This window comes from Mobula hypostoma, chromosome 3 (assembly GCF_963921235.1).
Source record: "Mobula hypostoma chromosome 3, sMobHyp1.1, whole genome shotgun sequence".
In the NCBI taxonomy this organism is placed as follows: Eukaryota; Metazoa; Chordata; class Chondrichthyes; order Myliobatiformes; family Myliobatidae; genus Mobula; species Mobula hypostoma.
The window spans coordinates 128,480,405-128,624,583 of record NC_086099.1 but is presented as its reverse complement, the minus strand read 5'-3'; the positions used below and the strand labels follow the sequence as shown (position 1 = coordinate 128,624,583).

Sequence of the window (144,179 nt, the reverse complement as noted above, 5' to 3'; positions counted from 1 at the left end):
GCATGCTCGCCTTTAATTGTCAAGGCATTAAGGTTAAGAATCAGGAAGTTATGTTGTAGAGTATTGCATTCAATTATGGTCACTCCACTGTCTAAAGAAAAATGGAGGCTTTCGGGATTCAAAATTTAAGATTCAAGATTATATAATGTCATTTTCAGTACACAAGTGTAAAAGAGAGTAAAATAATAACTACTCCAGATGTGATGCAGCACAATAAGATAAAGAATACAGTAATAATAATAAAACCCAATAAATATATAACTTAGACATAAATATAAAGTCTAAGTCCTAGTCATAGTCATACTTTATTAATCCCGGGGGAAATTGGTTTTCGTTACAGTTGCTCCATAAATAATAAATAGTAATAGAACCATAAATAGTTAAATAGTAATATCTAAATTATGCCAGTAAGTTATGAAATAAGTCCAGGACCAGCCTATTGGCTCAGGGTGTCTGACCCTCCAAGGGAGGAGTTGTAAAGTTTGATGGCCACAGGCAGGAATGACTTCCTATGACTCTCTGTGTTGCATCTCGGTGGAATGAGTCTCTGGCTGAATGTACTCCTGTGCCCACCCAGTACATTATGTAGTGGATGGGAGACATTGTCCAAGATGGCATGCAACTTAGACAGCATCCTCTTTTCAGACACCACCGTGAGAGAGTCCAGTTTCATCCCCACAACATCACTGGCCTTACGAATGAGTTTGTTGATTCTGTTGGTGTCTGCCACCCTCAGCCTGCTGCCCCAGCACACAACAGCAAACATGATAGCACTGGCCACCACAGACTCGTAGAATATCCTCAGCATCGTCCGGCAGATGTTAAAGGACCTCAGTCTCCTCAGGAAATAGAGACGGCTCTGACCCTTCTTGTAGACAGCCTCAGTGTTCTTTGACCAATCCAGTTTATTGTCAATTCGTATCCCCAGGTATTTGTAATCCTCCACCATGTCCACACTGACCCCCTGGATGGAAACAGGGGTCACCAGTGCCTTAGCTCTCCTCAGGTCTACCACCAGCTCCTTAGTCTTTTTCACATTAAGCTGCAGATAATTCTGCTCATACTATGTGACAAAGTTTCCTACCGTAGCCCTGTACTCAGTCTCATCTCCTTTGCTGATGCATCCAACTATGGCAGTGTCATCCGAAAACTTCTGAAGATGACAAGACTCTGTGCAGTAGTTGAAGTCCGAGGTGTAAATGGTGAAGAGAAAGGGAGACAAGACAATCCCCTGTGGAGCCCCAGTGCTGCTGATCACTCTGTCGGACACACAGTATTGCAAGCACACGTACTGTGGTCTGCCAGTCAGGAAATCAAGAATCCATGATACCAGGGAAGCATCCACCTGCATTGCTGTCAGCTTCTCTCCCAGAAGAGCAGGGCGGATGGTCTTGAACGCACTGGAGAAGTCAAAAAACATGACCCTCACAGTGCTCGCTGGCTTGTCCAGGTGGGCGTAGACACAGTTCAGCAGGTAGACGATGGCATCCTCAACTCCTAGTCGGGGCTGGTAGGCGAACTGGAGGGGATCTACATGTGGCCTGACCGTAGGCTGGAGCAGCTCCAGAACAAGTCTCTCCAGAGTCTTCATGATGTGAAAGGTCAATGCTACTGGTCTGTAGTCATTGAGGCCGCGGGGCGCAGCGTCTTTGGCACAGGGACGAGGCAGGACGTCTTCCACAGTACAGGAACCCTCCGGAGCCTCAGGCTCAGGTTGAATACATGGCAAAGTAGTCCACATAGCCGAGGGACACAGGTTTTGAGCACCCTGGTACTGACACCATCCGGTCCTTCAGCCTTGCTTTGGTTGAGACGTTTCAGCTGTCTTCTCACCTGTAGAGCTGTGAAGCCCACCGTGGTGGTTTCATGTGGGGAAGGGGTATAGTCATGAGAGCAGGGTGGGGGACTGTGAGGAGCGGTAGGAGGGGAGAGTGGAATATGTGTTGGTTGGGGGCCGACAACAGATGGCTCATGTGTGGGATAGACAGGGGCCACACTGTCAAATCTGTTAAAGAACAGGTTAAGTTCATTGGCCCTGTCCACACTGCCTTCTGCTCCTCTGTTGCTAGTTTGCCGGAACCCAGTGATGGTCCTCATCCCCCTCCAGACCTCTCTCATGTTGTTCTGCTGGAGTTTCCACTCAAGCTTCCTCCTGTACACATAACTTAATTGTATGTCCATAAAGTGATGCTAGGCACAGGAGTGTCTGTAGATAAGGTGACTCTGACAGGAAACGATAAAGTAGTGGTGGAGGGATGGGTTTATAGGTGGAGCTGTTGATCATGCTTGGAGAAAGTAACTGTTTTTGAGTCTGGTGGTCCTGGCGTGGATGATCTGTAGCCTTGTCCCTGATGGGAGTAGGACAAACAGCCCATGAACAGGATGGGTGGGATCCTCCATGATGTTACTGGCCCTTTTTCAGCACCTTTTTGTATATACAGGGTAGGTCCTTGATGGTGGGTCGGCTGGTGCCGGTGATGCATTGACTACCTGTTGTACAGCCTTCCTGACTGCCACAGTGCAGTTTCCATACCATGCAGCGATGCAGTTCGTTTGGATGCTCTCTACTGCACAACTGTAGAATTATAGATAGGTACTGTCTGGATTAGAGCACATGTGCTATAAAGAGGCAAGACAAACTTTAGTCTTCTCTGGAGTGGCAGGGCTGAGGAGAGATCTGATAGTAATTTATAAGATTATAAAAAGTATCTTTTTCACCAGGGCCAAATTGTCTAGAGAGCATGCATTTAGGGTGAGAGGAGGTAAATTCCAAGAAGATATGTACAGGTGCCTGGAAAGTTCTGCCAGGTAGTGGGACAAATAGAATAGAGGCATTCAGGGAGGCACATGAATAAGCAGAGAATAGAGGGAAAAGCACTTGTATATACAGAAAGGACTTGTTTCTTTAGGTATTAACAACTCCTTCGTATAGTCTGACATATTATCGTGGGCCGAGGGTCCTCTTCCTCTTCCGCACTGTGTTCTCTGTTCATATTGTGCAGTTTACAACAGTGTACAGTACTGAAAGAGCGATACAGTGTCATAGGGAGAGTATTTTAAGTGGAATATCACACAGACTCTGCTCTGGATGCTGCTTTGGAAAGCAGCAGAGGTCTTCTTGCTGTCCTGGTTTATCTCGCCACAGGTTCTTTCTATTCTTCTCCCTACCTCAGGAAAGCATCAAGCAGAATAAAAGACGCTGATATATATTATATCTCTCTCTCTCTCTCTCTCTCTCTCTCTATATATATGCAGTCGAATCCTGTTGCTTGTCGTTGCCGTAGCACCCAAGGGCACTCGGCGTCTTACGTCATCCGCAGTGCGTCCATCGCGGTGTTTAAGATGCGCGCAGGCGCAGTGCTCCAATCGCTAAAATGAGCGCAGGCGCAGTGAGTTGAGCGCTGTTCAAGATGGCGGGTCCTCTGGCTGTGGCTGGCGATGTGGTTGTGGATGCGCTGCCGTATTTTGATCAGGGTTATGATGCGCCGGGTGTCCGAGAGGCGGTGAGTGCCGGAGGGGATGTAAAGACGGGAGCTTTGTGGAATCTGTGAGCTAAACGAACTCTTTGGGTGGATGTTTGTTATGGGGGTGGAAGGTTGGCCAAAAGAGTCACCTGTGAGGAGCCTTTGGTTGTCAGTGGCGGTGGTACTGGCTACAGCCTGTGTATGAGGCCGGAGGAGAGAGCCATGAGTACACGATAGTCACTAAAGGGTATAAAAAGTAACTAAAATATTGGCCTTTAACTGGGGTGTTTTTTTCCCATTGTCTGTTTACGACTGAATTACCACCCAGAGGGTGAATGTCCTGACTAGGAGCTGTTAGATGACTAACAATAAACAGTCCTTTATTCTGCACTGATATACATTTGCTCGAGTTTGAGAGAGAACAGGATCTTAGTGTTACAACTGACACTAAAATACAGTACTCTTCCCTTTCATTGGCTGAGCCATGTGTACACACGTGATCAACTCTAGGATCAGTCTACCAATGGTTTATTGGAGTGTGTGTGATTTCTAGTGACAGATTTGCCTTTTCCCTTGCCTTTGTAGTTGAGAGGTCGTTTAAGGTAATAAACGATCATAAACAATTGAAGTAGCATCTTATCCTTGTGATTTGTGGCTGCTTTGTACTTATCTGCCTGCCAGAGTAAGTAGTACTTTACAACTACCATTCCTGTACCTCTTCTGTGTCAGATGTCTGAAATTTCTAATGTTGCAAAGTTATAATTTTGAATTGCATTTCTGGTGATTAAACAGAATTGTGGTAGTTTCTGTGAGTTACTTCGTCCTTGGACTTCCCCATATGCATTTTGGGCAAGGAAAATAAAAATGTCAAAGTTTAAGACTTGCTAGTACCTGCTCTTCTGTTGCTGAACCAAGCTAGAACCATTTAACAGGGAATGCCATGTTGACAAGTACAGTTACCCACTCTTCCTTCAGACATTGCTGCAACTCCAAGAATTCCAGGCTTCTGCTCTGAGGATCAGCTGCACCATCATGTTTTAATTGAAGCAGTGCTGATTTGGGGAAATGATGGTTAAGTTTGCGGAGTTAAATTACGACAAGTAGTATTGACTCATATTTCCTTAGATATGGAATATTCAGAAATTCATTAAAAGGCGTTAAGATAGAGTCCAGTTTTCATTTCCATTTGGATGGGAAGCTGAATGGGAGTTTTGTAAATTAAAATGCAGGGAAATGGACCAGTAGCAGTGAAATGAAGTTGAGCGCCACAATGATCTGTCTCATTGAATGGTGGAATTGAGACAAGAAGGTAAATAATCTAGGAACCTGGAAATTCAAGTACTCTATTTTCATCCCTTTGAATCTCTTCTGCAGTCCTTAGATTGGTCATGATTTCCATTGATCTGACTTGCTACACAGGCCATTTCCTGGTATTCTGAGCATAACACCCTATCCATAATCTCAATGGATTGCATCTATGTGTTTTAAAAGATCTCAGGAAGAGATGACAGAGGCAAAGCTTTAAGCATTTAATAATTTCTTGCAGAATGTGAAAGGGTTTGAAAAAGTGATATAAAATTAATTTAAGAAAGCGGAAAGGACATTTTTTCAACAGACTTACATTGCTGGTAGGCAAAATAGTGAAATTTTTTCTAAAACAGAGTAGACAATATTTTAGTAATGCAAATTCTAATGAGAAATAACACACAATTCAAAGTAAGTAGTATTGACAATTGTGTTGGTTGAACCACATCTAATCAATTATTTGTCCATTTTGAAGTCTGTCAATGTCCTGTAATTTTCTGCAGCTCCCACTGCCTAACAATTGTCACTTTAGGATCTAGAGATTTTCATAGAATAGTGTTAGCATGACGCTATTCTAGCTCAGGGTATCAGTGTTTTGAGTTCAGTGCCTGTGTCCTCTGTGAGGAGTCTCTGTACATCCTCCCTGTGGAATGCATGGGCTTTCTTTTGGTGCTCTGGTTTCTCTCACAGTGCAAAAACGTACCAGATAGGTAAATTGTCCAGTGATAAGGTTAAATTGGGGTTGTCAGGGGCTGCTGGGTGGCATGGCTTGAAGGGCCTACTCCATACGGTAAATCTCTTTTTAAAAAAAATAGAATATTTTCTTGAGTGTGGAAGAATAAGGTTCAAAGGTTCATGTTATTATCAAAGTATGTATACAGAACACAGCTCTGAGATTAGTCTTCTCCAGATAGCCGTAAAATACAGAAAAACAATGGAACTCATTGAGGTCCCCCCCCAGATGAAAAAGAAACAAAACTCTCAAACCCCAAGCCCCTTCAGCCTCTCCATCGCATAAAAACTAACAGATTACCCATTCGGACACGGCAGCTAAAACATCAAACCCCTAGACACACCCCACCCCCCAACCTCTCCCTCACACAAAAACTAACAGATCGCCCATTCGGACACGGCAGCTAAAATGTCAAACCCCTAACCCCCAACCTCTCCATCACACAAAAACTAATAGATTGCACACCCAGACATGGACACAGCAGCTGAAACATCAAACCCCTAAACACACCCCACAACCAACCTCTCCCTCACACAAAAACTAATAGATCACCCACCCAGACACGGCAGCTAAAATGTCAAACCCCTACACCCCCGATCTCTCCCTCACACAAAAACAAACAGATTGCCCTGCTGGACACGGACACAGCAGCTAAAACATCAAACCCCTAATCCTCCTAACCTCTCCCTCACATGAAAACTAACAGATCGCCCAGTCGGACATGGACGTGGCAGCTAAAACATCAAGCCCCTAATCCCCTAAGCTCTCCCACGCAAAAAAAGCAGCAGCAATGACATTAAACACCTAACCCCTCCCTCACCCAAAAAAGTAACTTATCGCCCACCTGCCAATCGGCAAGAAGAAAAAACACAAAAACTGAAGGAAACTAATATAAACTACAGTCCACAACAATAGCAATCACATATGTCTCAGAATTACAAAAAAATCCTCCATCACCATCAAGGCGAGCCAACAGCTTGAACTCGGTCCTTCTGTGGGGCCTTCATCTGCCGAGACACATTTTTTTTTGTGGGGAATGATGTCTGACCCAACGCGGCCTCCCATGGGGAGCAACCTCCGGCCTGACCTGTTTAGAATGACTGCCGATCCGGTCTCCTCCGCATTCGCCTTGATGTTCCAAATGCTTCGATCAGTGAGAAATGCAGTCGAAAATGGCCCCGTGCCCCATCTCTGGTCTCCTGTTCGGAACAGCTCGTGCTCATGGTCCTGTTCTGGAATTTTCTTGGGGGCAGCAGAGCACTAGATCACTTGACTGAATGCCAAAATGTAAGTCACAGGCTTCAACAGTTTCCAAAACCTAATTTAAGATAAAAAGAATAAGCAAAAGACATAGGAAAAAGTGAAATAATTAACTATCTTGAAGATGTTGCCTGAGGAATTGTTGTTCACTGGCACCATCTTGAATAATTAGATGCTGATAGTATAAGTAGGTTGCTAAGAAGCTAAACAGAGAATTCAGAATAAACTACTTTATTTAGGGAACGCAAACACGAAATCTGCAGATGCTGGAATTTCAAGCAACACACATAAAAGTTGCTGGTGAATGCAGCAGGCCAGGCAGCATCTCGAGGAGGAGGAGGTACAGTCGACATTTTGGGCCGAGACCCTTCGTCAGGACTAACTGAAAGAAAAGCCAAGAGCTGGACAGTTGATTGGCAAAAGGGATATGAGAGGATCATGGGACAGGAGGCCTAGGGAGAAAGAAAAGGTGGGGGGAGCCCGGAGGATGGGCAAGGGGTATAGTGAGAGGGACAGAGGGAGAAAAAGGAGAGAGAGAAAAAAAGAAAGTGTGTATATAAATAAATAACAGATGGAGTACAAGGGGGAGGTGGGGCATTAGCGGAAGTTAGAGAAGTCAATGTTCATGCCATCAGGTTAGAGGCTACCCAGACGTTCCTCCAACCTGAGTGTGGCTTCATCTTCACAGTAGAGGAGACCGTGGATAGACATATCAGAATGGGAATGGGATGTGGAATTAAAATGTGTGGCCACTGGGAGATCCTGCTTTCTCTGGCGGACAGAGCGTAGGTGTTCAGCGAAACGATCTCCCAGTCTGCGTCGGGTCCTAGCCAATATATAAAAGGCCGCATCGGGAGCACCAGATGCAGTATATCACCCCATCCGACTCACAGGTGAAGTGTTGCCTCACCTGGAAGGACTGCCTGGGGCCCTGAATGGTGATGAGGGAGGAAGTGTAAGGGTATGTGTAGCACTTGTTCCGCTTACAAGGATAAGTGCCAGGAGGGAGATCAGTGGGGAGGGATGGGGGGGACGAATGGACAAGGGAGTCGCGTAGGGAGCGATCCCTGCGGAAAGCAGGGGTGTGGGAGGGAAAGATGTGCTTAGTGGTGGGATCCTGTTGGAGGTGGCGGAAGTTACGGAGAATTATATGTTGGACCCGAAGGCTGGTGGGGTGGTAGGTGAGGACCAGGGGGACCCTATTCCTAGTGGGGTGGCAGGAGGATGGAGTGAGAGCAAATGTGCGTGAAATGGGGGAGATGTGTTTGAGAGTAGAGTTGATGGTGGAGGAAGGGAAGCCCCTTTCTTTAAAAAAGGAGGCCATCTCCTTCGTCCTGGAATGAAAAGCCTCATCCTGAGAGCAGATGCGGCGGAGATGGGGATGGCATTCTTGCAAGAGAAGGCTTATAGTAGACATCAGTAGATAAGCTAATTCAGGGAATATGGAATTTGCTACAAACATTTGAAAGATCAATGAATTAGCAATTATGGTGATATGGCACAAATAAAGAGTAGAGGCTTAGGCCAAGATGCTGTTGAAATGCAGGTCAGACTTGAATGGCCTGCTCCTATTCATGTTCTTTGTGTTCTTGTCTTATGATGACATGAGAGACTCGGTTCTGACCTATGAGTCCACTGCGGACCTAGTTCTAGAGCCTGGGTCAGGTGAGACTGTCGCTGCTCCAATACTTCCATAACTTCACTTGCCACAATACAGTGTCTGGAATCCAACAAGATTCCCACCTGTATAGAGCTAATCAACCAAATGAATGAGGCATCATTCGAACAACATTACAATCACTCCAGGGCCATAGTCATGCCTACTGCTGCCACTCAATGGCATTAGCGCTGCTTTCATATTTAATGATATATATTTGAACAATGAATCAATATATTTGAGGAAAAAAGCAAAAGGTTACTTTCAAATCAAATGGTAGGTAATACCATAGTATATTCATCTGGATACAACTTTGTAAATATTATCTAGAAAATATGGTAAAATATGCTCATGAGATCACTTTTTGTTAAGTTGTGGCCATATTTTAAGAAAAATGCAGTTGGAATTGTGTGTATTCAGTCTCATAATATTTTGCCAAATATCAGGCTCAGAAAGAACTGTAATTCCAAGTATAGTAACTTCGGTATAAAATTGAGTTACTGTCAACATAATAAATCTAATCTATAAGTGTAATAATGTTCAGTCAAGTTCAAGTTTAATTGTCATTCAACCATGCATGTATACAGCCAAACGAAACAACATTACTCTGGGGCCGAGCTGCAAAACACAGTACCAACCATTATACAGAGCACAAGGCTTGTATAAGATAGCAGTAAAATACATCACACTAAAAAATATAGTTCAAGACCCTGAGTACGTGAATATTGCAGCAGTCTCCAGCTGACCACAGTACGGCTTGCCTTCTGCCGAGCAAACGCTGGGGACAGCATTGACCCAGCTTGGATGTTGTGCTACACTGCTTCCGGGAGAGCGCACCGACTCCAACGCCTCTCTCCTTGGCGGCTGTAAACAGGTGACACCGTGGCTTGAGGCCAAGTCCTTGCCGCGACTGTGGCCACCCTGTTCTTAAGCCATCAGCCAATAAATCTGACTTTCAGCATTTCACACTAACAATGTCCAGCAGGGTCTTGCAATCACAACTAAGGCAATCATTCGTTATTGGACTGCCCACCGCCTTCACGCAGCAGCTTCTCTCTGAAGTAGACAGCAGCACGATCTGCAGCAAATCCAGCTCCTTCAGTGTCTCCGCCACTGATGTCATACTTTAAATTCTTAACATCCCCAGGGTCTTGTGATTGTTTAAAAAAAGACGTTTAAAAAGGATAATAACACCTTTGGTTGATGAAGCCATTGTGGTCAAATGTGCAGCAATCTTACTGGAATGTTATCAGATGTTACTACATTTGTGATTTTTAAAAATTACATAGTGGATTCTGGTTAATTAGGTCATCAGTTAATTGGAACAGCCATTTATTTGGGACAACTCTTTTTAAAAAAAAAACTAAGAAAATAGCTGGTATCCCTTTGTTTATTTGGGATGCTATGCTGCTTAATTGGGACAGATTATTGCTGAACAGTTTCTAATTAACATCAGTTGTGTGCACCTGTGAGGGTGTTAGATACTACACTCTGCTTACGGCAAACAATTTTTAAATAGCATCAGTTATGTGTGTTTGTGTTCAAAAAGCAGTGATTTTCTGAGAAATAGTAAGCCAATTCAGATCTGTTTTGTTCACTGCAATTTCAAGCATTGAGGCTTGGAGATACCAGAAACGACCAGGAGTGAAAATAAAACTGCTTCATGCCTTCAACAAGTTAGGAATTATGAAGATTTGGAGGATGCAATCGTTGACAGCATTGTATAAAGAGAGTCCATTATCTGCACTAGATATCTGTTCATTTACAGTCTATCAAAAGAACACAGCAGCATATACCGGATGAATTTCCTTGTTGATAATCATTAGGAATGAATGCACCGTTTTATAGTATTGGCAGTGTTGTAATTTGTTTCCTGTTTCATTTAAATGCGTAATTTTATTTTAACTCAAAGCCAAAAATGTACTTGTCCTGATAAGTCCTCATTAGCCAGAATCCATGGTAATTGTATTGTACATTCTATATAAATAAAACACCTCATTTTTTGTTGTTTTTTTTTACGATTTGAATTGTGTATTGATTATTGTAGAAGTTTTTGCTCTCCAGAAAAGCACGTTGACTTTGTGCTTGAAATTGTCTTTATTTACTGGTTTTGGCCAATATAAATTTTAATAAAGTGCAGGATTCTTCATGAAAGATATTTACAGCATAAAGCTTGGTAAATGTTCATTATCCATCAGTCTTGAGAACTAAAATTGGTCAGAGTTAAATAAAAAATTACTCTTAGTGCACTAAACAACCAGGAAAACTGCATCTGATCTTCAGTAATAGCAAAAGTATATTTCATTGATACAAATTAGAAAATATACTGTAACTTCAATAATCTTTAATAATGTAATCACATGTTACTGAAAATACGTCACAGGTCCAATAATATTTGTAAAGGGAATAGGATGGTTTGTTCCTTGAGTATAGGTCATTCCTTTGTAGTAGTTTTATCCTTTAAGATCCTATTTCCTTTTCTCTGGTAACTCCTAAACTGAGTAGAGAAGTGGTCTCTAAAAGATCTTGGGCAGAGTTGCACCTCTGTTGTCTAACTTGGCACAGGCAAGGGATTGGGAAACTTCCTCATCTGTAGGGCTCCATGGCATTGAGCAAATAAGTGGTTTGGGCTGCACACATTTGGCTTCAGTTTCACTCTGTATGAACAATCAAAAACATTTACTGTACCATTATACTGTTGTATTCCTGTATTATTGGGGAACTTCAATGTTTAGATTCTCATCACTTTATTTTTAGGCAGCTGCACTAGTGGAAGAAGAGACGAGACGTTACAGACCAACAAAGAATTATTTAAGTTATTTGCCTACACCTGATTATTCAGCTTTTGAAGTGAGTATGCATAGCTTTTTAACTGTCTGGAACCTGTGACTCTACTCCATTTAACATATGAAAAAATACAGAGAAACTGCATGTTCTGGACGATGTTTTGCTGATGGTGTATAGAAAAATAAGAATACAACTGAAATCTTTCAACGATTTGTTCAGATGTTTTTTTAATGTGTAAATTTAGCAGTAAATGATGCAGTTCATGAAGGCATTCTAGGGTCAAAATAGTTGTCTCAAAGTGCTTTCTAGGTAATGCCCTACTCAAAACAGTGATTGAGGCTTTTTGGTGAAAATAAATGAAACTTAGACTGATTTAGCGCAAATATTTTAATTTTCCATTCCACTATGCTTTTGAAAAACAAGGTATATATTGAGAGTAATGGAGATCAAAGGAAGGTTTAGGACTTCACATCAGGTAGTTACATTTTAACAAATTATAAACAACTGCTTGACATAAGCTGCTGCTTTGGTAAACTCGTAGATTAATGTCTGAGGTTAGTGTGATGGAGGTGAGTGCGGAAGTGAAGACTGTTAAAACAATAATAGATAAAGGTTGGCTGGAGAATGAGCTGTAAAGCGTCATGATAGCATAGTGCAAGTTACAAGATTTCTAGGTGAAACAGTAATTTCCTTGCACATCTTCTGATTTAATATGGTGTACTTGGTGTTCAGAATGTGCCCTACTGGAAAACTCAAGTGAAGGTTGGCTGAATACCTGTATTCAGCCCACAGACCTTGCCACTTTATTTCTCTATCAAATTCCCACAAACGATTTGCACCATGTATTAGTTCACAGATAACCTGTGAGTTGCTGCCACATGATTGTCTGATTAGATATTTGCATTAATGAGTAGGTGTAGCTAATATAGTGGCCACAGAGTGTATGTAGTTCCCCCCCCCACTGAAGATTTGATTAAGTTTTACACTTATTGTTCTAATAAGTACACTGCAAGTTTCCTGCAGATGATCATGTAGTAATTCTGTGGTGGATGTCTTTGTATGGTCTTTGACAAGTGCAGTGAAGTTGATACTGTTCACTAAACACTATTATACTACAGAACGGGCCAGCTCTTCAATCTATACTACTTTACTGCCTCAAGCAAATATACACTTCTACTTTCAGCATATTAGTTATCAAGAGTAAGAAGAAATAATAACAGAGCAGATTCCAATTGTTTGGCTACATAATTAGACTAGGTTAGCCAAATGAAGACATGCTTAAAAGTGCTACTGATAACTGGATGTTGAAAGATACACTGTACCAGACAGAAGCAAGATTGAATATCCTAACTAAGATGGGGTGGGAGTGTGGAAAAGGAGCTGAGATGACTGGTTGATAATTTTATACAGCAAACCCTACACTATTTCCTTGCTCTTTGCATAGCTCTTTGATACACAGTACTGCTGTGGTCTTAATTATGTATTTTCCCTGGGGTCCAAAATTGTAGTGTTTATTTAGTGGAATATTTTGAACTAATTTTGAAAGGTGTTTTGCTTTATTTTTGTTTTTACAATCATTGTACTAACTGCTGAAGTTTTGGACAAAATGTTTTGCATACTTTGCAACCACACAGCTCCTACAATCTTCCTAGTATACTGGAACTATATCTGTCCCTTTCCTAAATGAGAGATCTGTCTCTTTGTTGCAGCTCTGATTGTGCAATTTAGAAAATGATCATTCCTTTATCTCCATTCCCCCACACTCTTGCCCTACTTTTGGCTCCTTATGTTTTTTCTGGCTAAAAATTTCTGTGATGTAATTTTGCCTACCAGTAATGGGATCTCAGGTTTTCCTTTTATGCAAATGTATGCATGTAGACTGGAGGTTGACAGCATAGAAATAGAGTGTAGTAATTGGTAATATACAAATATTTGAAATGTGTGTAGTAAATTGACCCAGTTAAGAAGAGGTTGTGTGGCTGTCGCAATGCTTGCCTGTGGGTTAGGATGTACCCATAAATGTTATTCAGTAAAGTTGCTTTAAAAAAAGCCATCATTTGATTATTAGTCTAACAAATGTAATGAGAGTAATTAATTATATTCACATCTATGGGGCACTGGATGCCTCACCTTTTCCCCGGAATTGAGCACGTATTGGAGAAAATATAAATGTTGATGATTTTAAAAGTAATTTATTTCTGATTTTTTTTCCTTGTTCTTGATTTACTGGATGTATCATTTTTTGAACATAACATCCCAACTCCTGTATTCAGTACTTTGATTTATGAATGCCAATGTGCCAAATGCTCTCTTTAAGACCCTATCTACCTGTGACACCGCTCTCAAAGAATTATGGATCTGTATTCTCAGATCCCTCTGTTCTGCCACTCTCCTTGGTGCCCTACCATTCATTGTGCAAGTCCTACCCTGGTTTGTCACCCAAAGTGCAACACCTCACTTGTCTGCCATTTTTTCACCTATTTTTCCAGCAGGTTCAGATTACACTGCAAGCTGTTATAGCTATCCACGTTGTCGTTCATACCCACAACCTTTTGTGTCATCTACAAATTTGCTGATCTGGTTTACCACATTATCCAGATCATTAATATAGTTGACAAACAACGATGAACTCAGCACCGCTAGTCACGGGTCTCCAGTCAGAATTACTAAATGGCTTTTATTTAACTTCCTTTCTAGACTGAGATCATGAGGAATGAATTTGAGCGACTTGCAGCCCGTCAGCCAATGGAACTGCTCAGCATGAAAAGGTGAGTTCACAGGCTTGGTGAGGAAATGCAAAAAGGGAAGTACGTGTGCTACGTCTCGAAAAGGAGCATTTTATATCAAAATATAATTTGTAACATCAAGAACTTGATAATTGAGAATGGTTTGAAGAAGTTCAATCTCTTGGAATTGAATTCCGATTGGAAGAATCTGTGAACCATGTAGTTCACCATATGATCCCAAATGTGATTGATTTGATAAAGAAGCGGATAAAATATTGTAGCACAAAGTGAGGCCGTTTTAGCCAGTGCCAGCTCTTAGAAAGATCTTCTAGTGAGTCCCATTTTCCAGCTGCTTTGGCAAAGTCTAGCAAAGCTTTCATTTTTGAGTATTTATCCAACTTTGTTTTTTAAAATTATTTTCAATGAATTCCAGACCTTCTTAATTAATGAAAGTATTCTATTTTTACTAATGCCTGCCTTTACAGTTATTTGAAAGCCATGGCTCTTGGTTACTGAGCCATCTGTCAGGAAAAACTGTTATGTTATTTATTTTTTTAAACCCTTTCCATGCTTTTGATATCCTCAGCTACGTGCTGTTATCTTCTTGGTCGCAAGATCAATCCCATCTACTCATTATGTAACAAAAGTCAACATCCTTAATGCCATTTCAATAGGCCTTCACTGTATGCTTTCCAAGGCTTTGATATCTTTCCTAAAGCGTGCCCAGAATTGGATTTGTACTTGAGCTGATCAGTAATTTTTATATGTTTGATATCTGGACATATAACCAGATTGAGTTTAAATTGACACTTAATTTTGTCCAGTCAGAAAATAGGGGTATTTGGTGTCAAATATTCGATCTTTGGTTTATATAAAAAAAAAAGTTGGCTCGTTAAGTTAAAATTAATAGGAGCGGTGACGTGTAGAGCCAACCTCAGATAGATACTTCAGATACTTAGAGTCTTGAAGTTTTTTCTAATGCTGTCTGGTTTTTCTGTTGCCCTGTTTTGGTGTCATGTTATGTTCCAAATCAAAATAATCCACCGTGGTTCTTGTTTTGAAATGCTGTTTCATGATCTCTGTTGAAGTTTCTGTGGAGGTTGGGCACTGCCCTTTTGGGATTGAAAGATGCCCTCCAAGATTTGAATAAACTAAGTTCACCCTTGCCTTTATGTTTGAACAGTCATACAACACCACCTTTGTATTAATTTAAGTGCAGTTATAATCTGAAATCTAAGTTCTATTGTACACTGAGTGAAGAGTGTGTTCCTGAGGAGGAAGACTCTTTGCTTCAAAACTCAAAGCATTGAACAGATCAAATAACATCAGTAGTGAGAACAAATTATAAACACGATCTCTCTTCTACCTATCGCCGGCTAGCTTGTACTCCTTCCCCTCTCCCACCATCTTATTTTGGGTTTCTGTCCCCTTCCTTTCCAGTCCTGATGAAGGGCCTTAGCCACAAGCTTGACTGTTTACTTAGGTGGTGCCTGACTTGCTGAGTCTCTCCAGCATTTAGTGTGTTGCTCAGTAGAGAGAGAAATGCATCAGGCAAGGGCCTTATAACAGAACTGGAAATCAAACGTGTTTTAAGTCACAGAGAGGGCGAGGAGTGCAGAGAACAGTGTGAGTGTAAGCAATTATAGTGTAGGCCAAAGCTGTAAAGGTAAAAACTCTTTGTAAAACTAGCAGACTGGGATAGGAGAGGAAAAAGATATTGTGGAACAATCTATGTTCCGTGCCTATTCTGGTATCTGTCCCCCACTTTTCCTTCGCTACATCGACAACTACATTAGCGCTGCTTCCTGCACGCATGCTGAGCTCGTTGACTTTATTAACTTTGCCTCCAACTTTCACCCTGCCCTCAAGTTTACCTGGTCCATTTCTGACATCTCCCTCCCCTTTCTAGATCTTTCTGTCTCTGTCTCTGGAGACAGCTTATCCACTGATGTCTACTATAAGCCTACTGACTCTCACAGCTATCTGGACTATTCCTCTTCTCACCCTGTCTCTTGCAAAAATGCCATCCCCTTCTCGCAATTCCTCCGTCTCCACTGCATCTGCTCTCAGGATGAGGCTTTTCATTCCAGGACAAGGGAGATGTCCTTTTTTAAAGAAAGGCGCTTCCCTTCCTCCACTATCAACTCTGCTCTCAAACGCATCTCCCCCATTTCACGTACATCTCTCACTCCATCCTCCTGCCACCCCACTAGGAATAGGGTTCCCCTGGTCCTCACCTACCACCCCACCAGCCTCCAGGTCCAACATATTATTCTCCATAACTTCCGCCACCTCCAACGGGATCCCACCACTAAGCACATCTTTCCCTCCCCCCCCCCCCCCCCGCTTTCCGCAGGGATCGCTCCCTACGCGACTCCCTTGTCCATTCATCCCCCCCATCCCTCCCCACTGATCTCCCTCCTGGCACTTATCCTTGTAAGCGGAACAAGTGCTACACATGCCCTTACACTTCCTCCCTTACCACCATTCAGGGCCCCAGACAGTCCTTCCAGGTGAGGCGACACTTCACCTGTGAGTCACCTGGGGTGATATACTGCGTCCGGTGCTCCCGATGTGGCCTTCTATGTATTGGCGAGACCCGACACAGACTGGGAGACCGCTTTGCTGAACACCTATGCTCTGTCCGCCAGAGAAAGCAGGATCTCCCAGTGGCCACACATTTTCATTCCACATCCCATTCCAATTCTGATATGTCTATCCACGGCCTCCTCTACTGTAAAGATGAAGCCACACTCAGGTTGGAGGAACAACGCCTTATATTCCGTCTGGGTCGCCTCCAACCTGACGGCATGAACATCGACTTCTCTAACTTCCGCTAATGCCCCACCTCCCCCTCGTACCCCATCCGTTATTTATTTTTATACACACATTCTTTCTTTCACTCTCCTTTTTCTCCCTCTGTCCCTCTGACTATACCTCTTGCCCATCCTCTGGGTTCTTCCCCCCCCCCCCCGTCTTTCTCCCCGGATCTCCTGTCCCATGATCCTCTCATATCCCCTTTGCCAATCACCTGTCCAGCTCTTGGCTCCATCCCTCCCCCTCCTGTCTTCTCCTATCATTTTTGATCTCCCCCTCCCCCTCCCACTTTCAAATCTCTTAATAACTCTTCCTTCAGTTAGTCCTGACGAAGGGTCTCGGCCTGAAACATTGACTGTACCTCTTCTAGAGATGCTGCCTGGCCTGCTGCGTTCACCAGCAACTTTGATGTGTGTTGCTTAAAACCCAGAAGTATAGCCAGATCTCTGTAGAGAATAAGGGTGGTACCTGAAATTGCAGCCCTGAAAACTTGATGTAAATTTATTAATGTGCCCAGATGGAAGATGAGATGCTTTTCCTTGAGTATAAGCTGTGTGTGTTTGGAGCAAAGTAGGAAGTCGAAGACGGGGATTGGTGGTGGGGGGTAAATGCAGTTGGAATAAAGAATTAAAATGATAAGTGTCTGGAAGCTCAGGATCATCTCTAGACTGAACAGAGGTGTTTTGGAAAGTGGTCAGTCAGCCTATGCATCATGTTTTGCCAATGAAGTGGAGAAGATATCAAGTACACTAAATACAATGCACTAGGTTGAAACAAGTGCGGATGGATTAGTGCTTTGCCTGTATGGACTACCTGGGTAGTGAGGAAGACAGAATAGAAAGGAAGGTATCACATCTCTAACAGATAAATGGGTAAGTAGATTGAGAAGGGGAATGATTGGAGAGAAGGAAGTGTGGACCAGGGAGTTGCAGAATGTATAGCCAGATATCTGGCTCTATCCAACATTCCAGAAAGTCTGCTGATCAGACATGACTAAATTCCAAAAGATGACAGTCGAGCAGAGTCTTACTGCACAATCAGAGGAATTTGCACTTGTGAGAGATTATGTTGGCGGCAACTTATGGAATTGAGGATACTCTGCATTTTCAGTTGATGAGGGAGAAAAGAGAGCAGGAAGAAGAGAAAATTCCTTAAGTAATTGTCAATTCATTCTTTATTTTTCTTTCTGTTTTATAGGTATGAACTGCCTGCTCCATCTTCAGGACAGAAGAATGATATCACTGCATGGCAGGAGTCAGTGAACAACTCCATGGCACAACTCGAACACCAGGCAGTGAGAATTGAGAATCTGGAGCTGATGTCGCAGCATGGGTCAAATGCATGGAAAGTCTATAATGAGTACGTATGTCAAAGTCGCATTTATTGTAACCTGCATAGGTACTAACTGCATGCAGATGCATCACAGGTATGTGGCGTCATAGAAGCAGCATTCACCTGATTGTAAAGTACACAATTTTTACATGAAAGAATACAACTAGAACAAAAAGAATACATGTAGAATGATACACATCATCAAATCATATAGCATAAAAGAAAAAAACATTTAGCCAATCATGTCAGTAGTGGAATTAAGGGTGTGATTAATTTTATTCACCTGCTCTTTCTAAGTAGCCTTGCAATTATTTCTTTAACATCCTGTTTGGTTATGACAATTTTTTTCCTTTCTAAAACATATTGATTTCCCCTCTTCTGCTCCCCACTTTGGTCTCTTGCCTCTTCCCACCTGCCTATTACCTTCCCCTGGGTCCCCTCCTTCTGTTTTTCCTATGGTCAATCTCCTCTCCCATTAGATTCCCTCATCTCCAGCCCTTTATCTTTCCTACCACCTAGCTTCACTTATCACCTTCTACCTATCCTCCATTTCCCCCCCCCCCCCACCATTTTTTTTCTGGCATCTTCTCCCTTCCTTTCCAGTCCTGAAGAAGGGTCTAGGCCCAAAACGTCGACTGTTTATCCATTTCCATGGATGTAGCCTGGCCTTCTGAGTACTCCAGCAACTTCTGTATGTTGCTTTTGATTTGCAAGTGTCCAATTCCATTTGTAACTCCAAAGTTTCTGAACTGACCGTACTGTACTTTCCCATAATTAGGAGGTTATCTGATAGTTGAAGATATTGTGTCCATACCAAATTGCTTCCCCCCACCCCCTGCCCCAACCTCACCACCCCACCTAATATAGTGATCAGAACTGTCAGCTCCCATTGCTGATCAGAGAAAACGACTATTGTCAACTTTGAAGTTCCCAACTGTCTGTCAGCTTGTTCAGAACTGAATCACTGAATATCATCGGGAATGATTAGACACTTTCTTAGTGATAATTATTGCCTGGTCATTTGAAGTGCAAATATGACTTGATGTACCTAAGCCCAAGCTTGATTTTCAGTTCAGGTCAAGGTCTATTTATTAACAAATCTCTCTGTTATCCAAGGAACTGTGAAAGGAAGTGAAATTACTGCAATTATTAATAAACATCCTCACTTTTCAGCTTGTGATGCAGGGAAGCTAAAAGTTCAGAAACTCTCCTATAACTCCAGTTTTTGTGAAGAATTATAGCACCAATAGTTAATACTCATTTGAGTATGAGGTGGGGTTTTCTTGCTATCTCAGTTGTTAAAACTGCTAGCTTGCACACATTAACAAGGAAGGACAAGAAAGTGAATTGCTCTGCTTGTGGAGTTGGCCTGCTCATGGATAATAGCAGTGGCAATACAATTGGTGGCTGCAGCACATCTTTTTAAAGATGAAAATGGTCAGTCAGAATTTTAGATAGGATTGAGTTACCTTCTATGGTCTGTACTTGGAAAAATAACGTTTGATTATTGGAGGGAAATTTTGGTGAAGCTATAGTGTCTTGAAAAAGTATTCAGCCCCACAACTATTTTAACATCTCTTACTCTCATTTTCTAAATATAAGATGTATTGAAGAAGGATTTTTGAGTGAATCTACAAAATGTGCATCGTGTCAGATCAAAGGAAAATTACAGAACCTGTCAACAATTTATGAAAAATTAAAACCAGAATTGTGAGGCTAAAAATGCATTCATCCCCTCTGTAATTACTACACTAACTTTCTTCAGGTGCAATACTGTATATTACCATACCAATTCACCCGATCTGTTGATGTAGAAAATTGGGGGATGACCTGTTTTCAATGAATTCGCTTATGTTTCATGGAAATACAAAGAAGTTAGAAAGGTATATTTTTTAAAAAGACTACCATTTAACTGAGTAACAAGTTATGTATTTAAATGAAATACAAAACAAATTAGAACACTATTACTACAGTGCTGTAAAACTATGTATTAATTCCAGATAGTTATCGACAGGAGGATTCTTCCAGTGTACCTTACTGTGTTCTTTTGATTGCTTATAAATTAACAAAATTGGTGCAGATAATGGACTTCCTTCATTGCCCTCCTGCGTGAAGTAGTGTCATAAACCAAAAATAAATTTCTTGGCATCCTGTGTAGTCAGTAGGTCAAGTTCAGATATGTCATCTTCATCACTTCCCTGTCTTCATATTTACTGCGGTGTTTTGATGCAATGCTTTGGTCAATTGCGTCCTCCAAATCTTCATTTTCATTGTAACTCTCGATTATTGACACCTTCTAATTCTTCGCAGTTCCTAATTTGGTGAAGTAGTGAAATTGCTACATTTCTACTTCCGGCTGTTTCTAGCGTCTCAAAGCTTGAAAGCTTCAAACCACAGTGAGCAAAACAATTCTAAATTGTCTTCCTGCTTATTTCACGCCAACTATCAGTGAAAAACTCACTGCTTTTTGAACACGAACACGTGCAACTGTCACTATTTAAAAACTTAGCTCTGAGCAAGCTGTAGTGCCTAATGGCCGCACAAGTGCACGTGACTGATACTAGTTAGAAACTATTCGCAAACTGTCTCCTATTCCAGTTAAGCAGCAAGCATAGTGTCCCAATTAAACAAAGGAAATCCGAGCTATTTTCTCAATTAGTTTTTGTTCTTTAAGACTTGTCCCAAATAAGTGGCTGCTCTGATTAACTGATGCCCCAACTAACAGGAATCCACTGCATCTGATTTTTACTTCCTTTCTTCCCACCTCCAGAAACACTTGTTTCACTTAACACAACAGTTTACTTGCACTTTTTTGAACTTGGTGTATACTATTCATCACTTGTGATGTGGTTTACTCCACACTGGAGACCAAGCAGATTATGTGACCACTTTGCAGAATGTTACCGTCCCTTCAGTCTGTAAGCATGCTAGGCTTTCAGTCAACAAGCACTTTAATTCTCCATTTCATGTCTGTTCTCATTTTCCTCCTGTCTCTTGCATGGTTTTAAAGGAAGCTCAGTATAGAGGACCATATGTAATTGTTTTAGGCTCAATAATTGACCTCCACCATTATGGACAATAAGCATTTCCATTATTTTTATTGCAGATTCCTTCCATATTCTTTTGGTAATTTTGTCATTTTCTACCTTTTTTTTCTTATTGTACAATTATTTCCTTTTTGTCTAAAACATTGTCTTTTCAGATTCTGTCACAGATCTTTTCCTTTGTTTTCTCTGCCCCGTCCCTTTCTCTGTATCTGTTTATCGGAATCGGGTTTAATATCACCACCAGTTAGCTGCAGCAGCACATATATTTTTAAAAACTATAAATTGCAATAAGAAATATATAATATACAATTAAATTAAGTAAGTAGTGCAAAAAGAGAACAAAAATACTGAAGTATAGTGTTCATGGTGTCATTGTCCATTCAGAAATTTGTTGTCAGAGGGGGAAGAAGTTGTTCCTGAAACGTTGAGTGTGTGTCTCAAGGCTCCTGTACCACCACCTTGATGGTAGCAGTGAGAAGAGGGCATGTCCTGGGTGATTTGGGGGGGGGGGGAGCGGGTGCCCTTAATGATGGATGCTGCCTTCCTTGAGACATTGCCTATTGAAGGTGTCCTGAATGCTGAGTTGGCTCGTGCCCATGATGGAGCTGGCAGTGTTTACATTTTCCGATCCTGTACAGCGGCCCCCAATAACTGATGGTGATGCATCCAGAATGCTGTCCACGGTACATCTGTAGAAATTTGAAGGAGTTTTTGGTGACATACCAAGATTCTTCAGACTCCTAATAAAATGTAGTCACTCTTGTGCCTTCTTTGCAATTGCATCAATATGTTGGACCCAGGAACCTAAAACTGCTTGCCCTTCCACTGCTGATTCCTTGACTTCCCCCTCCTGAAGTCCACAGTAAATTCCTTGTTCTTGCTGATATTGAGTGCAAGGTTGTTGTTGCGACAGCTCTCAACCAGATGAACCAGGTTATCCTTCAACTTTTCCCAGTTCTCATGACAGGACACTGACCTGAAACATTTTTTTTTGTTTGTTTCTCCATGGGTGCTTTCTGACCTGCTGAGCACTTCCTGTTTTTGCTTCAGCCCAAAAAAAGTTGTTCACAGACAAATCAGGTATATTTATTTTCTGTTTGTTTCAAGTTGGAGCAAAGGATATTCTTGGATGAGAGAGGAGTTATGTGGTGCTGAGTGGTATTCACTTTTGAAGTAAAATAAATGAGAAATATCTGCAGCAATATAGTGATTCAACATTGAGTTTTCTCTCAGTAAATTATGTATAGGAGGAGTGCTCTATATTGAATCAGTCTGGTTTCTTTTAAGTCTGTTTAATGCTTATTAGTGTAATAAATTGGAGAGGTTCATAATTTAACTTCTGAATGAACTCAATTTAGTGAAGCATTTGAAAAGTAACAAAATTTTGTTCAAAATGGAACACTATTTTGAAGCACTTTAGTCACATTTTCATGTGATTAATAACCCTTGTGCTTTTTCTCGTCTCTTTTGAACGTTAAGATTATTAGTTGTACATTTTTGTTTTAGCTATTCAATGAACTGAATTTTAGACACAAGATTCCCATTCAGTGATGGGATTGTTGCAATTTAATCTAGATTTATTTAGAGAGGCAGCTTGGAGAAGGCCCTTATGGCACAATGTGCTGCGCCACCCACCAACCCACTTATTTAATCCTAGCTTAATCACAAGACACTTTAAAGTGACCAATTAAGCTACTAACTAGTACACCTTTTGACTGTGGGGGTGGGGGAAACCAGAGCACCTGGAGGAAACCCACGTGGTCACAGGGAGAACGTACAGACTGTTTACAGGCAGCGCTGGAATTGACATTCGCACTCCCATGCTGCAAGCTGTAATAGTGTTGCACAAACCACTACACAAACTTAAATAATCCCATTCCATTTCTTGTTGCACTATTATTTTCAGAGGTTTTGTTGCCCTTGGGTAACCATTGTAATTCATTGTGTAAACCAGATGGTCTTATTGCAGACTCACTCAGAGACATAACCAAACGTGATCCAATCTCTATATTGAATTTGCAAAATTCGATACCTAAGCTACAAAATGAGATATTGCAACAGATCAGATGAAGATTCTGAAGAATGTCTTATAAAAGAAAGTGGCAGATATGTTTACGGAAGGAGATTCAAACCTTGGGAATGTGGCACTTAAGGGATGGCTTCATTCATAGTCATAGTCATACTTTATTGATCCCGGGGGAAATTGGTTTTCATTACAGTTGCACCATAAATAATAAATAGTAATAGAACCATAAATAGTTAAATAGTAATATGTAAATTATGCCGGTAAATTATGAAATAAGTCCAGGACCAGCCTATTGGCTCAGGGTGTCTGACCCTCCAAGGAGGGAGTTGTGAAGTTTGATGGCCACAGGCAGGAATGACTTCCTATGACGCTCTGTGTTACATCTCGGTGGAATGAATCTCTGGCTGAATGTACTCCTGTGCCCACCCAGTACATTATGTAGTGGATGGGAGACATTGTCCAAGATGACATGCAACTTAGACAGCATCCTCTTTTCAGACACCACCGTGAGAGAGTCCAGTTCCATCCCCACAACATCACTGGCCTTACGAATGAGTTTGTTGATTCTATTGGTGTCTGCTACCTTCAGTTCATTCTGGACTGATTAAAAAATTGGGAGCCAACAAAGAAATCTCAGAGTGGAAACAGCTGAAGGGCTTGGAGTTTTCAGAATTAGTTCATCGTCTGGATGTCTGATTAAGACTGTGAAGCAGTTTCCGAGACTGGGCGAGAATGTTAGTGTTGCTTGACTGGGAGCCACGATATAGGTTAGTGAGCAAAGGGATAATTGAGCAGGATGGTACAAATTAAAGTACATGCGGCAGAACTTTTATTCAGCTCAAATAAGATATAAAGTATTGTAAAATTCAGAAAACCTGGAAGGCTGGGAATTTCTGTGCCAAGCTAGGATATTTTCCAGACTATTGAGTCAGGTTTAATATCACCAGATGAAGGTTCAACAGTAGATGAGCAGAAACGGTGCCAAAAATGGAGATGAGTGGTATACAAGCTGGCAGGGCATTAAGTCAATGAAGTTGGAGGAAATCTGTTCATCCAATTCATAACGAATTAGTTGGTAACCAAATAATAATTTTACAAGCGTTTTTAAATTTCTTTTTCACTTTTCCTTTTTCCCTTGTTATTAGCAATCTGGTACAGATGATTGAAAGTGCTCAGAAGGAGCTGCAGAGACTAAGGTGAGTGTTTTGGAGTTTTGCTGTTGTACCAATTTTTACATGTGTTTTTTGTCTGTCTGGGTGATTGTTACTCCTGTGTAAATTGTTGGTCCAATTGAAGGAGATACTGAATGGCTATTTACCCTTGGGTTTATGGATAGAAGATATCTACTCTTGTGACAGTAGATCTGTTCTATCCACAGCAATCTTTAGCATGTACAAATCTTTAGAACTTCTGGCTTCAGACATCTGATTGTAGTGTTAGTGAGACAGATCACTGTATCATAAGAGTTTAAATTGTTCAATGGTTTAACTGGAGACATGAGATTCTTCAGTTGCTGGAGATCTTGAGCAATGCACTCTTTGCTGGAGGAACTCAGCAGGTCGGATAGCATCTGTGGAGGGAAATGAATAGTCAACATTTTGGGCTGAGACTTTATGAAAGGTCTTGGCCCAAAATGTCAACTGTACATTCCCTTCCATAGCTGCTCCCTGACCTGAGTTCATCCAGCATTTTCTATGTGCTGCTGTTTGTAGTTTAACTATTGCATTTAATCTGAATGATGTGATCAAAAACCATCATGTTATGATAGTTAAATCCTTCAGAATGTTTTGCTGCTTCTGCTTCTCAAGTGTGTTGCATGAAATGTTGCCGTGTGTTCCTTGGAAAAATGATTTGGAGAATGTTTAGCTTTAGGAGCGTTCAACATATTATTGTGTTCTATATGGAGTTTTTTGCTTACTGTTTTTCTGTACCTAAGCACCAAATTATGTATGTTGTTCATCGCTGACTAAAGTTGCTTGGAGAGTTGGGATCCTAATTCAGAAAGGGGCTTGAGTGAGGAAGGAGTGGGGGTGGACAGTATCAAGCAGAATAATAATGCATTTTTAAAACCTTTGCAAAGCTGAAATGCTTGATTTTGAATGTGAACTCTGAAATATATATCTCAATACATAGAGTTGTGTTTTTGTATTGAATTTCCTTTATATATGTGCACAGTAAATTCTTAAATTCAGCATGGCAAATAAACAATTAGTGAACTAGAAGGAAGCATTTGAAACTTGCTTAAGTTGAAACTTGAAGCTTAAGTTGTGAAATTCAAACAATTGAGTGTACTTCCAGTCCTCTACGAGATTCCTTCTTTAGCACTTTACCCCCTATCATCTCCCAGCTTCTTACTTCATCCCACCTTTCCCCTCATCTGGTTTCATCTATCACCTGCCAGCCTGTCCTCCTTCCCCTCTCCCTACCATCTCATTCTAGCTTCTGCCCCCTTCCTATCCAGTCCTGATGAAAGGTCCTGGCCCACAACGTCGACTGGTTATTCCTCTCCACAGCTGGTGCCTGACCTGCTGAATTCCTCCAGTGTTTGTTATGTGTATTACACTCCTGTCGTGGTCTGGCAGTGATTGATCTGACTCGTTTCAGCAGTGAGGAAGTACTTTCTCCTGATTTATTTTTGTCTTGTTTTCTGTACTGGTTGGATGTCTAGTCTGCAAACTGCACACATTTTTTGGTAGATTTCCTAAAGCCCTTGTGGCCCCAGTATGTGGGAGGAAGAATTTATTTATAATTTTTTTGTGAAATAAATAATTTATGGGAGTAATATCTTAGAGTTGGAAATTTTTCCTTCCAACTTGTACATTTATTTTTCCCCCTCTTCTACACTGAAGGTGCTGACTGTGGTGCAGGTCAGCAGGTGATCTTCAGTGTCTCATCGCCTTGCCTACTGATCACATCTGAGCATAAATGCTGAGTGTCACCTCAATGTATTATGTGGAGCTTCATGTCAGCTTCATGTCAAGCACTTTTTCCTAATGTCATTAAATGGTAATCAAAAATTAAAATCCTCTTTGATTCTCAGTTCCATTTTTGAGGAACAATTTTTTTTTATCAACATTATCAATTTCCTAATTTTGTGTACACAATTTTGTTTGATTCAGAAAACAAATTCAAGACCTAAACTGGCTGAGGAAAAACGACCAGCTTGCTGCTGGCAGTAAACTTCGAGAAATGGAATCCAAGTGAGTGAAATGATGTTGGATTGTAGAATTTGCTGTACTTATTGAAAGGCTGAGGGGTACATTTGCCAACTTGTACATCTTAATGTAGTTTTGCAAGTTTGCTTACTTCTCAGTTCAAAATGGTGCCAGTGTGAACATAAATCTGATTCCACTGTCAAGATTTGTGCATGATCAATTGACTCAAGAAAAAAGTAACACTGGCCCTCTAGTCCTGGCAACATCCATGTAAATCTTTTCTGCGCACTCTCATTTTACCACGTCTTTTTCTATAAGAGGGTGACCAAAACAGTGCACTATACTCCAAGTGCAGCCTCACCAATGACTTGTATAACTGCAACATAATGTTCTAATTCCTATACTCTATGCCTTGACTGATGAAGATCTGCATGCTAAATATTCTTTTCACCGCACTGTCTGACTACTGATGTTGCTTTCAGCGAACTATGCACATACTCCTGATCCTTCTATTCCATTACACTCTCTAGTGCCTTGCCATTTATCATTTAAGTCCTACGCTGATGTAACTTTCCAGAACGCATCATCTCACACTTGTTGTCCTCACCTGCATCTGCATTTCCTGTGCATTCGCTCTCACACCATCTTCCCACCGTCATAACAGAGATGGGGTTCACCTTTTCCTTACAAGCTTTGTATTCAGTGCATCCTTCTGTAACTTCCATTATCTACAATGGGAAGTTACCATTAAGCACATTCTCCTCCCCCACCACCGACCCTCAAATGATTTTCCTCCGAGCAAGCATGCAAAGTGCTACCGTTCCTACATCTCTTCCCTCACCACCATTAAGGGGCCTTAGCAATCCTTTCAAGTGAGGTGACACTTCACTTGCAAGTCTCTGAGGTCATCTGATGTACCTGATGCTCCGTGTGGCTTCATCGACGCCAGTAAGACCCAACACAAATTGGTGGACTGTTTCATTGAGCACTTTTGCTCTGTCCACTGCAAAAGGTGGGATCTCCCAGTAGGTACCTGTTTCAGTTCATCTTCCCAACCCCATCTGACATGTCTGTCCATAGCCTTCTCTACTGCCACAATGAGGCTAGACGCAGGTTCTGTCTGGGTATCCTTCAATGTGACGGAATAAAAATCGGTTTTTCCAAGATCCAGTAATTACTTCCCACTCCACCCTTTCTTTTTCTCCATTCCCCATTACGCTTTTACCCACTCACCCTTGTCTTCTCCTCATTTCCCGCTGGTTATCCTCCTTCCCTTTCTTTCATGGTTCCTTGTATTCTCCTATAAAATTCCTTCTTCAGTCCTTTATCTCTTTTACCTATCACCTCCCGGCTTCTCACTTCATTTACACCTCCCTTGCTCACCTATCTGCCCCCCCCCCCAAACCAGTACAACCTGCAAGTTTGTACTTTGCCTCCCCCCACCCACCCCACCTTATTCTGCCTAGCCTCTGCCACCTCCTTTTCCAGTCCTGGTGAAGGAGGAAAAGCTGTTTATTCCTCTCCATTGATGCTGCCTGATTTGCTGAATTCCTCCAGCATTTTTTTTGTATGTTGCTCAAGATTTCCAGCATCTGTGTTTATTACCTCATACTTATCTATTGAAATCCATTTGCCACTCCTCAGTCAACTTGCCTGACTAGCATGCGCTCTGCATTTCTTGAAATGATGGGTTCTGTCATCACCCAAAGGATGTAATCTACAATGTTTTGTGATGCCACCACTAATCTAAATGGAATAGATTCAGAACACATCTAGCTGATCCAAAACTGAGCATACATGAAGTGCTGTGGACATCTGGGAAAGTCTGCAACTTCAGGGGCTACCTGACCCTCATTCTGCTATTGCTGTCATACCAACCCTGGTTCAATAATTACAAAATGGATCAGCACAGTTTATACCAAAAGAACAAAAAAGACTGTCAATTACACCACAGGACTTCAAATATGCTAAACAGTAAAAACTGAGTGAAATAATTTACCATATTTGCAGATCAATTCGAAGTTTGTGATTCTTAGACAACTATCACATGTAATCATGAAGAAAAGTGGACATATAAATGAATAAGTGGAGGATGAGGCACCATGAAAGAACCACCCAATTGCAGAAAAGCAGGAGCTGAGACTTACTAATTTGCAATTATTTCCCAGGCAATTTGTTGTTGAAGGCCATGCATCTGTGTCCTAACTGAGTTTGCACATTTTATTTCCTGAATTTTGTGAGTCTGAGGTTTAGGAGGGGGCTGTTGTTGTGTTGGATGTGTGCTGCTGGACAGAATACCAGGTAACAAACGAGAAAATCTGCAGATGCTGGAAATCCGAGCAACACACAAAATGCTGGAGGAACTCAGCAGGCCAGGCAGCATCCATAGAAAAATATTATAGTCAACATTTTGGGCCAAAACCCTTTGGCAGAACTGGTGGGGAAAAAAATGCTGAGGAGTAGATTTGAAAGGTAAGGGAGGAGAGAGAGAAACAGCAGGCGATAGGTGAAACTTGGAGGGGAGGGATGAATCAAAGAGGAAGTTGATTGGTGAAAGAGACAGAAGGCCATGGAAGAAAGAAAAAGGGGGAAGGAGCACCAGAGGGAGGTGATGGACGGGCAAGAAGATAACATGAGAGAGGGAAAAGAGGATGGGAAATGCTGAAGCAGGGTGAGGTGGGGGGAGGCATTACTGGAAGTTTGAGAAGTCGATGTTCATGCCATCAGGTTGGAGGCTACCCAGATGGAATATAAGGTGTTGTTCCTCCAACCAAAGTGTTTCCTTATCACAACAGTGGAAGAGGCCATGGGTGGACATAGTGGAATGTTAAGTGGAATTAAAATGGGTGGCCACTGAAAGATCCCCCTTGTTCTGCGGACAGAGCATAGATGCTCAGCAAAGCGTAGATGCTCAGCGAAGCGGTCTCCCAATCTACACCGGTCTCACCGATATACAGGAGGCCGCACCAGGAGCACCAAACACAGTATGTAACCCCAACAGACTAACAGATGAACTGTTGCCTCACCTGGAAGGACTGTTTGAGGCCTTGAATGGTAGTGAGGGAAGAGGTGTATGGGCAGGTGTAGCACTTGTTCCGCTTCCAAGGATAAGTGCCAGGAGGAAGATCAGTAGGGAGGGATGAATGGACAAGGGAGTCGCGTAGGGAGCGATCTCTGTGGAAAGCAGGAAATATATGGGGGAGGGAAAGATGTGCTTGGTGGTGGGATCCAGTTGGAGGTGGCGGAAGTTTCAGAGAATTATGTGCTGGACGCGGAGGCTGGTGGGGTGGTAGGGGGTCCTCGCCTACCATCCCACCAGCCTCCGCGTCCAGCACATAATTCTCCAAAACTTCTGCCGTCTCCAATAGTATTAAATTTGGAATGCTCCATTGAAAACTTGATTTCTTTGAGGATGAATACTTGTATAATTGTAGAGAAGTGTAAGTAATATATTTAGTAGTGAAACAAAAAAAATCTGTTGTTTTATTGTAAAGTAGCCTTTCTTCCCCTCAAAGTATCTTTTATTTATTTTGGAAATGAATGCAGAAATAACCCATAAAGATCATATATATATGAAAAGCAAATCAATTAGCTTGTCACTGAATTACCAGTTTAGAAAGACTGGCTCATGTGTGCTCCACATCAGTACAGAATGTGCAGACCGGCTGCAGTGAGATGGCAGAAATTGAATAATGTGATTATTTGAAAGGTCAGAAGAAGTTAAGTGGTTCCAGAGTGGAAAGGAAGGGAGAAGTAGGATAGATTAAAACAAACTGTGAAGCTGCTGATTTAAAAGAAAGTAGGAGAAGGGAAAAGAAAAGATCAAAAGAAATGAGGCAATAATTAAATTATTAGGAACTGGGAAGTGGGGACAAGATGGTTAGATCAAAGAATGAGGACAGGATGGTTAAAATGAGAGGAGCTGATGTTAGATAGCAAGATAAATGGAAAAAGTGGGGAGGAAGGGATGAATTGAATTTAAATTAAAAAATATGATCAGAGAATTGGGAGGAAACGATATATCAAAAGGAAAGCAGATGGTTAGTTCAAAGGAGAAAGGGAACAACAGAGAGAGGAGTTAGATTGATGAACTAGGAGCCAGGACAATGATAGTCAAGCCAAAAAGCCAAGTAAAAGAACAGATTAATATAATGGGAAAATAAAGCCAAAGGTTAAATCAATAGAATGTATAGAAGGAGGATAGGCAAAATCATAATTGATCAAAATATGATCAAAGATGGCGCCAGTGAATCATGGTGACATGCTGCAGGCTGCTTGCAAAACTTCTAAATGTATCTCTTTTGAATTAGTCTCATTGAAATCTGCAGCATGTAATTTCCCTTTAAGCAATGTACTTTTGAACCATCTTAATGAATTACCAATTTTCCTATCTTCTGGAGTACTCAGTGGACATAACTCTCAAGCATGCAAGTATGGCTCCTTTAAGCAGATGAAGGTACATCGCCACAGTCAAAAGTGAGAAGAAAATGGTTGATTCCAAACCAGGTTGAAAAACAGAGGAATGAGACACCCCTCTACCCAGCATCTTGTTAGCAAATGTTCATTTACTGGAGAACAAAATTGAGGATCCACGGGCAAAATTGCTGTATCAGAGGGAAATGAGGAATTGCTGCATTGTGTTCCACGGAAACATGGCTCACTCTAGACATTCCTGATGCATCGGTAAGACCCCAGGGCTTTTCAATACTCAAGTTGGACTGAACTGATTTGGAGAAGGCAAAATGTGGGGGTGTGTGTTTCATGATAAACTTCCTGCTGTTCCAGTGTGGCGGTTTTGTCGTACTCTTGTTCCCCCAATCTAGAGCATCTAACGAATAAGTTCTGACTTAACAAAAGAGTTTTTCTCAGTGATATGTTGCTCTTCTCAGTGGCCCTAACTGCAGTTTACATATCACCAAAAGCTGACACTCAAGTAACCAGGCACTCAAGATATTGAATGCTGTCATCACCAGACAAGAAACTGTCAACCCCAATGTATTTCAAATCATAGTCAGGGACTTTATTCAGGCTTGTTTGAAGAAATCTCTGCCGAATTAAAGATGAGGAATGCCTATTGTTCCATGCCTAGACCACATTTTGAGAAATCGGACCAGTTTACCTGCATACAGGCAGGGGCTAAGGAGCAAGGTTCCAGAGATTAGGACAACAAAAAGGTGATCGTGGCAGGCAGAGGAGCATTTACAGGATTGCTTCGAGCTGGTGGACTGGGCCGTATTCAAGGACTCATCAGAGAATCTGCATGAATACACCACAGTTGGCAAAGACTCTACAAAAACAGTCGTAGATGAGTGTGTCCCCACAAAGTCATTCAGAGAACTTCCCAACCAGAAGCACTGGATGAACTATAAGATCTGCAGTCTGAGGGCCAGATCAGTGGCATTCAGGTCTGGCAACCAAGTAAGAAACAAGAGGTTCAGATACGATCTACAGAAAACCATCTTGTGGATGAAGTGGCAATTCTGGATTAAACTGGAATCACTGAAGGATGCTCTAGCTGTGACAGGGCTTAAATCCTGTTACATTTTACAAAGTGAATCAAGTGATATGGGTGACAACAAGGCTTTACTTCCAGATGAGTTCAATGCCTTCTGTGCTCACTTTGACCGTCAAAGCATGGAGGAATCTTCAGGAGGGTAAGCCCACAGAAAATACATGGCCCAGGTACGGTACCTGTACTGATCAATTGGCTGGAGTGTTCAACGATATGTTTAACCTCCCTTTCAGTAGTATAAGGTACCCACCAGCTTTAAGCAGGCTGTAGTTGTATCAGTGCCTAAGAAGAACGTAGTAACCTGCCTAAGTGACTATCGTCCAGCATCATTTACATCCACTATGATGAAGTATTTTGAGAGTTCCTACCTGAGATATAACTTAAATCCACTTCTTTTCTTCCTGAGGAAACTAAAGAAATTTGGCCTGTCCCCTAAAACCCTCACTAATTTTTATAGATGCACCGTAGAAAGCATTCTTCTAGGGTGCATCACAACCTGGTATGGAAGCTGTCCTGTCCAAGACTGAAAGATGCTGCAGAAGATCGTGAACACGGCACAGCACAGCACATTACACAAACCAATCTTCCATCCTTGGACTCACTTTACACCGCACGCTGTCAGAGCAGTGCTGCCAGGATAATCAAGGACATGACCCACCCAGCCAACACACTTTTCGTCCCTCTTCCCTCCAGGAGAAGGCTCAGGAGCTTGAAGACTCGTACGTCCAGATTTGGAGACAGCTTCTTTCCAACTGTGATAAGACTGCTGAATGGATCCTGACCTGGATCTGGGCCGTACCCTCCAAATATCCGGACCAGCCTCTCGGTTTTTTTTGCACTACCTTACTTTCCATTTTTCTATTTTCTATTTATGATTTATAATTTAAATTTTTAATATTTACTAATTTTAACAATTTTTTGTGTATTTAATATTTGTAATCCAGGGAGTGGGAAGTGCAGAATCAAATATCGCTGTGATGATTGTACGTTCTAGTACCAATTGTTTGGTGACAATAAAGTATAAAGTATCCACTCCAATTTGCCTACTGGCACAACAGGTCCACAGCAGATGGCATTTCATTGGCTTTCACTCAATCCTGGAACATCTGGATAGCAAAGATGTAGTCTTTATTGACAACAGCTCAGCATTAAAACTATCATACCCTCACAACTAATCAGTAAGCTTCAATACGTAGGTCTCAATACCTCCTTGAACAATTGGATCCTCAATTTCTCCACATGCAGACTCAGATCAGATGGCAACAACATCTCCACAATCTCCAGAGCACAGATGTACCACAGGCCATGTGTTTAACCTCCTGCTTTAATCACTTATACTTATGAGGTGAAGTTTGCTGACGATATCAATGTTGTTGGCCAAATCAAAGTGGTGACGCATCAACATATAGGTGGGAGATTGAAAATCTAGCTGAGTGGTGCCAGGACAAAAGCCTCTCGTTCAATGTCAGCAAGACCAAGGAGCTGATTATTGACTTCTGGAGGTCCATGAGCCAGTCTTCATCGGGGAATTAGAGGTGGAGAGGGTCAGCGACTTTAAATTCCTTGGTGTTATCATTTCTGAAGATCTATCGTGGGCCGAGAATGGAAGTTCAATTACAAAGAAAGCACAGCAGCACCTCTACTTCCTTAGGAGTTTGTAAGATTTGACATGACATATAAGATTTTGACAAACTTGTATAGATGTGTAGTGGAGAGTATATTGCCTGGCTGCATCACAGCCTAGTATGGAAACACCAATGCCCTTGAATGGAAAAGTAATGGGTAAAGCCTTTCCCACCATTGAGCACATCCACATGGAGTAGTGTTACAGGAAAGCAGCATCCATCACCAAGGACGCTCACTACACAGGACATGCTCTTTTCTCGCCACTGCCATCAAGAAGTTGTTACAAGAGCCTCAGGACTCACACCACCAGGTTCAGAAACAGTTATCCCTCAACCATCAGACTCCTGAACCAATGGGATAACTTCACTCAACTTCACTTGCCCCATCATTGAACTGTTCCCACAACCAATGGACTCACTTTCAATGACTCTTCATCTCAGGTTCTTGATATTTTCTTTTTGTATGTACATAGTTTGTTGTCTTTTGCACATTGGTGCTTTCTTACTTTTGGGTGTAGTCTTTCATTGATTCTGTTATGATTCTTGGATTTACTGAGTATGCCTGCAAGAAAATGAATCTTAGGGTTGTATATAGTGACATATAGTACTGTGCTAAAGTCTTGGGCACCCTAGGCTTTGTTTTTAGATTTTTTTTTGTTTTCTGCATTAATGTTTCAGTAGGAAAGAACAGATTTCACATTTCCAAACATTCATTTTCCAAAAAATTACATGTTATAGAGAAATTTTTCTGTTTCATTAAATAATGATTACTATCGATTTATAATCCAGGGAGCGGGAAGCGCAGAATGAAATATTGCTATGATTGTACGTTCTAGTATCAATTGTTTGGCGACAATAAAGTATAAAGTAAAGTAATGTAACATATTAAGTAATAAACCACTGTAGTACCTAACAGGGCTCATGTGTAAACTTGATTCGTTAGTCAGCTGTCCTAACAGCCACAAGACTCAGCGGTGAGAAGGCCGTGCTTTGTAAACAATATACGTCTAGGGTCGGTATGATCTGGGGTTCAACCAAACAGGAACGTTGAGATGTTCTGATTAACAGAACCCCGATTTGAGTGAATCCTGTGTAAATACTGCCCGTACACAATTATTATTTGGCAAGACAGATCATACACAGCATACAATTATAAAGAAAATGTACTTACTAACTTCAGCTTTATCACACAGTTATTAACAGAAAGAAAATAAAAAATAAGTAGAAGGGCCCATTACAGTTAAACCAGTCTAATGTGCACATGGCATTGGGGCTCATATTATCCAAAAGCTGGATATGACTGTTACTCACGGCGCTGAATTCTCATCACCAATCACCGGTAGAGCTTCCCATCTTGGACTCCTTCGTCTCGCAAAGCATTCCTTGCAATCATGTCTTCCCATCTGATCAAATTCTATGGCTGTCACTCCTGATCCTGTTTTTGCATCTCCCACCAAAAAGACCACGAACCCCTCCAGTGTCCGTCACAAATCTCCCTCCGCCTTTTCCCAATTCCATCATCTTGATTGGCTGACACAACATTCCTAAGTTGAACATCATAAACCTTATCTTTAGCCGAAACCATAACATTCTACCAGCAGGGCGCACTGCTTTTACAGCTGCAAGCCATGACAACAATTATTGTCAGTATCTCAGCTGAACGGTTCGGAGAAGAGGAGAAGGAAGACTCCAAAATACCTTACTCAAAGAACCACAGAACATTGAAGATCAGCAACTGTCAGCAGGCTAGATGGAGAGCGAGGTGTCTCCCAGTGGAGGTTGGTTGTAGGGGATTTGCGTAGTTAGAGCCTTCAGCAATTTGGGCATCGAGGGAGAGAGGAAGAGGAGAGCCATCCGCAGTACCACCGATGTGGCAGAGAGGGCCTCAAGATGGCTGTGGCTCAAAAGAGGGAAGCCATGGAGTCATAAGTAGCTAGCCATCTGGACACAAGCTGGGGTCTGATCAGCCCCGGCTGGGTCACCTGGAGGAGGTTGTATGATGTTGAAAGACCCGAAACATCCAATGATTCCAGGAACATCACTGAAGATGTGTCCAGAAGCATCAGCAGATGTACAAACATTTGTATATACACAGCGACAGAAAGCTACTAAATGAAATACCCCACAGCATTAGCAGTAGAAATCTTAATCATGTCATTACACCACTTTTCAAATAAAAACTTGGATTACTTTTAGGTATATCACCCAAAAGGGGAAGGGGAGGTGGGGTGGCGTTGCTGGTTAAAAGAGATTAACGCAATAGAAAGGAAGGACATAAGCCGGGAAGATGTGGAATCGATATGGGTAGAGCTGCGTAACACTAAGGGGCAGAAGACGCTGCTGGGAGTTGTGTACAGGCCACCTAACAGTAGTAGTGAGGTCGGAGATGGTATTAAACAGGAAATTAGAAATGTGTGCAATAAAGGAACAGCAGTTATAATGGGTGACTTCAATCTACATGTAGACTGGGTGAACCAAATTGGTAAAGGTGCTGAGGAAGAGGATTTCTTGGAATGTATGCGGGATGGTTTTTTGAACCAACATGTTGAGGAACCGACTAGAGAGCAGGCTATTCTGGACTGGGTTTTGAGCAATGAGGAAGGGTTAATTAGCGATCTTGTCGTGAGAGGCCCCTTGGGTAAGAGTGACCATAATATGGTGGAATTCTTCATTAACATGGAGAGTGACGTAGTTAATTCAGAAACAAAGGTTCTGAACTTAAAGAGGGGTAACTTTGAAGGTATGAGACATGAATTAGCTAAGATAGACTGGCAAATGACACTTCAAGGATTGACGGTGGATATGCAATGGCAGGCATTTAAAGGTTGCATGGATGAACTACAACAATTGTTCATCCCAGTTTGGCAAAAGAATAAATCAAGGAAGGTTGTGCACCCATGGCTGACAAGAGAAATTAGGGATAGTATCAATTCCAAAGAAGTAGCATACAAATTAGCCAGAGAAAGTGGCTCACCTGAGGACTGGGAGAAATTCAGAGTTCAGCAGAGGAGGACAAAGGGCTTAATTAGGAAGGGGAAAAAAGATTATGAGAGAAAACTGGCAGAGAACATAAAAACGGACTGTAAAAGCTTTTATAGATATGTAAAAAGGAAAAGACTGATAAAGACAAATGTAGGTCCCCTGCAAACAGAAACAGGTGAATTGATTATGGGGAGCAAGGACATGGCAGACCAATTGAATAATTACTTTGGTTCTGTCTTCACTAAGGAGGACATAAATAATCTTCCAGAAATAGTAAGGGACAGAGGGTCCAGTGAGATGGAGGAACTGAGCGAAATACATGTTAGTAGGGAAGTGGTGTTAGGTAAATTGAAGGGATTGAAGGCAGATAAATCCCCAGGGCCAGATGGTCTGCATCCCAGAGTGCTTAAGGAAGTGCCCAAGAAATAGTGGATGCATTAGTGATAATTTTTCAAAACTCGTTAGATTCTGGACTAGTTCCTGAGGATTGGAGGGTGGCTAATGTAACCCCACTTTTTAAAAAAGGAGGGAGAGAGAAACCGGGGAATTATAGGCCGGTTAGCCTAACGTCGGTGGTGGGGAAACTGCTGGAGTCAGTTATCAAGGATGTGATAACAGCACATTTGGAAAGCGGTGAAATGATCGGACAAAGTCAGCATGGATTTGTGAAAGGAAAATCATGTCTGACGAATCTCATAGAATTTTTTGAGGATGTAACTAGTAGAGTGGATAGGGGAGAACCAGTGGATGTGGTATATTTGGATTTTCAAAAGGCTTTTGACAAGGTCCCACACAGGAGATTAGTGTGCAAACTTAAAGCACATGGTATTGGGGGTAAGGTATTGGTGTGGGTGGAGAATTGGTTAGCAGACAGGAAGCAAAGAGTGGGAATAAACGGGACCTTTTCAGAATGGCAGGCGGTGACTAGTGGGGTACCGCAAGGCTCAGTGCTGGGACCCCAGTTGTTTACAATATATATTAATGACTTGGATGAGGGAATTAAATGCAGCATCTCCAAGTTTGCGGATGACACGAAGCTGGGTGGCAGTGTTAGCAGTGAGGAGGATGCTAAGAGGATGCAGGGTGACTTGGATAGGTTGGGTGAGTGGGCAAACTCATGGCAGATGCAATTTAATGTGGATAAATGTGAAGTTATCCACTTTGGTGGCAAAAATAGGAAAACAGATTATTATCTGAATGGTGGCCGATTAGGAAAAGGGGAGGTGCAACGAGACCTGGGTGTCATTATACACCAGTCATTGAAAGTGGGCATGCAGGTACAGCAGGCGGTGAAAAAGGCGAACGGTATGCTGGCATTTATAGCGAGAGGATTCGAGTACAGGAGCAGGGAGGTACTACTGCAGTTGTACAAGGCCTTGGTGAGACCACACCTGGAGTATTGTGTGCAGTTTTGGTCCCCTAATCTGAGGAAAGACATCCTTGCCATAGAGGGAGTACAAAGAAGGTTCACCAGATTGATTCCTGGGATGGCAGGTCTTTCATATGAAGAAAGACTGGATGAACTGGGCTTGTACTCGTTGGAATTTAGAAGATTGAGGGGGGATCTGATTGAAACGTATAAGATCCTAAAGGGATTGGACAGGCTGGATGCGGGAAGATTGTTCCCGATGTTGGGGAGGTCTAGAACAAGGGGTCACAGTTTGAGGATAGAGGGGAAGCCTTTTAGGACCGAGGTTAGGAAAAACTTCTTCACACAGAGAGTGGTGAATCTGTGGAATTCTCTGCCACAGCAAACTGTTGAGGCCAGTTCATTAGCTATGTTTAAAAGGAAGTTAGATATGGCCCTTGTGGCTACAGGGGTCACGGGGTATGGAGGGAAGGCTGAGGCGGGGTTCTGAGTTGGATGATCAGCCATGATCATAATAAATGGCGGTGCAGGCTCGAAGGGCCGAATGGCCTACTCCTGCACCTATTTTCTATGTTTCTATGTAAATAAAAATAACATAGTTGCTATGATCAATGACAATGAACTGAACTGATTAATTGAAATAGAAATGGGTGTAGAAGGAATCAAATAGGGTGAAGGACAACAAAACTAAAAGGTGAGGGTGTACCAGATGTGCTGGTTTAACCTTCATGTCATCAATTCTTACACCATGGCAAGAGTGAGCATAGTAACAAGGCATGAGGTGGTCATCGTGCCTCAGCAAGGTCTCTGCTAAGCAGAGATTTTGCAGCAGACGGGAGTCTCTGGAGCTGGCTAAGCTCTACTGGAGGATCTCAAAGGAATGGGCAAGGCTGAGGAGCAGAAATGCGGTGGGCTGCTGCACCAATTTCTGTGGCTGACAAGAGATGCATTGAACTGACATCCCTTCTAAATCAGAAGAAGCCCAGCACTACTATCAGCTCTGAACTCACAGAAGCCATTGGAATCCAAGTAGGCATCTCTATAGTTAGGAGAAGTCTTGTCAGAAGTGGTCTTCATGGAAGAGTTGCTGCCAAAAAGCCATTCATCCGAAGTGGAAACAAAGTCAAGAGACTCACCTACACACAAAGACCCAGGGACTGGGGATGCTGAAAAAAAATTGCAAAAAGAGCTCTTGAACTGGTGGTTCAAAATTTGAAATATTTGGCTCAAACAGGAGACAGTTGGTCCATAGAAGAGCTGAAGAGTGCTGCATGGACTAGTGTCTGCAGACAACAGTGAAGTACAGGAGAGGTTCCCTGCATGTTTCAGGCTGCATTTCTGCAAATGGAGCTGGTGATCTGGTGAAAATTAATGGAATCCTGATTGCTGAGAAGTACAAGCAGATTCTCATCCATCACGCAATACCATCAGGGAGGCGTCTGATTGGCCCCAACTTCACCCTGTAAGACAGTGACCCCAAACACATGGCCAACATTGTAAAGAACTATCTTAAGTGAAAAGAAAAACAAGGATTTCTGCAACAGATGGTATGGCCTCCACAGAGCCCTGATCTCAACACCTTTAAGGCTCTCTGGGATTACCTGGAGAGCCAGAGACAAGTGAGACGGCCAAAGTCTGCAAAAGAACGTGGCAAGTTCTCCAAGATGCTTGGAATAACCTACCTGCTGATTTTCCTATAAAACTGCATGAGAGTTGATGCAGTTTGAAAGGCAAAGGGTGGTTACAGTAATTATTGATTTGATTTAGCTTTTTCTGGTTAATGCTCTTTATTGTTATTGTGTTTAATATTTAGAAGCTTTTCATTATTTTTGAAAGCATCTTCACTTTACAGGACCTTTGCACAGTACTGTATATGTACTTAATTTACTTGGAACTTGAACTTTGAACCTTGAACCTATGGACAAAGGGTGGTTGAATTGTGAGAAACTGGGAGAGCTGAGATGGTGCTGTTGAAATGCTGAGGGTAATCCAAAAGTGGAACACTGCAAATGAAGATAATCTAAAATAATAGGATGCTGGAAATAATCAAGTTCAAGTTTAATTATCATTCGACTATATATGGATATGCCCAAATGAAATAGTGTTCCTCTGGGGCCAAGTTACAAAACTCATTACCAACAGCACACTGCAGTAGTACAGAGCACAAATATATGGATATGATTTCAGAAAAACATATAGTCACAAAAAAAATACACCCCCCCCCCCCAAAGACCCTGAGTGCCATGACGGTCCTGGTCCAGCGTGTTCTTGCACTGAACATCAGAGTGCAGCACTGACAGGAGGGCCCAGTTCCCAACCCAGCAGGCCCGGCAGAGGCCCCTACTCTCTACGCTGAGCAGCTGCAACAGACCACTCTGTCCAAGGTGACACTGTGGTCTAGGGCCTAGTCCTCACCATAACCTAGGCAAAGCAACTCCCCTGAGGTATTCTGCAGATTCATCCTCGTATTTGAAGAGAGGACCTGTTAAGATTTGGGGTGAATGACTTTTAATGGAACTAGATAGAGAGCAGATTTCAAATAGCAAATAAGTTGAGGATGGAGGTAATGAGTGGAGGGTGAGAGTAAAATTTGTAACTGGGTGGAGAATGAGTAGTGAGGCGCAGGCTGAGACAGGATGGTTGCATTGAATGGAAGGAACATAGCTGAATTATAAGAAAGAATACAAGAAACCTGGCTGGATGAAGGTTTGATTATAGAAAACTAAGAAGGGGCTATTCATTGGACTGTAGGGGGATGGTGGTTGGATCATAAGCAGCTGGGGAAGGGATAAGGATGGCTGGGCTACTGGAGGATGAGAGAAGTGGGAAGGGAAAGTAGAATTACAGGCAACTGGGGAAAAGAGATGAAAGATGATCATTTGGATTGCAGAGATGCATTTGGTGTCAGGAACCTGGCAGAGAGGTGAGATGTATTGGATTGAAAGGAACTGGGCAATACTGAAATTGACATCTAGTATAGACATATGGATTTGTGTAGACAGAAGGGGCTAGTTTAGTTTAATTCGTTTGCCACAAAATTATGAGCCCTGTCTTCTGTTCTTTAACTAGAACATAGACAACTTTAGCTTGTGTTTCTCAATGAACTGTCTTCTGATGTAAGCAGATCCACAAAGTTCGATAAAAGTTAATGGTCAAACTTTCCAGCCATCTAATCTAAGCCATTTCTTACAGGATAACATTGTGGCTTGTTGTGCAACAAACCAACATCGAAAACCCATGTAGATATATGGAATACAATTGGCCTTCAACTGTTGCAGGCTTTATGATGTGTAGAAAGAATCAAGGTTTTGCCCCTGTGGCACTGAACATTTCCAAATCAGGATGATCCATGATATACATTTCCCATGGGTTAGGTGTCAAATCAAGTGATGGGGGTCATAGATTTAGGGGATACTATCTATTAAACTACTTGCACTTTGTAAATAAAAATAATATAAGATGGCTGCAGGAACTTAATTTTTTTTCTACATTCAGTGAGGCCACAGCTGATCTATGTTCACCCCAAATTCACTTTCCTGTCTGATTGCTTTCAATCTTCTCATTCCTATATTTCTACCCATCTCAGCCTGGATTCTTGGCATTGATGCGGTTGTTAATTGTGCAGTTGGAAAGGATTTTAACTGGATTATCTGCATGCGTACAGAACGTATAGCATCTTTCTTGTACCATAGTAGTCCAGTATTCATTGAGGAAAACTTGATGTTCAAACTGCTGAAAGGGGAAGGGAAGATGCCTTAGTGGAACCTTATTGAAATTGGCAGAGACAGTGAAAGATGATCCACTGACTGCAGAAGCTGTGGTGGGGAGGAAGGCAAGGATCAAGGTGGCTCTCCCTACTACTTGCACTGTCTGGGATGAGAAGAGGTGAGAGTAGAGGTATATGGGAGGTGGATGGCAAGAATTCATAGATCCCCTTCTGGTTGCTTGAATTTAGGAACTGTAAGAGATACTGGCTTAGGCAGGAAGTAGAACAGACTGGCTCTGGCTTTAATAATCTTAGTCTGTTTATTGAGTAAACATAAAGTCTATCTGGGGGCTTTTTCTGTTGCTGTGGGGGGTGAGGGGTTAGTGTTTCCACTGGCGCAAGTTGAGGGGAAGGGGGGATTGATGCTTTTGCTGTTGGTTGTGCGAAGGATGGGGGAGGGGGCTTTGGTGCTTCGATGTTTCTATCATTCATTTTGTGGATGTCTGTGAAGAGTATGAATTTCAGGTTATATAGTGTGTACATTCTCTGATATTAAATGAATCTTTGAAAAATTTGATAAAACGAGATTCTGCAGGAAATCCAGAGAAACACACACAAAATGCTGGAGAAACTCAGCTGGTCAGATAGCATCTGCAGAAATGAATAATCAGTCGCTTTTGGCTCCTTCCCCCTTCCTTTCCAGTCCTGATGAAGGGTCTTGGCCCGCAATATCAATTGTTTGAGTATTTTGGTTAGAGAACACAATTTTTTTTGTCTTGTACTGGATGGTATCCATAGGCAGAATTAAATACAACATGCTAATTTCCAGCGTTTCTCAGTGATAGGATTTATTTTTGTGTAGCAGTGAAGCCTGAGCTTATATAGTGGGAACATAGATAATTGTATGGCTCTTAATTTTAAGACACCCAGTTATTATTGTTGCATCCTGTCTGCTATTGTGCTGTAGCAGAAATGCGTTTTGAATGATAAATCTTAGAATGTCCCCACAATTCAAAAAGAACATGGTAGAACTTGGCACAGTGGTCTAGCTGAGCCCATGTCTTGTCAGTCAGCACATTAAAGTAGTAAAGTAGCTGCAATTAAAGGAGTACTTTGGCAGACTCATTTCTCTGATATTCTATCCAGTACCTGGGTAACATCGATCAGAGTAACATCAGTCAGTTTACTCACGTCCTGGTGGTACTACATGAGCTAATGCATTCAGAAGGGGAGGTGTTAAAATATCAACAAAAAAGGGAAATACTGTAATAAAAGTAATAATGTTGAGCTGTAAATCTAACTGGAAAAGAAGTAGTTATTTCTTGGAGAAGATGGAACTCATTACCAGAGGATGAAAAACAGCTTGGACTGAAACAAATCTGAGTACATGATAAAACTAAAGGTGGATGTTGATGGGATGGATGCCTAACCATCAATGAACCCTGAGTTCCTGATAATTTTGACTAAGTAACAATTTCCATTGTTCTGTGAAGGATCTCAGGACACTTTACAATGTTTAAAAAAAAATCATGATTTCCTGAATAAAGGTGAGGGTTGTTATCTATTGTTGCTGGTGCTTTAGTTTGAATTTCTCAGCTCCCTGTTTGCCAGGAGTCCGTTGGCAGTGTGCTGTGAAGGTCAGGTGTATTTCCCAGGTCCTAATTTTACATCCTGTTTTATCCTGTATTAGCACTGGTTCTGTCTCGTTAAGTCCCATGGAGTGGGGAAGGACAGAACACCAGGAAAGTGGGCACCATTGTATTGAGTACAGCTGTGGCCAAGTATTCTATATACTGTTAATCACTACCTTGGTGTTTGTGTGGAATTGCTGCAGCCCATAAATGTTGGCAGTCCTTGAGTATATGTATTGTTTTAAACAGTTAATTTGCTTCTGTGTGTACTGAGAATGTTGGATGCAGATACTAGGAAAAAATAAGTCATCGTGGCCAATGCTGTACCTTATTGAGCAGATGCATTGACCGTTGTAAGCAAATGAGTGGTCAGCCTTATTCCCAACAGTAGCAATAAATCTCTCTTTCAATAGTGGGGCAATTAACAGATGTTCCCTCTGTTCTGTTTCAGCTGGGTTGCATTAGTCAGCAAGAACTACGAGATCGAGAGAGCAATTGTCCAGCTTGAAGGTGAAATAAACAAGATGAAGCAACAGCAAGGGGACGAGAACAAAGAAAATATTCGACAGGACTTCTGAAGACTGAGGGACTAGTCACCTTCTTGTTCAGTGCTTGTTGTTTTCAACATGGACTTGTGTTCCTATTTATACACTAGTTGCAATAATGACACAGATGGGATTTTTTTTGCTTGTATTTCATGTGTGCTTTGAATTGAGTGGAACAATTTTCTATAATCTTAATGTTAATGTGACCCCCAAAACATTTTATTTTTTGTCTCCTCTGCATGAATTAAGTAACTGCCTACTGTCCATTATAGCAGCTGGGTTATTTATCCTTTTTGAACAACATACCAACTGAGGTTTCCAAAATAGTCACTGCTCAGGATTAATTATCTGTAGTAAAATCTTGATAGAATTTGTATTACATTTTTATAGTTGAATATTTCGAATAAAATGTTGAACATTGCTCGTTTTTGCTATCCTAATAGCTTAAATGCCTGGTTATTTATAAACAATCTTTTTACTACATGGCTGTTGGCCTGGGAAAAGTCATATACAGTGTCCTTTTGTTAAAATACTTTCCAGAGAGCCTGTATGAAGCACAAATTGAATCATGCAGGCATCTTATCTACCAATGTGAGTTTTCATGAGTAAATATGTATTGCATTTAGGTGGAATCAGTTCAGGTCTTGTGTTCTGCCAAACCAAATGCACTGAACTCTGGTTCAATTGTGTTGTGCTGGAGGCTTTGTTATCTGGGTCAGTTTGACTATGACATGATGTGGGTCTATGTCTTTCAGCAGGGAGCTGATGAGCAATGTGATGTGGTTGGGAGTTATTTCTGGGTCTGACTGGGTGTGAGCTGTAGCCAGTGACACAGCATGAGAGTAAATGGGGACCATTGTCTGCACTAGGCCCTTCGCTGGCATCGCCTTCAATTTTGCCTCAGTACCATGGCAACATGGTGAAATTTTGTCATGTTGTTGTTCCTCTCTACGTCTTCTGGCACATCGGGGGCAACCTTGCTGTTCCTTTAGCGTTTGTCTTTTTTTGAGGTGGAGTTACTAGCTCGATGTTCAACCCAGCATGGATGAAAAGCATGCAAGGAACCAGCCAGATACGGACCCTAGGACCACACACCTCGAAATCTGGGGCAGATGCCACCACACCACTGGCCAGCAAATTTTGTCATGAGGGGATGAATAAAAGACTTCATCCAGGATTGGTTGTGAAGTTTAGTTTATTCATTATCAGTGTTGGGTGTGATATTCTCCAAAATGTTCAAGCTGGGACAGACCAGATATGGGGGGTGGGGTGGGGTGGGGAGGGAATACAAGAGCTCAGACTGATTTTGGGGGTTGGTTTGAGCATGTGGATTGGCTTTTGAGTTTGGGTTTTAATCTTGCACTAAAGCTTGGATTCCCAACCTTTTTTTAATGCCATGGACTTGATCAAAAGTGTTTAGGTTATCAACATGCATCCTCCCACCCACTGTGCAAAACAAAAATTGTGGTCCACCAGTCAAAGTGGTCACCTACTCAGAATGAGATAAGGAAAGACCCCTAAGCTTAGTAGATCTTTGGTATCCCCTACCAGAGGGCTGGAGTGGATTTTGAGGCAATTAAGAGTTGTTGAGATCATATACACCAGTGGATTTGATGAAATGTACTTCATTGAACAGCTGCACTTGTACTTCCATTGTCCTCGTGCATGAAAGTTGCATTTGGCAATTACTTCTAAATAGAAAAGTTAGTGACCTTTACAGATACAGCTGAACCAAGGATAAAAAGAGTAAGTTAGATTTGACACTTCAAGGTCCAGAAGTGTAAAGAGAATGAAGCCCCACCCTTCTAAGCTTTTCTTGGAATCTCAGTCCTGATACTAGACTAGTAATTTTCTTTTGCATTTTCATCAGTTTCTCATTATATTATGGAGACTCCTGCCAAGAAGTTGAATGGTTACTGCATGGTAGGCCAACAGAACTGTTATTCAAGAGTTTAATTCTGGGAAATGCAACTAAGCAAAAGGTTCAACTGTATTACTGGATTGGCCTTGTGCTAGGGAAAAAAAAGGAGTGTGCTAAGAAAATTGGGCTAGTCCTACCATGCAGGGGTAAGTTAGGGAAGCAGAAGGCTAGGAATTGAGCTTGAAGGGAGGGGAGAAGAGAGACGTTTGGTAGAGGTTGTGCAGGGGGTTTAAATGGAAAAATGACAGTTGAGACATACAAGCAACATACATCAAAGTTGCTGGTGAACGCAGCAGGCCAAGCAGCATCTATAGGAAGAGGCGCAGTCGATGTTTCAGGCCGAGACCCTTCGTCAGGACTAACTGAAGGAAGAGTGAGTAAGGGATTTGAAAGTTGGAAGGGGAGGGGGAGATGCAAAATGATAGGAGAAGACAGGAGGGGGAGGGATAGAGCCGAGAGCTGGACAGGTGATAGGCAAAAGGGGATACAAGAGGATCATGGGACAGGAGGTCCGGGAAGAAAGACAAGGGGGGGGTGGTGACCCAGAGGATGGGCAAGAGGTATATTCAGAGGGACAGAGGGAGAAGAAGGAGAGTGAGAGAAAGAATGTGTGCATAAAAATGAGTAACAGATGGGGTACGAGCGGGAGGTGGGGCCTTAGCGGAAGTTAGAGAAGTCAATGTTCATGCCATCAGGTTGGAGGCTATCCAGACGGAATATAAGGTGTTGTTCCTCCAACCTGAGTGTGGCTTCATCTTTACAGTAGAGGAGGCCGTGGATAGACATGTCAGAATGGGAATGGGATGTGGAATTAAAATGTGTGGCCACTGGGAGATCCTGCTTTCTCTGGCAGACAGAGCGTAGATGTTCAGCGAAGCGGTCTCCCAGTCTGCATCGGGTCTCACCAATATATAAAAGGCCACATCGGGAGCACCGGACGCAGTATATCACCCCAGTCGACTCACAGGTGAAGTGATGCCTCACCTGGAAGGACTGTTTGGGGCCCTGAATGGTGGTAAGGGAGGAAGTGTAAGGGCATGTGTAGCACTTATTCCGCTTACACGGATAAGTGCCGGGAGGGAGATCAGTGGGGAGGGATGGTGGGGACGAATGGACAAGGGAGTTGTGTAGGGAGTGATCCCTGCGGAATGCAGAGAGATGGGGGGAGGGAAAGATGTGCTTAGTGGTGGGATCCCGTTGGAGGTGGCGGAAGTTACGGAGAATAATATGTTGGACCCGGAGGCTGGTGGGGTGGTAGGTGAGGACCAGGGGAACCCTATTCCTAGTGGGGTGGCGGGAGGATGGAGTGAGAGCAGATGTACGTGAAATGGGGGGGATGCGTTTAAGAGCAGAGTTGATAGTGGAGGAAGGGAAGCCCCTTTCTTTAAAAAAGGAAGACATCTCCCTCGTCCTAGAATGAAAAGCCTCATCCTGAGAGCAGATGCGGCGGAGACAGAGGAATTGCGAGAAGGGGATGGTGTTTTTGCGAGAGACAGGGTGAGAAGAGGTATGGTCCAGATAGCTCTTCTACAGACAAACTGCCTCCTGTTAGAGCCAGAAATTTCAAACTTTGACTTGTCAGTCCAGAGCACTTGCTGTTATTGTTCAGCACCCCAATCCTTGTGTTTTTGTGCATAGGTGAGTCTCTTGGCTTTGTAAACACGAGGAATTCTGCAGATGCTGGAAATACAAGCAACACACATCAAAGTTGCTGGTGAACGCAGCAGGCTAGGCAGCATCTATAGGAAGAGGTACAGTTGACGTTTCAGGCCGAGACACTTCGTCAGGACTAACTGAAAGAAGAGCTAGTAGGAGAAAATGGTGGCACGCCTGCGTGTGCACAGCCCTCCAGTGAAAAATGATATCGTATCTGTTAAATAGGGGCCGTGGACAATTCTGATTTGATGGAGAATGGACGCGAAAGCGCAGAGGAACATCTGGAGAAATTTCTGAAACGCCCGTCCGCTGCTGTCGTTACTGTGTGGTCGGGAATCTTTCGGAGGGTAGGCCTCAAAATCCCCAGCCTTGCCTGCTTTTGGCGACCAAGAAGGAGGTCGAATCGTTCGGACAGAGATGGCGCTCAGTACTTGGTGTCGGAGAGCTGATCAGAGCTCGAAGTTTTCGGATGACTCAGAGTCGGATTGTGGTCGGCATGGCAGGGAGAGTTTTTCTTCCTTCTCCCGTCTGCGTGAGATGTGGGACATTTGAGAAACTTTGAACTTTACTGTGCTCACGGACTTCTCCATCAAGTTATGGTATTGAAACACTGTTTGTAACTATATGTTGTAATTATGTGGTTTTGTCAGTTTTTTCAGTCTTTGTTTGTCCTGTGTTTTGTGATATCACACCGGAGGAAATAATGTATCAGTTCTTAATGCATGCATTACTAAATGACAATAAAAGAGGACTATGTGTCTTCATAATCATAACAGAGCCAGCCTTTCTACTCAGTTTATTGAGCCTGTTGGCATCACCTGTGTTGATTCCTTTGCTCCAGCACACCACTGCATAGAACATTGTACTGGCAACAACAGACAGGTAGAACATGTGAAGGAGAGACCTCGGTCTCCTCAGGAAGTACAGGCGACTCTGGCTCTTCTTGTACACAGCCCCTGTGTTGGTGCTCCACTCAGGTCTGTAATCCAGGTTGCACCCCCAGCTTTAAACATTTTAAATATCATTTCTCATTAGTACAAGAGCATTACAGGTAGATCTTCCTTTACAAAACCCACATTGGCAGGAACTAAGAAATTCTCTCTTCTCCAAAACAAATATCAGTCTTTTTACTATCATTTCCTCCATTATTATACATAGTGAAGAGATGAGAGCAATAGGCCTGTAGCTACTTGTCAGTGTCGGATCCTTCCCAGGTTTAACAATTAGCAACACCACAGCCCTGTTCAGTCTCCTGGAAGAATTCCTTGCTTCCCAGATCTTATTATAAAACTCTCCTTCTTTAGGGCTGCCTCAGGCAGATACTGGAGTATATGATAGCTAACCATAACCTGACCTGGGGCTGCAGTACTCTTGCTATTGACTGCAAATTTCAGTTCAGCCAATACAAAATCATCATCCAAGGCACTCTCAAACATCTCCCCATTGTCCATCAAAATATGCTGCCATCTCTTAATATACTCATCCCCCAAATTGTCGACTCTATGTATCTTCACAAACGTGTTTCTCAGACATTCTACCTTTTCTTTGTCCATTGTAGCCAAATTTCCATTCTTCACTAACAGTGGAATCCGGTGATAACCTCTGGAAACATTCATTTTCTTCAGCATGCCAGTTTGGTCCTGCCAGTTTCTCTCCCAATCGATAAGCAAAATCTCCTCCAAGCTGCCCTTTTAGCATCCCCAATAACTCTCTTAACTATCGCTCTTTTCTTCTGAAAGTTCAGCAAGGCTTCTTGCTTTAGTCTATGTTTCAAAATGCAAAAAGCCCATCTCCGGTCTCTGATAGCCTCTATGCATTCCTGTGTCCACCAAGAAACACTTATCTTACCAGCTCTCCAAGACACCAAATGAATGACCTCATGGACTGCCCCACACAAACTGGAAATTTACTCTGATAGTCTTCTTCTATGGTATCACCTAGAGACAGTTGGTCAAATGATTTCTCACACGCAGCAGAAAATTTTACCCAGTTTGCCCTCTTAAAACACCATTTAGTACCAGAACCCAAATTCTAACAGTGAACCTTGATCCCAGCAACACACAGGACTGGGAAATGATCATTCCCCATAAAATCAGTCATTACATCCAACTGCGAAGTCCAGCAAATGGAGCAAAGATAAGAGTCAAGTCCAGACAAGAGCCTCCACCTTTGGCAATATCTACCCTTGTCTTTCTTCCATTATTTAAACAAATTAATTCATATTCTTCCAGAAACTCCTCTACTGTTGTCCCATTAGCATTTGTAGTCTAACTGCTCCACCAATCACTACCTGCATTAAAGTCACACAAAAAATAAGTTGACCAGAATAATATCCCACTATTCTCCCCAACCCTTCCACAGAAAGTTCCAGACCTGGATTATAAAAGTTCACCGTGTGGATATAACAATTCAGTAATTACACATTCGGCATTCTCTAGAGAAGGCAAAACTCTGTACAATAAACCCTCCTTCACAAAGGTGGTACAGCCTCCTCCCACAGCTGTATGTCTAACATATCTCACAATCTCATAACATGGAATCTTAAACAATAAATGTGATGGCAATCAAGTTTCTTCTGCACAAATAACACAGAAGGGAACACCAAAACGTAAAACACATGCTTTAAATTCCTGTCCATTGGCCAACAGACTTCTGACATTTCAATGAAGAACTGTAAATTGATCAGAGAAGGTCAATGCATAGCACTCTCAAATACCAGCCATTCGCTCCGCCATCATTCCCCAAATCTTCTCTCCAAAGTATTGCATGTACCTGTTCCGCAGTAATTCCCATTAAACCCAAATACTTTGATGCTGCATCCACCGCTATCCCGAGTCTATCTGATTTTGTTCCGACCTGTACCGTTCCATTAACCACAGCACATAGAAATGCAAGAAAACCGAGCTTTTTAAGAATCAATACCTCACGAGATGCTTCACCTCTCCCGCTCCTCGCCTGTGCAACCTTGCTCCATGATCTTCCTCCACCCGAATCCCTGTAAGTGTCTGTTTTAACCCGACACCGGACAGACATAGAGGAATCAAGTCTTTTTGCAGCATCAGCGTAAGAAATATTGTTCACTGTTTTCACCTTCTGAACTTCATGAGCCCTTCTGTAAATCAGGGCAACATAAGTAAACAGCACTGTGAGCTCTCCCACAGTTGCTGCATGTTGCCTCGGCACCAACTTCATAATTCTCATGCAACACTCATTAAATTTGCTGGCGAACACACAGCAGGCCAGGCAGCATCTCTAGGAAGAGGTACAGTCGACGTTTCAGGCTGAGACCCTTCGTCAGGACTAACTTAAGGAAGAGCTGGTAAGAGATTCGAAAGTGGGAGAGGGAGGGGGAAATGATAGGAGAAGACAGGAGGGGGAGGGATGGAGCCAAGAGCTGGACAGGTGATAGGCAAAAGGGGATATGAGAGGATCATGGGACAGGAGGCCCAGGGAGAAGGAAAAGGGGGAATGGGGAAAACCCAGAGGATGGGCAAGGGGTATATTCAGAGGGACAGAGGGAGAAAAAGGAGAGAGAGAGAAAGAATGTGTGCATAAAAATGAGTAACAGATGGGGTACGAGGGGGAGGTGGGGCCTAGCGGAAGTTAGAGAAGTCGATGTTCATGCCATCAGGTTGGAGGCTACCCAGACGGAATATAAGGTGTTGTTCCTGCAACCTGAGTGTGGCTTCATCTTTACAGTAGAGGAGGCCGTGGATAGACATATCAGAATGGGAATGGGATGTGGAATTAAAATGTGTGGCCACTGGGAGATCCTGCTTTCTCTGGCGGACAGAGCATAGGTGTTCAGCAAAGCGGTCTCCCAGTCTGCATTGGGTCTCGCCAATATATAGAAGGCCACATCGGCAGCACCAGACGCAGTATATCACCCTTGCCGACTCACAGGTGAAGTGTCGCCTCACCTGGAAGGACTGTCTGGGGCCCTGAATGGTGTTAAGGGAGGAAGTGTAAGGGCATGTGTAGCACTTGTTCCGCTTACAAGGACAAGTGCCAGGAGGGAGATCAGTGGGGAGGGATGGGGGGGATGAATGGACAAGGGAGTCGCGTAGGGAGCGATCCCTGCGGAAAGCAGAGAGAGGGAGGGAGGGAAAGATGTGCTTAGTGGTGGGATTCCATAGGAGGTGGCGGAAGTTACAGAGAATAATATGTTGGACCCGGAGGCTGATGGGGTGTTAGGTGAGGACCAGGGGAACCCTATTCCTAGTGGGGTGACGGGAGGATGGAGTGAGAGCAGATGTGCGTTGAATGGGGGAGATGCGTTTGAGAGCAGAGTTGATAGTGGAGGAAGGGAAGCCCCTTTCTTTAAAAAAGGAAGACATCTCCCTCATCCTGGAATGAAAAGCCTCATCCTGAGAGCAGATGCGGCGGAGACGGAGGAATCGCGAGAAGGGGATGGTGTTTTTGCAAGAGACAGGGTGAGAAGAGGAATAGTCCAGATAGCTGTGAGAGTCAGTAGGCTTATAGTAGACATCAGTGGAGAAGCTGTCTCCAGAGACAGAGACAGAAAGATCTAGAAAGGGGAGGGAGGTGTCGGAAATGGACCAGGTAAACTTGAGGCAGGGTGAAATTCTCATATTCATGTTCACCTCCACATTCTGCACATCACAATTTCCCCTACATGAAGTAGCGATGTGTCCCACTAGTTGGCATTTAAAACACGCAACAGTGAAGGGTCATACATAGAAACATAGAAACATAGAAAATAGGTGCAGGAGTAGGCCATTCGGCCCATTGAGCCTGCACCGCCATTTATTATGATCATGGTTGATCATCCAACTCAGAACCCTGTACTAGCCTTCCCTCCATACCCCCTGATCCCCGTAGCCACAAGGGCCATATCTAACCCCCTCTTAAATATAGCCAATGAACTGGCCTCAACTGTTTCCTGTGGCAGAGAATTCCACAGATTCACCACTCTCTGTGTGAAGAAGTTTTTCCTAATCTCAGTCCTAAAAGGCTTCCCCTTTATCCTCAAACTGTGACCCCTCATTCTAGACTTCCCCAACATTGGGAACAATCTTCCTGCATCTAGCCTGTCCAATCCCTTTAGGATTTTATACGTTTCAATCAGATCCCCCCTCAATCTTCTAAATTCCAACGAGTACAAGCCCAGTTCATCCAGTCTTTCTTCATATGAAAGTCCTGCCATCCCAGGAATCAATCTGGTGAACCTTCTTTGTACTCCCTCTATGGCAAGGATGTCTTTCCTCAGATTAGGGGACCAAAACTGCACACAATACTCCAGGTGTGGTCTCACCAAGGCCTTGTACAACTGCAGTAGTACCTCCCTGCTCCTGTACTCGAATCCTCTTGCTATAAATGCCAGCATACCATTCGCCTTTTTCACCGCCTGCTGTACCTGCATGCCCACTTTCAATGACTGGTGTATAATGACACCCAGGTCTCGTTGCACCTCCCCTTTTCCTAATCGGCCACCATTCAGATAATAATCTGTTTTCCTCTTTTTGCCACCAAAGTGGATAACTTTACATTTATCCACATTAAATTGCATCTGCCATGAATTTGCCCACTCACCCAACCTATCCAAGTCACCCTGCATCCTCTTAGCATCCTCCTCACAGCTAACACTGCCGCCCAGCTTCGTGTCATCCGCAAACTTGGAGATGCTGCATTTAATTCCCTCATCCAAGTCATTAATATATATTGTAAACAACTGGGGTCCCAGCACTGAGCCTTGCGGTACCCCACTAGTCACTGCCTGCCATTCTGAAAAGGTCCCGTTTATTCCCACTCTTTGCTTCCTCTCTGCTAACCAATTCTCCACCCACACCAATACCTTACCCCCAATACCATGTGCTTTAAGTTTGCACACTAATCTCCTGTGTGGGACCTTGTCAAAAGCCTTTTGAAAATCCAAATATACCACATCCACTGGTTCTCCCCTATCCACTCTACTAGTTACATCCTCAAAAAATTCTATGAGATTCGTCAGACATGATTTTCTTTTCACAAATCCATGCTGACTTTGTCCGATGATTTCACCACTTTCCAAATGTGCTGTTATCACATCCTTGATAACTGACTCCAGCAGTTTCCCCACCATCGACGTTACATTCTGACTGAGTAACTAATACAGCCTAAATTGAGTTTGATGGTAGCACTTCATCAGAAAAACACAAAACAGACACACTCTCACATTTTCCCTTTCTCTAGGTCTGCAATCTCTTAGCCAAAACAACTCAGCTTGTCCCTAATGTCCTCCATAGATACACACCAAGAAACACCTGAGATAACACCCTGAACCTTCATTTACCCCCTACTAATGTACAAACAATTTTACTCCAATCTAAAGTCATCATTTTCAGTATTTTCTCCTGTTGTTTTAAATCAGCACATGTAATCAACACCCTTCTTCTGCTGAGACATGTTGTTGATTTCACTTTACCAATATCCTTCTGAAAAGCCTTTGTCAATCTAAACGGGAGAAGATTTTTAGAAAACCTACAGCACAAAACAGGCCCTTTGGCCCACAAGGCTGTGCCAAACATGTCCTTACCTTAGAAATTACCTAGGCTTACCCATAGCCCTCTACTTTTCTGAGCTCCATGTACCTGTCCAGGAGTCTCTTAAAAAACCCTACCGTATCTGCCTCCACCACCGTCGCCAGCAGCCCATTCCATGCACTCACCATTCTCTGCATAAAAATCTTATCCTTGACACCTCTTCTGTATCTACTTTTTGTCACAATTAGATATGAAAGTAATCATTACCTTGAAGTTGACAGCATCTTCTATCCCAGTCCGAATCCCCTTCAGCAGGCAACCCTCTTCATTTGAACATGTTCCCCCACCCAGACACATTTGTCTTTTATTTCTTTGCAAAATCCTTTCGAGACTATCTCTTAAATCCATAGGCTCCCTTCAATCACAATGCAAGAACTGCAGACCAATTATTTTGGTTGTCCTTCACCCAGTTCTTCCTGTTCTTCTTCCTCCTCCTCCTCCTCCTCCTCCTCCTCCTCCTCTCCTCCCCCCTCCTCCTCCCCTCCCCCTCCTCCTCTCCTCCCCTCCCCCTCTCCTCCCCTCCCCCTCCTCCTCCCTCTCCTCCCCTCCCCCTCCCCCTCCCCCTCCCCCTCCTCCTCCCTCTCCTCCCCTCCCCCTCCCCCTCCCCCTCCCTCTCCTCCTCCCCCTCCCTCTCCTCCTCCCCCTCCCTCTCCCCTCCTCCCCTCCCCCTCCCCCTCCCCCTCCCCCCCCTCCCTCCCCTCCCCCCTCCCCCCTCCCCCTCCCCCTCCCCCTCCTCCCCTCCCCCCTCCCCCCTCCCCCCTCCTCCCTCCTCCCCTCCCCCCTCCTCCCTCCTCCCCTCCCCCTCCTCCCCTCCCCCCTCCTCCCCTCCCCCCTCCCCCTCCTCCCCTCCTCCCCTCCCCCCCTCCCCCCTCCCCCCCGCCCCCCTCCTCTCCCCCTCCCCCCTCCCCCCTCCTCTCCCCTCCCCCCCTCCTCTCCCCTCCCCCCCTCCCCCCTCCTCTCCCCTCCCCCCTCCCCCCCTCCTCTCCCCTCCCCCCTCCCCCCTCCCCCCTCCTCTCCCCCCCTCCCCCCTCCTCTCCCCCCTCCCCCCCTCCTCTCCCCCCTCCTCTCCCCCCCTCCCCCCTCCTCTCCCCCCCCCCCCCTCCTCTCCTCCCCCTCCTCCCCCTCCTCCCCCTCCCCCCTCCTCCCCCTCCTCCCCCTCCCCCCCCTCCCCCCCCCCTCCTCCCCCTCCCCCTCCTCCCCCTCCCCCTCCTCCCCCCTCCCCCTCCCCCTCCTCCCCCTCTCCCCCCTCCTCCCCCTCTCCCCCTCCTCCCCCTCCTCCCCCTCTCCCCCTCCTCCCCCCTCCTCCCCCTCCTCCCCCCTCCTCCCCCCTCCTCCCCCCTCCTCCTCCTCCTCTTCTTCTTCTTCTGTTGTTTTATGGAAGTTGGCAAACCAGTTTTAAGGTGCATTACCGCCACCTGCTAGACTGGAGTGTGGATCATTTGATGAACAGGAGAAGGGAAAAGAATTGCATTCCCTAAATTCTATATAATAATCCAGAGTCTTTCAGATACTTCATGATATAGGTCTGTGCTTCTCTTGAAATCCCACTTAAAATGTCTTCTATACCCACAGCAACTTTTTTGTTTATCTTAAGCGCTCCTATCATCTTCATGCTTTCTCTTTTGTACTTCTTACATTTTATCAATACATGTTCAACTGTTTCTGGTTGATTACAGTATTCACACAACCCAGTTGGATGTTTCCCTGTTTTATGTAATGTGTAATTAAGACTTGTGTCCAATTCTTAAACGACTGATGATCACTTTTATCTTTCTTTGCCCACTTGACAATCTTTTGTATCTGACTTGCCTCCATATTTTGCACAGTTGTCTCCCTGTTTCACTCTCATCCCACTGCTTCTGCCATGTCTCCTCAATACGTGTTTTTATAATGCTTTTGACTTCCACTTAGCTTTTGCATACATTTCTGTTTCAGTTAATTAGTTTCATTCAACTCATTATGTCATTCATCATTAGCACCTGGTTCTAATCTTTGTTTAATTTTGATCTGGGCAATATACCTACAGAGTAATCAAGTTTTTATTTGTGAAGTGGTCAATTACTTAATGCTATTTTCTTTAAAAAAACAAAAACTTCTCTAACATTTAATTTTTTTTAGAAACTGAAGGTTTGGAAATTTAAAGAATTTTCTACTTTTCTACTGACACACTAATGCAGAAGACAAAAAAAAAAATAAACTTCTAAAACAAAACTTATACAAAAATCTTGGGTGCCCAAGACTTTAGCACTGTACTGCAATCCTAAGTGGAAGAGAGGATCAGGGAACTGGAAAGAGGCCCAAGAAGATATTTGCTGGTCTGAGTAATGAATCTGTTTTCGGTTTTTTAACAGTCTGTATCCATTCTTTTCATCTAGATCCACGTGTTGTGATTTTGCTATGGTCTGATTGAATATCAGTGCCAGAGTTCCTTGGAGCATATTCTCCATTCTGAATGGAAGATGTTCTGCTCACTGATTACATTGTACACTTCCTCTGGCAATTTTTCACATAATCGATGAATGAAAAATCTTACCGTATGTCTGCTGCATGGAGCTTTGCCAAAGTATTCAGTTACTTGAAAGAATTCAAATGATTGGACAAACATGAACTATTCTTTTGAAAGCTATGCTGAATTTATTTTTGGTTCTTGATTTTTTTTCTCTTATAATATCTTTAAGTAACAATTCATTTTCAGTTCTACCATTAATGTTCAACTAATTGGTTTCCATTATCACTTTGTTCTGGAATCACACTTTCAACTGCCAGTCTTTTGCCATTGTTTCTTGATGAATTCTTACATCTATCTGTAGAACAGTGTCTTTGCTTAGCTCTTCCTTGGTTGCCCAGACCAAAGTGTTGTATGTTTCATCTGAGTCCAATTAATTTATTAATAATCTCTTACCATTCATAATCTCTTAAATATTTCCATATCCCTGTTGATTTATTCTACTAATGCCATGCACGCCTTGTCAATCTGTCTTTTAGCCAGGATTTCCCGACCTTTCTTATGCTAAGGACCCCTATCATTAACCGAAGCATCTGTGAACCGTAAGTTGGGACCCCTGCTGTAAGGGAAGAATTAAATTAATATTAATTGTTTACTATCCATCCCTCTCAATTACCTGTTCTCTATCTAAAATTTACTTTCATTTGGGTATCTGCAGAATACCTCCAGGAATTTTTTCCTATATTCTCAAATAATATCAATCCCTCAACATCTTTTTGGATTGTCTTTGACTTGTTAATCAATTGTTTTATGATTCCCTTTATCATCTAGTCCTCTGTTGTCTATATATTTGGTCAATTTCTGTTCTGTTTATCACAAAATTATGCAAGTCCTATAGTACAGAAGTAGGCTGATGTCTCAGTTAGCAACAGCTATTCCTGAAAGAGCAATCCCCTCTGTCCCATTCCCTCATTCCTTTCCCAAACCACAGCAAGTTATTCTTACTCGGGTGCCTATACAATTCGATTTTACAACACTGATTAATTCTGTCTCCGTTACAGATAGATCGATAGATAGATATACTTTATTAATCCCGAGCAAAATTTGGTTTTGTTACAGCCGCACCAAAGAAGAATAGAGCATAAATATAGCAATACAAAAACCACAAACAATCAAACAACAAAATGCAAACTATGCCAGAAGGAAAATAAGTCCAGGACCAGTCTATTGGTCTATTGGCTCAGGGTGTCTGACCCTCCACGGGAGGAGCTGCACGTTCGATGGCCACAGGCAGGAACGACCTCCCGTGCCGCCCAGTGTTGTATCACGGTGGAATGTGGCCGAAGTCCAACGGTAAAAAGTTCAATATCCGGTCTACAAACACATTCCCCGATCGTAATATAACCCGGATTGCACCATATTACATGCAGTGAATTCAAATAACAAGCTCTCTCTGAATAAAATAAGAACAGTGGATTAGGACACATCGGGTCCAGTACATTTTGTTCCAGTTAAGCTGAAGTTTCATGGAAATAGCTGAAAAGGTATACCAAAAGACAGACTACTGTTTAACCAAGTAACAAATAACCACCACAACAAAGGAAGACCTCGGATCCAGATTTCAAAGGTCCAAAGAGTGGAACTGTTCCAGTGCAATGGCTTTTCCACTTAAAAAATCCACTGCACATATTTCACTGTGATCTTCTGATATGACAGACAACCAACATGCTGCCGTGGCCTTTTGATTGACTGTAAATGGAAAAAAAATCGGGTAGACACCTGGACTGCCTTCATATAATTCTTTCAGCAATTGCATCCTCCAAATCTTCACTTTCACTGTAACATTCAAGATAATTGTTGAGACAGTCAATTTCTTTATAGTTCTTAACTTGTTGCGGTAATAAAATTGTTTCATTTTCACCACCCGTCATTTCTGACATCTCCAATCCTGAGTGCTTGAAATTGCAGAGAGTGAAAGAATTTTAAATTGTCTTACTGCTTGTTTCTCTCCAACTATTAGTGACAAAATATCACTGCTGTTTGAACACAAACTCACGCAACTGATGCTATTTAAAAGCTGTTCACTCAAAGCATGGTGCAGTGTCCAACGGCCGCACAAGTTGACACAATTAATAATAGTTACAAACTATTTAGCTACAGTCTCCTGTCCCAATTAAGTCACATAGCGTTCCAAATAAACAAAGGGAATCCTGGCTATTTTCTCAATTAGGTTTTGTTCTTTAAGAGTTGTCCCAAATAAACAGCTGCCCTGGTTAACCAATTGATCAATTAACCGGAATCCACCGTATATCCTCACATATGGTACCTTTGCCCACTGGTTTTAATGTGTCCCTCTCTGATGCTTGAACTCTCTGCTGATGATGGCAGCTTCCAACTATTTTCTTTTTGTTTTAGTCCTGAAGAAGTATCTCGGCTGAAAACACCAACTGCTTATTCATTCACGTTATGTTTTTTAACTGCAAAACATAAAACTAATTGAAAGGAAAAACCCAGGAGCCAGGGATAACTTGTGTACATTTAGTTTTATTTTAGGGAGGCGCACACATATGACGAAGGCACTTTTACATAAAACCTGTAATGAATTATGTAAATAAAGGATGCTTAATCAAACAATATACTTACAATATTTCTCAAATATTAAATACTCAACACTCCTCCCTACTTAGATATAAACTCCAAACCAATACAGAGTGCATCTCAATTCAACTATGTAACTTTTTGCTCTCTAGTCATCATATTGTTACGTACCCCGTAACTGGGTTGCCAAACCAGCAGAAATGGATCACTCAGTTGGAGTCTGGAGTACTAGAACTAAGAAAGTTTTATTAAAGAGACAAGCAACACAGTAATCGAAAGGATAATAAATGCAACAATTCAACAATGATAACCACACATGTGCACAGAATTAAGATAACAGCACCAATCAAGCTCTATCGTTGTCTAGGGGTTAAATGACCAATTTCAAAATGACTCAAAGTTCAGTCCAGTTTGTAGTTCAGTTCGCAGTAATCGTTGCCATGGCGATGGACAAGGTGGGGGGAGAGAGACAGAATAGGAACAACTGATCATTCAGAACGGCTTCACTCACAGACCAGCGGGATGGCTCACAAACAGCTTTTGGGCAGGTCCTTGGTGATGTCACCTGAGGTCACCGACTGTGACCCCTCCTCCAGATGCGGTCGATCCAGTGAACCCGGCACCCAGGCAAGGGCGGACACACACCGGGTTCCCGCTGATCGTACCTTTCCACCCTTGTCGTTGTCTGGGACTTCTCACCCACTCGTGAGAGGCGTACCGCTTCCAGGGTCTCGTTACCTCGGGTGGCGTGTGTGTCTGTCTTAGCGAACCTGTCCCTTTTTATCCCCCTGCTGGGGTATCGCCTGTCCATCACTTCAAACAGTTCAGGGTTCAAAGGGGGGAGCCGCTCCAGACAGCTCTTCCTCCCACATCCCTTCATTACACATCTCCAGACGCTGCTCCATTGTTCCTTATCTCTCCTTCCCCTGAGGGCAGGTGGCAGACCAACTGCTGATGCCACTGATGCTAGCCCAAGCCAGCAAACATCTTAATTTTATGTGTATTCTCGTAACAATATCCATTCCTGTGCAAAGGTCTTAGGCATTCTAGCTATATGCATGTGTGTAAGACTTTTGTACTAGATATATATAGCTGTGGAGAATTTCTTACTCTTATGGGATAACATGTTTCCAGACATGGGGTGGGTGGATCACACTGCTTGGCAGGTGAGCCTTGTGACTGTGAAGCAATCTCGGGTTCTGGGGCTTCCTCCATTGTGGTTGCAGGAGATGACTCTGCAACTGCAGGAAGTGGTTCTGACAGCTCTGGACACTTTTCCTCTGGACATGTTGGTACCTGGAACAGTGCAAGGGAAGCTGCTCGATCTGCTGATTTATCTAAGACCACCAGGGAAAGCTTTGAGCCAATTCTTTCATTTTGACCACACCTTGACGACCGGCATATAGTTCCACCAACCACTTTAGCTCTCAGCTTGGATGGTACAACTCCTCTCAATCCCCGCATCAGGCAACGCCCATCAAGGGCAAGTTCATTTCGGCACTAGGAAAAATGGGGATACTGGAATTTCTGCTACATATTGCAGCTATTTTGGGTTGCAATGTAGACCTGAGACTGTGAGGGGTCTTTTCAAATTTCTCTTTGGATTATCTTTGCCCTAATGGAAAGACTTTAGATTTGCACCGGAGAGAATATGTCAAAAGGAGTGTCCTCTTTTGTAGATTTTTCAGGTTTTACTTTTCCAAGGGTAAAAGGGGCAATCCTTCAGCATTTCCATATTTAGTTGTCCTCTTGAATTCAATCTTGTAATTGTGTCCTTCGTGAAAAAGTGTCCATCTCTGCATTCGTACGGTTGCTGTTAGTGGAACACTCTTCTGTGGACACCAGTGGTTGATAATGAGTAATGAGGGTAAACTCTCTCTCATACGAGTACTGGTTGAGGCAACGCACACAAAATACTGGAGGAACTCAGCAGGCCAGGCGGCATCTATGGAAAAGAATAAATACTCAACATTTCAGACCGTGACCCTTCTTCAGGACTGGAACGGAAGGGGAGGAGTCAGGGTAAGAAGGTAGGGGAAGGGGAGGAAGAAGTACAAAATGGCAGGTGAGGGGGGTAGGGGATGAAGTAAAGAGCTGGGAAGTTGATGGGTGAAAGAGATAAAGGGCTGGAGAAGTGTGAATCAGATAGGAGAAGATAGAAAGGGAATGGGGAGGAGCACCAGAGGGAGGTGATAGGGAGGTAAGGAGATAGGTGAGAAAGGAAAACAGGAATGAGAAATGGTGAAGGGGAGTGAGGGGCAATTACTAGAAGTTCAAGAAATCGATGTTCATGCCAGCAGGTTGGAGGCTACCCAGATGGACTATAAACTGTTGCTCCTCCAACCTGAATGCGACAGTATAGGAGGCAATGGATTGACATGTCGGAATTGGAATGCGAAGTGGAATTGAAATGGGTGGCTACAGGGAGATTCCACTTTTTCCGGCAGTAAGTGCTTGGGGAAGCGGTTTTCCAATCTACATCGGGTCTCACCAATATGCAGGACGCCACACTGGGAGCACCAAACACAATATGTGATCCCAACAGACTCACGGGTGAAGTGTGGCCTCACCTGGAAGGAGTGTTGGGGCCCTGACTGGTAGTGAGGGAGGCAGTGTAGGGGCAGGTGTAGCACTTTTCCGCTTACAAGGATAAGTGCCCAGGAGGGAGATCAGTGGGGAGGGATGAATGCACAAGGGGGTTGCGTAGGGAGTGATTCCTGAGGAAAGCAGAAAGTGGAGGGCCCAATTATGCCATTCCCAGGCAGATGAAGCTTTCCATTCACTATTGTCATTATGTGCCGTGTCGTATGCCATGGGTGATAATGTGATAATGTTCCCATGTCTATGATTGTTCTTGGCAAAATTTTCTACCGAAATGGTTTGCCATTGCCTTCTGGGCAGTGTCTTTACAAGATGGGTGACCCCAGCCATTATCAATACTCATCGGAGATTGTCTGCCTGACATCAGTGGTTGCAGAACCAGGACTTGTGATTTGCACCAGCTGCTCATACGACCATCCACCACCTGCTCCCATGGCTTCACATGACCCTGATCAGGGGCTAAGCAGATGCTACACCTTGCTCAAGGGCGACCTGGGGAAGGAGTGCCTTACACCTCCTTTGGTAGAGCCGTATCTCCACCCATTTTCTGCTGTCTTCACAAATGTACTTGATAATACGTTTAAATATTCCCTAGCACTGCAATGGATGGGAATTTTCCGAGTGTTTAGCCAAACTTCATTCCTCCATCAACACCTAAAACTGATTTGATGAATGCAAGAGGTTGCTGTGAATACATGACTGAAACACTTATTGACAGACAGAAATGGAACAAACAACAAACCATTTGCTGGAAATACTCAGCAGGTTAGGAGCTGAGGGAGACTTTCTATTTGCCTGACCCACTGAGATTTCTATTTTTCTTTTCAGATGTCCAGCATCTTTTTTTATATATATTTTTAGAACCAACTTCTTACAGGGTAGAAAGCTGAGGTCAGATCAGAATCAGGGTTATTATCGTTGTCTCATATGATGTAATATTTGTTCTCTTGCGGCAACAGTAAACAGTAAAGACAAAATTATTATAAATTACAAAACGAATAAATTGTGTAAAAAAGGTATAATGAGACAGATATATATATATAAAACAGTGATTAATTGAGTCCAGGGGATATTTACCACTCCAAAAACAACTCCGGAGAAGCAGCTGTGAGCATTTCATAAGAAGCTAATGGCAGTGCTGAAACCAATGAGCAGATAGTTGGGAACACGAGAGATTCTGCAGATACTGGAAATCCAAAGCAACACACACAAAATGCCGGAGAAACTGTGAAGGCAGGCAGCATCTACGGAAATTGTTGTGTATTTAATATTTGAGTGGTGTTGTAAATATATTGTTTGATTTTGCATTCCTTGTTTGTTTATGTTGTAGCGTGGATGAAATCACCAGAGAGACAGAGTCACTGGTAGATACAAAGCAGCTTCTTTATTTGACACAGCAAGGTACAGCAGGCATCTTACAGACGGAGACGCTTTCCGCAGAAAGGTCTGCTAGCTAAATGTGGGCTCGATATTTATATGCTAAACACAAAGGCAATCGCTACTTAAAAAATTACAGACAATGCATAGACAATGCCTCCTTTTGAAGTTACATACAAAAGATCACACCTTCGGATTTCATCCTTTCCTTCCGACGCCAACATGTCTGGGTTGGTATCCACAGCATTTAGTTCAATACATTTATTTGGCATTTTACGTGCTAACATAGAAGACAATTAATATTTATAATGTATAGATAAGACTGTCTTCGAAACTACAGCATCAGGCGCCAGAAGCATCTGGTATTTTCACCTTTTAGGAAGCCCATTGTGGTGAACTCAATCCACAGTCCTTTGTCAAACAGTTAAAATAGAAGTCTGGTGGCCAAAGTCATTTAAGTGTAAACAAATCATCTACCCCAAAAAATCCACTCTAACAGTCCCTCCTCTTGGCCCTCCTGGACAAATTAAATTTGTATCAGGAAAGGCCAACCTAGGAGGATCTGCTCAAATAGGGCAGCAAAAATGCCCTGTCTCGAAATTAGTTCCCCACTCTGTCTGTGGGAGCAACAAGAGGGTGAGTTATATGCTTTAACCTGGGTCCAGTTGCTCGCCCCATCAATAATTCGTAGGGGCTGAGACCCAAAGTGCGGTTCGGGGTTGCGCGCAATCTCATCAAGATTCCTGGTAATACATCCACCCATGTCTTTCCTGTCTCAGCTATAGCTTTGGCTAACGCATTCTCGATTGTTCAGTTCATCCTTTCTACCATCCCTGAACTCTGGGGGTGGTACGGTACGTGGAACCGTTGTTGAATCCGTAGCAGTTGGCATATTTCCTTCATCACTTTCCCCATGAGATATGCTCCCTGATCTGAATCCACCTGGACTGGGGTTCCCCACCTTGGGAGGATTTCCTGAACTAGGATCCATGCAGCGGTGCGGGTGGTGCAGTCCCTTGTTGGGAAAGCCTCTACCCACTGGGTGAAGTGATCCAGAATTACCAGACCGTAGCTTTTCCCCCTGCTTTTGGGAGGGGCCCTGTGAAGTCTATTTGGATGTTTTCCCAGGGTCCCCTTGGCCGAGGCTGATCTGCTAGCTGTAGCTTTCTGCCCTTACCAGGGTTATGCTGGGCACAAATGATACAACGGCGGCAGAATTTCTCAACATCCCTGCCCATCCCTGGCCACCACCAGTCCTGCCGGAGGGCTGTGATCATGCTCTGCCTTCCCTGATGCATTGCCCCATGATATAACTTTAGTAGTATCTGTCTAATACAGGGTGGGGCCACCGTGACTCTTCTCTCCCCAGGTGTCCAGCTCCCATCTGGTCCCTCCTTTGCTCCTTTTCTCCTCCATTTTTCGTTCTCTTCTGCCTCTACCTCTTCATATCATTTTACTAAGCTGGCTTCTGTCGTTTCCTCCTGCACACTTGCAACTTCAATTGTCTCTTGCTCCCCTGCTGCCTTATTCGCAGCAATGCCTGCCTTCGGCGGAACTGGGAAAGCTTTATGTTCTGGAGTGGCCGCAGTCTCTCTGAGTATCCCCTGGTGTTTTTGTTCCTTCGCTATACCCTGAGCAGCGGTCAGTGTGTCAATTTGTATAGGGTCCTGCTTCGGGGGTTTATACAGACCCTCCTCTATTTTAACTGGGTCTGTCTCTACCTGCTCACAATCTTGCTTGTCTCTAGCCCGCACAGCTGGGAACTGCTGATAAGGTAACCCATAGACACCATGCGGCTCCAGTCTTTAATGATCGGGGCAGCTGGGCCTATGCTAGCCAGGCCGGGTATTCTGTTGGTTGTGCGCATTCGCTGCCCCTGACTCGTCCATATTATTTCTCCCTTTCCCGAACCTATAACAGCTCCTGCTTCCCTTAAGATGTCTTTTCCAAGGATCGTGCCCTCATTGTTTGGACATACTCAGAAATACACTGGAAGCTGCACTCCCCCGATTTCTTATATTTGCTTCTCGTTTCTTTCTACTTTTACTGTTTTCCTCCTACACCCCGATATAACTGGCCTCTCCAGTTGTCGGTAAGGGCAAGTTTGTTATCGATACTGATGCTCCTGTGTCCACTAACATATCGCATTGCCGTCCCCCTAACAATGTCGTTATGTACATGCGTGAGTTACCAGCGCAGGCAGTGGAGCCTGCTGCCATATCCTTTTCGGCCTTAAGAGGTGCCGTTACTAACTCTTTGATTTGATCAACAGTCAGACTGATTGCTGATGGGGTGAGTGACTGGGTTAGGGTGTTTCCAGTTAGATGACATCAAACTCTTTTTAGACAAATCAATTCTAGGCAAAGAGAAATCCTGATATACGATGAGACAGTTTTTCAATCTTAAAATTCCTGATGTAACTTTTGGCTGCTAGTTATCTCTTTCTAATCAATATTGTTAAGCCTCACTTCCTTCCTCCCATCACAGCACTCTACTGCTGAGACCATTATTTATGATTTTGTTATCCATGGAGGCAATAAAATAATTTTCAATGGTTCAATTTAATATCAGAGAATGTATGCAATATACATTCTGAAATTCTTACTCTTCACAGACATCTATGAAACAGAAAAAACCCCAAAGGAATGAATGACAGAAATGTCAGAACCTATGTCCCCCGCCGCACAAGCAGCAGTAAAAGCATTGACCTTCCTCGTCCTCCCACTTGTTCCAGCAAAAGCACGATCTCCGCCCCCCCCACCATGCAAGCAATAGCAAAGCCCCCGAAGACACCTTGATCCAGAGTCCATCAAAAAAAATACAGTCCATCCCTACACTGCTATCTCGGACAGGCTCTCTCTCACCAGTGAGAGAGATCGTTCCTGCAACAAGCAAGAGCAGGAGACCAGCAACTTGCCATTTCGATGTGATAATCTTCCGCGTCACTTCAAGTTCCCTAATTCAAGGACTGACAGGCTCTCACTCACCATTGAGAGAGAGAGAGAGAGAGAGAGAGTGGGAGAAAAAAAGCGTGGCTCATGTGCAGGGGCCTTCTTTCAACAGCAGAGCCAATTGCCTGCTGTCCCAAAGTTTCAGTCTCCTGTGACATTTCAGTCGGCAATATTGGCGAAAATCGAGTTGCCCACGAAGCCGCACCCCGAAGGCTCACGTCTTCCAGGCTGCACCAGGATTTATCGAAATGCGAAGAGAGTCTGAGAACCCGCCCATGGAAAGCTGTAGCTGGAGCTGCAGCTGTAGATCACAGACTCCGAAAGGAGGCCAGCCATCTCGGAAAGAAACATAGAAACATAGAAAATAGGTGCAGGAGTAGGCCATTTGGCCCTTTGAGCCTGCACTGCCATTCAGTACGATCATGGCTGATCATCCAACTCAGAACCCTGTACCTGCCTTCTCTCCATACCCCCGATCCCTTTAGCCACAAGGACCATATCAAACTCCCTCTTAAATATAGCCAATGAACTGGCCTCAACTGTTTCCTGTGACAGAGAATTCCACAGATTCCCCACTCTCTGTGTGAAGAAGCTTTACCTCGTCTCGGTCCTAAAAGGCTTCCCCTTTATCCTCAAACTGTGACCCCTCGTTCTGGACTTCTCCAACATCGGGAACAATCTTCCTGCATCTAGCCTGTCCAATCCCTTTAGAATTTTATACATTTCAATAAGATCCCCCCTCAATCTTCTAAACTCCAGGGAGTATAATCCTAGTTCATCCCGTCTTTCATCACATGAAAGTCCTGCCATCCCAGGAATCAATCTGGTGAACCTTCTTTGTACTCCCTCTATGGCAAGAATGTCTTTCCTCAGATTAGGGGACCAAAACTACACACAATACTTCAGGTGTGGTCTCACCAAGACCTTGTACAACTGCAGTAGTACCTCCCTGCTCCTGTACTCGAATCCTCTCGCTATAAATGCCAGCATACCAATCACCTTTTTCACCACCTGCTGTACCTGCATGCCCACTTTCAACGACTGACGTACAATGACACCCAGGTCTTGTTGCACCTCCCCTTTTCCGAATTGTCCACCATTCAGATAATAATCTGTTTTCCTGTTCTTGCCACCAAAGTTAATAACCTCACATTTATCCACATTAAATTGCATCTGCCATGAATTTGCCCACTCACCCAACCTATCCAAGTCACCCTGCATCCTCTTAGCTTCCTCCTCACAGCTAACTCTACCGCCCTGCTTCGTGTCATCCGCAAACTTGGAGATGCTGCATTTAATTCCCTCGTCTAAGTCATTAATATATATTGGAACCAACTGGGGTCCCAGCACTGAGCCTTGCGGTACCCCACTAGTTACTGCCTGCCATTCTGAAAAGGTCCCGTTTATTCCCACTCTTTGCTTCCTGTCTGCCAACCAATTCTCTATCCACATCAATACCTTACCCCCAATACCGCGAGCTTTAAGTTTGCACACTAATCTCCTGTGTGGGACCTTGTCAAAAGCCTTTTGAAAATCCAAATATACCACATCCACTGGTTCTCCCCTATCCACTCTACTAGTTACAACCTCAAAAAATTCTCTTCATCAGACATGATTTTCCTGTCACAAATGTATGCTGACTTTGTCCGATGATTTCACCACTTTCCAAATGTGCTGTTATCTCTTCTTTGACAACAGACTCTAGCATTTTCTCCACCACCGATGTCGGGCTTACCGGTCTATAATTCCCCGGTTTCAATCTCCCTCCTTTTTTAAAAAGTGGGGTTACATTAGCCACCCTCCAATCCTCAGGAACTAATCCAGAATCTAAAGTGTTTTGAAAAATTATCACCAATGCATCCACTATTTCTTGAGCTACTTCCTTAAGCACTCTGGGATGCAGACCATCTGGCCCTGGGGATTTATCTGCCTTTAATCCCTTCAATTTACCTAACACCACTTCCATACTAACATGTATTTCACTCAGTTCCTCCATCTCACTGGACCCTCTGTCCCTTACTATATCTGGAAGATTATTTATGTCCTCCTTAGTGAAGACAGAACCAAAGTAGTTATTCAATTGGTCTGCCATGTCCTTGTTCCCCATGATCAATTCACCTGTTTCTGACTGTAAGGGACCTACATTTGTCTTAACCAATCTTTTTCTTTTCACTTTTACAGTCAGTTTTTATGTTCCCTGCCAGCTTTCTCTCATAATCTTCTTTCCCTTTCCTAATTAAGCCCTTTGTCCTCCTCTGCTGGACTCTGAATTTCTCCCAGTCCTCAGGTGAGCCACTTTTTCTGGCTAATTTGTATGTTTCTTCTTTGGAATTGATACTATCCCTAATTTCCCTTGTCAGCCATGGGTGCACTACCTTCCCTGGTTTATTCTTTTGCCAAACTGGGATGAACAATTGTTGTAGTTCATCCATGCGATCTTTCAGTGCTTGCCATTGCATATCCACCGTCAATCCTTTAAGTATCATTTGCCAGTCTATCTTAGCTAATTCACATCTCATACCTTCAAAGTTACCCTTCTTTAAGTTCAGAACCTTTGTTTCTGAATTAACTATATCACTCTCCATCTTAATGAAGAATTCCACCATACTATGGTCACTGTTACCCAAGGGGCCTCGCACGACAAGATTGCTAACTAACCCTTCCTCATTGCTCAATACTCAGTCTAGAATGGCTTGCACTCTAGTGGGTTCCTCGACATGTTGGTTCAGAAAACCATTCCACATACATTCCAAGAAATCCTCTTCCTCAACACCCTTACCAATTTGGTTCACCCAATCTACATGTAGATTGAAGTCACCCATTATAACTGCTGTTCCTTAATTGCAAGCATTTCTAATTTCCTGTTTAATGCTATCCCCAACCTCACTACTACTGTTAGGTGGCCTGTACACAACTCCCATCAACGTTTTCTGCACCTTAGTGTTATGCAGCTCTACCCATATCGATTCCACCTCCTCCCAGCTAATGTCCTTCCTTTCTATTGCGTTAATCTCCTCTCTAACCAGCAATGCCACCCCACCTCCTTTTCTTTCATGTCTATCCCTCCTGAATATTGAATATCCCTGAACGTTGAGCTCCCATCCTTGGTCACCCTGGAGCCATGTCTCTGTGATCCCAACTATATCATATTCATTAATAACTATCTGCACATTTAATTCATCCACCTTGTTACGAATGCTCCTTGCATTGACACACAAAGCCTTCAGGCTTGCTTTTACAACACTCTTAGCCCTTATACAATTATGTTGAAAAGTGGCCCTTTTTGATTTTTACTCTGGATTTGCCGGCCTGCCACTTTTACTTTTCACCTTACTACTTATTGCTTCTACCCTTATTTTACACCCCCCTGTCTCTCATGTGTCTCAGGGGACATGAACAAAGAAGAATAGGCTGTTTCGCGAATGAACTGGAAGAAGTTGCCTGGATCTGCAAAAACCTTTGACTCCATCTTTTCTAACTCCTCCTACCTGGACTTTCAACTCTCACTCTTCAGAAGAGTGAAGTGCAGTGGCTGCAGCCTGATGTACTCATTCCTATGTCAACCCTGTGGCCCATCGTTATGTAAAGTGCCCAATGTCTTTGAGTTGGCTGGAGTGACAACTTCCTCAATATTGGCTGGATATTCCCAAAGTCATCTCTGAAAGGCTAATCCATCTTTGACTGGGTCACAGCTCCTCTTCCCTTCTCTCCACCTTGGTCTCCACACCATCACCATCATAGAGTGATTCACTGAGACAGGGCCTGTAGCGCACCAACTCCATGCTGACCACAAAATATGTCACTCTTCCGCACTTTCTCCAGCTTAATTATATTCTTCCTGTAGCTTGGCAACTAAACCTACACACTATACTCCAAGGGCAGCCAAACCACTAGCCGTCCAGCCACAGCAAGTTGTCCCGACTCCTTTTCTCAGTGGCTCAACGTACGAAGGCATACATCTTCTACGTTGTATTTATCTACCTGAGTCACCTCTTTCAGGAACCATTTACACGTACTCTAGGCTCTCTCTGTTAACAAGGTTCCTCAGAGCACTATTCACAGTGTGACTCTGGTGTCTGGGTCTGGTTTGAATTCCACAAAAGAAACACTTGGCAGTTGTTTGAGTTAAATTACATAAGGCATTCTCTTCTCCACTTTCCCAGTTGATTTAGGTCACCAGTTCCCACCCTTTTTTTTGGGTTACTGCTGCCTTGGCTCCCAGACCACATTCCCAGCAACCCTCTCCCTTTCCAGCCATTACATAAAAACTATAAAGAATTTTGATTTACAATACACAGTGGAAGAAAATAAGAACTGCAAGCTCAAAGGAATTGCAAAAAATTATTCAAACCTGATTAAAGCTACAAATAAAATTATTTCTTTATTTAATTGCTGTAAATCAATTTTCATCAACAATTTTAGAGCGCACATTAGAAATTCAAATATTCAGTACATGCGTTCAACACCATCCGCCCTGCTCTGCTGGAGGAGAAGCTGATAGCAATGCAGGTGGATGCTTTCCTGGTGTCATGGATTCTTGATTATCTGACTGGCAGACCACAGTACGTGTGCTTGCAACACTGTGTGTCCGTCAGAGTGATCAGCAGCACTGGGACTCCACAGGGGACTGTCTTATCTCCCTTTCTCTTCATCATTTACACCTCGGACTTCAACTACTGCACAGAGTCTTGTCATCTTCAGAAGTTTTCTGATGACTCTGCCATAGTTGGATGCATCAGCAAGGGAGATGAGGCTGAGTACAGGGCTACAGTAGGAAACTTTGTCACATGGTGTAAGCAGAATTATCTGCAGCTTAATGTGAAAAAGACTAAGGAGCTGGTGGTAGACCTGAGGAGAGCTAAGGCACTGGTGACCCCTGTTTCCATCCAGGGGGTCAGTGTGGACATGGTGGAGGATTACAAATACCTGGGGATATGAAATGACAATAAACTGGCCTGGTCAAAGAACACTGAGGCTGTCTACAAGAAGGGTCAGAGCCGTCTCTATTTCCTGAGGAGTCTGAGGTCCTTCAACATCTGCCGGACGATGCTGAGAATGTTCTATGAGTCTGTGGTGGCCAGTACTATCATGTTTGCTGTTGTGTGCTGGGGCAGCAGGCTGAGGGTAGCAGACTCCAACAGCATCAACAAACTCATTCGTAGGGCCAGTGATGTTGTGGGGATGGAACTGGACTCTCTGACGGTGGTGTCTGAAAAGAGGTTGCTGTCCAAGTTGCATGCCATCTTGGACAATGTCTCCCATCCACTACATAATGTACTGGCTGGGCACAGGAGTACATTCAGCCTGAGACTTGTTCCACCGAGATGCAACACAAAGCGTCATAGGAAGTCATTCCTGCCTGTGGCCACCAAACTTTACAACTCCTCCCTTGGAGGGTCAGACACCCTGAGCCAATAGGCTGGTCCTGGACTTATTTCCTGGCATAATCTACATATTACTATTTAATTATTTATGGTTTTATCACTATTTAATTATTCATGGTGCAACTGTAACGAAAATCAATTTCCCCCGGGATCAATAAAGTATGACTATGACTATGACTATGACTAGTACTTCATTGCCTTTTCACCTTTCAATGAGCTGGATGGGCTTGGTGCAGTAACACCAGCTTCTCAACATTCAGGAGTGAACTTACAAGGGAAAATGCTATCTTAGATCTAGTCCTGAGCAATGAGACAGCTAAGATTAACGATCTTGTAGTCAGGGATCCTCTTGGAAAGAGTGATCATAGTATGACTGGATTTCGCATTCAGATAGAGGATGAAATAGTTAGATCTAAAACTAGTGTATTATGCTTGAACAAGGGAGGCTACAACAGGATGAGGGAGGAGTTGGTTAATGAAGATTGGGAGTACAGGCTATTTGGTAGGACAGTTGAGGAACAGTGGAATACTTTCAAAGAGATTTTTCACAGTGCTCAACAAAAGTATATTCCAGTCAAAAGTAAGGACAGTAAGTGTGGGGAGACCCAGCCTTGGATAATTAAGGAAATAAAAGATAGCTTCAAATTAAAAGTTCATGTGTACAAAGTCGCAAAGGGTAGTGGGAGAATGGAGGATTGGGAAAACTTTAAAAAGCAACAAAGAGTAACTAAACAAGAAATAAGGAAAGGGAAGATAGCGTATGAAAGTAAATTAGCACAAAATATAAAAGCAGAAAGTAAAAGTTTTTATAAATATGTAAAGCAGAAGAGGGTGGCTCAAGTCAACATAGGTCCCTTGGAAGACGAGAAGGGGAAATTGATATTGGATGATAAGGAAATGGCTGAGACATTGAACGACTATTTTGTGTCGGTCTTCATGGTGGAGGACATGCCTAATATGCCAAAGAATGATGCTATGGACGAAATAAGAGGTAAGGACCTCGATAAAATCACTGTCACTAAAGAGATAGTGATGAGCAAACTAGAGGGCCTGAAGATAGATAAGTCCCCTGGTCCTGTTGGGATGCATCCCTGGGTGCTGAGGGAATTGGCGGAGGTTACAGTAGATGCGTTGGTAATCATTTACCAAAATTCCCTGGACTCTGGGCAGGTCCTGATGGATTGGAAGACAGCAAATGTCACATCACTTCTTAAAAAAAGATGTAGGCAAAAGACGGGCAACTATAGGCCAGTTAGCTTAACATCTGTAGTTGGGAAAATGCTTGAAGCTGTCATTAAGGAAGAAATAGTGAAATATTTAGAAAGCAGTGGTTTCCATAAGACAGACGCAACATGGATTCAGAAAGGGCAGGTCCTGTTTGACAGACTTACTGGAGTTCGTTGAAGACACAATGAGTGCAGTGGATAGAGGGGAACAGGTGGATGTCGTATACCTGGATTTCTGGAAGGCGTTCGATAAGGTGTTGCACAAGAGACTTATAAATAAGATACGGATGCATGGAGTTGGAGGAAGTGTATTGGCATGGATAGTGGATTGGTTAACCAATAGAAGGCAGTTGGTATAAATGGGTGTTTCTCCGGCTGGCAGTCAGTGGTGAGTGGGGTGCCGCAGGGGTTGGTGCTGGGCCCGCAGCTGTTTACCACTTACATTGATGATTTGGAAGAGGGAACTGAGTGTAGCATAACAAAATTTGCTGATGACACTAAACTGGAAAAGCAACTTGTACAGAGGATGTGCAGAGTCTGCAGAAGGGTATAGATAAGCTAAGTGAGTGAGCTAACGTTGGTAAGTGCGAAATCATCCACTTTGGAAGGAATAATAGAAGAGCAGATTATTATTAAATGGTGAAAGATTGCAGCATGCTGTTGTGCAGAGGGACTTGGGAGTGCTTGTTCATGAATCGCAAAAAGTTGGCTTGCAGGTACAACAGGTTATTAAGAAGGTAAATGAAATGTTGGCCTTTATTGCTAGAGGGATTGAATTCAAGAGCAGGGAGGTCATGCTGCAACTATACAGGGTACTGGTGAGGCTGCACCTGGAGTACTGTGTGCAGTTCTGGTCTCCGTACTTGAGGAAGGATATACTGGCTTTGGAGGCAGTGCAGAGGAGGTTCACCAGCTTGATTCCAGGGATGAAGGGGTTAACCTATGTGGAGAGATTGAGTCACCTGGGACTGTGCTCTCTGGAATTTAGAAGAATGAGAGGGATCTTATTTTAGGATGGAGATGAGGAGAAACTGTTTTTCCCAGAGAGTGGTGGTGTGGAATTCTCTGCCCAGGGAAGCAGTTGAGGCTTCTTCACTAAATATATTTAAGATACAGTTAGACAGATTTTTACATAGTAAGGGAATTAAGGGTTATGGGGAAAAGGCAGGGAGATGGAGCTGAGTTTTCGGACAGATCAGCCATGATGTTATTAAATGGCAGGGCAGGTTCGATGGGCCGGATGGCCTACTCCTGCTCCTATTTCTTATGTTCTTATGAGTCTCAGATCTTCACTTCAGTAATTTTCAGTGTGTTTTGTTGCTTTGAAAGATGTTGGGTTACTGCACTGAAACCACACTCCACTAAATCTGATGTTGCAAAGGCATTAAAGAGCATCTTGATCTTTTCTCCCCCACAGTCCAGGATAGTGTTCAGAAATTTCTTTCTGCAACCAAAAACCTTGATGGCATTTTTTGGAACCTTGGCTTCAGCTCAAAGTCATTTTGTAGTGAGGTCAGTTGTTCTTCCTCTATCCTTCCTGTTAATTCCTCATTACAAGTGTTTGGGAATGGATTTATTACCCAAACTGGAGATTTGAATCAAGAGAAGATCCTGAAATCTTCCTGACGTGTCTTTATGCAGCCCAGCCAGGTGGGCGCAGTATATTTGAATATCATCTCATATTATTTACTTCTCTTCCAACTAAGACAGGCTTGGAGATTAGAAAAGGGCATGATGGCCAATGTGCACTTAGATAGGGTTAACATGGACAAAAGTGTGGAGACAAATTTGTTAAGATTCATATCATTTCCTTGCAATTGAAGATCGATTTCATTTAACTTTGTGAACAATTTAACAAATAAGCAATGCCGTGCCTAATATTCTCGAGTTGATTACGGAATGAAGCATTCATGTCGTCAAATAACTTCATCAGTTACAAAAAGCACATAAGATTGTCTCAGGCAGTTTCCTTTTGACAGCCATCTGACTTCTGTGTGCAACAGCAAACTTTGAAACTGTTTATCATTCTCAATACAAAGCTCTCAAAGTAGCTGGGAATCGAGAGCATGCAACTTGATTTTATTTGCCACTGTGATACCAATATCTAATGATTTGTGCAGCCAATCACTTGGGAATTTTTGTGACAAGATGTTGTCTGTGAATTACACAATAAATGGTAAATATCTTAGGTACATCTCTTTTCAGGAAAGCAATAACCCCACAGTGCCCCTTGCCTGTAGCTGAAATCTGTGACTGTGATCAAGGTCACTGGAGAGACACTGAAGCTGGTGATATAGAAATCTTTAGTCATCATGACAAACAGGCGTTCTTCAGGAAACACTAAAAGTAGAGGCTCACAAACCCAAAGGTGTATTTTGTGAGACATACACTGTGACAATTCCTCAACTTTGTAATGTTCATTTAAAAAAAACTAAACCTCAATCAATGCATTAACAATACTCAATATTGGAACATCTGGACAGTGAAGATGCACACATCAGGATGCTCTTTATGGACTACAGCTCAGCATTCAATACCATTATCCTCTCAAAACTAATCAATAAGCTCCAAGACCTCGGCCTCAATACCTCCTTGTGCAATTGGATCCTGGCTTTCCTCGCTTATAGACTTCAGTCAGTTTGAATTGGCAACAACATCTCCTCCACAATCTCCATCAGCACAAGTGCACCACAGTGTGCTTAGCCCCCTGATCTACTCACTTTACACCTATGACTGTGTGGCTAAGCACGGGTAAAGCCCTCCCACCACTGAGCATAGCTACATGTAACATTGCCATAGAAAGTCAGCATCCATCATCAGAGGTCCTCACTGCCTGGTCCATGCTCTATTCTCACTGCTGACATCAGATAGAAGGTACAGGAGCCTCAGGACTCACACCACTAGGTTCAAGACCAGTTACTAGGCTTGAAGGGCTGAATGGCCTACTCCTGCACCTATATTCTGCTACCCCTTAAACATCAGGAGAATAAAAGGGGATAACTACACTCACTTGCCTAAACAATGAGGTATTTCACACCACCAATTAACTCATTTTCAAGGACTCTTTATCTCACTATCTCATGTTCTTGTTATTTATTACAATTTATTTATATCTGCATTTGCACAGTTTGTTGTCTTCTACACTCTAGTTGATTTTTCATTGATCCTGTTACAGTTACTATCCTACAGATTTGATGAGTATGCCCACAGGAAAATGAATCTCAGGGTTGTATAATGTGACATATATGTATTCTGACAATAAAATTTACTTTGAACTTTTGAACTTTGAACTTTAACCTTATGGAACATTCTTTTCAGAAAAGCAATGTTTCAGGTTACTGCTCAAGAGTTCCAATCTTCCTCAAAAGACAGAAATTTCAAATTCTCAATTTCAGTATACACAGATCACCAATTTCCCAAAATCCAAAATGTCAATTTCTTTCCAAATGTAGGAATCTGATATCCGAAATAGAGACACACCCACATTTCCATCATCTTAACCTGGATTCCTCATAGTGTGAAATCCAGGTTTCTCTCTCTCCAATACCCATTCCAAAGCAAAGAAATAATTATACACCAATTTAAAACACAGGTAAAACAAAACAAAATCAATGTTTGCAGTGTTCTTCCTTCACAAGTTAACTGAAAAATACTTGGAACAAGCATTTAATGCACAATAAACATATTCCAATAAACAGAGGAAAAGAAAAGATGGAGGGATGGGGGCCCTCACAATTGCTTGAGACTTTTTAAGATAAGAAGTCCTTAAATCCTTATAAGAAGTGTTATAGTCCGGGGGGGGGGGGGGGTGATGGGGATAAGCTCCCTGTGCCTATTAAATGCACCCAATGGTGTGCACCTCAAATAGCCTCTGACGACCAGGTCCAGCTCCTGTGTGGCTTAGCTACTAAGCCCAGAGGAACCTGACTGGAGAAGGGGCAAAGGTGGATTACTGGTGCTTTAAAACCATTCGCCTCGGGCAGATGGGGCTCGTCAGCTATGGTTGGCACATCTCTCTCTCTCTCACACACACACACACACTCACATGCAAATGTGCAGCCATCCTCATAACAAACAAAATTCCAGCATTTGCCACTGAGCTTTCTCAAATTCAAACCTCTGATCTATCGAATGCTGATTATACGACCTGTTTGTCTTACAGTCTTGGGCAGTCTGTCCTACATTAGAACAACTCAACTTTCTAGGAACATCCTTTAGTCCAGACTCTTGCTTCCATTTATGTCTGGGGAATGTTCATGTGGGTTTATATGGCTCTTTTAATTGAGCCTGCTCTGACTGGTTCACAACCTTGTTTGTATTCAGCCTGTACTCCAGGGGCCACCTGACATAATCTAGATACATCACCCTGGTTCCGGGCTCTGCTGATTGGGGCTGCGGTGACCATATTGTCCACTCTGTAAGTCGTATGTGTTTGCTGGCCCTGATTTGTCCATGTAATCTGTCCCTTCCCAGAGTCTCTGACAGCATCTGCCTTACTAAGTGCATCTATCTCCGAAGGCAGTTTCTTCATTGCTTGGGCACACCTAGAAATCCACTGGAGCATGCACTCCCTCTATCACCGGTACTTGAAGCTCACTTCTACCTGGCCTCAGCTTACACTTAAGTTAAAAATCCTCCCCAGTTGTGGGCAAGGGTAGGTCAGTTATGGCTATTGAAACTCCAAGTCACTAACATATCACATTGCTGGCCCCCTACTAAAGGTCTTGTGTACATCCAGGGGTACTGGCAGCAGGGGCTGCCGATAGCTGCTGTCTTTACTAATTCTATAACCTGGTTAGTGATAAATGCAGGTAGAGAAGGTTCTGCTGTGGTTTCTTCCTGTCTTGGTGTTTGAATGCCATGCCTTCTTTCCTTCTTATGACATTTCCTCTGACCATAGCCTAAGAAGCCATAGCTGTAACAAACCATTGCCTTTACGCTTCTCTGCCTGTTCTGGCAGCTCTTTACTAGGCGCCCTGGTTGCTGGCACACAAAGCTAGTCCTCTGTGTCCTTGAAGCAGCTACATTCAGTACATCCACATTACGACTTCTCTTCCCTCTCTTTTGGTCTAGTTTCCGGCCCATGAAACTATTGTGGACTAGGTGGATCCCACATTTATTCCCAAGTCTAAAACTTACTGGTGGGCTGAGCTCAGCCCTTCCTTGAGCATTTTAGACTAAAAGACGGCCACCCAGTGGCACTGATGCCAATCATCATGAATTAAAGAGCTACCACCAGCTGGCACAGATGCCAATCATCATGACGTGCTTGAACAGCTGGTAATAGCACATTTAAAACTCCATTCCTGCCACATTGGACACTCACCAATATGCTTACTGACAGAGCCACTCTACGAAAGATACCAAGGCATCTGTTATGCACGTGGCCCTGAAGACAAGCACACATGTTAGAACGCTGTTTTTGGATTTCAGTTCAGCATCCAATACTATTGTCTTATAGGCTCTGCTGAACAAACTCATATTCCTTGGTTGTGTACACCACTGGGTAACTGGGTGCTAGACTCGCTGAGCAACAGACCTCAGATAGTTAGGATGCACAACCGCTGCTCCGTCCCCATCACCCTCAACATGGTGCTCCCCAGGGTTGTGTGCTGAGCGCACCGCTGTACACTGCTCACACATGACTGCATGGCCAAACACATGATTGTAATCACATTGTCAAGCTCACCGATGACACAACAGCGGTGGGGCTCATCACTGACAACGATGTGACAGCCTACAGAGAGGAGGTGCAAGAGCTTGAGGTCTAGTGCCAGGAAAGTAACCTCTTCTTTAACGTCAACAAGACAATGGATTTGGTGCTGACTTCAGGAGAACTCGCATCATGCACATCCCCCTTTTCATCAGCGGCACAGCAGTGGAAAGGGCAAGCAGTTTCAAACACCTGGGAGTCCACATCACACACAACTTCTCATGGTCCCAGAACACATCGTACACAGTCAGGAAAGCTCAACACCTTTACTTTCTGAGGAGGCTGAAGAGAGCTGGACTTTGTCCATCCATCCATACTTACATCATTCTACAGATGTGTAGTAGAGAGCATCCTGACAGTGGCATCTCTGCTTGGTACGGAAACTGCACTGCAGTGGACAGAATGGTTTTACAACAGGTAGTCAAGACTGCCCAGCGTATCACTGGCACTAGCCTACCCACCATCAAAGGCATATCTATAGAAAGGTGCTGGAAAAGGGTCATGAAGGATCCCAACCAGCCTGTTCATGGATTGTTTGTCCCACTCGCATCAGGGAAGAGGCTACGTAGCATCCATGTCAGGCCACCAGACTCAAAAGCAGTTACTTTTCCCAAGCAGTAAGGCTGGTCAACACCTCCACTTATTAAGTCCATCACTACTTTATTATTTCTTGTCAGTCACCTTATGTACAGACTAGTGTCACTTTATGAACATACAATCTATTTATATAAGCTATCTTATGTATTTATATGTATTGTGTTTTTCTATTATTATTTTTGTGTTCTTTTTCTTATTATGTTTTTTTTGTGCTGCATTGGATCAGTAGAAACAGTTATTTTGTCCTCCATTGTACTTGTGTCCAGGAAATTACATTGAACAGTCTTGAATCTTGAACATTTCTGGAAGACTGCATCATCCCTCCTCAGAAAGTCCAGTTCCAAGTATTCCTCACAGGCTCGGTACTTTCACTCTGCATAGTCCATCAGCTTCCTGAATAACTGGACACTATCATTCCCCAGTTACTCTCACCTCCTCCTAATTGCTGCCTCACTTCTTCATTAAAGTTCTGATAACTCTCCTCATTACTGGCGTTATTACTAGTTGCCCATATTCCATCCCACACCTCTGGGGCCAGACTGTCTCACATATTCTCTGGGCATTTAGCTTTAACCAATATCAACAGGTACATTTAATGTCAGAGGAATATATACAATATGCATCCTAAAATTCTTTTTCTTCACAAACATCTACGAAAACAGAGGAGTGCCCCAAAGAATGAATGACAGTTACATGTTAGAACCCCAAAGCCCCCCCCAACTCCCCCTCCAATGCATAAGCAGCAGCCAAGCAACAATCCCCCTCCACTTCCAGCAAAAAAGCATTGGCACCCCCCACCGAGCACTCAAGCATGCAGCAAAGCACCAATAAAGACACAGACTTGCAGTACCCCAAAGACTACTCGTTCACCCGGTATTCTACATGTAACAGGCTCTCTCTCTCTCTCTCTCTCTCTCCCTCATTAACAAGGGAAAAGAGATGTCCCCATTTCACAGCGAGAGGGGAGACATAACAAAAAAACTCGCTGATTTATGGTGTTAAAAGTCTGTTGCATTGCTTTTTCCGAGTGCTGTGCCCAAAGGTCTCTGGTCTCTGGGCACACAACCAGCTCGCTGCTTTTGCTGATCCGTATACTCCCACGACACATCAGGCAACAGCTCCGGCCTTGAATCAGCCCATCTCCAGAGCCATGAAAATCCGGCTCCCTTGACATATTGAAAAGCTGGTCCCGTTTCCACAAAGAACCGAAGTCAGTGTGTAACTCCAGGTCAGGGTCTTCAAAGGAACCTTAAAAGAGAAAAAAAAGATATCAAAGATAGAAATAAAGCTGTTTCTGAAGACGCAGCAAAGGAGTCGCTGTTAGACACCATCATCCTCCTAAGCTCCACCCATGTGTGTATGTCTTTGGGGTTAATCTAGTGGAACCATAGTACATTACAGCACAGAAACAGGCCTTTTGGACCTTCTTGGCTGTGCGGAACCATTTTTCTGCCTAGTCCCACCGACCTGCACCTGGATCATATCCCTCCATACACCTCTCATCCATGTACCTGTCCAAGGTTTTCTTAAATGTTAAAAGTGAGCCCGCATTTACCACTTCATCTGGCAGCTCATTCCACACTCCCTTTCAATCTTTTTTATTGATTTAAAAGAATAAGGATAAATACAAACCAGAGGAGAGGTTATCTCAAATACATATTTCAATAATAATACAAAGAAAGGGGCATACACTGTCAAAATCATATATAGTATTAAGCTAATAGAAAGAGAAAAGAGAACCACTTCTCCTCTTAACAGTTCATAGGAAAAGAAGATTCAAAATTTTCTATTATTGAGAGAGAAAAAACAACTAAGCTAACCTAAAACAAAAAAAAAAGAGAGGACTCGGCAGTCCATTTTGAGGATACAGTTAAAAGAAAAAGGGAAAATCCTTCTGATCAAATCTAAAAATTCGTGGAGAAAAGAGAGTAATTAACTGAAAAAGTAAAAAGAATTAGATCATATGAAAATATTGAATAAAAGGTCACCAAATTTGCTCAAATTTAAAAGACATATCAAACGTCTGACTTCTTATTATCTCCAAACTTAAACAAGACATAATGGAGGAGAGCCAAAAAAAAAGTAGGTGGATTGGGATCCTTCCAGTACAATAGAATAGCTCTCCTAGCCAATAAAGTTGAGAAAGCTATCATGCCTTGAGAGGAAGCAGGAATGTTTCCTGCTTCCGTTGGAATAACCCCAAAGATTGCCGTAAGTCATTCCACATTCCCACCACTCTCTGTGTGAAGAAGCCCCCCCAATGTTCCCTTTAAACTTCCCCCCTTCACCCTTAACCCATATCCTCTGGTTTTTTTCTCCCCTAGCCTCAGTGGAAAAAGTCTGCTTGCATTCAGTCTATCTATACCCATCATAATTTTATATACCTCTATCAAATCTCCCCTCATTCTTCTACGCTCCAGGGAATAAAGTCCTAACCTATTTAACCTTTCTCTGTAACTGAGTTTCTCAAGTCCTGGCAACATCCTTGTAAACCTTCTCTGCACTCTTTCAACCTTATTAATATCCTTCCTGTAATTTTGTGACCAAAACTGCACACAATACTCCAAATTCGGTCTCACCAATGCCTTATACAACCTCACCATAACATTCCAACTCTTATACTGAATACTTTGATTTATAAAGGCCAATGTACCAAAAGCTCTCTTTACGACCCTATCTACCTGTGATGCCACTTTTAGGGTATTTTGTATCTGTATTCCTCTGTTCTACTGCACTCCTCAGTGCCCTACCATTTAACTTGTATGTTCTCCCTTGGTTTGTCCTTCCAAAGTGCAAAACCTTACACTTGTCTGTATTAAACTCCATCTACCATTTTTCAGCCCATTTTTCCAGCTGGTCCAAATCCCTCTGCAAGCTTTGAAAACCTTCCTCACTGTCCACTACACCTCCAATCTTTGTATCATCAGCAAATTTGCTGATCCAATTTATCAAATTATGATCCAGATCATTGATATAGACGACAAATAACAATGGACCCAGCACTGATCCCTATGGCACACCACTAGTCACAGGCCTCCACTCAGAGAAGCAATCCTCCACTACCACTCTTTGGCTTCTTCCATTGAGCCAATGTCTAATCCAATTTACCACCTCTCCATGTATACCTAGCAACTGAATCTTCCTAACTAACCTCCCATGTGGGACCTTGTCAAAGGCCTTACTGAAGTCCATGTAGACAATATCCACTGCCTTCCCTTCATCCACTTTCCTGGTAACCTCCTTGAAAAACTCTAATAGATTGGTTAAACATGACCTACCACGCACAAAACCATGTTGACTCTCCCTAATAAGTCCCTGTCTATCCAAATACTTGTAGATCCTATCTCTCAGTACTCCTTCCAATAATTTACCTACTACTGACGTCAAACTTACCGGCCTATAATTTCCCGGATTAGTTTTAGAGCCTCTTTTAAGCAATGGAACAACATGAGCTATCCTCCAATCCTCCAGCACCTCACCCGTAGATACCGACATTTTAAATACATCTGCCAGGGCCCCTGCAATTTCAACACTAGTCTCCTTCAAGGTCCAAGGGAATACCTTGTCAGGTCCTGGGGATTTATCTACTCTGATTTGCCTCAAGATAGCAAGCACCTCCTCCTCTTCAATCTGTATAGGTTTCATGACCTCAGCACTTGTTTACTTTATTTCCATAGACTCCATGCCAGCTTCCTGAGTAAATACAGACGCAAAAAACCCAATTAAGATCTCCCCCATTTCTTTTGGTTCCGTACATAGCCAACGACTCTGATCTTCAAGAGGACTAATTTTATCCCTTACTATCCTTTTGCTCTTAATATACCTGTAGAAGCTCTTTGGATTATCCTTCACCTTGACTGCCAAAGCAACCTAATGTCTTCTTTTAGCCCTCCTGATTTCTTTCTTAAGTATTTGGTGGACTTCGATCATTTCTTCTAACTTACACCAAAGTTCTGCGTGGCCACATGCAACTGTAAGGGAAGGCAATTTGGATAGAATGCTTTGCTTTTCCCCTGGGGTGAAGGGATTGTGGATGGTGAGATGAGTATGAGTGGCCAGCTGGGTTCATTGGAGTTCTCAGCCGGCCATCGCCTGGTCTGTATATGCGTCATTCCGACAGGCAGTACTGGGATGACTGTGGGCTCTTTTCCACTTGTCAGCTTCCTGGTCCAGCACTTCCCAGTTTACCTCATTGCCTTCCTCAGCAGTTATTCCCATGGGTGTGCCTGGTGAACTCTCACCTGCTGGTCCTCACCTCTCAGTCTGACCAGATCCCTCATTCATTCTTGTATTGTTCTAATAGTTCTGCCGGTTTTCACCCACATCCCTCTCCCTGTGTGTAAATGGTGTAATTGTTCCTTCAGTCTGTCCAGCTCTGCTTGTACACTGTCTCACTATTCTCTGTGTTCATCCCTTTCCTTCTGTAGCACTACTCTGTGATCACAGACACTATGTTTTCCCTTGCAAAGATTACAGCTGGGAGCTTAATGTCCAAGGATACACATTGTATCGAAAGGAGAGGTAGGAAGGCAGAAGGGGCAGCATGGCTCTGTTGGTAAAAAATGAAATCAAATCATTAGAAAGAGGTGACATAGGGTCAGAAGGTGTTGAGTCATTGTGGATAAAGCTATGGAAATGCAAGGGTAAAAAGATGGGATTTGTATACAGGCGCCTTAACAGTAGTAAGAATATGGTCCACAAATTACAATGGGAGATAGAAAATGCATGACAAAAGTGCAATGTTGCAATAGTCATGGGGGATTTCAAAATGCAGGTAGATTGGGAAATTCAGATTGGTGCTAGATTCCAAGAGGGGGAGTTTCTAGAATGCCTACAGGATGGCTTTATAGAGCAATTCCTGGTTGAGCCCACTAGGGGATCGGCTATTCTGGATTGAGCGCTGTGCAATGAACTGGAATTGATTATAGAGATTAAGGTAAAAGAACCCTGAGGGAAAGTGACCATAATATGATTTAATTCACCCTGAAGTTTGAGAAGCAGAAGCTAAAGTCAGATGTATCAGTATTAGAGTGGAGTAAAGGGTATTACAAAGGCATTAGAGAGGAGTTGGTCGGCTTTGACTGGAGAAGAACGCTGGCAGGGATGACAGCAGAACAGCAATGGCTGGAATTTCTGCAAGAACTTTGGAAGGCACAGGATATATATACACATCCTAAAGAAGAAGAGTAATTCTAAAGGAAGATGACACAACCATGGCTAAGAAGGGAAGTCAAAGCCAACATAAAAGCCAAAGAGAGGGCATATAATAGAGCAAAAATTAATGGGAAGTTAGAGGCTTGGGAAGCTTTTAAAAACCAACAGAAGGCAACTAAAAAGTCATTAAGAAGGTAAAGATGGAATACAAAAGTAAGCCAGCCAATAATATTAAAGAGAATGGCAAAAGATTCTTCAGATACATGAAGTGTAAAGGCGAGAGTGGATTTTGGACCACTGGAAGACAATGCTGGGGAGGTAGTAATGAGGAAAAAGGAAATGGTGAACCAGCTGAGTAAGTGTTTTGCATCAGTCTTCGCTGTGGAAGACACTGGCAGTATGGCAGAGGTTCCAGAATGTTAGGGGGCAGAAGTGTGTGAAGTTACCTTTACTAAGGAGAAGGTTCTTGAGAAACTGGAAGGTCTGAATGTAGAAAAGTCACCTGGACCAGATGGTGTACACCCCGGGGCTCTGAAAGAGGTGGCTGAAGAGACTGTGGAGGCACTAGTAATGATCTTTCAATAATCACTAGATTCTGGAATAGTTCCGGAAGACTGAAAATTTGCAAATGTCACTTCATTCTTCAAGAAGGGAAAGAGGCAGAAGAAAGGAAATTATAGGCCAGTTAGTCTGACCTCAGTGATTGGGAAGATGTTGGAGTTGATTATTAAAGATCTGCTTTTGGGGTACTTGGAGACACATGATAAAATAGGCATAATTTCCTCAAGGGAAAATCCTGCCCAACAAATCTGTTGGAATTATTTGAAGAAATAACAAGCAGGATAGACAAAGGAAAATCAGTTGATGTTGGGCACTTAGACTTTCAGAAGGCCTTTGACAAGGTGCCATCCATGAGGCCGCTTAACAAATTACAAGCGCATAGAATTACAGGAAAGGTTCTGGCACGGATAAGGCAGTGGTTGATTGGAAGGAAGCAAAAAGTGGGAATAAAGGGTGCCTTTTCTGGAAGGTTGCCAGTGGTGTTCCACAGGGGCCTGTGTTGGGACCACTTCTTTTTAGCTTGTATGTCAATGACTTGGATTGCAGAATTCAAAGTACATTTATTATCAAAATATGTACCCATTATACAACCTTGAGATTTGTTTCCTAACAGGCAGCAAAGAAACAAAGAAACTCAAAAATAAACCTCATATATATGTTTTAAAAACTATTGTCAAGCCCATAAAAAATAAAATAACTCAAGAAAAAGACACTGAAACATCCAATGTGTAATGAGAAAAAACATCATGCAAACAGTAACTGTGAGCAGATAGTGATTCTGAAATGAAATCCGTAGAGAGAGTCTGAGACCCATAGTTCAGCGCAGAGCAGAATAAACGTCTTGGAGCAGCATTCTGAATTGGCCCGTACCTCACCTCGGACCCCGGCACCCTGACCTTTTCAATCCGGCCTGGTGTTTAGCTCTCTGACCAAACAATAGGTTCCGACGCTTTGAGCAATGATCTGAACCAGCCCATACCTTGCTTTGGGCCTTGACACTCTGATCTTTTCAATCTGGCCCAGCACTAATTCTCTGTCCGTACAATGGGTTCTGCCACGTGGCTATGCCAGACTTCACCTCGATTCGGCCTGTAGATTTCTGTTGCGTCAATACGTTCTGGGACCATGGCTTCAATTTGGCTTGTGCCCAATCTTTCACGGTCTTCCAAGCTCTCGGTGATGGGCTTACTGCCTCACCTTGGTTCTGCCTCATCGAATTGCCTCCAAGTCAAAGTGAAGCTACAGACTTGCGATGAATGTTTGCCAGAAAAGGTGTGGTTAACAATGTACTTAGTTGCTTGTTTCATTAGCTACCAACCAGAAGTCGCTGAGGTTCACCAGCACCATCTTAAAACATTAAGAATTGATGGCTTTGTTGCAAAGTTTGCAGATGATACAAATACAGATGGAGAGGCAGGTAGTTTTGAGGAAGTAGAGAGGCTACAGACGGACTTAGATTAGGAGAATGATCAAAGAAGTGGCAGATGGAATATGGTGTTGGGAAGTGTATGTTCATGTTCTTTGGTAAATGAAATGAGAATGACTATTTTCTAAATGGAGAAAACATACAAAAAACTGAGGTGCAAAGGGACTTGGGAGTGCTTGTACAGGATTCCCTAGAGATTAGTTTGCAGGTTGGTGAGGAAGGCAAATGCAATGTTCACATTCAGTTCAAGAGGACTAGAATATAAAAGCAAGGATGTAATGCTGAAACTTTCTAAGAGCACTGGTGAGGCCTCACATGGAGTATTGTGAAAAGTTTTGGGCCCCTTATCTTAAAAGGAGTATAGAAATCATACTAGCTAACTCTACTACAGTAGTGAATACCAGATAGGCTCCCAGAAATAACACGATTTCTTCAGTCCATGTTTCTATGATTTGCCAAATACAGAAGGGTCACATTGCTTTTCAACAACTATTGTCAAGTCAGATTTCCTTTTCTTCTTTGAACATGTGCAGCTTTCCCACTTGGAAGTGACTGAATGTGTCTACCCAAAGGTTTTTTTAACTGGATTCCACTCAATGACCAAACAACTTTTCCTTTTTCCTCCTTTTATCTTTCACAAGTGCGGCAGTTTGATAGTTCCATTAGTTCCATCAACCATTAGCCATTAGCCATTAATCATTAGATATTAGCCACCAGCCATTAGTCATTAGATATTAGACATTAGTCACTAGTCCCTAGATATTAGTCACTAACAACAGGAATTCTGCAGATGCTGGAAATTCAAGCAACACACATCAAAGTTGCTGGTGAACGCAGCAGGCCAGCCAGCATCTCTAGGAAGAGGTACAGACGACGTTTCAGGCCGAGACCCTTTGAAGCGTCCCTTCGAAGACCTGACGAAGGGTCTCAGCCTGAAACGTCGACTGTACCTCTTCCTAGAGATGCTGCCTGGCCTGCTGCGTTCACCAGCAACTTTGATGTGTGTTGCAGATATTAGTCACTAGTCACTAGACATTAGTCATTAGGTGAAAAAATTGGCTACCTCTCCGGACTTTGTAGATGGATTCGACCTGCACAATCTCCGCTCCCTAACAGACCATTATGTTTTCAAAGCCGGTGCCCTCCTGAAGGTTCCCGAACTCCTCTTAAACCTCACGCCATTTCCCAGAAGCTCCTGCGCGCGATGATCTCCGTGACGTGAAGCTGGCGCTAACCCAAAACACAGTAACAGCAGTGCTCTTTTCCATGAAACAGTTCCTCAAGTTATTTAAAGTTCAGCATCTCACCACAGATTCCAACGCTGCTCACGGACTGCCGTTGTGACGCTGTGGGGTCTCCCCGATATTCTGGGCAGAAGCAGCACGTCAGGCAGTGGGTTCCATCCAGTCTATCAGTGGATTCTTGCTATTACTTTAAAATTTTATTTTCTTTTGCCTCTAGGTCCCAATATTTTCTAGAAACTCTAGTTTGACTTGACAACTATGATGATCTTTAAGTTTAAGAGAATAGTCGATTAGCAAAAGATGACATGATTACGTGATCATGGTTATCAATTACGAGGCACTGAGACTCAAATGCTTATAATAAGTAATTCAATTCTCTAGTTCAGCCTGTAACCTCTCAGTTGCCCCCCTTGCAATTGAGGTATCCTCGACGACTCCCCTTATCTTTATCTCCTTCTTAGAAATTCCAACCACTCTCAGGGGAGTGACATCGCCCACTTTGGAAACCACTGATCTGGATTATGTTGAATTGTTAGACAACTTTCATAACTTCTCACTCTATCATCAGTTTTAATTCACCTGCATAATTACTAATCAATCCACCTACATTCTCATCTGAATCATTAATATAAATGATGACCAATAAAGGACCCAGCATCAATCCCTATGGCACACCCTGTGGTCAAGACTCTGATCTCAATAGTGACTGTCCACCATCACCTTCTTCCTCTTACCAGCAAACCTTGTACCCAATTTCCAATCTTACCCTGGATCCCTTGTATTCCAATATTCTGGACTGGTCTACTATTAGATTATAAAAGTCAAAGACAGATGGATGGTCCATTATTAAAGAAAACAATTAAGTCCAGTCTTATTCCACAAGGTAAACTTAGGCTTATATTGGTCATCCCAATTTTACTTGCTTCATCACTAACAACCTTCCTACCACTAGCAAAGAACTCAAGGTCTAAATTTCTCTCCATTATCTTCCTGTCTCTCTAATCTTTGGTCAGGTGGCACAGTCCCCATACAGCTCCATCTGCTTGGGTTCAGTCCTGATCTCCATTTCCTCCTCTGTGGGTTTTGCATGTTCTCACTGTGACCGAGTGGGATTCCCATTCCCCTGGTTGCTTCAATTTCCTATCACATCCCAAAGATGAGTGGGTTAGTAAGCTGAACTGACCACAGTAAATTACCCATGGTGTGTCGTGGGTCGTACAATTTTGGAGAGGTTGATGGGAACATGGGGAAAATAAGCTACAGAGGAACTTGTGTGGAATGAATTTCCTCTGTAAGCTAGCATGGATTTGATGGGATGGAATGGCCTCCTTCAAAGTCATGAGAAAGTATGGAATAACTGACTCTCCTTTGTCGTAGCTTACAGACCTGATCCAGGGTCTCAACCTGATGCGCCGACTATCCCTTTGGCTCATAGACACTGTCTGACCCATTGAGTTCCTCCACTAGTTTGATTTTATTTTGCTCCAGATTTCAGTATCTGCAGTCTTGTGTGTCTCTGGCTTTCGGTCATCTTTCCTAATTTCTTCTTTTACGCTCAGTATGAGACTTGACTTTGACAACACTTTTGTCAAGTACTTTGGGATGATTATATGTATCAGAAAACACACCTGATTCTGGTTACCGTGATTAGCTCAACTGCAAGGTAAGTCTTCTTGTCTGGTCCTAAGTGGAGACTGTATTGGGCTATCTATTTATGGAAGGCGTGAACAACGAGTCGACTCCTGCCCTTGACTAGATGCCTATGTTTTTATTCTTGTCCTCTCGAAATGAATGATAACATTGCATTTGACTTCTTACTACTAACACAACCTGCAAGTTAACCTTTAAGTTACCCTGAATCCTCTCACACTTCTGATTTCTGAATTTGCTCCCCATTTAGAAAGTAGTCCATGCCCTAATTCTGTGCACAGAAGATGACCATACACTCCATTACACTGTGTTCCATCTGTCACTTCTTTGGCCATTCTCCTAATCTGTCTAAGTCTTTCTGCAGACCTGCTTCCTGAGCACTACCTGTCCCTCCATCTATCTTTGCATCAACCGCAAACTTGGCCACAATTCTGTATCCAGATCATTAAGGTGAGAAGTAGCCGCACCAACACCAACCCCTGCGTAACATCACTAGTCACTGATAGCCAACAGCAAAGGCCAACTTTATTCCCACTCTTTGCCTTCTGCTAGCCGGCCAATATTCTGTCCAGACTAGTATATTTCCTGTAATACAATGAGCTCTTACCTTGTTCAGCAGCCTTATATGTGTCTTCTGAAAGTCCAAGTAAACAGCATTCACTAACAAAGACTGACAAACAACCAATGTACAAAATGATAAACTGTGCAAATGAAAATAATACTGAGAACATGAGCTGTAAAAATCCTTGAAAGTGAGACTGTATGTTGTAGAATCAGTTCAGGATAGAGCTGAATTATGTAATTTACATTGTTTCAAGAGCCTGATGGTTGTACGGTAATCACTGTTCCTGAACCTGGTGGGGGTGTGGGACCTAAGGCTTCTCTACCTCCTGCCCAATGGTAGTAGCAAGAAGAGGGCATGGCCTGGATGATGGGGATCTTTGATGATAAATACTGCTTTCTTGAGGTGACACTACATGTAAATGTAATGGATGGTGAAGGAAATGCTGGAAATGCTCAAAAGGTCAGACAGCATCTGCGGGAAGAGAAACAGAGTTAGCACTACAAGCCAAAGATCATGACATGGAAAATAGAGAACAGCAAGACAGCTTTAAGTTGCAGAAATGTTGGGGGCGGAATAGTGCTCAGGAAGCAGGGTATGCAGAAAGACTTGGACAGATTAGGAGAATGGATGAATAAGTGACAGATGGAAATATCCTTGAAAGAGTGAGGTCATGGTTATCATGGTGATCAATGGTGTTTGATGGATTAATGGTGGCAATTAGAGCAATAATGTAAGGGAGGGTAACTTGTTGCAGAATGTAGGGCTGTAGGACTTGCCTGGCAGGTGAGGCTATGCTAATGGAGATAGAAAAACTGAGCCAATGTCACAGGCGGACAACAAACTGATCAAAAGACTTCATGACTTGTCCCTGTGAAATCTGTGCCCCTATGATTTTTCTTAAAGCTCTCCTGGTCACCAGGCAGGTCAGACAACCTAACTCTAATGCTCAGCCTGCTGTTACTTAATTCTTGCCAATGTAGGCTTCAATGTCCCTCACCTAGGAATAGGGTAAAAAACAAATTTCTCTCCTCTTCTAGTTGCCTGTTGAAGGTGTGTGTTTATGTGTAATCAGTGAGTGACGGTGGAATGTGTGTGGAAGGATGGATCTACGATGTTAAGCTGGTCAGGCCCACTGTACTTCACCTGACCTCCATGTTCCATGGAGGTCAGCTGACAGCCATCAGGAACTGAATCTCAGCAAGAGCAATCCTTTGAGGAGATGAAGGGTGAAAAAACTGGTACAGGAAAAGAAATTTTGGACCTGATGAGACGGGAGTGTGGCAGTGGTCTTATCATCTAACTTCTCTTTTAAGGCTGCAGATTCCCCATGGCAACCTTAGAAAATGCAACTGGACAGGGCTCTCCTACTGTGAATAAGAGCACGACATTAAATTGCCTGAATCGACTCCCCTCAGTGATCAAGAGCCAATTTGCAAACTAGTGCCATTAGTGCCAAGGCTGGGTGAAAGATGTCCTGGGCACTCAGCATGTTCCCAGCAAAGAAACAGCAGGAGACATTAAAGAGACACAGAGTTTGAATGCAATACAAGCACAACCTCTTATTAAAAACCTACTGCTCACAAAGTTCAGCGTCAAACGCACACATTAAGCATTCACTATTTCATTGTTGTCATCCTCCATTGCAAGTACACTGAACTGAGAAATAAAAATAGCTTTATCATTTGGTCAAATGGAAAGGGGAGTGGGTACAGCAAAATGAACTGGGATTTACAGGAATCTATCAATAAAAAGGCATAGGAGCAGAATTAGGACATTCAGCTCATCAAGTCTACTCCACCATTCGATCATGCCGATTTATTATCCCTTTCAATCCCATTCTCCACCCTTATCCCTGTAAGCTTTGATGACCTGATTAATCAAGAACTTATCAACCTCTGTTTTAAATATACTGCATCCAAATACTTGGTTTCCATAGCCATCTGTGGCAGTGAATGTTACAGATTCACCACCTCTGGTCTGAAGAAATTCATCCTCATCTCTGTTCTGGAGGGAAGTTCTGAAGCTGTGCCTTCTGATCCTAGACTCCCCCAGTACCAAAAACATCCTCTCCATGTCCACTCTATCAAGGCATTTTCAATATTTGGTATGTTTAAAAAAGATCATCCTCATTCTTCTAAACTCCAGTGAATACAGGCCCAGAGTCATCAAATGCTCCTCATTCCTTAACCCTTTCACTCCCAGGATAATTCTCATCAACCTTCTTTGCACCCTCTCAATGCTAGCATAATTTTTTTTGATAGGGAACCAAAACTGCTCACAACACTCTAAATGTAGTCTGATCAATGTCTTATGAACCCTCAGCATCACATCCTTGCCTATATATTCTAATCCACTCAAAATGAATGTCTTTGACTTCCTTACACCGAGTGGCATGGTGGAGATACATCTCTATCAAAGGAGGTATAAGGTCCTCCTTGTCGCCACTAGCCTACAGGTCACCCTTGGGCAATGTGTAGCACCTGCTTGGCCCCTGCCCCCCCCACCCCCCGCCGAGCAAGGTCAAATGCAGCCATGGGAACAGATGGGGATGGCTGTAAGAGCAGCTGGTGCATATCACAAGTCCTGGTCACCACTGACGCCAGGCAGACAGTCTCTGAAGAGTCTTGATAATGGCTCGGGTCACCTGTCTTGTAAAGACACTGCTCAGAAGAAGGCAATGGCAAACTGCTTCTGCAGAAAAATTTGCCAAGAACAAGCATGATCATGGAAAGACCATGATCACCTCCAGTGTATGGCATGACACATAACAAACCAACACCGACTCAGTCTACAAATTAACCTTTCAGTCCCTTTGCACCTCCAATTTCTGAATTTGCTCCCTGTTTTGCAAATATGCTACCCCTTTATTCCTTCTACCAAAGTGCATGACCATACACCTCCCTACATGGTAATCCATCTGCCACCTCTTATTGTCCATTCTCCTAATCTGTCCAAGTACTTCTACAGACTCCAAGTGTCCTCAACTCTATCATCCCCTCCGCCTAACTTTGTATCATCCACAAAGCCATCAATTCCATCATCCAAATCATTAAAGTGTAACATCTAAAGATGTGGTCCCAACGCTGACCCCTGTGGAACACCATTAGTCACTGGCAGCCAACCAGTAAAGGCCCACTTTTCTCCCATTTTTTTTGCCTCCTGCCAGTCAGCCGATTTTCTATCCGTGTTACTATCCTTCCTGTTATACCACGGACTCTTACCTTGTCTCATCTGCGGCACCTTGCCAAAGACCTTCAGAAAATCAAAGTAACCAACATCCACTGACTCTCCTTTGTCTATCCTGTCTGTTATTTCCTCAAAGGATTCCAACTGATTTGTTCGGCAAGATTTCACCTTAAGGAAACCATGCTGACCAGCCTATCTTTACCATGTACCTCAAAGTACCCCGAAACCGCATCCTTAATAATGGACTCTATCATCTCGCCAACCACTGAAGTTGGGCTGACTGGCTTATAATTTCCTGTTTTTTCCCTCCTTCCCTTCTTAAAGAGTGGAGTAACATTTGCAATCTTCCAGCCCTCTGGAACCATTCCAGAAACTAGTGATGCTTGAAAGATCACCACTAATGCCTCTACAATCTCTTCAGCTACCTCTTTAAGAATGCTGGATAGTAGTTCATCTGGAACAACACACACAAAATACTGGAGGGCCTCAGCAGGCCAGGCAGGATCTATGGAAATGAATAAACAGTTGACATTTTAGGCCGAGACTCAGGGTCACAGCTTGAAACATAGACTGTTTATTCAGTTCCATTGAAGCTGCCTGACCTGCTGAGTTCCGCCAGCATTTTGTTTGTGTTGCTCTGGATTTCCAGCACCTGCAGGATATTTTGTGTTTCTAGTCCTTCTGGTCCAGGTGACATATCTACCTTCACCCTAAGCACCTTCTCCTTGACAGTACACTCACTTCTGCGGCAACACCCTTGAATTTCTGCCATACTGTTTGTGTCTTCCATAGCGCAGAATGGGGAAAAATACTTATTCAGTTTGTCAGCCATTTCTTTGTCTCCTGTTAATACCTCATTTTCTAGTGGTCAAATGTCCATTCCTGCCTCTCTTTTTCTCTTTATATATCTGAAAATCTTTGGGTATCTTCTTTTATACTATTGCGTAGCTTACCTTGATATTTCATCTTTTCTCTCCTTATTGATATTTTGTCTTCTGTTGGTTTTTAAAAGCTTCCAAAGCCTTTAGTTTCCCACCGATTTTTACCATATTGTATGCTCCCTCTTTTGCTTTTATGCGTATTTGAATTCCCTTGTTAGCTATGATTGCCTCAACCCCCCTTTAGAATATTTCTTCATTTTTGGGATAAATCTTCTGCCTTGCTCCCAGAAACCCCAGCCATTGCTGCTCTACTATCATCACTCCTAGTGCCTCTTTCCAATCAACTTTAGCCAATTCCTCTCTCATGCCTTCTTTCAATTGTAATACCCATACATCCAATTTTAGCTTCTCCCTCAAAAACTGCAGGGTGAATTCTATCATGTTGTGATCAATGCCTCCGAAGGGTTCACTTACTTTAAGCTCTCTAATCAAATTTGTTTCACTACACAACAGCCAATCTAGAATTGTCTTTTTCCCAGTGGGCTCAAGCACAAGCTTTGCTCATAGGGATTTTACAAATCCTTCTCTTGGGATTCAGTACCAATCTGATTTTCCCAATCTACCTCATAATGAAATCCCCCATGACCATTGCAACACTGCCATTTTTACATCCCTTTTCTATCTCCTATTGTAATTTTTGTCCCACATCCTGGCTGCTATTTGGAGGCTTGTATGTAACTCCCCTCAGGGTCTTTTAACCTACAGAGAGAGATGGACCCAGTGGTTGTGGGATGGACCCAGTGAGAGAGATGGGGCCAGTGAGAGAGTAATGGACACAGTGAGGAATGGACACAGTGGGAGGGATGAACACAGTGAGAGAGATGGATACAGTGAGGAATGGACACAGTGAGAGAGATGGACACAGTGAGGAATGGACACAGTGAGAGGGATGGTCGTCATTGTCGTCGACGTGGCTATCCCTCGAGGTCGAGGATGATGGTCTTCGTTCTGTTGAGCTACTTATGGGCACTCAAGTGGCTTATGAGTCCAATCTTGGCTTTGAAAGTTCTTCCGCATTCAGGACAGGTAGTTCCAGATGGCAGATCAGGCTTTGGTTGCTGCTGCCTCTCTTTCCATGTTCTCCTCTTTTCTTCTAATTCTGCACATCTGTCGGCTTCGAAAGTTGCTGTTCCTTCTCGGATGTTGGCTTGCCAGAGTTTCCTGTCCTTGGCATTGGTTTCCCAATTGTTGATGTCGATGTTACATTTCTTCATGTTGGCTTTTAAGACTTCTTTGAATCTCCTCTGTTGTCCACCTCTTTTACGTTTGCCTTCTTTAAGCTGGGAGTAGATTTGTTTCGGCAGACGTTTGTCTTTCATCTGAACAACGAGACCACTCCATCCTAGTTGGTTCTTGATGACGTAGGCTTCAATGCTTGTTGTTTTGCTTCATTCAGCACACTGACGTTGGTTCTTCAATCTTCCCAGCTGATATTTAAGATGTTTCAAAGGCAGCGTTGATGGAACTTTTCAAGTGCCTTCAGATGTCGTTGGTATGTTATCCAGGTTTCTGATGCATACAGGAGCGTTGGGATTACCAATGCTTTGTACACTAACATTTTGGTGTCTGTTCGGATGTCACGATCATGAAAGACTCTTGTTCGGAGACGTCCAAAAGCTGTTCTAGTGCATTTAAGACAATGTTGGATCTCATCATTAAGAATGAGAGGGATGGACACAGTGAGAGGGATGGACACAGCGAGGAATGGACACAGTGAGAGAGATGAACACAGTGAGAGGGATGGACACAGTGAGAGAAATGGACAGTGGCTGTGGGATGGACCCAGTGAGAGGAAATGACACAGTGAGAGAGATGGACATAGTGAGAGAGATGAACACAGTGGGAGAGATGGACAGTTCTTTAAACATAGAAACATAGAAAACCTACAGCACAATACAGACCCTTCGGCCCACAAAGTTGTGCTGAACATGTCTATACCTTAGAAATTACTAGGCTTACCTATAGCCCTCTATTTTTCTAAGCTCCATGTACCTATCCAAAAGTCTCTTAAAAGACCCTATCGTATCCGCCTCCACCACCGTTGCTGGCAGCCCATTCCATGCACTCACCACTCTCTGAGTAAAAAACTTACCCCTGACATCTCCTCTGTACCTACTCCCCAGCACCTTAAACCTGTGTCCACTTGTGGCAACCATTTCAGCCCTGGGAAAAAGCCTCTGACTATCCACACAATCAATGCCTCTCATCATCTTTTTCTTGTAATTTATTTTTTATTGAAGTTCATCATCGAACAAACATTTCCATAAGACGTATTTCAGATATTGTACATATATATCATATAATTATATTTGCCACAAATCTCCACATAATATTTTTCTGAGGTATACACCTATAGAAAAGAGAGGAAAAAGAACAAGCAAAAGGAGAAAACTATGTACAAGTAGGGAGTGATCTTTTTTTTATGACATATTTATTGATTTGTGAGAATAAAATCAGGCCTATGAGGTGTTATGTAGTTGAACCATTGTTCCCAGTATGAATCAAATTGTTCCAACTTATGATTAACAGATGCTGTTATCTTCTCCATTTTATAAATGTCCATTGCAATTTCCATCCATGTGTTTAAAGTTGGGCTCTCCTATGATAAAGGGTCTTTTTACCAGCCACCAGCAGTATATTCATTAAATATTTATCTCTTTTCAACCATTCTTGAGGTACATATCCAAAAAATATGGTCTTACTTTCTAAGGGTATTTCACATTTAAAAATGTCTTGTGGGGCATTGTGTATCCCACTACAATAGTCTTTGATAACAGGGCAATCCCAGAAAATATGATAATGGTTTGCATTCTAATTTCCACAATTTCTCCAGCAAACAGGGAGGTTACTATCATAATGGGATTTCTGAGAGGGTGTAATAAAATATCTTATCAAGTCTATCCATCCAAACTCCCTCCATTTCTGTGAACTGGTACACTTCCATTGATACATCCATATTACTGTCCATTCTTCCTCAGATATAATTATCCCTCCTTCCTTCCCCAATTTTGTTTTAATGTATGAAGTCAAATGTGTTTTAAGATTTGACAAACCCTTATACACGCTTGAAATGATTCTACTACCGTTATCTGAATTATATGCTTTTCTAAATAGCTCTATGAAACATGTACTTGTCTTGGTTACATTTTTAACCCTCCTATTAACATACTGTCGCATCTGTAGATACCGATAAAAGTCTTGTTTTTCTAATAAGTGTTTCTCTTTGAGCATTTCAAAACTGAAGAGTGTTCCTTCTTTCATTATATTGCAAAGAACTGTTACTCCTTTAGCTGTCCAGTCCTTAAATCTAGCATCCAGTTTATTCGGTGTAAAATCCGAGTCATATGCAAACCATTTAAGAATTGCAATATCTTCCTCTAGTTTATAATCTTTTATAATAGTTTTCCATATTTTAAGATTCCATTTCACCCATGGATTATCAATAGTATTTATGTACCTTTGTAGGTTGTTATCAGCCAAAATTGCCTGTATGGGGATAGGAAGTATCCTCTCCTCAATGTTTTTCCATTGAGCGTCATATGATGGTTTGCACCAACATATCACGGCTCTCAACTCTGCTGCAAAATAATCATCTCTAAGAGAAGGTCCCATCCCCCCTTTTCCTTGGCTAACTGCAAAGATTTGAGAGGAACTCTAGGCCTTTTACCTTGCCATATATATCTTGATAACATCTTGTTCCATTCATTGAATTGACTTTGGTTAATCTCTATTGGTAGGATTTGAAAGAGATATAATAGTCTGGGCAGTATATTCATTTTAATGGATTCAATCCTTGAGCTGAGATTAAAAGAAGGATTTAGGTTTCATTTTGTTATATCTTTCTTAACTTTTTATATATAGGCTGATAATTGCATTCTGATAATTTTGACAAATCTTTTGGCATAACGATGCCCAAATATTTGAAAGACTCTGTTTGCCATGCCCAGAGATATCTTCTTTCAATTTCTCTTGGTGGGCTATAGTTATATGAAAGTAATTGGGTTTTATCTATGGTGATCTTGTATCCTGATAATTGACCATATTGTTCAAAGGATTGCATCAATTTAGGTAAAGAGTATGTTGGTTGCCCCAGATAGATTAAAATGTCATCCGCGTAACAGGCCAATTTATGCTCTGTCCCTTTAACAGTAATTCCCCTGATATCTTCATTTTGTCTGATGTATTGAGCTAGTGGTTCCAGATACAATACGAAGAGTAGCGGTGACCATGCACAACCCTGTCTCGTGCCCCTTTCTAGGGTAAAAATATTTGATAATTATCCATTGATTTTAATTCTAGCAGTAGGGTTGTCATATAGTGCCTGTACAGTTTTAATCATTGTGTCATGGAAACCAAATCTATGTAAAAATCTGCAAAGGAAATTCCAATTAACCAAATCAAGTGCCTTTTCAGCGTCCACGCTTATCACTATTGCTTCGACTTTATTTTTTTGTATATGATCCATAATGTGAAGTGTCCTTCGTATATTGTATCATGTTTGGCGTTGTTGTATAAAACCTGCCTGATCCTTATGTATCAGCACGGGTAGAAACTCTTCTAATTGTTTGGCCATGATGGAGGTAAACAACCTATAATCTACATTAAGAACAGACATTGGTCTGAATAACCCCGATTCCATTTTATCCTTGCCTTCTTTCGGTATAGCTGAGACTATTGCTTCCTTCCAGCTGGGTGACATTAGTGCCTTTTTTAGAGCCTAGTTCAGTGTGGGGAGCAAGACAGGAATTAGCCTGTCATTATCTTATACGCCTCTATCAGGTCACCTCTCATCCTCCGTTGCTCCGAGGAGAAAAGGTCGAGTTCACTCAAACTATTCTCATAAGGCATGCTCTCCAATCCAGGCAACATCCTTGTAAATCTCCTCTGCACCCTTTCTATGGTTTCTACATCCTTCCTGTAGTGAGGTGACCAGAAATGAGCACAGTACTCCAAGTGGGGTCTGACCAAGTTCCTATATAGCTGCAACATTACCTCTCAGCTCCTAAATTCAATTCCACGATTGATGAAGGGCAATACACCGTACACCTTCTTAACCACAGAGTCAACCTGCGCAGCTGCTTTGAGCGTCCTGTGGTCTTGGACCCCAAGATCCCTCTGATCCTCCACACTGCCAAGAGTCTTACCATTAATACTATATTCTGCCATCATATTTGACCTACCAAAATGAACCACTTCACATTTACATGAGGAAATCTGCAGATGCTGGAAATTCAAGCAACACACAAAATGCTGGTGAACGCAGCAGGCCAGGCAGCATCTATAGAAAGAGGTACAGTCAACATTTCAGGCCGAGACCCTTCGTCAGAACTAACTGAAAGAAGAGATAGTAAGGGATTTGAAAGTGGGAGGGGGATGGGAGGGATGGAGCTAAGAGCTAGAAAGTTGATTGGCAAAAGGGATACAAGGCTGGAGAAGGGAGAGGATCATGGGACAGGAAGCCCAGGGAGAAAGAAAGGGGGAGGGGAGCCCAGAGGATGGACAGCAGGCAAGGAGTCATAGTGAGAGGGACAAAGGGAGAAAAAAGAGCAAGAAAAAAGGGGTGGGGAAAAAAATAAATAAATAATGGATGGAGTACAAAGGGGAGGTGGGCCTTAGCGGAAGTTAGAGAAGTCAATGTTCATGCCATCAGGTTGGAGGCTACACAGACGGAATATAGGGTGTTGTTCCTCCAACCTGAGTGTGGCTTCATCTTTACAGTAGAGGAGGCCGTGGATAGACATGTCAGAATAGGAATGGGATGTGGAATTAAAATGTGTGGCCACTGGGAGATCCTGCTTTCTTTGGCGGACAGAGCGTAGGTGCTCAGCGAATCAGTCTCCCAACCTGCATAGTTCAGCGAAACAGTCTCCCAGCCTGCGTCGTTTCAGCGAAGATCATTTCGCTGAACACCTACACTCTGTCCGCCAGAGAAAGCAGGATCTCCCAATGGCCACATGTTTTAGTTCTACGTCCCATTCCCATTCTGATATGTCTATCCACGGCCTCCTCTACTGTCAAGATGAAGCCACACTCAGGTTAGAGGAACAACACTTTATATTCCATCTGGGTAGCCTCCAACCTGATGGTATGAACATTGACTTCTCTAACTTCCGTTAATGCCCCTTCTCCCCTTCGTACTCCATCCCTTATTTATCTATTTATTTATTTATTTATTTATTTATCTATTTATCTATCTATCTATCTATCTATCTATCTATCTATTTATTTATTTATTAATTATCCTCCTCCCCCACCTTTTTTCTCTCTCTTTTTTCTCCCTTTGTCCCTCTCACTATGACTCCTTGCCTGCTCTCCATCCTCTGGGTTCCTCTCCTCCTTTCTTTCTCCCTGGGCTTCCTATCCCATGATCCTCTCCCTTTTCCAGCCTTGTATCCCTTTTGCCAATCAACTTTCCAGCTCTCAGCTCCATTCCTTCCCCCTCCCCCTCCCACTTTCAAATCTCTTACTATCTCTTCTTTCAGTTAGTCCTGACGAAGGGTCTCGCCCCAAAACGTTGACTGTACCTCTTCCTATAGATGCTGCCTGGCCTGCTGCGTTCACCAGCATTTTGTGTGTGTCACTTCACACCTATCTGGGTTGAACTCCAACTGCCACTTCTCAGCCCACTTTTGCATCCTATCAATGTCCCGCTGTAACCTCTGACAGCCCTCCGCACGATCCACGACACCTCCAACCTTTTCAGGTTAATAGGGATGGCTTTGTGGCCAGTGTGTGGAGTTAGGGATCAGGTTGGGGTTTAGGGACAGGAATGAGGGAGAATGAGAAGGCCGGGGCAGGAGCTAGTGTTCAGAGTCCAGGTTGGAGTGCACTGCAGTTGAAGGTCAGCAATCCCAGAGGTCAAGTTGGCAGGTGCTAGGTAATCGCTAAGTCAGAGGCCCATGCTAGGCCGGAATTCAAGGCCTGGAGGTCAAAGCTATGACCAGTGAGACCTGAGATTGAGGCCAAAAGTTATAGTCCCATGATGAGCGAATTCTAGGGTCAATACCTAGATGTCAGCGAGTTTTCTTCCATATGTGCTTTCACCTATCACTCCTCTAGTGACTTCACCAACAGTTTTCTAGTCCACTCTTTCCCATAACTCCTGTAAGTCCATCTCTACTGTTCACCCCAGTCATTCTGTGATGTCACAGCTTCTGCACTCTAACCAGTCTCTGGATAAAGAAATTTATCCTCACCCTTGCTTATTATCTCTCAATTTTCTGTCATAAATTATATATTATTTTTATTGATGTATTCTAAAGTCACATGCACTTTGTTAGTCCCTGGTCTTATTTCTTGCTACTTCTTGTGATTAACTATCAGCCTCACCAAGATCCACCACAGTATTATTTTGTTATTCATGGTCTGAAGAACAACTAACATTTATTTTCAGATTTCAGTTTTGTAATTCCTCTTTGCTTCCTCAATGCTTTTTTTTCTTTCAGAGCCACTTTAATCATCCCCTCCTTTGTGATTTAGACCCTTAATGACCTTTCTCCATTGGTTTCAGTTTTGAGGTTTGCATTGTTGAGTAGTTAGTTCCTGTTTTAGCACAATTAATTCTATGGATCATTGTTCAATGTTTCCCATTGTTTTACATGTGTAGAAATATTTTCTTACATTTTAATTTCCTCTCCTCTGAAAGTTAGCTTTCTTCCTTCATCTCATGCTTTTATCTTTGTTCTTTTGATCTTTACCTTAAACTGCATGAACATTTATTGACAGACAAATTTTCTCCCGTCTCAAGGGAATCCAAGACCATTCCTCCCCTTCAGGTGGAGATGGTGCCACACTCAGCAGTGGGTCCACTCCCAACTCGAGCTCTTTGGTCCTCATCCTTCTGTGAGAAGCAGAGTAGTTAATGACATAAAGACCACATGGCTTCAGGGGTCATCGCAAGGATACATGATGCCTGTTCCTAGCCCCATCCCATCCTCACCCTCACCAACACACACACACACACTCACACACTCAAAGCTCTGGCAGAGGTCATTAACAAGCAATTCGGGGATTACAGCAGTTGTAGATTTCCATCAGATTCAGTACATAAGTGATAGAAGCAGAGGCGGATCACCAGATATGCTCTGTCATTCACTAATCCAGTGTCTCCAAAGATTGATTCTCTTCTGAATATACCCAGCCACTGAATCTCTTGGGTAGAGAATTCCAAACAGCCACTATTTCCCTGGGTGAAGAAACTCCTTCTCAACCGCTTACTTTGGGACTGTGATCCATCAGTTTTTGACGCACACTGGCCCCCCCCCCCAAACTGAAGAGAAACAACAAGCCTGCATCTTTTCTATCAAGGTTCCAAAGAATTTTATCTGTTTCAATGTGGTCTTTTGAATTCCAGAAAATATGCATATCATTCCTCTGGTGAATCATCACTGCACTCCCTTCATTACAAGTATATCCTTCCTTAGAGAAAGGGACAAGACAGCATTCCTGCTATGGGTTCCCCAGTTCCAGAAAACATTTTTACTCTAGTGTATCTGCATTTTAACTATCAGCGATTCCTGTGGAAGGGTACCTAGGTCCCACTCGGAGTCAAACTGGACACACTGGAGGCTGTGGTAGAACAAAGGACCCTACAGAAAATCCTGTCAATTCCGGACAGTGTTTCTCACCCTCCTGCATGCCAGCTTGGCTGAACAGAGCACTTCTAGTAACAGACTAAGACAACTGCACTGCTCCAAAGAGCCCTGTAGGAGGTTATTCTTACCCTTGGCCTTTAGGCTCTATAACGAGTCAGCCAATAGCCGGGGAAGTGATGACCTCCCCCCCCAGCCCCCAGTTAAACTGTTTGTGGTAACTTACTTTTTATCATTTCTACTCTTCTAATATGTAAATCTGTGCACTTGCAATGCTACTGTGACACCGTAAGGGCTGGAGAGGAAGGAATCTGATAGGAGAGGAGAATGGACAATAGGAGAAAGAGAAGGAGGAAGGGGTTCAAGGGAGGTGATAGGCAGATGAGAAGAGATAAGAGGCCAGAGTGGGGATTAGAAGAAGAGGGGAGGGGGAGGAAATTTTTTTTTACCGGATGAAGAAATTAATATTCATGCCATCAGGTTGGATGCTACCCGGGCAGAATAAGTGTTGCTCCCCCACCCTGATGTTGGCCTCAATGTGGCACAAAAGGAAGCCATGGACCAACCTGTTGGAATGGGAATGGGAAGTTCCACTTTTGGCGTATGAAGCAAAGGTGCCCAACAAAGCGGTCCCCCAATTTACGATGGGCCTCACCAATGTAGAGGAGGCCACATTAGGAGCACCAGACACAATAGACAACTCCAGCAGATTGGCAGGGGAAGTGTTGCCTCACCTGGAAGGACTGCTTAGGGTCCTGAATGGAGGTGAAGGAGGAGGTGAATGACCAGGTGTTACACTTTGGCCACTTGCAGGGATGTGCCAGGAGGGAGATTATTGGGGAGGGACGAATGGATTCACAGAGGGAGCAAACCCTGAGGAAAGTTCAAAGGTGGTGGGGAGTAGAAGGTGAAGATATGTCTAGTGGTAGGATCCCCTTGGAGATGGTGCAAGTTGTGGAGAGTGATATGTTAGATGTAGAGGCTCATGGGGTGGTAGGTGAGGACAGGAAGAACTCTATCCCTGTTAATGCAGCAGGAAGATTGGGTGAACGTGGATGCCCAGGAAATGGAGGAGATGCAGATGATTGCACCTGTCCTTTGAAGATGGAGAACCTCTTTGATGTACTGGAAAGGACAGCCTCATCCTAGGAACAGATGCTCACTCCATCTTCCTGTTCCCCTTAATAGTAATAGGTTCTTCTTGTCCTTACCTACCACCCCATGGTAAATGTGAGGTCACCCACTTTGGAAGGGAAAACTGAAGATCAGATTATTATTTAAATAGTGAAAGATTGCAGCATGCTGTTGTTTTTAGGGACTTGGGAGTGTTTGTGCATGAATCACAAAGGGTGGTTTGCAGGTGCAATAGGTTACCAATAGGTTATATGTGTGCTGGCGCATGACCAAGTGGATAAGGCATTTGTCTAGTGATCTGAAGGTCGCTAGTTCGAGCCTTGGCTGAGGCAGCGTGTTGTGTCCTTGAGCAAGGCACTTAATCACACATTGCTCTGCGACGACACTGGTGTCAAGCTGTATCGGTCCTAATGCCCTTTCCTTGGACAACATCGGTGGTGTGGAGAGGGGCAACTTGCAGCATGGGCAACTGCCGGTCTTCCATACAACCTTGCCCAGGCCTGCGCCCTGGAAAACTTCCAAGGCGCAAATCCATGGTCTCACGAGACTAACGGATGCCTATTAATTAGGTTATCACAAAGGCAAATGGAATGTTAGCCTTCATTATTAGAAGGTTGAATTTCAGAGCAGGAAGGTTATGCTGCAAATGTACAGAGGACAGGTGAGGCTGCACCTGGAGTACTACATCCAGCTCTGGTCTCTTTACCTGAAGAACGATAGGCAGCTTTGGATACAGTGCAGAGGAGTTTCTCCAGGTTGACTCTGGAGATGAGGTGGTTGGCCTATGAGAAGAGATTGTGTCACCTGGGACAATACTCGCTGGACTTCAGAACGATTCAGGATCTAATGAAAATATATAAAATAATGAAAAGGATAGATAAGATAGAGACAGGAAAGTTATTTCCACTGGTAAGTCAAACTAGATCTAGGGGACATAGTCTGAAGATTGGGGGGGTGGGGTGGTAGTTTTAATATGGAGATGAGAAGAAACTTCTTTTCCCAGAAAGTGGTGAAGCTGTGGAATTCTCTGCACAGGGAAGCAGTAGAGGCTACCTCATCAATTATATCTCAGACACGGGTAGGTAGATTTTTGCATAGCAGGAGAATTAAGGTTTATGAGGAAAAGGTAGGTAGGTGAAGCTGAGTTCATGGCTGGATCAAACGAGGTCTTATGAATGCTGGACTAGGCTCAACGGGCAGATGCCTGATTCCTGCTCGTATTTCTTATCTTCTTGTGTTTGCTCTCATGGAACCTAGTATGCAAAGGCGGTTCACCCTCTGAAGGGTTAAAGCAAAGAGTTATAGAGTCATCTGACAGGTAAACAGATCCTTTAGTCCATCATATCCATACTAACCATCAAGTACCCCAAGATACTAATCTCTTCTATGACACCAGTCCATCACAGGTAAAGCCCTTTCAACCATTGAACATATCTACAAGAAACATAGTCACTGGAAAGTAAATCCCCACCGCACAGGACATGCTCTCTTCTTGCTGTTGCCATCAGGAGCCTCAGGACTCACACCACCAGATTCAGGAAGAGTTGTTGCTCCTCAATCATCAGACTCTTGAACCGAAGGGAATAACTTCACCCAACTTCACTTGCCTCATCATTGAAATGCTCTCACAACCATCAGATCACTTTCAAGGACTCTTCATCTGATGTTCTCAATATTTATTGCTTATTTATTATTATTACTTATTTCAGTTTGTGTTTGCACATTTTGCTGTCTTCTGCACATGGGATGTAGGCCCCAGTTGGGTGGCCTTTCATTGATTCTGTTATGGTTATTGTTCCTTAGATTTACTGATTATGCCCACAAGAAAATAAATCTCAAAGTTGTATATGGTGATATATTTATGTACTTCGATCATAAATTTACTTTGAACTTTGGTCTGTGGCATTTTCTGCCTTCATGCTTCAAGTGGGTGTCTGGCTATTTCTTAAATATTGTGAGAGTACCTGCCTCCAGCACGTTCAGTTTCCAAGCACCTTTAACCTCTTCCTCAGATCCCATCTAAACCCTTTACTGCTCACCTCTACATTTGGACACCTACTGCTGTGGGAGGGTAAGATTCCTACTATCCATCTTATCCATGCCTCACATAACTCCAGATGAAATTTGTTAAATGCCCAATGGCACCAGTCAGAATACGAAGATAAAAATGTGATTGTTCTTACATGGAGCACCTTTGTTGGTTGTTATACAATTTAAAGCATCAACAGCCTGCACAATAATCTCTGAACTCAAGCACTGCGATTCAGACCAGAACACAGAGTGAATTACCATTAGCTGACAGATGATGAATTAGATGCAGGCATTCTCTTTCATTTGGTTTGAATTTGATGAGATTCAGAGGCTCAGATCTAATCACGGACCTATTTTTGAACCTCAATGAACTGCAGAGAACTAATTCTAATTGATTCCCAGGTGCCTTAACAGCTTAGCCTTGTTTCAGCCAAGTGACTGAGTATGCCAGTTTGATGCTGATTGCAACATCTCTCATCAAACGGATCAAGCCATTTCACCGCCTTAAGCATGAGGTCCAATCTTTTGACTGACTACACATTGATTGGATCAAATATGATTACACCAAAATAACAAGCTTGTGCATTCAATTTCATTTTGCTCATAACGGGAAGAAAATAAGCTCCTGCTCCACCGAAAAAAATATGAAAGATTTAGGCCTAGCTCTTCAAATTGATCTGGGGTCATAAGAGGTCAATCTTTAATGAGTGAACAAGCCATTTCCTAATTCACCAATCAGACGGCAGCATTTTCCAATCTGCCAGCTTTGCGAAGGTGGAAGAAAAACTCCTGAGATTGAGGGATATTGGAAAAACAACGAATGTGGTACACAAGACAGGATAAACGGCTCTTGGTATTGGCTGTGAAGACAAAGTGGGAGGGGAAAAAGCAGTGAACCTTTCTACTGCTATCCAATTCTCAAGATGTGGGAATCCTGGAAAGAAACGGGAGACCAACTTCCCTTATATGTTTTCATGGTAGTTCTGCTTTTCTTATTTGTTGCTCCTCTGGACAAATGCTTCTGTTTTCTCCTAACTCTTTGACCTCTCTCACTGCATCCTCACCCTCTTCTATCATTCAATTCCTTTGGTTTTTCATCCTTTCACAAGTCTTCCCTTCTGACTTTCCTCTCTTTCCACATTTATCTCTCTTATATTTCTCCTATTTTCCTGCAGCACACAAGAAGGCCATTTGGCCCATCGACTCTCTTCCAGTTCTCATTTCCCAGTCTTTTCCCTGTCACCTCTTCTCCTTCACCTGCCCGTCAACTCTGCACTGATTCTCCCACCACCTATTGATACTAGGGTTAGTTACAGCAGCTGGCGAACATACCAAAACTTTTTCCAGATCTGATGAATAGTAACAAAGTGGAATGTTGGTCTGGTTTCCTTTCCTACTAACATTGTCTACAAGTATTTTCTATTGTTACATCTAGAATCAATAGATGTTTCATTAATTGTTGCCTGACATTTATTATTCTTGCCTTTAGTCTTTCTTTGAACAGACTAAAGAATCAGGAAGCTCCAATGATCTCTAAAGGTTTCCAGTGAATGACAGAAGTCTTCCTTGACAGTAGAATGTTCTCTCTGACATTGTTAACCATCTGGAAGGTCCCATTATGTCCACTGTCACTTTTCCTCCCTTGGTTTTCCTGCGGCCTTGTTTGAATCCTCCATCCCATCCCGTCTCTAGGTAAGTTTTCCCTTGATGGTCTATCTTTTCCCACACTACTCCAGGCTCTCGTGGCTTTTAATTAACATAGTTATTTGTTAATCCATTGAGCCAAGCTCATTGAAACTCACAAAATTCTAAGGGAGCTCAGAAAGGTAGATAGCAGCAATGTCTTTCCCCTGGCTAAGTTTAGAACTGGGGTCACAATTGCTATGTATCTCTGTCTCATCATGACAGAAGATGTGGGCTTCGGGGAAGGGGTGAGAGTAAGAGCAATTCAGACTACACTACTGGAGAAGGTGACTGAGGCAGGTACACTGAGAATGTTTAATGTATGAAATTAAGCACCTGAATCAGCAAGGCATAGAAAGCTATTGACCAAATGTTGATAAATGGGATTAGTGTAGATGAGCACCTGACGGTCGGCATAGACATTGAGGGGGCATGGAAGTCTCTACAACAATAACTTAGAAGAAGATAATTAAAATAATACGGAATATGTTAGCTTGTAAATAGGCTTGCAAATAGTTAAAATCAAGCAATATCTAACACTAACAACAGGAACTCTGCAGATGCTGGAAATTCAAGCAACACACATAAAAATTGCTGGTGAACGCAGCAGGCCTTCCAGGTGAGGCAACACTTCACCTGTGAGTCGGCTGGGGTGATATACTGCGTCCGGTGCTCCCGATGTGGCCTCTTATATATTGGCGAGACCCGACGCAGACTGGGAGACCGCTTTGCTGAACATCTACGCTCTGTCCGCCAGAGAAAGCAGGATCTCCCAGTGGCCACACATTTTAATTCCACATCCCATTCCCATTCCCATTCTGACATGTCTATCCACGGCCTCCTCTACTGTAAAGATGAAGCCACACTCAGGTTGGAGGAACAACACATTATATTCCATATGGGTAGCCTCCAACCTGATGGCATGAACATCGACTTCTCTAACTTCCGCTAATGCCCCACCTCCCCCTCGTACCCCATCTGTTACTTATTTTTATACACACATTCTTTCTCTCACTTTCCTTTTTCTCCCTCTGTCCCTCTCAATATACCCCTTGCCCATCCTCTGGGTCCTCCACCCCCGTCTTTCTTCCCGGACCTCCTGTCCCATGATCCTCTTGTATCCCTTTTGCCTATCACCTGTCCAGCTCTTGGCTCTATCCCTCCCCCTCCTGCCTTCTCCTATCATTTTGGATCTCCCCCTCCCCCTCCAACTTTCAAATCCCTTACTCACTCTTCCTTCAGTTAGTCCTGATGAAGGGTCTCGGCCTGAAACGTCGACTGAATATCTAACACTGTATTTTTAAAACCACTGATTGGTAGATCTATGTGCTTTATAAGGTGATCACTCAGACGCTGATGTTTAAATGCACAGATCATAGAGCTCAGAGAAACTTGTGTTTATTGCTGAATTTGTCACTGTCATGTTGTAAATTTGGTCCTGCTATTACTAATCCATCAACTACTAATGTGCAATTAACTATAATTAAAGTAATTGATTTGAATTTCACTTGATTAGAAATGTGGAAGCACTTGTGATACCTTGCCAGAAATATATTGTATGATCAGATTACAGCTGTGTTATCTCCCATCTGCAGCCTGCCCCACTTAATGGTTTGTATTTATATCATAATTTTTGTGACATCAAGACATCATATTTGGAGTTCGGTGTTCTCACACAGGAAACGTGGCAGGTAATTTGTATTCACCAAGTTCCACAAACACGACAAGATTTAAAAAAAACGGATAGTCCCTTATTCGTAAAGGTAGTTGGAGGGTAAGTATTGGCTGTAATCACAAATTATCACCAACCTTCTTTGCTAAAATGATACTAACTCTCTTATATCTACATAAAGGTAGATGGGACATTGATGTAATATTTCATCTGAAACATCTCATCCATTGCATTATTCTATAAAGTTGTTCCCAATGCTATTATGGACATGTTGGCTCAACATAACTTGTCCAGATGCAGGGAGGCAATGTGTACTCATGTCCTTCCACTTCCAAAATAGTATGCCATTACCTAGATAGCAACTTGTTACCTACGCCTGGGGCCACACAACGAATGCTAACATAATACGGCCAAACCCTGAGAAAGGAACAGAATAGATTCACTTCATAATTACTTTTGTAAGACCAGTACCATAGTTGGAAAAACAACCTGTTGTTTCTACCTTTTAGAGCTTAGGAGGAGGTTTAAAAGGAAGAATTAACTGACGAGTGTGCAAAACATTGGCAGTTTTTGCAATTTTTTGTCATGATCCTTGGGGCTTGCTGTAGCGCGTTGAGCTTCTGGGATTTTTAAGCACGTGTATTTGCTAATCAGTGCCTTAACTAGAGTTGTTAAGCTCTTGTGTTTTCAGTTTAATCTTGTCAAGTTAATTGTGGCTGGCACATGTTTCCCGCAGTCTATGATTATTTAAAGAGGATTCTCGGTCAGTGCCTTAGTGGGGTCACTGTGTCAGAGAGGATGAATTACCTTGTGGTGTCGCTCCTCGGAGGTTCTGATTCCAATATTTTTCCCGTCTCTTCCTGGGGATTCTGCCATTCTTCTGCACCTGGGTCCAGTCCTCCGAGAACGCACCATGACTCCTTTTCCTTCTTCCTGATGGAGAAGTGCAGCTCCATTGATAGAACTGGTTTTACCCCAGATGAGCTTCCGTCACTTAGCTGGGTTGACTGAAGTGTAACCACAATAGGTGACCATGATGAGCTGACTGAGGCTGAGTGCCAATGATCTAGCCTCTGAATCTGAAAGCAGCACCTCTGCACAGCCTCTGAGTACATTATCCAAGTTAACATCCCCTATCCAATAGTGAAGGAGTACTGCACAATCCCTCTATTTGGCAAAATGTTCAACCAAGATCCTATTTCCATTCTCAGATGGATTCAAATGGTCCTGTGGCAGTACTTTAAAGTAGAGCTTTATAGGTGCTGGTCAATATTATCTTTCAACTGAAACAAGTTCTCTGGTTCCTACCTGATGCTGTTCATGGGACCTCACCATGTGCAAATGATCAGCAACTCAATTTCCCTACAATGGTTATTGCATTTCAAAAACTTTTCATAGTTTACAAAGTGTTTAGGACATCCTGAGATTGCTTATAAATATTAGTTTTTTTTCTCTTCAGGCAACAGGTTATCCTCATATATTCATGAGACCATAAGGCATAGGAGCAGAATTAGGCCATTATGGCAAATTGATTATGGGTTCTAAGGTAGCTGATGAAGCCAACATAGGAACTCTATCCTCCTACTATGACAACACGTGGGTAATTTATGAGTTGTCATGCTCCTTCTGAAACTTAAGCAGGGCTTCTGTTTTCTCTTAATGCATGGCCTTAAGAGCAGAATTAGGCCATTCAACCCATCGAGTCTGCCCCGTCATTCCATCATGGCTGAGTTATTATCCCTCTCAACCCCATTCTCCTGCCTTTTCCCCGTAACCTTTGGCACCTTTACTTATTAAAAACCTATCAACCTCCACTTTAAATATACCCAATGATGCGGCCTCCACATCATCAATGAACTCCACAGATTCACCACCCTCTGGCTGAAGAAATTCTTCCTCATCCCCGTTCTAAAAGGACATCCTTGTATTCTGGGTCTGTATCCCTTTGTTGTGGACTGCCCCACTATTGAAAACAACCTCTCCACATCCGCTCTCTGCACCTTTCAAGATTCAATAAGTTTCAATGGGATCCCCCTCATTCTTCTAAACTCTAGTGAATGCGGGCCCAGACAATCAAATGCTTCATATGTTAACCCTTTCATTCCTGAGATTATTGTGGTGTACCTCCTCTGGACACTCTCCGTGGGCGTTGAAATCCTGACTAGGATTTCCACCCTCTGAGAATGCATTGAATGTGGTGCCAAAGCCCTGGCCAGAATTAGCCAGCCGATCGTGGACTAAGAATCAAAGCTGAGGTCTCTCTGACTGGTGCGGTTTTATTACACTTACTCAACGAATGGTTAGAAAATGAAGCAGAATCATATTATCCTGGGATCCAGGTCAGAAGAAATGCAAATCCTGCAAATTAAAAGTGAAGTTCCAGTAAATGCACAAAAGGACTGTGCCATTTGATAAATGAAAACGGCTTGTTATATGAAGAATGTAGGCTTCACTTAACGTAATGAGTTTTTCCTGATTCATTTAAAATTTAGACACATACATCATTCAGGCACAGAGCACATTAGCAGCAATGCCTTTTCGGGGGTGGTCATTACTCAGTGATTCATTTGACTGCTCAGTTTTGCTATTTTCTGGCTTATCAAAATTCTACATGGCCCAGGAGTATATGCCTGATGTACCAACATCCATGTATATATTCCAGGTCCTGGAAAATTCTCCTGATCTTGGGATATAGTTCTGATCCTTGAGTATATTTGTAATCCAGGTATATAGTCAATGAGTCACCAGGGTCTACAACACAGAAATGGGTGTTTTGGCCAAGCGCGTCTATGCTCACTCTTTTTGTCATCCACTTCAATCCATTTCCATGCATTAGATGTGTATTTTACAATGCCCCATGTATGTTGGTGATCCCAGTATATATTTCCGATCTCCATTAACAATTCACAGATATTCTGATCCTAATCCCTCCATGCACTCCCTGATTGTTGTACATAAAACAAAAGGCAAACTTCTATAGATGTACAGGTGTCCCCCGCTTTTCGAACGTTCGCTTTACGAAACTTCACTGTTAAGAAAGACCTACATTAGTACCCTGTTTTCGCTAACAGAAGGTGTTTTCACTGTCATGAAAAAAATCAGTGCGCGAAAAAATCAGCGCTCAATAAAAGGCAGCGTGCGCCCCGAGCAGCCGCTGTCCTCCGGATTCCCGCCGGCATTGCTTTAATACGTGCCTGTGAGCAGCCGTTTGCAAGATGAGATCTGAGGTATTGGAAAAGCCTGAAAGAGCTCGTAAGGGTGTTACACTTAGCGTAAAACTAGACATAATTAAGCAATTCGATCGTGGTGAACGAAGTAAGGACAAAGTGAGTTTGGCTTGTGGAAGCTGACGAAGATGATGTTGAAGAGGTTTTGGCATCCCATGACCAAGAACTGATAGATGAAGAGCTGATGCAATTGGAAGAGGAAAGGATAACAATCGAAACTGAATGCAGTAGCGAAATGAACGTGAAGCAACTGCATGAGATTTTTGCTGCAATGATAAAGTACGACTTTAATTTTGAAAGGGTACGTAGGTTTAGAGGATATTTGCAAGATGGTTTGAGTCCTTACAAAGAACTGTATGATAGAAAAATGTGCGAGGCTCAGCAGTCAAGCAAGCCTTCCACATCAGCCACAGCAGACGACGAACCTTGACCTTCGACATCGAGGCGGGCAGTCATAGGAGAAGATGAGCCGCCTGCTCTAATGGAAACAGATGACGAGATGACACCCCAGTGTCCCACTACCCCAACACCCAGGCCACGTACAGATACCAATTTGTGGAGAATGCAGCAGTAGCCGGGAGACACACAGCACATCTTGAAGAAAAAAGCCGAAATAAACATGCTAATTAATTAGGTGCCGCCCCACACGTAAACGTTGGCCCAGATCAGAAGCGATGCAATCGGCAATCGGCACTGATCTGGGCCAACAATTACGTGTCGGGCGACACCTAATTAATTAGCATGTTTATTTCGGCTTTTTTCTTAAAGATGTGCTGTGTGCCTTCCAGCTACCACTGGACCCCTGCATGCTTCACGGCAATGTATCGGTCAGCGGCCTGGAGGGTGGGGGCCACTGCACTACCCCAACCTGCGACGACTCAGTCTAACACACCATCATCAGTGTGCTCTGCACTGTCTTCCCAATTCCAGTAAGTGATACTACATTGTACATACATTATTTCTACTTTATATAGGCTGTGTATTTTTACATGTTATTTGGTATGATTTGGCAGCTTCATAGCTTAAAGATTACTGGAGAGCGTTTGCACCGTGTTCTTGCCAACAGCACTTGCATGAGATTTTCGCTTCGGCGAACAGTGCCAGCAATGATTGTGGAAAAGTATTTCGACTTTATATAGGCTGTATATTTATCATATTATTCCTGCTTTTACTATATGTTACTATTATTTTAGGTTTTATGTGTTATTTGGCATGATTTGATAGGTTATTTTTGGGTCTGCGAACGCTCACAAAGTTTTCCCGTATAAATAAATGGTAATTGCTTCTTCGCTTTACGACATTCCGGCTTACGAACCATTTCATAGGAACGCTGTACCTTCGGACGGCAGGGGCAACCTACTGTGGAGAGCATTCTGACAGGCAGCATCACTGTCTGGTATGGAGGGGGGAGCTACTGCACAGGACCGAAAGAAGCTGCAGAGGGTTATAAATCTAGTCGGCTCCGTCTTATGTACTAGCCTACAAAGTACCCAGGACATCTTCAACAACCAGTGTCTCAGAAAGACAGTGTCCATTATTAAGGACATCCAGCACCCAGGGCATGCCCTTTTCTCACTGTTACCATCAGGTAGGAGGTACAAGAGCCTGATGGGACTCACTCAGTGATTCAGGAACAGCTTCTTTCCCTCTGCCATCCGATTCTTAAATGGACATTGAACCCATGAACACTACCTCACTTTTTTCTTAATATATAGTATTTACGTTTTTTGCATGTATTGCATTGAACTGCTCCTACTAAGTTAACAAATTGCACGTCATGTGCCGGTGATAATAAACCTGATTCTGATTCTGATTCTGAAAAGGCTCAAATCTGAAACATTAACTCTATTCCTCCTTCCACAGGTGCTGCCCCATTCACTGATTTCAGAGTTCCGGCATTTTTAGACCACAAGATATAGAAGCAGGATTAGGCCATTCATCCCATTGAGCCGGCTCCGCCATTCCGTCGTGGCTGATTTATTATCACTCTCAACCCTATTAGAAACATGGAAATCTACAGCACATTATAGGCTGGCCATTGTAACTGCCTAGAAATTCCCTACTGCATAGCCATCTATTTTTCTAAGCTCCATGTACCTATCTAAGAGTCTTTTAAAAGACCCTATTTTTTCCACCTCTATCACCTTTGCTGGCAGTGCATTCCACGCACCTGGCTTCTCCCCATAACCTTTGATACCCCAATTAATCAAGAACCCATCAATCTCCACCTTAAATATACTCGATAACTTGGCCTGCACAGCTGTCTGTGGCAATGAATTTCACAGATTCACCACTATCTGGCTGAAGAAATTCCTCCTCATCCCCGTTCTAAATGGATGTCCCTCAGTTCTGAGTTTGTACCCTCTGGTCCTCGACTTCTCCACTATTGGAAACATCCTCTTCACATCTACTCTCTTGAGCCTTTCAATATTCGGTTGGTTTCAATGAGATCCCTCTTCATTCTTCTAAATTCCAGAGAGTACAGGCCCAGAAGAATTAAACGTTTCTCATATGTTAACTGTTTACATTCCCAGGATCATTCTCCTTTGGGCCCTCTCCAATGCCGGCATATCTTTTCTCAGATTACGGGGCCCAAAACTGCTCACAATACTCCAAGTGTGGTATGACCAATGCTTGATGAAGTCTGGTATGGAGAGGGGGTCATTGCACAGGAACAAATTAAACTGCAGAAGTTGTAAACTCAGTCATCTCCATTATGGGCACAATTCTCCCCAGCATCTAGGACATGTACAAGGACAGATGCCTCTAAAGGGTAGCATCCATCCTCAAGGACTTCCATCATCCAGGACATGCCCTCTCATTTCTACCATCAGGGAGGAGGTAAAGGAGCATGAAAACACTCACTCAATGATTCAGGAACAGCTTCTTCCCCTCTGCCATCTGATTTCTGAATGGACATTGAAACCATGAACACTACCTCACTAATTTTTTGGATGACTTTTTTTAATGTAACATATATATATATTTATATGTGTACTTCTTACTGTAATTCACAGGTTTTGTTATTATGGATTGCATTGTACTGCTGCCAGTAAATTAACAATATCACTGACCTATGCCAGTGATATTATTCTTCTCAGCATTATATCCTTGCTTTTATATTCTAGTCCTCTCAAAATGAATAATATAATTGCATTTGCCTTCCTTACCACTGACTCATCCTGCAAATTAGCCTTGAGGGAATCCTGCACAAAGACTCTCAAGTCCCTTTGTACCTCTGCTTTTTTAATTTTTTCCCCATTGAGAGAATAGTCTATGCCTTTTTCCAATGTGCATGAGCAGGTACTTCCTTATACTCTATTCTATCTGCCACTTCTTTGCCCACTCTCTCAATCTATCAAAGTCCTACCAGGTATGACATGCAGAGGGCTATATCAAGGGCAAAAAGACAATTCCAAGCGAGGTTGGAGGCAACATCGGATACATCTCAACCCAGACAGGGTTTGCTTCCTACAAAGTGAAACCCAATAGCAAGAATGGCAGTGATGCTCCACTACCAGACGAGCTCAACACCATCTGTGCCCGCTTTGAAAGGGAAAATGTAACTACAGCTGTGAAGATTCCTGCTGTACCTGGTGACCCGGTGATCTCTGTCTTGGAGGCCGATGTTAGGCTGTCTATAAAGAAGGTGAACCCTTGCAAGACAGAAGGCCCTGACAGAGTACCTGGTAAGGTTCTGAAAACTTGTGCCAACCAACTGGCCAGAGTATTCAAGGACATTTTCAACCTCTCAATGCTATGGCTGGAAGTTCCCACCTGCTTCAAAACAGCAACAATTATACCAGTGCTTAAGAAGAATAGTGTGGGTTGCCTTAATGACTATCATCCAGTTCACCCACATCTACAGTGATGAAATTATTTGAGAGGTTGGTCATGACTAGACTCACCTCCTTCCTCAGCAAGGATCTGGACCCATTGCAATTTGCCTGTTGCCACAACGGGTCTACGGCAGATGCAATCTCAATGTCTCTTCACACGGCCTTGGACCATCTGGACAATACAAACACCTATGTCAGGATGCTGTTCATTGACTAAAGCTCAGCATGTAACATCATCATTCCCACAATCCTGATTGATAAGTTACAGAACCTGGGCCTCTGCACCTTCCTCTGCAATTGGATCCTCGACTTCCTCACCAGAAGACCACTATCTGTACGGATTGGTGATAACAGATTCTCCTCGCTGACGATCAGCACTGGTTCACCTCAGGGGTGTGTGCTTAGCCCACTGCTCTACTCTCTCTATACCCATGACTGTGTGACCAAGCATAGCTCATATACCATCTATAAATTTGCTGATGACACAACCACTGTTGGTAGAATCTCAGATGGTGACGAGAGGGCGTGCAGGAGTGAGATATACCAGCTAGTTGTGTGGTGTAGCAGCAACAACCTTGCACTCAATGTTAGTAAGACGAAAGAGCTGATAGCAGACTTCCGGAAGGGCAAGATGAGGGAACACTAACCAATCCTCATAGAGGGACCAGAAGTGGAGAGAGTCAGCAGTTTCAAGTTCCTGGGTGTCAAGATCTCTGAGCACCTAACCTAGTCCCAATATATTGATGCAACTATAAAGAAGGTAAGACAGCGGCTATATTTCAGTCAGAGTTTGAAGAGATTTAAACACTCAAGAACTTCTATAGGACCCCATCACCCAGAGCATACCCTCTTCTCATTGTTACCATCTCTGTATTTACTCTGTAGGCGGCCAATGCATCAGGCTGACCATGGTGAAATGACAAAAAAAAAGTATCGATTGAAACATCCAATCAAAATAGACTCTTATCACTGACAAAAGCACTTCTTGTTTGTTTGCCTGCCTTCCTCTCCACTCATTCTTTTGTGATGGTGCTGCTGAACGAGGTAAGAACTCATGGTATTACAGGGAAGAATCTAGCATGGACAGAAGATTGGCTGACTGGCAAGAGGCAAAGAGTGGGAGTAAGGGGGGCCTTTTCTAGTTGGCTGCTGGTGGCTAGTGGTGTTCCGCAGGGATTAGTGAAGGAACCGCTTCTTTTTAATTTAAATGTCAATTATCTGAATGCTGGAATGGCTGGCTTTGTGGCCAAGTTGCTGATGTTATGAAGATAGGTGGAGGTGCTGAGGAGGCAGGGAGTCTGCAGAAGGATTTAGGCAGATTAGGAGAATTAGCAAAGAAGTGGCACATATAATATTGTGTAGAAAAGTGCATGGTCATTCACTTTGGTAGAAGGAATAAAGGCATAGACTATTTTCTAAACAGGGAGAGAAATCAGAAATCAGAAGTGCGAAGGGAGTTGGGAGTCCTTGTGCAGGATTCCCTATAGATTAATTTGCAGGCTGAATCAGTGGTGAGTGAGATAATTGCAATGTTAGCATTCGCTTCAAGAGGATTGGAATATAACAAAGCAAGGTCTAATGCTAAGGCTTTATAAGACATTGGTCAGAGTATTGTGAACAGTTTTGGGCCCCTCATCTAAGCAAGGATGTGTTGGCATTGGAGAGGGTCCAAAGGAGGCTCACAAGGATTATTCTGGGAATGAAAGAGTTAATTTATGAGGAACAATTGATGGCCCTGAGCCTGTACTTGTTGAAGTTTGGAAAAATGAGGGGGATCTCATTTAAACCTTTCGAATGTTGAAAGGCCCAGATAGATTGGATGTGGAGAGGATGTTTTCTATCTTGGGGAGTCTAAGACCAGAGGGAACAGCCTTAGAATACAAGGATGTCCCTTTGGAACAGAGATGAGGTGGAATGTCTTTAGCCAGAGGGTGGAGAATCTGTGGAATTCATTGCCACAGTCTGCTGTGGAGGCCAAGTCATTGGATATATTTTAAGTGGAGGTTGATAGAGTTTTAATTACACAGGGCATAAAGGGATACATGGAGAAGGCAGGAAAATGGGGTTGAGAGGGATGATAAATCAGCCATGATGAAATGGCATAGGAGACTCGATGGGCTGAATGGCCTAATTCTGCTCTCAAGTCTGTGTGTTGAGAGAACACGGAAGCCCTGCTCAAGTCCCAGGAAGAGCACAGCAGCTCATAAATTACCCACATATCATGTGGGAGAAAGCAGTTCCCATGTTAGCTGCATCAGCTAACACAGAACCCACAAAATCAAAGTGGAATCAAGTCATTTTTAATTCCAACAGACTGGCAAATAGAAGGGAGAAGTTACTGTGAACTAATTGAATAGGGAAATTCTGAACACCAGAGTAACAAATCCTAGGTCCCAAACTCTTCGTTTGGAGCGATGAAAATCTAATTATATTTAATAACATTAAATTATTAAAAATAATAATCAGTCTTTAAATGACCACAGAACTGGCAACACATCATCCTCAACCACAAGGAATTGCTGAAAAAGTAAAAGAAGAATTAGTGAAAGGATAATTTTATTTTGGAGATTATAAAACAGGGACTATCCCATAGTCTCCAGTCACCACGCTGCCAGTTTGCTGTTTGTGCAGAGAATGGAAGGCAGCACTGTCAGAACCAGTTTAATATATGTGTTGTCAACGAGTGACAGGCTATATATAGGAGACACTATCAGTTCCTTTGTTTAACCCTTCAGTTTGTGTTGTATATTATACAAGCTGCTACCATCAGGAAGAAGGTACAGGAGACTCGGCACTCACCCCACCAGGTTCAGGAAGAGTTATTACCCCTCAGCTATCAGGCTTTTGAACCAAAGGGGATAACTTCACTCAACTTCATACGCCCCACCACTGAACTGTTCCCACACCCAGGCACTCACTTTTAAGAACTTTTCATCTCATGTTCTCAATAGTTATTACTTATTTATTATTATTATTTCTTTTTTTTTCTTCCTTTTTGTATTTACACAATTTGCACAAGGTTGGTCTATTCTATTCATTGATTCTATTATGGTTATTGGATTTATTGAGTATGCCCGCAAGAAAATGAATCTCAGGGTTGTATGTGGTTACATATATGTACTTTGATAATACATGTCCTTTGAACTTGGAATGATTAATAGATTGCCTAATCCCCCATTTCTGTTTGTTTTTTGCCTGTAAATAAATCTATGGAGCACATTTTGACCTGAAATACAAGAGGCCTGTGGTGCGGTCATCCACATCTGCAGAGGTAATGAGACAGCAACTTGGCTTCCAACCATCTATGTAGTGAATGATTTCATGTAGTTCCGGATTAGCGGGTAACTATAGTGTTAAAAAGTAAACAAACAGACCAGTTTTAGCTCCTAGGAGACTTACATGGATCTTGGAAATTAGTAGCTACAAAGTAAAGAAATAACATTAGCCAATCACTGATTTCAATAAATCTTCCAGCCAGTGCACTTGCTACTGCTAGGTGTTCCTTGGTAAGATGCCAACAAATACTTGAATTTACACTCAGTGGCCACTAAAGTGCATGCTTCTGGTCTTGTGTGGCTGCAGCCCATCCAATTCAAGGTTCAACGTGTTCGAAGATGCTCTTCTGCACACCACTGTTGTAACACGTAGTTCACTTACTGTCAGCTTAAACCAGTCTGGCCATTCTCCTCTGACCTCTCTCATTAACAAGGCACTTTTGCCCACAGAACTGCTGCTCACTGGATTTTTTTTTTGTTTTTCAGACCATTCTCTGAAAACTCCAGACTGTTGTGTGTGAAAATCCCACGAGATTGCCAGTTTCTGAGATACTAAAACCACCCTGTCCGGCATCAACAATCATTCCATTGTCAAAGTTACTTAGATCACATTTCTTCTCCATTTTGACATTTGGCCTGAACAACAACTGAATCTCTTGACCATGTCTCAAAGTTTCTATACATAGACTAGCTGCCACAGGATTGGTTGATTAGATCTTTGCAGTAACAATCAGGTGTACAGGTGTACCTAATAAAGTGGCAACTGAGTGTACATGAATATTGCCAGACAAAAATGTGCATCAAGCCATGATGAGGCCTCTGTCGGTCAGAGTTGGCCATGGATATTGTGTCCTAACTGTCTGCATGATACACAAGCCAGGGCAGTACAATATGGAGAGCAAGCTGTTGCCATGTAGCGATCTCCTCCTCTCCATGCATCTGATGAACCCAAAGGAATGGCAGAGACAGATAAAATTTGGCACCTGTAGTGTCTCAGGAGTTGCCAGTCAGCATTGAACTCAATGTAGAACTGCCTTAGGGACTCCAGTTCTGGACTTTTCCCTAGGGGTTTACTCCTGAAGTCTTTTTCATGAATGGGTATAGCCACTAGACTGCGGAGGTTTGAGATCAGAGTTTTCCTTCTCCTAGATGAGCTGCCAACCACAGCTGATGAGCCCCATCTGCCCGAAGCCATTAAAAGAATATTAGGAGAGATAAGTTAATGGGGTGGGTTTAATTCACACTTTAAACAAGGCACGGATGAGGATCTCAGCAGTAGATAACCCCAAGGAGGAGGTGGAGACAGGGGGTGTTACCGAGTTGGAAGTGGACAGTTTCAGTGATGCAACAGATATACGATGGGACATACTGAGAGTCAAACTGGCTTTGTAGGCTTCCTTCCCCTCATGTGGCAGTGATAAGTACCTTGGTGGGGCCTTCTGCAGAAAGTAGTGTGAGACAGCCAGAAACTGAGGAATTACATAACCCTGGGAGAGTAGGACAGATGACAGGTACTAGAAGGCTGGAATTTTTTGAGGGGAGATTATTGCACATCGAACGTGAGAAGGCTAATGCAGGGAAGAATAGATAAAAAGGACAAACAGAAGTAATATCCTTAACATCATGGCATATTCAATGGATTGAGCACTGAGGTTTGCAATTACACTAAGTTATTACTTCCTGTGGCTGTAATGAAACAACTGTTTTGGTACTTACAGATGAAAATAAACTATTGGTACTTGTGAACTTATGTATATACAGTATAATACATATAAATCACAACAACGGAGTGTCATTCTCCAACTAATCATCAGATAATCAAGAGCGGCTGGTGAAATGCTTCAAAGTTCAAAGTTAAGTTTATCTTCAAGGCACTTGTACATTACCATATACTACCTTGAGATTCAATTTCTTTCAAATATCTACAGGAAAAAGGAAACAGAAGTTTATGGAAACTATACATAAACAAAGACTGACAAACAACCAATGTGCAAAGTAGAACAAACTGTGTAAATAAAAAAAAGACTGAGAACACGAGTTGTAAAGAGTCTTTGAAAGTGAGTTTGTAGCAGCAGTTCAGAGTAGTAGTGAATGAAGTTATCCATAGGGGCCTTACAGTTGTAGGGTAACAACTGTTGCTGAACCTGGTGCTGTGGGACCTCCTGCCCGCTGATAGTAGTGAGAAGAGAACATGGCCTGAGTTGGAGGGGGGTGTCTTTGATGATAGATGCTGCTTTCTTTATGGCGGTATTTCATGTAAATATACTCAATGATGGGCTAGAGGTTTGTCAGTGATTAAGCAGAGGTGCTGCCCTGCCTTCTTTGTGATGACAATTATGTGTTGGTCAGATATGTCGATGCCAAGGAATTTAAAGCTACTGAGGACTGGCTCATGGATGTATGGCTTCTTCCTCCTGTAGTTGACAATCAGCTCTTTGATTTTGCTGACATTGAGAGAGAGATTGGTGTTGCGGTACCATCGGAGGAAAGAGAAGATGGTGGGGCGACGCAGTGCGCATGGCCACTCGGAAATGATATCATATTTGTGAAGTAGGATGCCGTGCACAATCCTGATTTGATGGGGACAGACGTGAGAAGCACGGAGGAACATCTGGAGAAACTTCTGGAATGCCCGCTTCGCTGCCGCTGCTACTGTGCGATCGAGAATCTCCGGAGGGGAAGGCCCCAAATCCTCGGCTTTGCCTATTGCCTGTTGCCAGGGCCGGGGTCGAAGCACTCGGCATAGATGGTGCTCGGTGTTGGAGGGTTGGTCAGAGGCTAGAAGTTTTCGGACGGACTCAACGGTCGGCTGTGGTCGGGTGCTTCCGGGGTGCTGCATCGGCAAGTTTGCAGCTCTGGAAGCTCAAGGCAGGAAGAGAGTTTTCTTCCTTCTCCCGTCTGCATGAGATGATGGGACTTTCAAGAGACTTTGAGACTTTTTTTAACCATGCCCATGGTCTGTTCTTCTATCAAATTACGGTATTGCGTTGCACTGTTGTAACTATATGTTATAATTATGTGGTTTTTGTCAGTTTTTTTAGTCTTGTGTTTCTGTGATATCATTCTGGAGAAACAAATTATCATTTCTTAATGCATGCATTACTAAATGACAATAAAAGAGGACTGCGTGTCCTCATAATCTAATCTAATCTAATTCTACAAGATTTTCAATCTCCCTCCTATATGCTGATTCATCACTGCCTTTGGTTCAGCCAAGAGCAGCTTGACAATTGTTTGCCAATTTCCTATTAATTTTCTATTACTTTTGCATTTCAATACTGTGTAGATTAAATGCTATCAATTGTAGACTCACTCCCCAAGTGTCAAGGCTGATCAAAAGCTTCAGCAAAAAGCCACTTTTCAACAAACTCAGCAAAGATTAGGGATCAGATTTTTTCTGATCCTTGTATCTGGTCTTGGGCTAGTACTTTTATCTCTGGACTACCAAAGGAATACTCCGAAAACTCATATTAATATCATGTGTAAGTTACCTTGCGTGAAGTTGAAATGGGGACAAAAGAATGTTAGTTACAGATGATATTTGAAAAGTAATGGGGAGAAGAGAGAGCACCAGAGTTGATCTATGAGGGAGGGGAAAATGATGAATCAAATGGTTCATTCCTATCCCGAAATTTCTTCTGTTCGTAGTCAAGAGGAGTCTGAGGATTTAGAGAGAGATTTAAAGGACAGTGGAGCCATATTAACAAAGAGCTATTACAAATCTAAACAAGAAGTCAGTTTTCAAAAAAATGGTGTGAAAATACTGATCAAGAAGGCACAGACAGTTAGGAAAGATCAACAGTCCCTTCATAGAGCCAGATCTCTCTGAACTCATTTGGTTGGAAGTTGTGAAGTAGTGGGAGGTTGGTAGCAGGAGGCCTTGGTGATAAAATGCTATGGAAATGAAAATGTCTGGACAAATTAGAGGTGCATGAGTTTGGCTGCAGCTATTAATTATACAAGTTGTAATTAATAAGAAAAAGGAGGTGTCGCTGAATAGAGACATCCACAGATCCAATAGATGTGTATTTTTCAGCTTGTAGGCTTGAAGAGTGCTTAAGGCATCTGGGAGAATCAACAATGAAGGGAAGAAGTGTCTCATTAAGAAATATCTTGTTAGTTGAAGCTGTGGGATGCAGGAAATAAAAAAATGTAGGTTGTATTTTCTGAAAGAATATCAGCAGCTTTTCTACACTTTTCCTACATCTTCTGTTCAAACAAGGCATCCCCAAGGTTACCATTAGCTAATCTTAGTGTCTTTTGAGAAAGCCTTCAGCAGCAGATAGCAAAGTCTTTCACAGAACTGTACTGCACAGGAACAGGCACTTCAGCCCACAATAAACATGTCGAACATGAAGCTGAGTGAAAATAAACCTCTTTTTGCATATATATGTATATATATATGTGGAGAGATATCGACTATACACACACACACACACAGTGACTGATAAGTTCATGGCCTAAGGTAGAAGAAGATGAGTTATTAACTTCAAACTTTCTGCATTATCACTCAAAGAGTTGAACTGCATGTGCATGTAACAAGAGCGTCTGGACCTCCAGGTGGTCCACAGCAGGGGTGATTGATAAGTTCATGGCCTAAGGTAGAAGGAGATGAGTTATACAGCTCTCATTACATGCACATGTGAGGTGGTACACTTTGGATGGACAAACTCCAAGGCAGAGTACAAAGTAAATGGCAGGATACTTGGTAGTGTGGAGGAGAAGAGGGATCTGGGGGTACATGTCCACAGATCTCTGAAAGTTGCCTCACAGGTAGATAGGGTAGTTAAGAAAGCTTTTGGGGTGTTAGCTTTCATAAGTTGAGGGATAGAGTTTAAGAGTCGCGATGTAATGATGCAGCTCTATAAAACTCTGGTTAGGCCACACTTGGAGTACTGTGTCCAGTTCTGGTTGCCTCACTATAGGAAGGATGTGGAAGCATTGGAAAGGGTACAGAGGAGATTTACCATGATGCTGCCTGGTTTAGAGAGTATGCATTATGATCAGAGATTAAGGGAGCTAGGGCTTTACTCTTTGGAGAGAAGGAGGATGAGAGGAGACATGATAGAGGTGTACAAGATAATAAGAGGAATAGATAGAGTGGACAGCCAGCGCCTCTTCCCCAGGGCACCACTGCTCAATACAAGAGGACATGGCTTTAAGGTAAGGGGTGGGAAGTTCAAGGGGGGTATTAGAGGAAGGTTTTTTACTCAGAGAGTGGTTGGTGTGTGGAATGCACTGCCTGAGTCAGTGGTGGAGGCAGATACACTAGTGAAGTTTAAGAGACTACTGGACAGGTATATGGAGGAATTTAAGTTGAGTGGTTATATGGGAGGCAGGGTTTGAGGGTCAGCACAATATTGTGGGCCAAAGGGCCTGTAATGTGCTGTACTATTCTATGTTCTATGTTCTATGTATGCTCCACGACCACCAGACTAAGTGTGTAAATATAGAAAAAAATAAATATATATATATCCCTCCCTTCTCTGCATCTTCATGTGCAGAGAAGGGAGGGATATATATATATTTATTTTCTAACAGCTATCGTATCTGTTTCCACACTACATCTGTCAGCCTGTTACTCTCTATGTAAAAAAAAATCACCCCACATGCCTCCCTAAAATGCATTTCCCTCACCATAAAAGCATGTCCTTTAGTACTTAACATCTTTACCCCAGGGAAGGGACTCAGACCCTATTCTATCTGTTCCTCTCATAATTTTATAAACTTTGATCAGGTCTCCACTCAGCCTCAGAGGTTTGTCCAAACTCTTCTTTTAGCATGTCGTCCAATCCAGGCAGTACCCTGGTCAACCTCTTCTGCACCCTCTCCAAAGCCCTGGCACCCTTCCTGCAGTGGGGTGACCAGAACTGCATGTCCTCGTCCAACTGAAGCCTAACCAAAGATTTGTATAGCTGCAGCACGACTTCCTCACTCTTAAACTCAAAGCCTGGACCAGTGAAGGCACTTTGAACTGTGAATAGACAAACTGAGTACCTCCTAAGAGACCAGGTAGGCCAGTTGGCTCTTCAAGGCTATCCTGCCATTCAATATGACCAGGATGTGTTTCTTCTGCACCAGTTTTCTATCCTCCTTAGTTCCCAAATCTTTCAAAGCTCTAATTGAGATACAGCCTGGATCAGGCCCCTCCGGCCCTTCGAGCGGTGCCACCCAGCAATCCCCTGATCTAATCCTAGTCTGATGACAGGACGAATTACAATGACCAACTAACCTACCAACCGGAATGTCTTTGGATTGTGGGTAGGAAACTGACGCACCCGGAGAAAATCCATGTGGTCATGGCGAGAACGTACAAACTCCTTACAGGTGGGAATTGCACCAAAGTACTTCCTTCAATCGCTCGTTCACACTTTTCCAGGTTAGTTAATCTCAGTGATTCACCACTTTCTTCCAGAAATTGTACCTAGTTATCTCAGTTTTAAATGGCAGTCCTTCTTAATCTTGTAATCATGTCCTGTCATTTGAGATCCTCCCACAAGTTGAAAGGTGAAAAGCTTGAAAAACAGAACACAGAAGAGAATCAATGGCAAACGCATATACTGTAGATCGTTAAAGTGCAACAGATCAGTACAGAAAATAATCCAAATGGCTAACAATTCTGGCTTTTAGATCAGAAGGATTGCATAATGGAACACAGAAGGGAAGCTACAGTCACCCAAAACCTAGATAGACCACATCTAGATTTCTCTGATAGGCTTTGGGGAGATTTGAGTGAAGGTTTTACACTCAGGGGATTTAACAAAGTCAGTAGTAGGAAGAACTTGGAGAGACTTGAATGGAAGTTTCACACGAAGGGAAATTGACAAAGTTGGTAGAGGGGACAATTTGGAGAGATTTGAGGGAAGGTTTTACACTAAGCAAAATTAACTATGTTGGTAGTGGGAACAATTTCTACCAGTTGTTCTGCAGGACGGCCGGCTGGTGGCACAGTGGCATCAGCGCCGGACTTCGAAGTGAAGGCTCCTGAGTTCGAACCCAGCCGGATTCCCTGGCACGCTTTCCATCCATGCTGGGTTGAGCGTTGAGCTAGCAACTTGACCTCGTAAAAAAGAAATTGCCTACTACAGAAACATCAGCAGCAAAAAAGTTGATGGCCTATGCTCTCTCGTGAGTTTAAAGGCAATTTCTCTCTCTTTCTCTTCTTCTGCAGGATGAGGGAAGAGAGCCAGACTTCTCAGGTGGAAGAATAGAGAACACTACTCTACACAATGTTTGGTGTGGGGGGAGTTTAGACTGACACAACACTTCTCCACACAAGGGGTGGGGTGGGGGAGTTTAGACTGTTACAACACTTGGTCCTGAGGGGGACCATTATTCTTGCAGGTAGATTTACTAAAGCTGTTGGGAGTGGCTTAACCTCATGTGGCAGTGGGGTGGGAACGAGTATGACAGAGCTGAGGATAAGCCAGCAGGTTTTCAAGTAGATGATGGGTATAACATGAATGTAAGGAAGGACAAGCCAATGATTGAGTACAAATGCAGACAGAACAGAGAGTTAAATTGCACCACAGAGGCAAAATTCAAAAGGGCACAGAATGCACGACTGAAGGTGCTGTATTTAAATGTGCGTAGCATTCAGAATAAGGTGGACGAACTCGTTTCGTAATTGGAGATTGGTCAGTATGACATTGTGGGCAACACCGAGTTGTGGCTGAAAGAAGGCCATAGCTGGGAGCTTAACATCAAAGGATCTAATTTGTATCAAAAGGACAGGCAGGAAGGCATAGGTGGTGGTGTGGCTCTGTTGGTAAGAGATGGAATTACATCTTTAGAAAAAGGTGACATAGGGTCAGAGAAAGTTGAATCTTTGTGGGTGGGGCCGGCTGGTGGCACAATGACATCAGCGCCGGACTTTGGAACAAAGGTTCCTGGGTTCGAACCCAGTCTGGGACACTCCCGAGTACGCTTTTCATCCGTGTCGGGTTGAGTGTCGAGATCGCAACTCAACCTCGTAAATAAAGGGAAAAATACTGCGAAATGTCTGTGTGATGAGTGGCGTGCCACACAGTCTCTCTCTCACTCCACGCCTTGTAAAGGCATGAAAAAAAAGACATCGTCCTACCAATATTGCAGAGGCACGCACAAGCAGACGCATACAGACGCACACACATGCCAAAAAAAGAAGAATTTTTGTGGGTGGAGTAAAGAAATTTCAAGGATTAAAAAGACATTATGGGAATCATATATAGGCCTCCAAAGAGTAGCCAAGATGTGGGGTTAAGATTGCAAAGGGAACTGGAAAAGGCATGTAATAAGGGCAATGACACAATTATAATGGGGTCTTCAAAAAATGCAAGGGGATTGGGAAAATCAGGTTGGTGTTGGATCGCAAGAGAGGGAATTTGTTGAATGCCTACAAAATGGCTTTTATAACAGCTTGTGCTTGAGCCTACTCAGGGAAAGGCTATTTTAGACTGGGTGTGGTGTAATAACCCAAATCTTATTAGGGAGCTTAACGTAAAGGAACTCTTAGAAGGTATTGATCATATTATGATTGAATTTATACTGTAACTTAAGAGAGAGAAGCATAACTCACATCGCAGTGGAATAAAGGGAATTACAGAGGCATGAGAGAGGAGCTTGCTCAGGTGGATTGGAATGGGATACTGGCGAGGATGACGGCAGAGCAGAGATGGCTGAAGTTTCTGGAAATAATTCACAAGGCACAAGCTAGATATGTCCAACAGAGGAAGAAGTTCTCAAATGGCAGGGGTAGGCAACCGTGGCTGACAAAGGAAGTTAAGGACTGCACAAAAGCCAAGGAAAGGGCATATAAGGCAGCAAAAGTGAGTGGGAAGTTGGATGACTGGGAAGCTTTTAAAATCCAACAAACGGCAACTAACAAAGCTATAAGAAGAGAAAAGATGAAATATGAGGGCAGACTAGCCAATAACATAAAGCAAGATACCAGAAGTTTTTTACAGTTATATAAAAAGTAAAAGGGAGGTGAGATTTGATATTGGATCACTGGAAAATGATGCTGGTGGGGTAGTAATGGGGGATGAAATGGCAGATGAACTTAATGGGTACTTTACATCTGTCTTCACTCTGGAAGGCACAAGCAGTGTGCCAGATGTTTGTGAGTGTCTGGGAGCAGGAGTGAGTGCCATTGCTATTTCTAAGCCCAAACTCAAAGGTCTTCAGGTGGATACATCACCTGGACCAGATGGACTACATCCCAGAGCCCTGAGAGAGATTACTGAAGAGATAACAGACGCATTGGTCATGATCTTTCAAGAATCACTTGATTCTGGCATGGTCCCAGAGGACTACAAGACTGCAAATGTCTCTCCACTCTTTAAGAAGGGAGGAAGGCAAAAGAAAGGAAATTATAGCCCGGTTAATCTAACCTCTGTGGTTGGGAAAGTGTTGGAGTCTATTATTAAGGATGAGGTTTCGAGTTACTTGGAGACAAATGATAAAATAAGTCAAAGTCAGTATCGTTTCTGTGAAGGGAAATCTTGCCTGAACTGTTAGAGTTCTTCGAGGAAGTAACAAGCAGGGTGGACAAAGGAGAGTCAGTGGATGTCATTTACTTGGGTTTTCAGAAGGCATTTGATAAGGTGCCACACATGAGGCTGCTTAACGAGATAAACTCCTATGGTGTTACAGGAAAGATACTGGCAGAATGGCTGACAGAAAGAAGGCAGCAAATAGGAATAAAAGGGGCCTCTTCTGATTGGCTGCCAGTGACTAGTGGTGTTACTCAGGGGTCAGTATTGGGACTGCTACTTTTCACATTGTTTGTCAATGATTTAGATACTGGAATTAATGGCTTTGTGGCAGAGTTTGTGGATGATACGAACATAGGTGGAGGAGTAGGTAGTGCTGAGGAAACAATGCGATTGCAGCAGGACTTAGACAAGTTGGAAGAATGGGCAAAAAAGTGGCAGATGGAATACAGTGTTGGGAAATGTATGAATGCATTTTGGGAAAAGGAACAATAGTGCGGACTATTATCTAAATGGGGAGAAGGTTCAAACATCAGAGGTGCAGAGGGACTTGGGAGTCCTTGTGCAGGACTCCCAGAAGGTTAATTTACAGGCTGAGACTGTGATAAAGAAGGCAAATGCAATGTTGGCATTTATTTCAAGGGGAATAGAATGTAAAGACAAGGAGATAATGCTGAGTCTTTATAAGATATTAGTCAGGCTGCACTTAGAATACTGTCAACAGTTTTGGGCCCCATATCTCAGAAAGGATGTGTTGTCATGGAGACAGTCCAGAGGAGGTTCATAAGGATGATCCTGGGAATGAATGGGTATTAACATATGAGAACGCTTGGCAGCTTTGGGCCAGTACTCAGAGGAATTTGGAATCTCATTGAAACCTACCGAATGTTGAAGCGACTAGACAGGGTGGATGTGGAGAGGATGTTTCCTACGCTGCGGGTATCCAGAACCAGAGTGCACAACCTCAAAACTAAGGGGCAACCCTTTAGATCAGAGGTAAGGGGGAATTTCATTATCGCTCAGAGAGTAGTAAATTCGGAATCCTCTGCCGCAGACTGTGGTGGAGGCCAGGTCCATAGGTAAACTTAAGGCAGAAGTAGATCATTTCCTGATCGGTTGGAGCGTCGAAGGAGATGGTGAGAAGGCAGGCGTATGGGGTTGAGTGGGATCCGGCATTAGCCATGATGGAATGGCACAGCAGACTTGATGGGCTGAATGGCTTAATTTTGCTCCTATGTCTTATCATCTTATGGCCTTAACACTTTTCCACACAATGGGTGGGTGTGGGAGTTTAGACTGACACAACACTTCTCCACACAATGGATGGGTTGGGGGGAGTTTAGGCAGTCAGAACACTTCTCTACACAATGGGTGGGTTGGGGGAAGTTTAGACTGACACAACACTTCTCCACACAATGGGTGGGTTGGGGGGGAGTTTAGGCAGTCAGAACACTTCTCCACACAACGGATGGGTTGGGGGGGAGTTTAGGCAGTCAGAACAGTTCTCCACACAATGGGTGCGTGGGGGAGTTTAGACTGTCACTCAAAAAAGGCAATGACAATGGAATGTTAACCTTGCATATGTGACTGATAGGTCTTTGTTAACCTAGAGATTGAGGAACATGGGAAGAAATAGGGTTTGGATCAAGTTTGTAGATGAACCTTGATCACATGGAACAGCAGAACAGGGTGGAGGGACTAAAATGTCTTGCTCATGTTCCTAGTTTCTGGAATTCATTCCATAACTTCTGACTTTACTCATCCAAGATAAGTGTACAAAACAAGAGTTTTCTCACTGCAATTTCCCGGCAGGAAATCCTCCAGTAAAGCATGCATGTTATGTGGGTGCAAGGGGGTGTAGCTTACCTGCCGGACGAAAGCCACTTCCATTGATTAGCCCGTTTGAAGGCTGTTGTGTGTTCCACCACATCAGTGTCCTGTTCCTGGCACCTCAGGGGTGTAATAATAACACATGCAGAAGGCCTGGTCTCTTTCCTTTGTTCCTAGGGCATTATTCATAGTGAGATCGCGACCAGTGCTGAGGAACCATTGGAAAAGAATGCTCCAGACTTAGAAGGCCCTTGCGCACTTTTCGCTCAGTATCTGGTTGTTGAAATAATTAGTTTTGCAGTTGGTGTAACCTGGGCGGGAGGGGTGTGGTGGACTTTGATGTTTGGTTGAATCTTTTACTGTTTTTAAATAAATGATTAATATGGTTATTCATAATCAGAGTTTTCTGTCCCACTCACCAAACCCGTGACCTGCTTCTATGTTACACTGCAGTAGTTAAACTGATGAAAAACAGCATCTGTATGCAGCATCCAAGTGAGTGTGAGGGACAAAGGTAAATTTTAACTCATTTACATTGGTCTAACTAAATGTTTGCAATTGTTTTCAAGTTGATTAAATTGTTTTATTTTTACAATGTTTTATAGATGGGATAACTTCCGATTATTTATGAATTTCTGAATGTCACAGAAATTCTTCTGCCCTGTCAGTGCCAAACTTTCTCCCTCCGTTGATAGCGTCTCCATATGACATGGGAACTTGGATTCTATGATTTCTCCTGTTTCCTTGTAGCTTAATAACAAAAAGATGATGTGTATACTGTAGTCTTGCAGTGAAAAGGTTGTTATTTTTTTCCGTGAACCACTTCGATGCTCTGATATTAAGCAATGCAGTCATTTGTAACACTTGCAAATGCCTACAGATGTACCATGGCGAGCATTCTATCGGGCTGCGTTGCTGTCTGGCATGGTGACGGGGTGGGGTGGGGGGCACTGCACATGATTAGAAATCGTTGCCAGAAGTTGAAAGCTCAGCCAGCTCCATCATGGGCACGAGCCTCCCCAGCATGGAGGGCATCTTCATGGAGCGATGCCTCACAAAAGGCCGATCCATCATTGAGGACCCCCACCCCCAGGACATGTCCTCTTCTCGTTGCTACCATCAGGAAGGAGATACAGAAGCCTGAAGGCACACACTCAATGATTCAGGAACAGTTTCTTCCCCTCCACCATCAGATTTCTGAATGAATAATGAACCCATAAACACTATCTCATCACTTTTTTCCCTCTTTTTGCACTACGTATTTAATTTCACATATACTGTATATAAATTTTTACTGTAATTTACAGTTTTTATTATTATGTATTGCAATGTACTGCTGCCTCATAACAACAAATGTCACCACCTGTGCCAGTGATATTAAACCTGCTTTCAATTCTGAAGTTAACTCTATGCTTCTATTTTAGAGCAGGTACAGCCCCTTAGTAGAGAGACGTGTTGGGGAGGGGTGAACCATGTGGGATTGAAGACCTGCAAGTGGGTGCAGTGCAAATGCCCAAAAATGTGCATATAATTACATCTAGGCTTACAAATTTTATTGTTTTCAGTGTCACTTGGTATCAGGACAATTATCAGATGCTCCTATCCCAAGCCTATTAACTAATTTAACTCATGTTAATACAGAAATACAGAAGTGTCATAAATCAGAAGAACAAATATCAGAACACGAACTCCAATATTAAACACATCTTTCTTATAAAACTTCCTTTCTTATAAAATTTATTTCAATGAAATTTAAATCCTCCACACAGAACTCCCTGGAACAGAACAAGAGGTTCAACAACACAGGCAGAAGTTATTGCTGGAAACTCGCACCCCAACTTTGTCATGTCTGTCAAGCCTCTATTGTACCTGAGGTGGGGTGCCTCAGCACTGACAATAGATACCAGTGAGAATTGGCCATTTCATGCTCCTGGTTGCTTATGTATTTCCAAACAGCACATTGCTCTTTTCTTAAATGCATTTTACAGGAGTTTCTAGGAGATGTGTCTAGAGGAAAAGTCAAAGTCCAAGTTGAATGATTATCATCCTGTATTGCCCAATTACACTTATACACAGGGGCATTAAAAACTTACATGCAGCAGCATCATAGACGCACTCTCCAGAAAATATAAATTAAACTAAAATCATACACAATTTTTACACGAAAGAAAAACAATTAGAACAAAAATAACCCACAAAGAACATGCTTGGATAAACAGAGGTGGCATTCTAAGGCTGTTTTGGAGCCAATTAAATGCTAAGCCTCTACACTGAACTCCCTGGAATGGGCACAGGGGGATCAGTAGTTATTGCTGGAAACACGCACACCACCACAGTCCCACCTGAGATTGGCGCCTCAGCACCAACAACCATTACCAGTGAGAATTTACCATTCTGTGGGCTATGGTAACTCAGCCCACAGACCACAGAGTTATTAAGAATGAGGAGAGAATTTCGTAAAAATATTATTAAGGGCATAATTAGGGCAAGAACCTTTCTCCTTGGTAGAGGTGTCTATAGCCAGAGGGCATAGGTTAATGGTAGGACTAGGAACTTAGACAGGTCCTGAGAAAGAATTTTCTACCCAGAGCGTGGTTGGAATCTGGAATTAACTGCCTGAGACAAGTATTCTCACATTTCTTAGGTATTTAGATGAACACTTGAAAAGCCATGGCAGAATACCCTGTTTCTGTGTTGGCCGCTCAGTGATGCTCTGCCACTCCATTAAAAAGATTATAGAAACAAAAAACAGAAACCACTGGAAAGTCCGGTAGCACTTACAAAGGGCGAAATAGTCAATAATCTTCAATCAGATGTGGAAAATGTTAGAAATAAGTTACAGATAAACTGGGGAAGGTGAGGGGTGGGTGGAACAAAAGGGAGGAAAGCGGGAAAGATTAAATGATGAAAACAATGAAGATGTTAGACATAAGGGAATGCAGTAGGAGAAAATAAAGGACTTTTAAGAAAGGTTGTGGGGGAGTGAACAGAAAGGTCATGAATTAAGATACACCTTTTCAACCTCAGGGTTTCTCAAAGCACTTACAGACAATGAAGTGTTTATGAAGCATAGTCCTTGCTGGGCTGGATATGAAACAGCTGCATACAATGCTGTGTGAATAACATTAATCAGTGGACCCTCCACAGAATGACTCGCAGTTGCCCCCAGCAATTTATCAGCAGAGTGAATTGACAGAACTTTGGGAAAAAATACTTGATCAGAGGGATATCTGAACCTTTGCTTTTGAACTGCTGCAATTCCAGTGAGGATGAGTTAAAGAGAAACATCTTGCAACAAAATTCAGCTCTGTTTGGGAGAAATAAATAATAAATGCCGATAGTTTCCATTATGGAGGAAACTATACACACACACACACACACACACACACACACACACACACACACACACCACACACACACACACACACACACACACGCACACACACACACACACACACACGTCTAAAGCCAATGCCTACTGGAAATATGCAAAGTTTAAATAAACCATGACATCAAACATCATGCATCCTGATTTAATACCAGCGCTGTGAAGTTTAACGACAACAGTACAATTAACACACAGCATGGTAAAAGTAAGATTGCTGAACTTGCAGCCAGCAGCAAGATCAATCTATCCCATGCTGATATCATCATCATGTGCTGTGTTGTATGACATAGGAGATTGTGGTCTCTTCATGGCTATGATTGTTCTTGACAAATTTTTCTACAGAAGTCGTTTGCCATTGCCTTCTTCTGGGCAGTGTCTTTACAAAACAGGTGACTCCAGCCATTATCAATACTCTTCAGAGGTTGTCTGCCTGGCGTCAGTGGTCACATAACCAGGTCTTGTGACATGCACCAGCTGCTCATACAACCATCCACCACCAGCTCCCATGGCTTCACATATCTTGATCCGGGGGTTAAACAGGTGCTACACCTTGCCCAAGCGTGACCTGCGGCTAGTGGAGGGAAGGAGCACCTTACACCTCCTTTGGTAGAGACAAATCTCCACCCCGCCACCCAATCCCACACTGTACCAGTTCTATTTAAAGACATCTTCAGCTAACTGGAGCTTAGTCGCTGATGGTTTTCTTTTGAGTAATGTTTTGGTTACACCAGCATTTAGCACATTTAAGTTCTACAGAAAGTGGTGCAGCAGGAGCTGGTGGAATTTGCTTTGAATTTAAGGTTTTTACAATAATCAGGCTTTACTAGTCACACATCTTGGATTGCAATGTGATGGGAGAACGATCAGACGGTGTGTAAAGTGGGATAAACTACATAAAGATGGAGGAGGAAGAGGGGAGAGCAACTTCACCTAGTGATCAAAGAGAAGTGCCAAGTGCATTTTATTCCACCCGAACTCCAGTGAGGGACAACACAGGACGTATCTATGTTTCTGAAGAGCATAGTCTGTGAGATCCATCACATCCTGCAGTCGCAGCTCCAGTCTCTGTGAAGTGCAAGCACTGGTTCTTCAGTGTTTGTGGCACTTTTACACATTAAGTTCCTTCCAGGCTGGAGCTGGAAGCGTTTCCAATATACCCAAGTGTTTTTCCCAGACTTGCATGAAGGAGGACATGGATGTTCGTTACTTGAAAGGAGCTGAAGTTGCATCATCTGCTTTGTATAGCATAGGCAAGATGAGCAAGCATCTTTGTTGGTGGTTCTGAGTGCCATCTAGTCCTTGCACATTACTTTATGGACTCTACAGATCAGCTCGGAGAACTGGTCCAGGGAGAGGAGCAACATGGTAACATAGCAGTTAGTGTAAGGGTTTATAGTGTCAGTGATCAGATGATTAGAGGTTCAATCCCTGCTGCTGTGGGTAAGGAGTTTGTACGTTCTCCTGTGGCCATGTGGGTTTCCTCCACATTGCACAGATGTACTTTAGGGTTAGGGTTAGTAAGTTGAGGCCATGCTATGTTGGTGCTGGAAGCATGGTGACACTTGCAGATGCCCCCAGCACATCCTCAGACTGCGATAGTCATTGACACAAATGATTCATTTCATTGTATGTGACAAGTAAAGATAATCTTTAGTCTCCCTTTGGATTTCCTTCCTTGGTGCCCAGCTGACTGCAGATGTGATGCCTTCACCCTGTGGCAATCAGCTGTACCACTTATACTGGAGCCTAGGCAGCAAGCAGATCACTGAGCAATAAGAGCTGTCCATTAACAACGCAGCTCCTGACGGAAATGAGGAAACCGCCAACAGAAGGGCCACATGTTCCCTCTGTCTTGTAACATAGAGCACTGTGCAAAAGTCTGAGGTACATACATTTTCTATATAAAACGATGGCGCCTAAGCCTTTTGCACAATACTATACCTACTAAAAGTTTACCAATATTAACAAAAACTTAAGACTCACAGATATTTTTGTTTCAAAGGTAAATAAAGAGTGGATGGTAATGGATGTCTTTCCACCATGCGTTTCAAATCAAATCAAAATTAACTCACACAGGAAAAGATATAAAAATGTCCTACAGTACTGAGCACCCGAGCTATATAGATATGTGCCTAAGACTTTTGCACAGTACTGTTCATAGATTACATATCATAGGAAGAGTATCACTTTAAAAATTGTGGCATACAGCCGTATGATTTCCGCATATATACAACAGTGTTTGGGGAGAAGGAAAAGTTCTACTTCTTTATAAACTAGCTTCTTGTCTGTCAAGGTGTAGTTGTCTCACAAAAGAGAAAAGGTATGAGTTATTTTGTTTGAGAAAGCGGGTATTAGTTTATATTTACAATGTTCCTTCAGCATCTCAAGACCAACACCACAACAGATTATTTCCAATACAGATAATAATTTCAATGTCTGTGTCTCTTTGGAGGCGCCTTGCAGTATCTAAAAGAATGGTTTCAAAATTCTTGGTCGTCCACCAAATACTGAGCCACCTCACAATGTTGTGGGTTCACTGGAGCTACAACGTGAGCAGATGAGGGGGAGGATGATGAGAAGTTGGAAGGTCAGGAAGAGGATAAAAACAGACCACAGGAGAGGGAATTCTGGACAGTCCAGCTTTGCAGCTGCTCATCAGATCATACTAGCACTTGGTGCTGGACGACATGAGGAAAAAGCTGACAAGAGTTTGTTTCAACTTCACTGCTTTTCCAGTATCTAATTACTTCCAGGTGTAAGGACATTTAGTCAGCTAAGATTACACCATGAGCGGAGGCCACATAGAGTAAGCTAAGTCGTTCAAAAAGGGAAAAGGAAGAGGGAAGCATAGTTTTCCATGGCTGCTTAAGAGGAAAGGGAAGGGGGATTTCTTTTACCTGAACCTTAATGAGGAACAACAAAAATGCATCTATGTTTCTGAAGAGCATATTGTGTGAGATAACTCCAGTTTCAGTGAAAAACAAAAATCAATCTTTTGGACGAACAACAGTGCTTTAAGCACCATCTGTGGGAGGAAAGAAATTGCCAACACCTTGAGTTCATTGGGATTCTACCCGAAATGTTGACAATTCCATATGTCTCACAGATGCTGCTCAGCCCATTGAGTTCAACCAGTAGATTGTGTGCTGCTCCAGATTCCAGCATCTGCAGTCTCTTGTGTCCCATTCACGCACATTTAGTATTTCACCTTCACTCTGTTGCTGACCATCACAATGACCTCTTGACCACAATGTTAAACTAAAAGTGATGCTGAAATTAACATTCAAAGCCAAGTCACAGCTTCCCACTGTTTTCTGTTTGTTAATCAACCTTCTGTCCATGCCAGTATATTATCCCTGACACTGTAAACTTTAATATTTGGTCTTCTTTTCTCCTAGTTACTGTCTGCTTTGCCATCTTTTTGTGTGCCAGCTTCTCCTTTACTTCCTCAGAAGGCTAAGGAAATTTGGCATGTTCCTGACGACTCTCACCAATCTTCACAGATGGCAGGAGAATAGCTCGGAGAGCGATAATAAATCAGCCATGATGGAATGGCAGAGCATCTTGCCTGGATGTATTGCAGCTCAATATGGTAACTACTCTGCCCAGGACTGGTCAAAATTGCAGAGTTGTGAATGCAGCCCGGACAATCACACAAACCAGCTTTCCCTTCATTGACTCTATCTACACTTCTTGCTGCCATGGGAAAGCCACCAGTAATATCAAGGACTTCTCCTAACCCAGTCATTCTCTCTTCTGTCCCCTCCAATTGGGCAGAAAGTACAAAGTCAGGAAAACACATTCAGCACACCATTATCAGGGTCTTGAATGGACATCACTTGCTAAAGATGAACTCACCATGGCACTAGCACATTATTTGTCTACCTGCACGGCACTTTCTCTGTAACTGAAACACTATATTTTGCATTTTGTTTTCCCTTTTTGTACTACCTCAATGAACCTTTTTATGGATGGCAGTCACTGTATCTCAGTACAAGTGACAATGATAACACAGGTACCAACTGTTCCATTAGGAAAAGGGAATTGTGCGGGTGTGTAGACAACAATATGTTTGATTGATGTGTCTACACCTGTTGCAATTATGAATTACCTCCCCTTTAAGGGGCACAGGTTTGTAACTTGGACCATGAAATAATTACTTCCCATTTCTCATAGGTGTCCCAGATCCTGTGTGGGTGTTTCTAGGGAAACTGGTGAGTTCCTTTTCCATTGTTTAATGAACCTAAACAATGTCAGCTGTATCCATAATTCACAATGCATTGGGGTTGACTTCCACTCGTGACCCAGCACATAACCAAATGATCAACGCAGTGAGAAGAGGCATGTTGTTTCAGTACAGCAGCTTGCCCGATCTATAATCTTTGGCAGCATGGACGCAAAAGTTCCCGAGTTATCCTAATACTGTGGATTCCAGTTAATTGGGACACATCGAGAACGGTGCATTTTGGCCCAATTAAGTGGCTGTACCAATTAGCCCAAATCTTCATTTTCATTGTAACATTCAAGGTATTGTTGATACCATCAGATTCTTCATAGTCCCTAACTTGTTAAAGAAGTGAAATCATTTCACTTTCATCCCCAGCTGTTTTTGGCATCTCTAAGCCTGAATACTTGAAACCGCGGTGAGCAAAACTGTTCTGAATTGTCTTACTGCTCATTACTTGCCAACTATCAGTGACAAAAATCACAGCTTTTTAAACACACACATGCAACTGACACTATTAAAATCTGTTCACTCTGAGCATTCTTACACACACGCAGTCCAGTTGATGTGCATTCTCACACACACACACGCGCGCGCAGTCCAGTTTACTCTGGGTATGGTGCAGTATGTAATAACCAGATGCTGTGCACATGACTGATGCTAGTTAGAAATGTCAACTGTTTACTCTTTTCCATAGATGCTGCCTGGCCTGCTGAGTTCTTCCTGCATTTTGTTTGTGTCGTTTTGGATTTCCAGCTTCTGCAGGTTGTCTTGTGTCTAGTTGGAAACTGTTCAGTAACAGTCTCCTGTCCCAATTAAGTGGCATAGTGTCCCAAATAAACAAAAAAGTGGATCCCAGCTTATTTTCTTAATTAGCTTTTGTTTTCTAAGAGTTGTCCCAAATAAGTGGCTGCTCTGTTAACAGATGGCCCAATTAACTGGACTCCACTGTATTTGTATTTCTTGTCTAATTGCACAAATCATTCGTGATTTACAATGAGTGTGGAGATCAATGGTTACTTTGGTTTGTTGGATTTTACACATTTATTGTCTACATTCTCTTTGGTCCTTGTGCTGCTCTGCTTTGATGATTAAATTGTCCATCCAGGGCTTGGTTCTCATCTCTATTTTGTTTTATTATTATTATTTGGGATGTACGGGGTGTCCTGGGAGGGGTAGCACCTCTGATGAAGGGGCTTGTCGTGTCCATTCTGGGGCAGCTCACTCACCTTTGGTTCCACCGCCCGGACACTCAGCTCTCACCCATGGCTGCAAGTAGCTGTCTGCAAGCGACAGCAGCCACACCCCGGTACACCGCTTCGACCGATGGGTTCAACCAGGTGAGGGTAGCCAGTGGCTTCATACCCTGATGAGACATGGACTTGCCTGTCCCAGCATGTGAGGTCAGCTCCAGCGGACTGGGCGGATGAGTTCTACAGTGAGATCCAAAGGCCAGGAAGGCGGTTCTGCAGCACTCCGTGGAGAGCGAAGGGCATGATAAGACACAGAAGACGTCATGGCCACCCACTGCAACCAAGGAAGGCCCCAGTTTGAGATACTTGTTCATCTGGCTGGACCTGGACTGCTGAGATCGAGAGAGTGGAACTGCCCCAGTGCAACAGTTTTTCCACATTAAAAACTCTCCTGTATAGATTTCCTGTCATCATCAGACACGATGGACAACCACTGTTATTATTTCGAGATACAGCACAGTAACAGGCCCCGCTGGCACAGTGAGCTCAATTTCACCCAGGTGACCAATTAACCTATAGCTGATGGATAGCTGTTTCAGAGTGTGTGCTTTTTTCCCTGATGTCTTGTTTTTCACAGAGTCTGTCTTCCCCGTCTGGTGTAATTTATATATAATTTATGTTCTGTGTGTTGTCTGAACCTAAGCTCCTGCGACGCTGCTGCAAGCAAGCTTTACATTTTACCTGTACCTCACCGTATTTCCACATATGACAAGAAACTTCATTTCAGTCACAGGGAGCTGTCCTACTGTTCTCCACCTCTATATTGTTAGCAACAGTGATCGTAGCTCGGTGTTCCTAGGTGTTGCATGTTACCATGTTGCGTAACTCGTAATATACGCCTGCGTCAAGAAATACATGTTAAAAACGTTTATTGATTCATTTTTTTCAGATAAATTTCGTAAGGACGAATTCTTATTCCTTATCCCAGATTTTTGTAGCGACTTGTGAATTTTATTACGGCAAGTAGCTGTTATCTGTTATTTGAACTGTCCTAATGCAGGGAACCCTAATGTGCCTGATCTGTTTCGCTCGGTTTTTGTGCTGGAGTAGGGACTTGGGGGTCAATGTGCCTGATCCGTTTCGCTCGGTTTTTGTGCTGGAGTAGGGACTTGGGGGTCAATGTGCCTGATCTGTTTTGCTCGGTTTTTGTGCTGGAGTAGGGACTTGGGGGTCAATGTGCCTGATCCGTTTCGCTCGGTTTCTGTGCTGGAGTAGGGACTTGGGGGTCAATGTGCCTGATCTGTTTTGCTCGGTTTTTGTGCTGGAGTAGGGACTTGGGGGTCAATGTGCCTGATCCGTTTCGCTCGGTTTTTGTGCTGGAGTAGGGACTTGGGGGTCAATGTGCCTGATCTGTTTTGCTCGGTTTTTGTGCTGGAGTAGGGACTTGGGGGTCAATGTGCCTGATCCGTTTTGCTCGGTTTTTGTGCTGGAGTAGGGACTTGGGGGTCAATGTGCCTGATCCGTTTTGCTCGGTTTTTGTGCTGGAGTAGGGACTTGGGGGTCAATGTGCCTGATCTGTTTCGCTCGGTTTTTGTGCTGGAGTAGGGACTTGGGGGTCAATGTGCCTGATCTGTTTTGCTCAGTTTTTGTGCTGGAGTAGGGATTTGGAGGTCTGATCCAGTTTGCTTGGTCTTTTGTACTGGAGTAGGGTTAAAGTGCCTGATCCGTTTTTGTTTGTTTTGTTTTGCAGGGAGGTGGGATTTGGCAGGGTTAATGATCTTGCTGCCTTTCGTTCCTTTCTGGGTTTCGTCGCTACCTGGTGAACTGAAGAATTTCAGAGCAGTATAACAAATGAACCTTTGAACTCCTGTTTCTTTATGCCATTGCGCACCAACTGCAGAGCAGCCACTTCTCTTTACCCTACAATTTAATGTGAATGTTCATGAGTGCAGCTTACCCTAATGTATGCTCCTCAGGAAAACGGCCCTACTGCTAATGCAATAAGTTCATTAACAATTAGCACAGCATGACTGCTGATGTCATTATAAACAGGAGTTTAATATGAAAATTAATATATTACCTGCAGTTATGCCATTAGACACAAATTCATTTTATTATTCAGAGATACAGCATAAAAACAGGCCCTTCCCGGCAATGAGCCTGCATTGCTCAATTACACCCAATTAATCTACTAACCCACATTTGTTTGGAACTTGTGAGGAAAGCAGAGCACATGGGGAAAACTCACAAGGTCACGAGGAGAACGCGCAAATTGCTTACAGACAACAATAGAATTTTACCCAGGTCACTGGTACTGCAATAGCTGCTGCGCCACTTTACCACCCTTCAAATGATCATCCTAATTCAACTGTATTTAATTTAGAGCAACACACACAAAATATTGGAGGAGCTCTGGTGCCCTGTACCAAATGGATGGCAGAAGCAACAGAAAAACAAGCTCCCAATCTAAAGGAGAACCTTCAACTTGTGGTAGCTCTCGAGTCAAGGTAGCCATCAATTAGCTAGCCCGGCGTCACCAAGGTGGATCACAAGCCATCAAACAGCCTCTTTGGAAGCATAGGTTCTCTTCCCTGTGTGCTCACTTACTCACTTTATTAGAAAGAAGAGGAAGTCTGCAGCTGCTGGAAGTCCGAGCAACACTGAGTTGTTGTTTATGAGTCACGATATGAAGTTTAACTCGGGGTTCCTGCAGCATTCTGTGTGTGCTGCTCACTTCATTAGAGTTGTCACCACAAGCAGAGCTGGCTGCTCAGGATCCTTCTTCCCACCTTCAGTCTCACATGGAGATCAACAATAAATGCTGACCTTCTATTGAGAGGCATCACCCATGGGTGATTGTGACAAAAAGAAGCCTGAATATCCCCATCATGTCATCTCTCAGTTACTTATAAGCTTAGTGTGCTGTCCTTCCTAAATCGGGAAACCCCAGAAGGAAGCAGAACAGCAGAATACAGTACAGACCCTTCTGCCAACAATGTTGTACCAGTCTTTCAACCTACTACAAGGTCAATCCCTCGCTCCCACATAGCTTGTACAGTACATATATAAAATTATAGTTGTATTTTTATGTATTGTACTGCACTGCTGCCACAAAACAACAAAGTTCATGGGATACTGTATGCCAGTGATATGAAACTTGCTTTATCAGGTTTGTCCCTTTCCTTCACCACCTGATGCCGACCCTCAGGAAGGGCACGTTAAGTGGAATGCAGCAATCGCAATATGAAGTTTGATTTGGAGTGCACCCCAGTGCATTTCCCAAAGAGGTAAAGGGAATGTAATCCAATCACAAACAAGAGAAAACCTGCAGATGCTGGAAATCCAAGCAATACACATAAAATGGAGATGTCTTTTCTCCAGTCCTGATGAAGGGTCTCAGCCCGAAATATTGATTGTACTCTTTTCCATAGATGCTGCCTGACCTGCTGAGTTCCCCCAGCATTTTACGTGTGTTGCTTAAAGGGAACGCAATCTCAAACTGAGCAAGCTAATGTGTTTTTTTTTCCCATTAGGATCCTACTGCTGAGAAAATTCTAAAAGATGTTGCTTTGTGAATGACCTTCAATATACGTGCAGCACTCACAGAAACCCTCCTCCCCATTCCCTAATCTGGGATCAGCAAGTGAATCGTATCTGCTAACTAGTCAGCTGAGATTCGACCAAGCTTTTCCAGATATACTTGGCTCACAATCTATCCTTTCATTTATGTATAATATGTTTTTGAATAAAAATACTCACTTAGCACTCTTCTACCTCCTCCCCTTATTTAATCGCCGATTTTACTTTCCGAGGTGTCATCCTAAGCATCTCTGCTGATAGCATGGCCATTCAGTAGAATTCTCTCCTCCGAAGCAGGTGGAAGCTATTCAATAAATGAAGCTTTCTGAATTGTGAATGATAGACTTTCCATGGGCATTATCAAATCTGTGTGTGTGTGTGTGTGTGTGTGTGTGTGTGTGTGTGTGTGTGTGTGTGTGTGTGTGTGTGTGTGTGTGTGTGAGTGTGTGTGTGTGTGTGTGTGTGTGAGTGTGTGTGTGTGAGTGTGTGTATGTGTGTGTGAGTGTGTGTGTGTATGTGTGTGTGTGTGTGAGTGTGTGAGTGTGTATGTGTGTGTGAGTGTGTGTGTGTGTGTGTGAGAGTATGTATGTGTGTGTGAGTGTGTGTGTGAGTGTGTATGTGTGTGTGTTAGTGTGTGTGTGTGAGTGTGTGTGTGTGTGTGTGTGTGTGTGTGTATGTGTGTGTGTGAGTGTGTGTGTGTGTGTGTGTGTGTGTGTATATGTGTGTGTGTGCGTGTGTAATTGCCAGCAGCTGCTAAGACCTTTTGAAGATGATGTTTAATAGAAATGGAATGATATTACACCAGGGGCCTTTTTAACCTTACTGCAAAACATTACAATAATCTTAGAGCCTTTTTTAAAACAGTATTAGGAGACATACAGCACTGCTTTAACTTTTAAAAAATTGCAATGAAAGATTTCATAGACAAAGGACAGGAGAGGGGAGAGAGGAGAGAGGAAGGAGGAGAGGGAGAGAGAAAGAGAGAGTGGAGGAGGAGAGAGAGAAAAAAAAGCAAAAATAGAAAAATTAAAAAGATTTCACAGGCTCTGTCAAAGTTCAAACTCCTCATGATAAGTGGAGCCTGTTACTGAGACAACTGTTCTGTATCTGGGAGTTTCCAAATTGTCCAGCCATTGGAAAGAAACCATTCAGGAAGGCAGATGAGTTAGTTCCCAAAGAATTGCTGATCCCAATGTGATGTCAGTTCCCTTTCACCTAACTAATGCTCTTCATCTGTGAGGGATAGTTTTGAAAGTCTTCACTTTATATTTCTTTATTTTAAGATGATGGTTTTGTCAGAAGCAGAAGGGAGTTACACTTACAGATATGAACACATAAGCACAGTGTGGACATATGCTGAGACATACACTGGCAAACTGGCATACAGACATTACACATACACATAGATACTGGCTGCTGCTTTGCACCCTATGCAGACATGACTGTGTGGCTAAGCATAGCTCCAACGTCATGAACAAATTCACTGGTGGTGATGAGTCAACTCACTGGAACAAGATAGGACATTTGGTTGACTGGAGCCACAATAACAACCTCTTGCTCAACATCAGTAAATCTAAAGAACTGTTTATTGGATTCAGGAAGGGGAAGGAGAGTCTACATT

The 144,179-nt window shown here is 43.0% G+C and overlaps 1 protein-coding gene and 2 long non-coding RNA genes across 4 annotated transcripts; 2 read left to right on the top strand and 1 right to left on the bottom strand.

Annotated features, from left to right (window-relative positions):
* Nucleotides 1-3,372: 3,372 nt before the first annotated feature.
* Nucleotides 3,373-44,099, top strand: bcas2 (BCAS2 pre-mRNA processing factor). 2 transcript variants are annotated; one of them, XM_063042283.1, is made up of 7 exons: nucleotides 3,373-3,503; nucleotides 11,177-11,269; nucleotides 13,904-13,974; nucleotides 17,947-18,108; nucleotides 24,300-24,350; nucleotides 26,274-26,354; nucleotides 43,586-44,099. In XM_063042283.1, the coding sequence occupies exons 1-7, from the start codon at nucleotides 3,411-3,413 to the stop codon at nucleotides 43,710-43,712; spliced, it is 678 nt and encodes a 225-aa protein (XP_062898353.1). In that variant the 5' UTR covers nucleotides 3,373-3,410; the 3' UTR covers nucleotides 43,713-44,099. The 2 variants fall into 2 exon arrangements, with proteins under 2 accessions (XP_062898353.1, XP_062898354.1); XM_063042284.1 differs by lacking the exon at nucleotides 26,274-26,354.
* Nucleotides 44,100-79,471: 35,372 nt separating this feature from the next.
* LOC134343537 (uncharacterized) lies at nucleotides 79,472-130,433 on the bottom strand. The gene is made up of 3 exons (XR_010017253.1): nucleotides 130,210-130,433; nucleotides 125,107-125,385; nucleotides 79,472-79,939 (listed from the first exon to the last, which is right to left on the bottom strand). It is a non-coding gene; the product is annotated as an uncharacterized LOC134343537 (long non-coding RNA).
* A 172-nt stretch (nucleotides 130,434-130,605) lies between these two features.
* Nucleotides 130,606-142,598, top strand: LOC134343536 (uncharacterized). Its single transcript, XR_010017252.1, has 3 exons — nucleotides 130,606-130,687; nucleotides 137,738-137,775; nucleotides 142,513-142,598. It is a non-coding gene; the product is annotated as an uncharacterized LOC134343536 (long non-coding RNA).
* Nucleotides 142,599-144,179: the final 1,581 nt, after the last annotated feature.

Coding starts and splice junctions, on each gene's coding strand:
- bcas2 (XM_063042283.1), top strand. CDS start 3,411: ATGGCGGGTCCTCTGGCTGTGGCTGGCGATGTGGTTGTGGATGCGCTG. Junction 13,975..17,946: donor GAACTGCTCAGCATGAAAAG/GTGAGTTCACAG, acceptor TCTGTTTTATAG/GTATGAACTGCCTGCTCCAT. Junction 26,355..43,585: donor CTTCGAGAAATGGAATCCAA/GTGAGTGAAATG, acceptor GTTCTGTTTCAG/CTGGGTTGCATTAGTCAGCA.